This window comes from Glycine soja, chromosome 7 (genome assembly GCF_004193775.1).
Source record: "Glycine soja cultivar W05 chromosome 7, ASM419377v2, whole genome shotgun sequence".
Taxonomy (NCBI): domain Eukaryota; kingdom Viridiplantae; phylum Streptophyta; class Magnoliopsida; order Fabales; family Fabaceae; genus Glycine; species Glycine soja.
The window spans coordinates 3728185-3871140 of record NC_041008.1 but is presented as its reverse complement, the minus strand read 5'-3'; the positions used below and the strand labels follow the sequence as shown (position 1 = coordinate 3871140).

The 142956-nt window shown below is 31.8% G+C and overlaps 17 protein-coding genes across 18 annotated transcripts; 14 read left to right on the top strand and 3 right to left on the bottom strand.

The window, feature by feature from the left end:
- Positions 1-3280: 3280 nt before the first annotated feature.
- On the top strand, positions 3281-14919 carry LOC114418226 (exocyst complex component SEC10b-like). The gene is made up of 24 exons (XM_028383468.1): positions 3281-3606; positions 3680-3916; positions 4016-4090; positions 4613-4714; positions 4878-4928; positions 5012-5117; positions 5201-5320; positions 5528-5619; positions 5734-5902; positions 5980-6056; positions 6157-6255; positions 6356-6446; positions 7292-7377; positions 9718-9891; positions 10446-10499; positions 10595-10723; positions 10821-10913; positions 10996-11142; positions 11348-11445; positions 12078-12162; positions 13056-13114; positions 13444-13542; positions 13626-13709; positions 14432-14919. The coding sequence occupies exons 1-24, from the start codon at positions 3502-3504 to the stop codon at positions 14499-14501; spliced, it is 2502 nt and encodes an 833-aa protein (XP_028239269.1). The 5' UTR covers positions 3281-3501; the 3' UTR covers positions 14502-14919.
- Positions 14920-26927: 12008 nt separating this feature from the next.
- LOC114418225 (pectinesterase-like) lies at positions 26928-32204 on the top strand. The gene is made up of 2 exons (XM_028383467.1): positions 26928-28084; positions 31153-32204. Exons 1-2 carry the CDS (start codon positions 26980-26982, stop codon positions 31842-31844), a joined length of 1797 nt encoding a protein of 598 aa, XP_028239268.1. The 5' UTR covers positions 26928-26979; the 3' UTR covers positions 31845-32204.
- Positions 32205-36269: 4065 nt separating this feature from the next.
- On the top strand, positions 36270-39359 carry LOC114418223 (pectinesterase 3-like). Its single transcript, XM_028383466.1, has 2 exons — positions 36270-37448; positions 38476-39359. The coding sequence occupies exons 1-2, from the start codon at positions 36368-36370 to the stop codon at positions 39156-39158; spliced, it is 1764 nt and encodes a 587-aa protein (XP_028239267.1). The 5' UTR covers positions 36270-36367; the 3' UTR covers positions 39159-39359.
- Positions 39360-42963: 3604 nt separating this feature from the next.
- LOC114418222 (alanine aminotransferase 2-like) lies at positions 42964-48974 on the top strand. The gene is made up of 15 exons (XM_028383465.1): positions 42964-43351; positions 44023-44073; positions 44331-44381; positions 45011-45076; positions 45160-45221; positions 45581-45659; positions 45743-45847; positions 45958-46068; positions 46296-46433; positions 46738-46812; positions 47032-47152; positions 47255-47409; positions 47934-48008; positions 48248-48451; positions 48616-48974. The coding sequence occupies exons 1-15, from the start codon at positions 43136-43138 to the stop codon at positions 48730-48732; spliced, it is 1626 nt and encodes a 541-aa protein (XP_028239266.1). The 5' UTR covers positions 42964-43135; the 3' UTR covers positions 48733-48974.
- Positions 48975-50043: 1069 nt separating this feature from the next.
- Positions 50044-54978, bottom strand: LOC114418221. Its single transcript, XM_028383464.1, has 5 exons — positions 54590-54978; positions 53920-54487; positions 52920-53400; positions 52288-52369; positions 50044-50367 (listed from the first exon to the last, which is right to left on the bottom strand). The coding sequence occupies exons 1-5, from the start codon at positions 54644-54646 to the stop codon at positions 50143-50145; spliced, it is 1413 nt and encodes a 470-aa protein (XP_028239265.1). The 5' UTR covers positions 54647-54978; the 3' UTR covers positions 50044-50142.
- Positions 54979-63819: 8841 nt separating this feature from the next.
- LOC114418220 lies at positions 63820-65175 on the top strand. Of its 2 annotated transcripts, none has more exons than XM_028383462.1 (3): positions 63820-64055; positions 64249-64370; positions 64662-65175. In XM_028383462.1, exons 1-3 carry the CDS (start codon positions 63888-63890, stop codon positions 64789-64791), a joined length of 420 nt encoding a protein of 139 aa, XP_028239263.1. In that variant the 5' UTR covers positions 63820-63887; the 3' UTR covers positions 64792-65175. The 2 variants fall into 2 exon arrangements, with proteins under 2 accessions (XP_028239263.1, XP_028239264.1); XM_028383463.1 differs by having other exon boundaries at positions 63822-64010.
- Positions 65176-67894: 2719 nt separating this feature from the next.
- Positions 67895-78843, bottom strand: LOC114418219 (1-phosphatidylinositol-3-phosphate 5-kinase FAB1B-like). The gene is made up of 12 exons (XM_028383461.1): positions 78522-78843; positions 76999-78328; positions 75568-76302; positions 74600-74753; positions 73848-74192; positions 72436-73332; positions 72017-72348; positions 71497-71620; positions 71254-71424; positions 69475-70977; positions 68706-68972; positions 67895-68586 (listed from the first exon to the last, which is right to left on the bottom strand). Exons 2-12 carry the CDS (start codon positions 77622-77624, stop codon positions 68263-68265), a joined length of 5478 nt encoding a protein of 1825 aa, XP_028239262.1. The 5' UTR covers positions 77625-78328; positions 78522-78843; the 3' UTR covers positions 67895-68262.
- A 4779-nt stretch (positions 78844-83622) lies between these two features.
- LOC114418218 (protein LURP-one-related 11-like) lies at positions 83623-84830 on the top strand. The gene is made up of 3 exons (XM_028383460.1): positions 83623-83866; positions 83976-84212; positions 84496-84830. The coding sequence occupies exons 1-3, from the start codon at positions 83624-83626 to the stop codon at positions 84628-84630; spliced, it is 615 nt and encodes a 204-aa protein (XP_028239261.1). The 5' UTR covers position 83623; the 3' UTR covers positions 84631-84830.
- Positions 84831-87117: 2287 nt separating this feature from the next.
- LOC114418216 lies at positions 87118-90738 on the top strand. Its single transcript, XM_028383457.1, has 3 exons — positions 87118-87881; positions 89181-89344; positions 89467-90738. The coding sequence occupies exons 1-3, from the start codon at positions 87275-87277 to the stop codon at positions 90547-90549; spliced, it is 1854 nt and encodes a 617-aa protein (XP_028239258.1). The 5' UTR covers positions 87118-87274; the 3' UTR covers positions 90550-90738.
- Positions 90739-92107: 1369 nt separating this feature from the next.
- LOC114418217 (translation initiation factor eIF-2B subunit alpha-like) lies at positions 92108-94602 on the top strand. The gene is made up of 5 exons (XM_028383458.1): positions 92108-92464; positions 92550-92702; positions 92802-92943; positions 93249-93490; positions 94236-94602. The coding sequence occupies exons 1-5, from the start codon at positions 92165-92167 to the stop codon at positions 94440-94442; spliced, it is 1044 nt and encodes a 347-aa protein (XP_028239259.1). The 5' UTR covers positions 92108-92164; the 3' UTR covers positions 94443-94602.
- A 5149-nt stretch (positions 94603-99751) lies between these two features.
- Positions 99752-100519, top strand: LOC114419324 (agamous-like MADS-box protein AGL62). Its single transcript, XM_028384980.1, has one exon. It carries the CDS (start codon positions 99752-99754, stop codon positions 100517-100519), a length of 768 nt encoding a protein of 255 aa, XP_028240781.1.
- Positions 100520-103166: 2647 nt separating this feature from the next.
- LOC114418215 (AT-rich interactive domain-containing protein 4-like) lies at positions 103167-110738 on the bottom strand. Its single transcript, XM_028383456.1, has 15 exons — positions 110205-110738; positions 109913-110101; positions 109160-109213; positions 108916-109004; positions 108238-108514; positions 107877-107933; positions 107495-107526; positions 107186-107321; positions 106637-106810; positions 105313-105954; positions 104535-104672; positions 104336-104434; positions 104021-104121; positions 103762-103852; positions 103167-103669 (listed from the first exon to the last, which is right to left on the bottom strand). Exons 1-15 carry the CDS (start codon positions 110349-110351, stop codon positions 103547-103549), a joined length of 2349 nt encoding a protein of 782 aa, XP_028239257.1. The 5' UTR covers positions 110352-110738; the 3' UTR covers positions 103167-103546.
- A 5532-nt stretch (positions 110739-116270) lies between these two features.
- Positions 116271-117134, top strand: LOC114419320 (agamous-like MADS-box protein AGL62). The gene has a single exon (XM_028384975.1). The coding sequence runs from the start codon at positions 116271-116273 to the stop codon at positions 117132-117134; it is 864 nt and encodes a 287-aa protein (XP_028240776.1).
- A 6853-nt stretch (positions 117135-123987) lies between these two features.
- On the top strand, positions 123988-129120 carry LOC114418701 (agamous-like MADS-box protein AGL28). The gene is made up of 2 exons (XM_028384170.1): positions 123988-124515; positions 128032-129120. Exons 1-2 carry the CDS (start codon positions 124232-124234, stop codon positions 128867-128869), a joined length of 1122 nt encoding a protein of 373 aa, XP_028239971.1. The 5' UTR covers positions 123988-124231; the 3' UTR covers positions 128870-129120.
- A 1817-nt stretch (positions 129121-130937) lies between these two features.
- LOC114419318 lies at positions 130938-131641 on the top strand. The gene is made up of 4 exons (XM_028384974.1): positions 130938-131189; positions 131265-131342; positions 131438-131447; positions 131583-131641. The coding sequence occupies exons 1-4, from the start codon at positions 130938-130940 to the stop codon at positions 131639-131641; spliced, it is 399 nt and encodes a 132-aa protein (XP_028240775.1).
- Positions 131642-133949: 2308 nt separating this feature from the next.
- LOC114419317 (E3 ubiquitin-protein ligase RNF144A-like) lies at positions 133950-135095 on the top strand. Its single transcript, XM_028384973.1, has 3 exons — positions 133950-134766; positions 134886-134993; positions 135085-135095. The coding sequence occupies exons 1-3, from the start codon at positions 133950-133952 to the stop codon at positions 135093-135095; spliced, it is 936 nt and encodes a 311-aa protein (XP_028240774.1).
- Positions 135096-137120: 2025 nt separating this feature from the next.
- Positions 137121-138432, top strand: LOC114419316 (E3 ubiquitin-protein ligase arih1l-like). Its single transcript, XM_028384972.1, has 5 exons — positions 137121-137286; positions 137387-137523; positions 137657-137720; positions 137805-137907; positions 138312-138432. Exons 1-5 carry the CDS (start codon positions 137121-137123, stop codon positions 138430-138432), a joined length of 591 nt encoding a protein of 196 aa, XP_028240773.1.
- The last annotated feature ends 4524 nt before the right edge of the window (positions 138433-142956 follow it).

The window sequence follows — 142956 nt, the reverse complement described above, 5'->3', positions numbered from 1 at the left end:
TCTCAAGAATTGCAGCACCCAGCAACTTCTCTTGCACCTTTTTGGTGTGATGGAAGTCATGTTTTTTCACTGAGCGTGTGTCAAGCTTGCCCCAACAAGGAAGGAACCAGGTATGAACATCCAACATTCACTTTAGCTGTTGCCTAACTAATAATAATGTTTGGTTCAATCCTATAACATATCACCTTTGGAGGAAGATTGGATTAATAAAAATTTAAATGAGTTGAATCTCAAGATTTAACTGCATCATAACAGGCTTTCCAAGTTAAAAAAATACTTATAAAAAATACCTATACATATTATTTACCAATGAGATTATCACATTATTTTTAAAGAAATTTAAATTCATATTTTTATCAGAATAAGTGTCCTTATATTTTTATCAACTAAATCAACCTTTTTGACTGTGGTGCAAATACAAAGAAGTCGAAGCTTGATAGTGTGTTTGATTTGTGGTGTGGTGAAAGAGAAATAATTATTTTTTCACGTTAAAAAACACAACTCTTTGTAGCTTCAAGATTTTTAGGGTGAAAATTAGATTATTTTTTTTTCAGTGTTACGGTGAAATGTACTAAATAGTTTTGTAAATAGTAAATACACATCAACATCACGTGGCTGATCACGTGACCTCTCTGAATTTCCTGTCCCTCTTTCCTGTTTTTCATCAAATCCCAAGGCTAAGACAGTACAAAATGTAGCAGTTACAGCACGTGATCCCAAAGGCATCAAATCCAAATTTTCAGATATTTACCATTTCACTTTCAGATTGTACTAAAAAGAAAGAATAAATAAATGCTGATTTCACTTGACCCTCATTGGCTTGAAGGCTCTTAAGTAATGCCACAGGCACTACACAGAATCCTCCACCACAACAATGAAGGCCTGGTCCTTGGTACTGGCAGCTCTTGCTTTCACACTGTTAGTGGTGTCATCAACTGAGGTTAATTACTCTTTGATATTCAGAGTGAAATCATCTTCTCATCAAGCTCTGAAAGATTTGAGGGGTCATAGAAAAGATCCTTCAAAGCAGGTGGAGTCATGTTTCCGAGCAATAACCCCAAGCAAATCAAATCCTACACAAAATAAGTAGTTCATAGTCTCATACGGTTAGGCACTGCAATAAGTGTATCTCAAAACTAGTAGAGCTTTTTATTTTAGTTTTTCATTGTAATTGCCCACTAACTTCTAAAGTTACAGATAAAATAAAACTGTTGGTGATGAATTGCCAATAATTATGTATTGAAGTTTACTTAGTATTTTACAATTTTTGCTAGTTAAGCTTGTTCAATTATCTGATATAATGATATACTTAAATTATTCTATTTCTATAATGAGAGCTTAATAGGATCACAATATAAGCATTAACAATTTTGTCACAAAGAATTTATTGGGAGGAGAATATATGTGTTATGTGTGTTTATGATTCTCGACAAAGATTTATTATTATTTTAAGCAAATACTACTTTGTACTAAAATACTACTTTGTACTAATATGGTGGTAAAAAAAAAAAACATTTCATTTGATTTAAACTATTTCATTAATGTAAATTGACATGATTTATGATTTTTGTTTTTGGGTTTGTGTCTTTTGGAGTTGAAAACCAAACTCATTTTGTTAGTTTCTCAAAGCGCATGAATGTTTAACTAAATAAAAAATTAATTATTCAATTGTTTCTAGTAGTTTCTTAATTCTTGGAATTGAAAACACATGCGGATAAAATGATTGGATGAAATGTGTCTTATGTATTTAGCCTTACTTGTCAGCAAGCTGTCATGAGCCACTTTCCACAATAAAATTTGACTTTTTAAGACCCTTCCATTGCCATATGGCACCATAAATAGTATTTGCTCTTGGTCCAAAATTTGTTTATTTTTTATTCATTGGAAAATAAAAAACAAAAACTCAACCTAAACTATCCCTAAGAAGGAGGGTAGTTGGGTGAGAAGGAGCATCCCAAAACAACAAAGGCTGGGACTGCCTGGCACCAGAGTAACCAAGTGATGAGCTACCTTATAAATTTTCCTCTCTACTAATACACTTGGAAGACAAAGACCATTGATGATTGACAATGTCCAAAATCACATTCACTAGAGCAGCATGTTTATGGAGAGGTGGACACATCCTTATTGTCCACGAAATTGCTGACTTTTCCTTATATAGTTGTATATCTATATTATATAATTACGAAGAGAGATGAACTTATTGTAAGAGTATTTTTTTTTTCATGTTCATTATTTTTTTTAAAATCTAATGATTGTAACAAGTAGATAATCTTAACCATTAAATTTTAAGAAAATAAATATGGGGATGAGGAATAATTCTTTAGTTATTCAAAAAGTAAATTGATTTCTCTTATAATTATATATGAAAATATTAGTTTAAGATTGAGAGTTAAGTTAATAGATAATAAAAATTAGACATTTCAAACAATAGTAATCAAATTTGCGAAAAAAAGTTTGGAGGGAGAAATTTTTTTAATTTAGATAATAGTAAGAAAATCAAAAGTACAATTAAATTATTTTTTAAAACTTAATTAAAATACATTGATAGAGTAAAGATTTCTTATATTGTATTCAAATCTAATAATAATTTGTCATGTGTGATGAGATGGTTGAATTTTATAATAATCATTTTGATAAAAATTATGCTAAAAATGGTTAAAACTTAAAACTATTCTTATGTTATAAATTAAAATACATAAGAAAATGAAACTCTCACTCTCTCCCATCCTCTTATTAGACATTTTTAATATTTATTTTTCTCTTTTGAATGTATGTTTCAATTTTCACGTATTACTCTCGAACTAATTTTTTTTCCAATCATTTCAAAATATATTTTTTATTATTTTCATTTGTATATTTGATTTTCCTACCATTTTAACCTACTCTCTTTTATTTCATCTTTAAATTGAAATTCAGTATTTTTTTTAAAATATCAATAATTAATGTTAACTTTATATCATAACTTAAATTAAGTTCAAATAATTTAGATATTTAAATATATTTATTTATTACAAAATTAAATATTGGTTGTGTATATGCTATCATCAAACAAAATAAATAATTTATAATATACTCAGTAAGATCAAGCCGTGGGTAATAAAATGTATCAGAAAAAGAAAAAGTCGTGGATCATATAAAAAAATAAAACCTTCCTAAAAGTTATATATAAAATTAAAAAAGTCTATTTTATAAATAGACTATTGTTTTTAGGGAATTTTATATAATAGATTAATATAGTTATAAACAATGAATGAATAATATTTTGGTTAATTTAATTGTTAATAATTTTGTGCCGTTCCGAAATTCCTTCCAGCTTCCTTCCAGCGTGTTCGTTGTTGCTGCTCGATCATCGATCCATACACACCAACGTGTCTCACTTTTCCAGTTACAGTTCGCCTTCAAACACACCAACGATACAACCGAAGAAGAAGAAGATCGCTATCGCAACCCTCACTCACACTTTGCCGAAATCGAAGCACATTATTGACTCCCTCCGTGATGAGAGAGCCAAGAGATGGAGCCAGGACCGATAGTTCCAAGCCCTCCAAAGCCGCACCACCGCCTCAGTCCTTCCCTCTCATTCTCGACATCGACGATTTCAAGGTACCTTCGCTAATTTCAGCTTAAAAACAAATTCGGTTCCGATTGAAGGAACTCGTTCTTGTTGCCGTGTTAGGGAGATTTCTCGTTCGACGCGTTGTTCGGGAACCTCGTGAACGACCTTCTCCCGTCGTACAAATTGGAGGAATCGGAATCTGATGGCGGAGATGCTCTGCCGAACGGGCATCTCCGCGTGCCGTCCGATGCGTCCAAGTACTCGCAGGGGATTGTGAGTCCGTTGTTTCCTGAGGTTGAAAAGCTCCTGTCGTTGTTCAAGGATTCTTGTAAGGAGCTGCTTGAGCTTCGTAAACAGGTTTGCTTACTTTATTTAGTATTTTTTTTTATTATGTTTTTGAGATTTTAGTTTGGGTTGAGGTGTTGGTTTTATTGTTGTGGTGTTTTTGGTTGGAAGATTGATGGGAGACTCTACAATCTTAAGAAAGATGTTTCGGTTCAAGACTCTAAGCATCGGAAGACACTTGCTGAGGTTAGTCTGGAATCTACCTTGTTTGTGTTATACAAAAATTTGCAATTGTTACTGCTGAATGTGTGGATCAATTGACATTGAGATTGTTTTAGCTTATTAATTAACTAGTAGTCTCAAGTACGAGCCTCCTAGATAGATACTCACAGGGAGAGTTTTGTTGCCTATAGCAGTCCTATTTGGTTTGAGTAGGATTGATTCCATAGAGTTTACACGTGGTTTCAAAGAAAACAATAAGATTGCAATTATTTTCTATTCCAAACCTTATGAAATGGGAGGGGGGGCGACAAATATATTACCCTTACCCTAGTGATATTTGGGAAATTTTTGTTTTCTTTTGAAAATTACATTGATTAGCTTCGTGCTCCTCCTTTTTGTGCTTTATTATTTTGGTGTTTCTGTTTTGGAGAATGAGTTTCTTCTATAACTTGCTATCTAGCTAGGCCTGAATGATTGATCAGTTGGAAAGTTTGAGTTCAGATGATATGTTGAATTTTTGTGCATTTGTTTTTGTTTCCTTTTCAGCTAGAGAAAGGTGTGGATGGATTGTTTGACAGCTTTGCAAGGTTGGATTCACGAATTTCAAGTGTTGGTCAGACAGCAGCAAAGATAGGTGATCATCTCCAGGTAGAGAGTTCTTCCATGCGTCAACTATGTTTGATGGATGCATTTCGATCTCACATTTGTTTGTATTATTATTATGTTTTATGTTTTATAGGTTGGTCAGTTACTCCTTTGTCGTTGAAATATAATCATTTTTCTAATTTCTAATCCTCTTATATTTTTTCAGAGTGCAGATGCTCAGCGAGAAACTGCCAGTCAAACAATTGAATTGATAAAAGTAATACCAGTTCGTTCATTTGGTTTTTAATTTTACCATCATTTGTGTTAGGAAATTTACCTATGGTTGATTAATATCTGCAGTACTTAATGGAATTCAATAGCAGTCCAGGCGACCTGATGGAGCTTTCACCTCTTTTTTCTGATGATAGCCGTGTTGCTGAGGCTGCTTCGATTGCCCAGAAATTACGTAAGAATTAAGATGCGTTTTGAATTTTTTACAATGCTTTAACCAAATTCTGTCAATGCTATGCTAATTCTTTTAATTTTCAGGGTCATTTGCTGAAGAAGATATCGGAAGACATGGAATACCTGTCCCATCAGCTATGGGAAATGCAACTGCTAGCAGAGGATTAGAAGTGGCAGTTGCTAATTTACAGGACTACTGCAATGGTCAGTATTTTACAAAAAACTTGGACACCAAATTATTTTGTTTTCTTCTGCCTTTTTTAGAATATAAGAACTGTCTGATCCTTTTGGAGTAACTGACCTTACATAAGGGTATGACCAAAATAATTAGTTGCAGCCCATGAATGTTAAAACCCTGACTTCTTGGTTTCTCTAGTAACATGTTTGATTATTCTTTCACCATTTCTGCAGAACTGGAGAATAGATTGCTTTCTCGGTTTGACGCAGCATCACAGAAAAGAGAATTGACCACAATGGCAGAATGTGCCAAAATTTTGTCTCAGGTAATAAAGTTTTGTTGTACATAATTACATTTGAATGCACCAACTAACATATCAAATGCTGAATTTTTGGTAAATAAGTGCAACTATTTAACTAAATTAATATTTGCAATGCAGTTTAACAGGGGTACAAGTGCCATGCAACATTATGTGGCTACTCGTCCAATGTTCATTGATGTGGAAATAATGAATGCAGACACTAAGCTGGTTCTTGGTGACCAGGCTGCCCAAGCTAGTCCAAGTAATGTTGCTCGTGGGCTTTCCTCCTTGTACAAAGAAATCACAGGTTTGAAATATACTTTCTGCTGTTTGTAAAATGAAAAATTTCTTGGCAGGACCAATTATTGACAGTAATTTTTACAGATACTGTTCGTAAAGAGGCTGCAACAATCACGGCTGTATTCCCTTCACCAAGTGAAGTTATGTCAATTTTAGTTCAGGTACCAGATGACATGGTCTTCACTAAATATTGTGGCTTTGAACAGGTTGTATATTTTATTGTGTTCACAAAAACCTATGTTCTCATAATTCTGTATGCAGAGAGTTTTAGAGCAGAGAATCACTGCCCTTTTGGACAAACTGTTAGAGAAACCATCTCTTGTCAATTTACCTTCCATGGAGGAAGGTGGGCTCCTATTAGTGAGTACAATTAACCAACTTCCTTCATTATTATCATCCAAGTGCCAGTTTTGACAGCAGGCTGATGCCAATGTGATTTGTATTTGATTTGAGGTTTCAGTATCTTCGAATGCTGGCAGTGGCGTATGAAAAGACCCAAGAACTAGCAAGAGATCTACAAGCTGTAGGATGTGGTGACTTGGATGTTGAGGGTAATGAATTAACTTCAAATATGCCTGATTTTCTTCATTGCAAATTGGTGAACCCATCCCTAAAAGGAACATTGGTTTGGAACATAGATGCAAATGGTACTAAAAAAGGAAATAAGAAATCATATTGGTTGTTTGTTAGACGTATTTTTTGACAATACTTTAGTACACAAGTGGTTTTGTAGTGAAACATGACGACAATTACATTTTCATAATTTGCCAACAATATAATCCAGTTTTGTGCCAGTTGTTGTCAGGGATTTGCTATTTAGTGTGTGTTTGGTTAGCTGAATAGCTGTTGGAATGGGGCAAAAGGATGTTCAACTTCAATGGCACAATTTTTTCCTGCTCAGTTTGATGCTTTGGAATGTGTGTATGTCCCATTTGCAGCATTTCCAATGGATTCCCAAACATAGCCTTAGTAATCAAGAGGGGGTGAAAATTGAGAATGGTTTTGAATTGTATTTTCTTACTTAACTGCTTACTTTGACAACAACTTATGTTTGGCAGTGTAATGTAAGTGGTAGATCTGGAAGTTTAATTCTTATATGGCTTAACGAAGAAGGTTCTATTCGATCTGGGAAGTCTAAGTCCTCTAGTCTTGCCTCATGGCAATTTTCAAGTAGGACTTTTGACTTTATTAATTTTATGACCTTACCCATCTTATAAATATGCGGTAATGAGAGATATGCTTCAGTCTTGTATTATTTATTTCATTCCCCCTAATGATTAAAAAATAGTTTTTAAATAAATGTCAATATGTCCTATAGTCACATGTGTTTTGTGCTGGATTAAGAATATTCAAAATGTTATTAGGTGACTTAATAGAAAATTCTCTGATTATTCAGGTCTAACAGAGTCCCTATTTTCAAGTCACAAGGATGAATACCCTGAATATGAGCAGGCATCTCTTAGGCAATTATATAAAGTGAAGGTTTGTGATTGTTTCAATTTTTTCCCCTTACACTCGGCATATGCAGAAAAGTATTTTGTGATGATTCAAAGAGTACAACAAAAATCACCATTTATAGTTATACTGCTTTGATCATAAAAACTATGCTAGAATAATGATCAAACCTGATTACTACAAATAAATAACTTGACCTATCAATCCTAATGAAGAAATAAATCTAATTAAATCTGTACATGAAGAAATAATACACATGCGCCATATTTTACAAGTTACAACACTTTTCCTCAGGACTGTGAATGGATGTTTATTGTTCATAGCTTGCCAGTAAGATCTATAATTTGTTCTGTGGGTGGCCCCTTTGTTAGAACATCTGCCAACTGACCTCCCAAAGTTTGTCTCTAGAAGGCTACTGTCTAACTTTTCCTTCATGAAGGGCCACTTTATTTCTACATGTTTTTGTCTTGTCACGCTGAACTGGATTATGAGAAATGCTAATCGAATTTGATGTTGCAGAAAAGCTTCATAGGAACTTAATACTTAATTCTGAGGTCATCAAGTATGATTTTCATCCATATTAGCTCACAAATCCTTTAGGTCATCAAGTATGATTTTCATTCATGGCTTGAACCCATTTCTCATGTTTTAAGGCTTCTTGTACTGGTTTGGGGATCCCAATAGAATCAATGGCTGAGATAAAACTCTGGCACTGCACAGAAAGGTGTTTAGTGGGCACTGGAGACAAACTAGGGTATGCATATTTAACAAAGGATCTTTTTTTCTTTTCTCAAGGCAACTGGCAAGTCATCGGGATTAGAATCACAATTGTTCAAAGGAATTTCCAAAGACTTGGAAGTACAAGTGCTTACCTTCAGTTTGGATAATTGGGATTGCTTTTGAACCAAGTTGGGTTTTCTCCTTCTCTGGTGTACCAATAATGGATTGTTGGCTTCCTTTCTAGTTGGTTCAAATGATTTTAATATGGTGTTTGTAGTAGTGCCAGAGGAAGATGTTGAATCCTGCACAGGAAGAAAGTCAAAAGGAGGAGAAAAAGACTAAAAGAGGACTCAACATGAGATTTAGTTTCTATAGCACTGCCTGAAGTTGAGGACTAGTGATAGTGCAATACTGTCTCATGACACTTAACATCCACGAAGACATAAAACTGGCGACTTTAGGGGTGATAGAATTTGGATCTTTTTTATGCCTGGTGCATGCCTATAAATATACATTTGACTGTCGTAGGATCCAATTTACCACACTGTTGACTGTGATGGACAAAGGCAACACAACCAAAGACATGGCATGGAAGACTTTTTATAAGAGAAATAAAAGGGAGTCATGGACTGTATTCGGGTAAGACCATCTAGAACCCAGGCAGTTAACATGTTTATCAGATGGGTGGCAGTTGAAAAAACTCCCAAATAAGATTTCAGAACACTTTTGAAACAGCAAAGCTTTGATAACTTCAAGGAGATAGGCAATTTTTCTTTTCCACTACCCCATTTTTCTGTAGGATATCAACACACTTTAGCTTATGAATAACACTGTTTTGTTAGTGAAAATTAAGAAAAGATTGATTCACATATTCCTTTCCATTATTTGAGCATTTAATTGATCTTCCAAACTGAGTTTTAACCATATGAGAAAAGTTCCAGAACAGTTGAAACACCTCAAATTTGTCTTTCATCAAGTAAATCCAAGTAACCCTAATATATTCATTTATAAAAGAAACAAACCATTTTTCACCAGAAATTTTAGAAATAGGAGCTGGTTCCCAAGCATCAGAATGATCAAGTTCTAAAGGTTCACTGTATGATGGTTTTTGGCAAATACATGCACATCACAATTGAATGAATCAACGGACTCTAAAATAAACAAATGGGGAAACAATGACTTAAGAATTATGATTCTAAAAGGATGAGGCATTAGACACTCGTATTGAAGCCAAATTTGGGAAGCCACAAACCCAAAACTTGTCTGATGACATGGAGTGGACACAATTGGTTTGGCGCTGCTTTTCAGTTATTCACATTACAAATAATATAACCTAACCCATTCCTTAGCAATTCCAATCATCCTCTTTGGTAAGATATTGAAAGACACAGTAGGAAGGAAATAATGTTACTACAACACAGATCACTAGTTATACAACTTTGATCGTAAAACTATGCTAAAATTGTGGACATCAAATCAAACCTGGTTACTACATATAAGGATACCTTGACCAATCAATCCTATTGTTGGAATAAATCTAATTAAATCTGTACAAAAAAGAAATAATGCACACACTTCACATTTTACACATGTTACAGCAATAATTAGTTTTGATTGCAAAAGGCTTTATGTGGCTAAAAATTGCAGATGGAAGAATTGCGAGCTGAAAGCCAGCAGATTTCGGATTCATCTGGGTCAATTGGACGCTCAAAAGGAGCTTCAGTAGTTTCTTCTCAACAGCAAATATCTGTTACTGTTGTAACTGAGTTTGTGCGTTGGAATGAAGAAGCAATCTCAAGATGCAATCTCTTTGCTTCCCAGGTAATTAATTATTTGCTTCTCTAACTGGAATTTCAGAAGTTTTTTTTTTTCTTTCCAAAGTATCCTCTGCAGTACTGTAGTTGCTTTGGATAACTGTAGTAAGGATCTTCTGCCAAGTAAGTTTTGTTTAATTGGATTGATGAAGCCTAATGAGCGAAGTTGCTTTCTCTAGGCATATGCTTTGGCAAGTTTGGATTTTTCTTCCATCTTTTTTCGTCTTAAAAATTTAGTTTAGCAAGGGAACAAGTATATTTGTATGTTTAAATTCATTTCGTGTTGATGAACTAATTGTATAGTGAAATAGTTAATTATGATTTGGACAAGTATAAAAATTAAATAGCCTTTGTATACTAATTCTAAATGTTATTTTTATTTTATTTTTTTGTATTATAGTTTATCAAAACGTTTTTGTAATAATTCATCATTCTGTGATATTTCCAATGTGTCTTTGTTTGGCACTTATCAATGTTTAGGTAGCTAAGATGCTGATATTTTGTGTTGAACTTAATATTTTAATCCTTTGTAGAATTATTGAAACTGTTGTTCTTTTACAGCCTGCTACACTTGCAACCCATGTTAAAGCAGTGTTTACTTGCCTGCTAGACCAAGTAAGTTAATGTCACATTTTACAGCATTCATATACTTGATACCTTCAGTGCTTTGGAGTTCATTCTTCTGGGGTCATTCTCTGTCTCTTTTGCAGGTTAGTCAATATATAGCAGATGGGCTTGAACGGGCGAGAGACAGCCTGACTGAAGCAGCTAATTTGAGGGAAAGATTTGTGCTGGGTACAAGTGTTACCCGTAGAGTGGCTGCTGCAGCTGCATCTGCTGTAATTACATAATTTTTTTGCATGCTCTTGTTAAAGTATATAGTATATATGAGCACATTTCACCAGACATATTCAAGATTTATTTGTTGATATGCAGGCAGAGGCGGCAGCAGCTGCTGGTGAAAGTAGTTTCAGATCTTTTATGATTGCTGTACAACGTTCTGGAAGCAGTGTAGCTATTATTCAACAAGTACAATATTGAGCCTTTATTTTTAATTAATATTTTTTGCTATAAACAAAACCCTATGGCTGAAATGAGTAATTTTCTGCAGTACTTTGCTAATTCTATATCTCGGCTTTTGCTCCCCGTTGATGGTGCACATGCTGCTGCTTGTGAGGAAATGGCTACAGCAATGTCAAGTGCAGAGGCTGCTGCTTACAAAGGACTACAACAGTGCATTGAAACTGTCATGGCTGAGGTCTGTTTTGCCTATAATATTGTGTGATAGCCAGTGGTCAACTATATTAAACATAATGGCTACTCTCTGTCTGCATAATTATCCTTGTAATAAAAAAATGGGCTGTTTCTGGTTCAGGGTGTTTCCTGTGTTTTTTCTTTTTCTAATCAAGTTTGAACCCTAGCTCCCAAACTCTTAAAATATTCCACTTTAAACCCCTTGGCAGGTGGAGCGGTTGCTTTCAGCTGAACAAAAGGCTACAGATTATCGATCACCTGATGATGGAATGGCTCCTGACCACCGGGCAACCAGTGCCTGCACAAGGTGGATGTCACTTGAAATTCGAACTGAAACTAGTATTAGTACTGATGATATTGATATTTTCTGTGATTTATATCTCTGTTTGTATGTGAACTCAGTTGTTTTTAGTTTGCTGAACATTTGAAATTTTATGATTTCATTCTTGATGTGTGTTTCTATCTAGCAAGCTTTCAAAAATTGGATCAGTTCAAGGATTCTAGGTCCAACCAAGCTTGTTTACATACATACCTATAAATATATAACAGTATATAAACAATATGATGTATGTTAAGTATACAAGTAGAATCATAGAGGAAAAATTGAAATATATCTCTAGCACTGGTTTGCTGGTTTCTAAGCTTCCACTTTTAGAGGGTTGACCAGACTGGGCAAAACACCAACTCCTGATCTCCCTTGCAAATCTGGTTGGTTTTAAAAACAAGCAAGGGTATATAGATTATAAACACCAACTCCTGTTCTCAATGTTATTTAAGGGACCAAGTTTGAATCATTTTAACATTGTTGACTGGGATGGATTTCATTTCATATTTTCATCAGACAATGCATTAGAGTGATGATATCAATGTTTATTTTTCAAATTTATCTCTCCATCTTTATATTCCTAACTAACAAGGATATTTGGTTTTCTTTGTCAGAGTTGTTGCTTATCTTTCTCGTGTGCTGGAGTCTGCATTTACTGCTTTAGAAGGCCTTAACAAACAAGCATTCCTGACTGAGTTGGTATGATATTGTATAGCTGATCATTGAATATATTGATTTAATGTCTTATTTAATCAAATAGTTGGCTGCTTGTACAGAATCAAGCAGATAGGCGGATGATCTTTTCATAAAGTTCTTGGATCTTATAACAAACTATCATTAGTTGAAAGTTGTTTTTGTAGATAACAGTATATATGGGTATTATTTATTAGAGAGAATCCTTTTGAGTTTATCATTATTTTAATGGGGTAAAGGTTTTTTTACTTCCTTGTTGTGGTAGTTCTGTCCCTAATCAATGTCTTACTGATGGAGAAGGGTCCACATAGTGATTCATTTGTTGTGTCCAAGGAAGATCTTGCCATTATCCAATGTTAATGTCAACCCAATCTGTCTTGGGCAGTTAATCTGGTACAAAGTGACACTGATTTGCTTCTGCCTGAATTTTTTTTATTTCTTTCAACAATATACTTTCATCTACTTATATTTTATTATTCAAAATTTTCAAAATTTGGAATCCGTTCAGTCCATTAACTCATAATGGTTGCTTCTTTTTTTTGGATAATATTATTTGAACTTTATCTTTCACATTGATGATATGGATTATGGACTCTGTCCATACCACTTAGTTGAGCTATGTTTTTAGACAAAGATATAGCAAGAAAATATAAAATGAAAATTGACTTGGAAAAAAGTTAATGTTGCATTAGTTCTACTACATGTTTTTCACTTGCATCAAGTGATTTGATTTGTACTAAATAATAATTGTGATGTGCCATGTTAGTTCTATTACCTGTCTTACTTTCACTCGTACATCATTATTTTACCAGGTGCTGAAATGGTTATGGTGAAATACTTTGCGTTGGTTGGACTCTGTCCTAATTTTACTGATAACATGATAATTTTTGTCATTTTAGGGAAATCGCTTGCACAAGGTGCTACTAAACCATTGGCAGAAGTATACTTTTAATCCAAGGTAAATAGGCCAGGGTCCTGCATTCCTTACTTTATCTATCTTGTTACCGTACATATTACTGTAATACATACTGCTTTGACTTGGAAAAAAATGTTCATAAGCTAATCACAGATTGATCTTCCTCAATGGCCTTTCTTTTACCCTATGTTTTGTAATGGTTGAACTCTTTTAGCCACATCTATTTTTGTATTTTTAGCTTTTATGGCAAGTGTTTTTATCTCCAACTTTTTTCAATTTTTATGCTGACAGTATTTTATGAACTTTATATATATTACTTACTAGTTCTATAATATTTGCCGATTGTTGTGTGCCCATGAATCACTTTGCAGTGGAGGGTTGCGACTGAAGCGTGACATTACTGAATATGGAGAATTTCTGCGTAGTTTCAATGCTCCTTCTGTTGATGAAAAGTTTGAATTGTTGGGCATGTAAGTTGAACGACATGCAAATCTTTTCAAATTTTTTCCTGTCTCCCATTTTTTACATACTAATTTCTTAACACTTTCTATAGAATGGCCAATGTATTTATAGTTGCTCCTGAGAGCCTTTCAACTTTGTTTGAGGGCACACCCAGCATACGGAAAGATGCGCAAAGGTATAATTACATTGGATCTGTTAATGCAATAATTCGTGTTTTATGGTCTGCTGTTCTATTACTAGTACACCACCACAGCCACCCATATCGTTATAAGTTGACTAATGATGGTATATGTATATAAGAAAAGAACTTTTCCTGTTTCTGTTCAATTTCCAGAGATTTCATATGTTTAGGTTCATTGTTCATACTGTTTCCATTTTTCATTAGGTTATTTATTTTATGATTTCTATTTTTTTTTGTGTGTGTGGTCTTATGAGCTTTTCTTACACTCTTAATTTGTTTCATAAAGTTATTCTGGGGTGAGAATAATCCCCAATCATGGTATTAGTTGTCCCTCCACACAAACACTTGACACTTAACCATTGAATTCAAGCTTTCTTACCACTGAAGCCACACTTTGTGGTTCACCACAAGGTAATTTGGTTATTTAAGAAGACAACTATTAAGGGTTCCATTAAGATTAGTGGATCAAATGGAAGATTGTTCAATCAAAAACGGGTAGAGGAAAACTTCAGGAAAAACTTGAAAATGATCTGACTAAACAGTTTTTTTATGATAGCCTAATGATGTTGACTGATAATGTTAGGATAAGTCTTGGTGGTGGTGGTTATTAGTCAGCCCCCCTCCCCAACACACAGAAAACACCCCAATCAGCAAATAACCTAATGTCGTTGCCCATGATTGCTGATCAAAATGTTATTTTCTCTGCTATGCACCAGATTTATTCAACTTCGGGATGACTACAAGGCTGCCAAACTTGCGTCCAAACTAAGTTCCTTGTGGTCTTAACAAAAGCGGGCTTGTGATCTAAAATCTTCGGGGATGACTACATTCACCTGTTTATTGGCTATGTGCGCTGATGCTTGAACTGAATTCATTTGGTGGTGTTAGAAGAGTGATTAACAATTTGTTCTATACAAAATTATAGAAGGTTATTCAATGGCCGTTTTAGTAGAATTGAGTGTTCTTTCTTGCTGAATATTTGGAGGCATGAATAGGATGGGAGACCATGTAGATTTGTATTTTGTTTTATTGTGCATAGTTTTCCTTTGTGAATGTAGTTGTATTTTTATGTTTGCGGAGCTGTTGATTTTTGGTGCTAAGTGGATCATGCTTAGACCGAGTAAATATAGCCAATACTTGGATTCGTGGTGTAAATTAGTTTCACTCTGTCGTCTATGGAATGCAGTGTTTCATTATCATGGTACGTGCTATTTGTTAATCAGGCATCTCTGTATTATTTTGTGCGCAAAAGAACGCTCATATTTGGAGGAAAAATGACCGATTAGTTGTATGTTGAATCATTGACCTCAGATGTGTTGAAAACTCATTTCTGAATTCTGATTGAACCCAAATGTAGAAGAGGGGAGGGAAGCGTGACACAAGTATTCCTTTATTATTGAAAATATGAATGATATAACAGATGTTACATGAATTTGTAGGATAGAAATGAACACTGTATCTACTGCAATGAGTAATAAAAATGCAAGTTACAACCACCCAAACTGCCTAACCAATAGCTAATTGACCGTTATAAAGAGGTATTTTGACTTGGAGCATACATTAATTATGCGAACGTGCATGTCTGTTACGCCCTGCAAGCTGCAGTTGGTAGGAGGCAGCTATATCAGCTTGGAACCCCACCACCAGGTTCTTTGGATTCCAAGATTTGGTTTTATCATGGATGGACTCAAACAATCTGGTGTAGTCATTTCAAATTTGCACTTTGCTTTTGCCATAGTGTGAAAGGACTAATGGCTTCTTTACAAATTAATCACCTTTATTAACCATTGTTATTAGCATCCCTTCCCTTCCTTCTCAAATCTAGTAAAGGCAAAGGCTCATGGTCACTTCCTCCCTTTGATATGACAGTAGCTTTATCGTGTGTTGCGCAATGCATATGAAACATCTCCACCAACTCTAACTCATTCTTTTGGTTGAGATTAAATAGGAAGGAAAGAAGAAATTTTTAAATTTTTGTATAGGTTCCACACCTTTATTTTTCTATTTTAATTCAAATATTTCTTTTCTTTTTCTATTTTATTCTTTTCTCTTCACTCCAACCAAATAACCCCTACATGAACGTGTCATTACTTCATTGAACCTTGACGGAAGCTGCCTTGTGCTTCTTGCACATCAACAACAACAAAAATTCCTAATAAATTTTAGTTCAAAGAATGTGTTAAAAAAATATGTTAGAGGATGTATTGTTAACATTTCTCTTCTCTTATTGAGGAGTGCTAGCAACATATTCCTTGTTGGAATTGATTGAAAATTAAAAAGATTAAGGAGAAATTCATTAAATATTAAGTAAGATTTTTTTTATTTTCAATAAATTTTAACCAATAAAAAATATATTTAGAAGAGTATATTGTTAACATTTCTATGGAAAAAAAATACAACGATATAACAACTGTTACACGTATTTATAAGATACAAATAAAACGTAGAGACTGCTGGAATAAGTAAAAAAAAAAATAAAAATGCAAGTTACAACCATGGTTGTAGAGGGGGTATGCATAGATGATGGTATTTAGGCAGAGTATGTGCATGTGCATATCATTGTTTGAACTCTACCCTTTATACTTTGGTGCAAGAGAATAATTTTATGCTTTCCTTATTCTTTTTTTATTCTCTCCTTTTACTTATTCTTATTAACCTGTTCTTTTTATGCCCTATGATCTTCTCTATCTTTTTTGTTTTTCAATTTTCCCGCATTCTCTTCAAGAGAATATGGTGGATACTGATTATTATAATTTGTGTACGGATCTTTGTCCAAGAATGTAGATAAATGGGCTAGTACTTAGTAGGTTTTCAGCTTCTGTTTATTTGTCCAAAAATACCTTGAGAGTTGAGAATTTAAACCCATCACCTTATTTATATATTATTATTTTATTTGTTTCTAATCTATTCTTATTCTCCTGCACTCGACCTCAAATCACATAAGTGAATTAAAATAAAGGTTCTCTTTATTCCGCAAAAAAAATAAAATCAAAAGGGGGTAGAGATACTATTTTTAGGAGGTCCAATTTCATGTTTACAGCATAACAGACCCTTCTGCAGTAATTTGATTAAAAATTAAAGAGGCTGAGAATAAAGGTTTTTTCACATTGATTCAATTGTGAAGCGCGAAATACATAAATAGGAGAGTTTGTTACAAGTGATAGAAAGATAATGACCGAAGATAAACTAGTAATTCAAAATTAGAGATAATGACAGCTAATAAATCTAATATTTGAATTTGAATAAACTGAGAGATAAGTGATATATCTGTTATTATCCAATAAAAATAAAAGTTCTCTTAATTCCGAAAAAAAAAATCGATGGTCTGGAATTGGTGAAGTCAACAACATAAGTTATTAATGATAAAAAAAAAAAACACAAATTACTGTGGGTGATAGCTATAAAACATTGCTAAGGTTACCTATAATAGAACCTCATGATTAATTGCGTCATTACCAGAGCAAACAAAACCAGAAATAAAGTAGCTAATAGAAATTGATGGGGTATGGGAACAAAGCAATATGAAAGTGAAAATGTTCCCCACTTTCACTGCTTAATCAAAGATGCTCCACTTAGTCCAACGTAATATGATATGCTTTCTCAATGCAGCACGAAACTAAAGTCACACTTTGTAGCTGGTCTCCAATAAGAAACAAGTAGTGCAAAAAGACCTATTTCATTTTGTTTTGACAATGGCATCGTCCTTCAAATCACAAATTTTTCTAATTTTTGGGAACAAAAGAGATACGCATGAGGATGGTGCTACCAAGTCAAAGGCGCAAATCACGGTTTGAGTTTTACAAATTATTTGAAGTTCTTTCCAACTAATTAATCGAAATAATTGAATCAAATAAATATAGTCAAAATTTAAGAGGCACATATATATCTCCTAAAGTGAAAGAGACCGAGAGCTTGCCGAAATTGGCGTAATTGTTAACATGCCAATGCATGGAGGGAACTAACGGTAAACGTAATAAGTGTCTCATATAGTCATATTCTTTATTTGGTTGTTAATTATTGGTAAGCGTTGGAACTTTGGTTTACTATAATTAAATCCCTTCTTAGTTAGCTGATTGAGAATATCTGCATAGTATTATGATATTTCATATTTGTGCTTTATTTTTTTATGGCTGCATTACCTTCTATTTGTGAATAAATAATACATTGGTCTAATTTAATTATATGCATACAGGAAATTCGTCACGTGTCGTGTCTGCATAAACTCTTGCAGAATCAATTCTTGACTCTTTCTATTGTAATTTTTCTCTGAGCCAAACAGATTCGTTACATACATTGATGCATATGTACATTAATATGTGTATTTGATGCTTTCAAACTATATGTTTTTTTAACTTCTTTTATAATGTATCACTTTACCAGATTATAAATAAACAATTAAGCATTATACACTTTTTTTTATGATGTCTTTTTCTTATCACACATTCAACGGGGAAAACGCAAAAATTCAAACTCACGCAATGCTACACGAGTGTTTTTGGACATATTGGAGGTATAAGTTGGCCAATATTCACAACTTTTCAGTTTCGAAGCTGTCAAATTTGTCACCGCTATGTCTATGTGTTTATTATATTTATTTTTATGCATATAGCTATACCCGTACATACTTGGATGCAATGTATGCAAATAGATTGGTATGAGTTCAAATACTATGGGCCATGACAAAGTTATTGTCTTCTTTTTTTTCTCGTTGTCCTAATAAATGTACAACGCAGTTAGCACGTGTTCTTCAGATAAGCTTAATTCTTTTTTTGGGGGTTACATTCATATATGATCATTTATCCAATCCATTCAATTATATATAAGAATTGTGCACATACCATTATTGTGTAACATATTTTATTGGAAAAAAAAATTTAAATTTATTATTTATGTTATCGTGGATTGTATCTTGTTTACGTGGGAGAATGAAAAGTAACCCTGCACAAGGTGTTGTTGTACAAGAGATTAGTTAACTTGTAATGGTAAAGCTTTAATTGTATGGGAATTAATCTCTTTCTTCTTTGGAGTGTATACGTGGTCCAGTCTTCCTATCCGTAACCTCCTAATGAGTGAATGGATAAGTAATCGGATAAGAAATTAGAAAAATGTATTATTAATGTGAAGTAAGTATCTCTTAAAAAGTAAGTAATACTCCCTCCGATTTCTACCTAGATAGTGACTAAAATTTCTCATATAATAATGTTATGTCTTAATATCAACCTCATGCACGAACTCAAATCACTCAAATTCTTCTTACAATAAGCATAGATCTTATATGTAGAAAGCACTCGAGCTCCTCCTTAATAACCCTTCTACTTACATACACCTCTCGTATTATATATATATATGCACTCGTTCTACTTACATTCTCTTCTTCATAATTAGTTTCTTTTTTTAAAATAGTTACCTAGCTTGCTCATTTACTAACTTGAGCATCATAATTTTTGCAAATAGCTATACCACCTCTCCCTTCAATCTCGACAAAGCGATTACATTATTAACTCTCCATCCAATATAAATTTTGTGTTGGGGAGGGGTAGAAAGAAAGAATGCTTCAACATAATTAAAATAAAAAACGTGGCTGGTGCAATAGAAAAAAAATGAATATCCATGGTAATATCATGGAGATGAATAAAATATTTGAAAATGCAGTGTCAAAGACAAATGTCTCATTTAAAAATGCATGGGGGTAAACAATCGCAACTTGCCTTTAAATTACTACTTTGATAGATTGAGAATCAGGACAACATGCAATTCACTCCCCATAATCTCTCCGCATACTCATTTTGCTTTTAGATATGTGCACGAGGCAGCAGTAACCAGAAGTTTTATTTCAACAACGTCAAAATTAACTTAATATAAAAGTATTTATTATATTATAGATAAAAATAATCTAATAGTTATTTTTAATAATTATAAATATTAATTTGAACCTTACTGATCTTCCAAATTCGTCTAATGTGTGGAAGATACCACCATCAGTTGAAGGGATGTTTTACCATCGGACCAAAAACTTTGGAGGTTAAGTCTCAATTTAATTTATGTTCAATTCATACTTGAATTTTTTTATTTTTAAAAAGAAGGGGAAAAGAACAATAATTGAAAGAAGAAATTGTCCTGGAGTCCAAATAATGATATAGGGCGTATTTTTTTTTTAAAAAAAATCCTTTTTCTATAATTAACAGTAAAAGTGAATTTTTAATGAATGCATGCATATAGCCTGTCAAGCTTAATTCATGTAACCGGATAGAAATACATGCGGTATGCTATTTTTTATTTATTTATCAAATATTATAATTTTCATACCAGTTCTACTAATTAACTAATTTAAATTCACTCTCTATATAATGAAATCCAAATAAAATAATAACAATAGAGTGTTGAAAAAAAATATCAAAGAGCATATATATATATATAGAATGACGGAACCAAAAAGTTTTCTCAGTGATGACAAGAAATAATTTCTAATATTTTTCATAAAAATAAAATATAACCAGATATTACAAAATATATAATATTATAATAATAAAAATCTAAAGTACTTAAAGTTTTTTTACAAATTACAATTGTCTTCTACGTATTTTTATACTTTAAAAATATTCTATGATTTTTTCATTATCAATATTATCAAAAATATTTCTCTCTATGTAACTAAACAATTATTTAATCATTAATCTCTTATGTGATTCTACATTATATTCTTCACTTTGTAGAGAAATATTTTTCAACAGTTGAAATTATCATAGGGAAAATCAAAGCTAAGGTAAAAAAACAAAAAAGAGAGAACAAAAAAAAGTTAATCTCCCTTTTGCTTACAAATAAAACTCCTTACACTATGCTAGACTTCATCAACAATTTATAATATAAATTTGAAAAGAGTAAAAGACTATTTTTTTTTTTTATAAAAGTCTTACCACATTTTCTCAAAAATTGGAACTCCGCAAAGACCGCAATGCTGTCAATGCACACAGCACACACGCCCGTGAGTGAGACTACCGTGATTCTATGAATGTGAATAATTGAATAAGTTTAAGAATTAGATCTAATTAGATTTAAGAAAAATGAATAAAAAGTGTAAGTGAATGATGAAGTGATTTAAGGTGAGAGATGATGGTGTTTGGCCATTCTAAGAATTGGGAGGATAAGAGGGAGTGAGGAATAATTCACATTATAAACAAACTTGTGAGATAAGTTACTAATTTAGTGTATGAAATGCAATTTTCATTAAAATAAGCAACACTAAGATATCATTAATTCTTATTTCTTTATATAAAGAATATAGTAAAAGAAAAGCACTCCTAAAAGAATTATAGCATGAAAATTTTAAAAAATATATTTTTTACTCACCTCTTGAAACAAATAATTTGAGTTTATTATTATCTTTGTCTCAACAAAATTTATTTGTTTTTTTTTTTAATTCTTGAGCAACCCACTAACATTAAGAGGGACTATTTATTTTTGTGATTCTCATAATTTATTTGCGTAATTTGAAATTATATCTTTGAGATTTGTTTAATCAATATTTATTTATCTATTATTTTTATTATCTTTATCTAATATAATATATTATTATATTAATATCTTTTTTAAAAAATAATTTAATATATTTTTTTCATTTACTAAAAGATATATTTAGATAATCTTTACCTAAATAATTATTGGATTATTTTTGAGATGTTATATGAAATTGTGTGCTCTATGTAGTGTGTAGTGTGTTTTTTTTTTTTGTATTAGTGTAACAATAATGAGAATTGGACTAAATGTGTTGGACCTGACTTCTTTGTTGTCCCTTTCTCAAAGAATAACAGAGAAACCAATTTCAAATGTTTTGAACTTGAATATTTAATTTTTGTATTGAATGTTTTATATCTATTTAGACTTTAGATTAAAAAAAATACAAGAAAAATAATATATAACTTTTTTATGGGGGTAAAATTGTTTTTTATATACATTAACAAATAATAATAAAAATTGATGGGAGTAATTGTCCCTACAACAGATAATGTGTATTCACCAATGCATGCATATATATATATATATATATATATATATATATATATATATATATCAATTGCTAATATTCTATTTATATAAATAGTACTCAATAATTATGTTAAGGAGGAATATTTCCATATTCCATTCCTCGTTGGCATGTGATCCTTTTCTTAACTTAGGCATCGAAAGCATAAAATAGGCAAAAGGGCTCATTAAACATGCAATTAATTAATTTAACAACTCAGTTTACTACTGCACATGAACGTGGTTGTTAGGTTTTTAATTAGTCTTAAACTTGACCCAACTCTTTACTTAAACATAGAGTGTGGTCCTCTCTCTCTCTCCATATGTATCCTTTATTCTTCAAGTCTTTATGAATACTCCAAGATCAGCATCTCAATTGTATATTTGTTTATCACTACTTTGTATGTATTTGATTAAAAATCAAACAAATACTTCCACATAAACCCTAACGTGATTTAGTTTGATTTTTAATAATAATAACAATATATTAATCATACTGAGATTAGCTTTTTACATTTTGATAAAACTATAGATATGCGTTACTCCTACGTACACACACTTACAAAAAGGTATTTCAAACATTAATTTAAGTATTCAAAACAGTTTCCATTTGCACCAGTTTTCAACTGAAAAATGAATATTAATAAGCTAGACATTAGCATATGGCCGTGGCCCTAATATACGGACTCTATCTTGCATGGTTGTTGAGGGCTGATTGGAGAGGGAGAGAAGACGGAAAATAAATTTTTCGTTGTATATTGATACGTTATTTAGAGTACATGTATAGATACGTGAAATTATCACAAGTGGCCCTATATATATATATATATATATATAGAGAGTGCATATACTTCCCCCTCCTACCTCTTTTTTTTTATTCTTTAACACCTTAATTTTTGTCATGAAGAGATTTAAGTTGGGTTGTCCGCAATCAAAATTTTAACTTTTTCATCTGTTCTTCAACACTTTAATTATAAATAGAAAGAATAATTTTATCATCTATTAAGTAATAGGGTTTTAAAATTATGAAAAAATAACAAACAAAAATAAAAGTTTAATTTTAATACATTTTTAGTGTAAATTCTTTTACATTCTCAACTAATTAAAAAACATTCTAAATGTGACATTTGAAGTAATAATCATTATTGCAAACAATATCAATTTTATCATATATGAAAATTCATAATTAAATGAGAGCATTAAAATTTATATTAATACATTTTAATTAATTCTAAAAAGAAAATGATTTTTTTCAATAGTTTACTCAAAAGCCGTGTCAACTTCTAGGCAAGCTCGCTCACGATAGCGATTGTGGATAAAATGTGATGTAATTATCACCCCCAACCCAAAACCCAAAAGAATAACTAAGTCCTCATAAAGTAGTGCATATTTTGAAAAATAAAATAAATAATTTTCGTTAATAATAAATAAAAGAACAGATTCCCATTTTCCCACACATTTATAGTTTTTATTGAATATATATTTGTATATATAAATTCAAAATATTTCATTTTTATTCATAAAATAACTATTTAATCTAAACTTCATGCAAGTTTTAGAAACGTCAAAAAAGAGTACACAATTACGTACTTATGTTTACACAATGCTACAGACGTATATGCTAATTTTTTTTGGACTGGTATATATGTTAATTATCAATTGCTAGTATTATTGAAAATATTGATAATCAATTAATGATTTCTATAGTAAAATTCACCCAAAAAAAATCTACAGTAAATATTAACAATTGATAACTAACTCATTAATAATCTGGTGCAACTTAAACGTAGGCTTTCAAGGCTTTCAAAATCAAAAGTACACACACACATATATATATATATAAACATTACTAGAAGGTCATAATGCTGCTGCTTGAAGTATTGATTGGCTTAGTTTGGATTGAAACTAATTAGGTTAGGACTACCCCTATATTGTCATGTAGTAGTGCTTCCCTCGTGGAAGGTGCTACTACAAATTAATTAATATCCTTATACCATGTTTAGACCTCTTGGCACAAACAAACACGTCATGATCAATAAGCTTCCTTTGAGATATAATTTTACCAGTACTTGACTTTATGCGTATTACTTTCGTATTCATAAAATTCCACATGTCCATGTAAATGACCAAAATAAAGCCATAGCAAATGGTCCCATCTTTGCTCGTCATGCCGTAGAACAATGCACTAGGCACAAGTTTCCTAGTTCACCTCTTTTTCATTTATTTTTTTTCCTAAGAAACAACTTTCTTATTTTAGCTCAAAATTGCGTTTAAGTGCTACGGGCTATTTTTCTCATAGTTTTATGTAGTTATAGTTTGCTAATTATATGCCTTCGAAATTAAGTTTATATGTATCTTACTTAAACTTTGTTAGTCACTTTTGGATATGATTACCTTAAATAGTAAGGCACAATTATGAATTGAAAATAACATATTATTAGTCTACAAAATATATTCCCACACTAACAAATAATATGGCAGCTGCTAAGCTCGATTGGTTGAATTTGATATTAAAAAAAAGTGAGATTCTTATCCTAAATCAAAAGAAAGTACAAAAAGACTTAAATTGTTTAAATTTTTTATATATAGAAATTGAAGACATATATAATTTTTTTTTATATAAAACTTGCATATTTCGCTCAATCAACTAAATCAGATTCTCTTGTAATTATTTTAAATATATACAATGAAGAAAATCATTTTATTCGAGCACATGCTAATAGACGAATAATTTAATACACACGCTTGACAGTTATACGATCTCAAAAGATGAAAAGGCTAGACCGAAAAAGACTGAAAAAACAGCAATATTTTTAAAAACAATTATTATTCGTTCTCTGGATTTCAATTAAATAATGAGCAAAAGTGAAAGATAAAGATAAAAATATCGAAACTTGTGTTGCTTTAAAGTTTTACAGATAAACAGAAATATAAAACAAAATAATTAATTAAACAAATAATTACACTAGATAAGAATAATAACCTGTCAAATAGGTGGTATAATAATGTTATATAAAAGTTTTTAAATTAAGGTCTTTAAAGTAAGACTTTCTTTGAGCCATGATTCTATTAACTTTCTTTAATTTTGACTTTAAGATACTACAGTTTAATGAGGGGTATTTATTTCCATAAGGAACTAAAGTTCATATATTATTAATAACAAGAAAGCTTAATGTAGTTTGTAGATAATTCAGTATTAAGGCTTAATTTATGATCGTATGTATGGGAAAAGACTTTGATATGATAGATAAAATTTATTTTAAAAAATAATTTATAATTGTTCTTACTATGCATAGAAAATATTAATAATTATTGATAAATACGTTATTAACCAATTGTAAAAAGTTAATCTATTTCTCTTACTACTTTAATTTGTCTGTGCTATGATAATGTTGTATTCAATTACTACATAGAGTATGTGTTACTCACTTTTCAATAACCCTAAGCCTAAGGTTTTCCAACAGACACTGAGCTTTAAAATATTTGAGTCAGGAACATTATTCAGCCAATAAATTTTTATAGTTTTTTGTTATTTCTTTTTATATATTATTCATTTTATTTTACAGCTCTCTCTCTCTCTCTCTCTCTCTCTCTCCCCCCCCCCCCCCCCCCTCAATTAAACAAAACTTATTATATAAAAATAATTTCTCTTATTGTATTAGGATAAACAACAAATCCAACGGCCGAAAGGAACAACCACCTTACATGAAAGTACGTAACTCGTATACGACAAAAAGGAGCCAAAGGCAGAGGATAGCAAAACAGTATCGAGTTGTCATGAAATTTGAAGACTCATGTTATTCTTTTTTTTTTTGGAAAACAATAAATGTCTATCTGATTTTCTTGTAGATTGAAATAGAAAATAGAAAGATGCGGAAAGAAAAAACAAAGCAGAGAGAAAAATAATAAATATAATAAATATTGATTAAAAAGAGGAATAAAAAGAAAATGAGGTAAAAATAAGATTATATTATACATAGTAACCTTATTTTATTCATATGCATTTCATGTTTTATTTTATTACAATAACATTTTATAATTTATTTTTCATAAATTTTTCTATCACATTCCTCCTACTCTTTCACGCTTGTCTGTTTTCTTTAATATCTCTACGTGGAAAATGTTTTATACAAATACAACAACTCAATATAAATTCTACTTTTTTCATGTTCTAAAGGAGTGACTCAAAAGTCTGTAAAAAAAGAAAAGGAAAAAAGGAACACTCCAAATCCAATTCTCCCAACCCCAACGTTTGATTAGTGGGTTTTAATTTGTTTGCTTTTCACACGTCCCCTTTTCCGTGTCTTTTGTATTTGTGTCTTATTCTTTCTTTCTTTCTTTATTTTTTACCCGTACTATTTGATCATGAATCCCTCTCTTAAAAACAAACAAACATGAATATATCACTTTTTCTTTCTTTTGCCCCCGTCTTCCGTTCTAGCTCTCTCTTTTTCACATACTATGAAGCATCGATATCGACACCAGACACAACACGAATACAAAGACATCTGTAATATCTAAAATATAAATCGTAATAGTACGAGTGTCGTATTAATATCCAACATTGACACAAACACTTGTTGGATACCAAACACTACAAGAGATTAAAATATCTGTAGTTCATAGAATCACACGTCTCAGAGCTACGTGCCATTCAACAAAATTCTCATAACACGTGAATACGATACAATTCTCATAACCCCGCAGCTGAATTAGCTTAACAATATTGGCACCCAGCAGTAATGGCCATACTTTTCTAAACCCACATTATTCACATGGGTCCACTTCCTACTATTCTAATCCTTTTCATTACAAATTTTAATATTCAACTATATGAAATGCTCCAAATCTCCTTAATCATATCCTAAAATTTTAACAAAAATGCTTAATGTATAAGTTATGTTTAGATAAACTTTTTCATAAGATACACTTCTTCTCTCCAAGTAATATTCTACAAGAAAAACATTTCAATTTGAGTTAGTTATAATCACGATAAATAACAAAATGTACTTTCAAATATTTAACATAATTATATATTAAAACTCAAATTCCAAGACTTTTAATTAAATTAAAACTAGCATATTAATTAATTCACATACACTCAATAGTTCTGATCACAATGTTTATCATTACTAAAATTTCAATTAAATTTTGTTATAGGAACTGGAATCCAACATTATAAGTAATTGTCTTCCCCCTATCTCTCCACACCCATTTCTTTTTCTTCCTCCTCTTGATCTTAACCATGACCAACCCAAAACTAGGCTATGCCGGAATCTCCGATTCCGGCAACCACATTCCCTCCTCCAAGAAAAACCACAAGAAGCTCCTCCTCTCCCTCTTGGCCACCCTCCTCGTGGCGGCTTCGCTGGTGGCCATTGTTGTCGGAGTAAAAAATAAAAACTCCGACAACTCTGCCACCAGCACCCCCCTCTCCCTCTCCCACCACTCACACACGATCGTGAAGAGCGCGTGCAGCTCCACATTCTACCCCGAACTCTGCTACTCCGCCATCGCCTCTGAGCCCAATGTCACTCACAAAATCACCACCAACCGCGACGTCATCCAGCTCTCCTTAAAAATCACCTTCCGCGCGGTGGAGCAAAACTACTTCACCGTGAAAAAACTCTTTACCGAACACGACGACCTAACAAAACGCGAAAAAACCGCTCTCCACGACTGCCTGGAAACCATAGACGAAACCCTCGACGAGCTCAGAGAAGCACAACACAACCTCGAGCTTTACCCTAACAAGAAAACGCTCTACCAGCACGCCGACGATCTCAAAACCCTCATCAGCGCCGCCATAACGAACCAGGTCACGTGCCTCGACGGTTTCTCTCACGATGATGCTGACAAGCACGTGAGGAAGGCACTGGAGAAGGGACAGGTGCACGTGGAACACATGTGCAGCAACGCATTGGCCATGACGAAGAACATGACCGACAGTGACATAGCTAACTACGAATACAATATGAGAGTTGAAAATAATGGACAAAATGGTAATAGCAATAGGAAGTTGTTGGTGGAGAATGATGTTGAGTGGCCGGAGTGGATTTCGGCGGCGGATAGGAGGCTACTTCAGGCGTCGACGGTGAAGGCTGACGTGACGGTGGCGGCGGACGGGAGCGGGGACTTCAAGACGGTGACGGAGGCGGTGGACGCGGCTCCGTTGAAGAGTAGTAAGAGGTTTGTTATAAGGATAAAGGCTGGGGTCTATAGAGAGAACGTTGAGGTGCCTAAGAAGAAGAACAATATCATGTTCTTGGGTGATGGGAGGACCAACACTATCATCACTGCTAGCAGAAATGTTGTTGATGGTAGCACCACCTTCCACTCTGCCACCGTCGGTCAGTTCATTACTCCTTAATTAATTTAATCAATGCATTGCATACCATACAATATAAACTATGCAAGTTATTAATTCATCATATTAAAACAAGTTAGGTTAATCTCATTGGTAAGAATAAAATTCATGTCGGGTGTAGATATAAGTTTGAATTTCTATCATAGAAGAATCTTGTTTGAGATGTTGAACTTGTAACTTTTAACTTTATGAAAAAAAATAATCGCGCTATTCATTCACTTTGATGAATTCTGAAACCGTGTTCATCTAAACTTTTCATCAAATGTGATGGGTTATAACGGTCATGAGGATTTTTAGATTAAATGTCCCTACCATGTGTGAATAAGGTACGAAGATATTTCATATTCGACAAGATAATAAATCTCTATCTTTTCAAACAAAAAATATTCATTTTTTATTCGTATAAATTGTGATATATGTATTTTGTTAATATTAATATAATTTGCTAATAGATATAATGCGGGGCATGTGGTGTCCTCAGAAAATGCTTGTCCATTAGTATTAGCAAGATTTTGTTTTAACAATGACGGCACGGAGAGTAAAGAGTAAAGTTCAGGACTGAGGGTTTCTGACAACTATCAAATACAGTCTTCAATAATAAATAAACTATAGTACATTTGCAAAAGTTGTCGATATTTTTCTAGAACAAGTGTCACAAAATTAAGGGTGGAAAGATTGAAAAGGTATGAAGCTCCTTCACTGATTGATCCCGTGAAAGGTTTGGTGAGGCTTGAGATAACTTAACATGGTTGGCCCAAAATATGGTTAGACCAGCGACAACAGCACTGACTTGTGCTGTTATAAATAAACAATGTTAATTAACTCCTATAATTTCGGGATATTAAGGTCCCATCTACAAGACAACAGAAACAACAATTCCCGGTCAGATAGTGGTGTAATAATCCTAACTTTGTATCATATTACATGATTTGGAAATCTATCTTTTCAAATCAACCATCATTGTCAATAAAATTGGTTTGCATGCACATGGGTTGCTCTGCATTCTGATTTTTATAACTATTTTTTTGGTCCTTTGTAGCTAGTATGTCTGCCCTAGTGGTAAGTTTTCGAGGTTATTTAAATTAATTCCCATGTCTAATGTCTTGCTCATGTATGTTTTCAAAACATTTAAAATACGTTTTCAATAATTTAAAATTTCATAATTTTCCTTTTCTCTTTTCGCCTTTTCTATTTGGCTTGTCAATTGTTTTGAGAAGAGGTCTCTGTCTACAGTCTATACAATGTAATTTATAGTTGAAAATTACGAAACATTACATGAATTAAAAAATTAATAATATAAAATAAATGTTAGGTTTATATATGTAGATTTGTAAAATGTCATCTATACATTATTACTTTTTTATATTCTTAATTAAATTATATAAATCGAAACAAATATTGTTTCCTAAGCATATGAAAACATATAAAGAAATTAAACTAACTATAAATCATTGTCCCACTGTTGACTATGGTTGCTCAGACAGAAATTGACACAATATTCTTTAAATGGGGCCGTTTATATTTGCTTTCTAAAAGGTTTCTTAAAAATATATTTTTTTTATAAAAGTTAAACAAGTTTTTCAAAAATAGCAACAATTAGAAAGTCTTAATAATTGCTTTTCTTAAAGGACAAAGTGTGTTACTTCGGGGAGGGGGGGTTCTAAAAGATATCATCAAATCAAAATTTCAAACCTATGCATCCTTGATTGAATTGCATGTATGATTTAGGATATCGTTATTTCACTTTGAGTTTCTTTATGAAAATTAATATTCTCTTTTGTAGTACTTTGTAATATGTTTTAATTTTATCTAAGAAATCATATTAAGATTTTTACATGGAAATATTTAATTTGCTAGAATAACTTTTTCTCAATAAATTATTTTTAATATAAAAGAATAGAATTTTTGAAGAAGGATGTTCTTTCTTAATGGAGAAAAAAAGGGTTCGGATACAGCTAGACAAAATTTTATTATTTAACAATGACTTTATATATGCCATTCTAGTTCCCCGGTCTTTTTGACATTTCTTTTCCACTTTGAAGCCACGAGCATTCGGTGATGCTTCCTTCTACCCTATTCTCTTCAATCATTCATGCGTTCTGTACAATAATATAATATAGTCATATACTTGCATGACACATCACGGACAATCTAAGCACCCCCATTGTTTTTCCTTAATATGTTTCCCTAACCTGTCATTATCTTCTGTGATATAAAACGTCTAGCAAACTAAAATATGTTATTGTTTAATTATTAGTAAATCCAACTTCTAATATTGTCTTATAGCGTACATTGCGCATATAGTCTATAGCATATCTCACTTGTCCCCTTGTATCAAGCCTTTGTTAAACAATTGCCCCAATTCTATCGTATTAATTTGATGATAAGACCATTCAATTAATGCATTATCGTACCCTTTGAGCTGTAGTTTGTACGCACCTATCAAACTATTTCCTCTTGACTTGCCTCAAGAGAAGTCTATTGGTCAAATTTAAGTGTTACGTACAAGCTTCCACCGGATATGCCTTCCATTTACTAACACTTGGACCACTCTATTGCATTCAATCCATTCAACCAAATATATTTATGGTATCTATAGTTCGAACCTATATATTTAACCACCGTGGTTAATTATCAAACCCATTCTTTATATAAATATGTTTCTAAAAACTAAATAGAGATTTCAAACTTCAAATTTTATCAATTAAAAGAAAGTGGAATTCAATCTATGATTGTGTTTTACTTTTCTAATAGATCAAAAAGTGTATACCATTCAAGGAATTCAAATTAGGTTGATATTCATTGGCACACTTCAAAATAAATGTATGCCTTTATTTTGGAATAAGTACGGGCAACATAAATTAAAAGGTGAGCACACCTCACACGCAACTCTTCTAGGCTCTCTCTTCTAGCAAGTAAACGTGTGTAGTACATACATGATTGTTATTGCCTTTTCATTTTTGTCCCTTATATGATTCTTTTTGTGTAGTCACTTTTCAAGTTTCCCAATCATAATTTCTACTCTTTTTTTTTTTTTTTTTGCGCATGCAGCTGTGGTGGGTTCAAATTTCTTGGCCCGGGACTTAACATTCCAAAACACAGCGGGCCCATCAAAGCACCAAGCTGTGGCCCTAAGGGTTGGTGGGGACCTCTCAGCATTCTTCAATTGTGACATCCTAGCATTCCAAGACACCCTTTATGTCCACAACAATCGCCAATTCTTTGTGAAGTGCCTAATTGCTGGCACAGTGGATTTCATCTTTGGCAACTCTGCAGTGGTGTTCCAAGACTGTGACATCCACGCCAGGCTTCCTAGCTCGGGCCAGAAGAACATGGTCACGGCCCAAGGAAGAGTTGACCCTAACCAAAACACTGGCATTGTGATCCAGAAGTGTAGGATTGGTGCCACTAATGACTTGGAGTCTGTGAAGAAGAATTTCAAGACATATCTAGGGAGGCCTTGGAAGGAGTACTCTAGGACTGTGATCATGCAAAGTAGTATAAGTGATGTGATTGACCCAATTGGGTGGCATGAGTGGAGTGGGAATTTTGGATTGAGCACTTTGGTTTATAGGGAGTATCAGAACACTGGGCCTGGTGCTGGTACTTCTAATAGGGTCACTTGGAAAGGGTATAAGGTCATCACTGATACTGCTGAGGCCAGGGAATATACCCCTGGAAGCTTCATTGGGGGCTCTAGCTGGTTGGGCTCAACTGGGTTTCCTTTCTCTCTTGGGTTGTAAATTATGTTCAACTTTTGAGCCTTATAATTGTTACCTATTATTGTTATGTTTTTTATTAGCAAAAGGGCTGAAGCCCAAGCTAGAACCCTCTACAGAAAGGCACTCCCTAGAGAAACAAAGTTGACCAAAAAAATTTAAAAGAAAACAAAAAAGGAAAGAGGGAGAGAGAGATTATTGCTGGAGAGGAGGGGGTTTTAGTTTGTCTTTGGTTGGGTTTTAGAACACACCGTGTTCTTCTACCTTAGGCTATTTATTCTGATTTTGCCACTGGCTAAAATAATCATGATAATAAGTGTATCAGTGTAAGCCAAAGTTTTGGCTCGTTCAAAAATTGGATTTTGTTTTCATTTTATGGATAAATTATTCTATGGTCCGGACCACCACTGACCAATTAAAGAGCGACACATGGACAACTTGTTTTATCATCATGTATGTTGTCATTTAAAAGATGGTACTACATAACCACGACACAAAAACACATACAATCAGTGCAATGGCGCGATGGCTCTCAATTGTTATTTTCAGGGTTGTGGATTATGCTTTGTGATAACAAATTGCACCAGTATTGCGGTCGAGTTTAATTCAATTTAAGACCAGATAATCACGAGATATGAAGTTAAATATATTAATATTTTGATTTTAAAACCATTCACCATGTTATGTGGTTGTCCCAGGATGTAAGTTGTTACTAAGTACAATCAAGTTTGATAAAGAAAAGTAAAAGATTCAAATGAAAATGTAGATTTAATTACGTATTGATTCAATTGAAAATTCGAATAACAACATTTTTATGAATGTTTTTTTAGCAACAAAAAATATATATTGGTAAGGTAAAAGGGATACTTTAACCCTTTACATATTTGTTCAAAATCAACCCCTACTGCTATTTCATAACCTAAATGATAATATCTAAGCCCTCCTTTCACAAAACATTAATCTATTGTAGTCATCATAAAAAAAAATAACCAACCCCCTACATATTCACCTTATATTCCTATGAACCTATACCCCATAAACCTGATACCTCATATTATAACAGTGTCCCATCATTTCGTAAAGAAATAGAACATACATGGCAATAGGAAGAGCCGTTAATGTTACCCTATTATATTCCAATTAATGACTCTTGATTAGGTTGCATTGCTGGACAAAACAACATATACCAATCACAAATAAAAAATAAAAGTATCGTCCCCCAACACCCACTCGCCATATGTGATGGGAGAAGGTAAAAATCTACAAGAGAAAAAGAAAGAAAAAAAAGTCCTCATAAATCTTAACAATTTGAGTGAAATTGTTTGATGCATGTGTTGTTTATATTTTTTTTAATTAAAAGTTGTATGAAATTCATTAAATTTAATAATAATAAAAATTCATCAAAATTTGTATACTTTTTTAATATCACATGACATTTTATAATTTTTAAAAAATCTTAATTAAATACTAATAATTTTTATTGTATTCTTTAAAAAATCATAATTATCTTGATGGGTTACTATAAGACTTATTTTTATTATTTAAAAGTTTTTATTGAATACCAAAATTCTTTGAAATCCTAATTACATACACCTCACTTAAATTCAAAAACATAATAAAATCATAATTTTGTTATTTTTTATTTTGCTTTTAATTATTTAAATTACGATATACATTATATTTTAATAATAATAATAATCAAACTAATTAAAATAAAAATTATTTTAATAACGATACATGTTACCTTTTTTAAAATAATAGTGTTAATTCTGATATAAAATATCCTTTTAATTGGAATTTGAATTAATGACTTCACAAGCTATCCTTTTAATTGTAATCAAATCAATTACAATAGAAATTTGTATCATGATTAATTTTATTTCTATTAAAAAATGTAACTTTTTTAATAATTAATTTGATTTTACAATGATAACTTCTGTAATTTATTCAAATTCAATTAAAAAGTAATTTTATATGATACTACTTAATTCGACTACTATTAAAAATGGAAAATTGTATCTTAATTAATTAAAATTTAATTTTAAAAAGATAAATATTACCATTAATTTAATTACTTTAAAAAAAAGTAACTTGTAGCAATTGTTTTTCTTAAAAATCTAACTTAACATAAAACATGTTTTCGTAAAGCAAAATACACAACAAAAATGTGTTTATGTTGTGTGAATGACGGTATAAACTCAATATAGAACAAAATACTTCTTTTTATGTATTTTTCTTCACAGATGTGAATTTCTGTCAAGGATATTTTTGAAATTCCAGATATATTTGGTGGGAATAGCAAAGATCAACTGGGAATAGCCATCCCCATTACAACCTTCTCTACTCTTATGGACCATTTACTTGGGCTAGGAGATGCTTTCTAAAAGAGCTTGACTCAAACTATAACAAAACAAAGATTTTTGGAGGAAATATTTTTACAAGAGGTTGACACTTGACACTGTCCAGTCAAAAGTTTTTATTTTATTTTATTAAGAGTAAATAGATAAATTATAAAATAAAATTTTACTAACATATTATAGATGATAATTTATAATTTTTTTATTAACAATGTATATATTATTTATCTAAAAGTTATATTTAAAGTAATTTATAAGCGGATAAAAATCATCAAAATTAAACTGCCAAGTTTAAAGTATTATATTAATAAATCAAAGGATTAAATATAACTGATTAATGTATTGAAGTTAATACTGAATTGTTTAGATATTATTTAAGTTTAATTTTTAGAAAAAATAATTTTAGTAAATTTTTTTTATTGAACTATGAATTAATCAAAGTTTTTTTCTGTAGATGAATCAGAATATTAAAAAAAATGTTATATAAATAACGAATATTATTATCGTATTATTTGACTTGCTTTAAGTTAGAGGTGATTAAGAACGGCAGGAAAAGGCATCCCATTGTCAATTTTTAATTATTCATTTAATAGGCAACTAAATTTGCAATTTTTTATTTTTTTCAAAAGGGGGGCAAGACCAAGTAGGAAACCAAGAAACAATCAAACAATCCGTATGTGTATGGCGCGATTACCGGAATGTTGCCACTTGCCTTGCAGCCTGCAATTAATACATTGCCACATGCCCTACATCCAATAACAAATTTCTGTACACTTTTTAATCATAAATATCCTCTCAAAAGAAAAGGTTTTTATTTCTTCTCAAAATAATTTTTGTTTTAATTAATTGAGGCTTGTACACCAAAAAAATCAATTGACTTTTTTTCCCCATATAATTTAAAGGCACACTACCCTCAGTGGAGAAATTAGGTATCCAATAACTATAACCAAAATGTTTAAATTTAATCCTTCACCTCTAACAATAATTTTTTGATAGTTTGATCAAAACATGGTGCATTTTAATAAATAAAAAAAGTCCCTTTCTCCAGAACGCAAACCGTTGTGGTATGCATGGATCATAGAAACAGCTCAGATTCACTATGAAATGAAAAACTAATGAAACCGCGTCCCCTTATTCTGTTAGCCTGCCATAATACCATTTCCAAACCGTGTACAAAATATAAAAATTCACAGAGTATTGTTGCAAGCAAATAACAAAATAACTCGTAAAATAAACCAAGAGATAAATAACAACCCCACCACCACTTAAATAGTAAAGTAATTCTACGCATCAAAGTCAACATTAATTGTCCTCGACGTGTTTGGTTTTGTTGCTGGTTAAGATTTATGATAATGAAGCGCGTATCGTATCTCTGTGTAAAAGTTTTTAAAGGAAGGTTTGATACTTATGCAAATCAACCCACGAAACACCATGATGCTAACTTCTCGAATGATTGCTATGCACAAAAATGAATTTGTTCTTAGATGCTGAATTACTCTGAATCTTAACAAAGAAGCATTCCTCTTTTTTATCTAGGCAAAATTGTATTTTTATTTCCAGTTTAACTCTAAGTTCAGATTTAGTCCCCTAATAATTTAATTTACAAATTGGGTCCTCTAAAATCATATAATGTTAATCATCTAAGCTACAATTAGATGTTGTCACGCATCATGTTCTGATTTAATGAAAACAACAATACATTTCATCTTTCAAGTAGTTGACATCCAATCAAAACATACGTGACAGTCATCATCTAATAAGAATATGACACTCAACATTATTTGGTAATGGTTAACATCATCGTCCAATTGTGGTCTGATGGATCAACATTGCACGGGGATCAAAAATGTAATTTTGAGTTTATCCTAAATAATTTTTTTTTAAAAATAATTATTACCATGATTTTGTGTAGCATGTACCATGATTTTATTGAAGTAAAAACAGTAACATTCCACGTAACTCTAAAGTGTTACACGTTGAATGATAGTACTAGGTAATAGGTTTTCGCTTTTTTTATTATTTAATTAATTAATGTACAAAAAGAACATTATAAAATGCGTTCAAAACTCGAAAGTACTTCCATATAAAACCAAGACCAAACCAAGCCTAGAAAAGAAAACACTTGCAAAGTTGGAAAGAGCCATTTAATTACTTTTTTCAGTACTGAGTGGACATTGGCACCAAACAAGCATGGATACAATCAAGTCCTTCAAGGGCTACGGCAAAGTAGACGAGTTGGAGCAGCAAGCCTATCAGAAGAAGACACGTAAGCGCCTCATAATCATCGCAGGCTCTTCCATCGTTCTATTTGCGGTGATCATCGCTGCGGTCGCAGGGGTTGTGATACACAAGCGCAACACCTCATCATCGCCCTCCTCTGACTCGCCCCCGCAAACTGAGTTAACCCCGGCCGCGTCACTCAAAGCGGTTTGCCACGTGACTCAGTACCCTAACTCGTGCTTCTCCGCAATCTCCTCGTTACCGGAATCCAACACCACTGATCCGGAGCTCCTCTTCAAGCTCTCTCTCCGCGTCGCCATTGACGAGCTCTCGAAGCTCTCGAGCTTTCCTTCGAAGCTCCGCGCCAATGCGGAACACGACGCGCGTCTCCAGAAGGCGATCGATGTCTGCGGGAACGTCTTCGGCGACGCGCTGGAACGGCTCAACGACTCGATCTCCGCGCTCGGAAGCGGCGCCGCTGAGGCCGGAAAGATTATCTCTCCGGCGAGTGTTGGCGACGTGGAGACGTGGATCAGCGCCGCGCTCACGGACCAGGACACGTGCCTCGACGCGCTCGCCGAGCTGAACTCCACCGCCTCGCGCGGCGCGCTGCGCGAGATCGAAACCGCGATGAGGAACTCCACGGAGTTCGCGAGCAACAGTTTGGCCATTGTCACGAAGATCCTAGGGTTGCTTTCGAAGTTCGATTCACCGATTCACCACCGGCGGCTGCTAGGGTTTCCGGAGTGGCTCGGCGCGGCGGAGCGGAGGCTGCTTCAGGTGAACAGCAGCGAAACGACGCCGGACGCTGTGGTGGCGAGTGACGGTAGCGGACAGTTCAGGACGATCGGTGAGGCGCTGAGATTGGTGAAGAAGAAGAGCGAGAAGAGGTTCGTGGTGCACGTGAAGGAAGGGCGTTACGTTGAGAACATCGATTTGGATAAGAATACGTGGAATGTGTTTATCTTCGGTGACGGCAAGGAGAAAACCGTCGTCGTTGGTAGCCGGAACTTCATGGACGGCACGCCGACTTTCGAAACCGCCACCTTCGGTAATCAGTTTACATATAATTTCTTTTTTTATTATTTATTTATTTATTTATTGCATTTTTTTTATCAATTCTATTTTTCTAATAGTATCTGAAAACTGCTGGATAATCAGGATAATTGTACTTTCTACTTTAAGTTTAATTATTATTGGTTTAATGTTTTTGGCATGAATTAATTCTGAATGCATGATGAGATTAATGGGAAATGAAAATTCAGGGATATGTTGAAAATTCAGGGATATGTTGAAAATTCATGTATCTGATTGTATTTTAAAAATGTGTTCATATGAAGATTGGACTTTTTAAAATTTATGATAATTTTTCTTATAAAGAAAATATATATGATTTTGTTAATATATACTTCCTGATTTTGTTAGCAAACTATAACAAAAGAATATTTTAAAATAATACACTCATACTTTAAAAAAAAAAAAGATATACACCGGTTTCTCCACTAGTTTGATGGAAGGGACGAATTTGTTTGGATTGGTTGTTATGCTGCTATGGAAAAAAAAAAACTGGTTTGATGGAAAAGGATGTAGCATGTGGCATGTGGCATGTGCTTTAGCCATTAGTGCTTCTGGCGAGCCACATGGTTCCAATGACATCATGTGAAAGGTGATCCACTCTCGCAAAATTGGCTGCCTGTTCCCTCTTTCATTATTATGACCCACCAACACCAAGCATCATGCTGTGTTGTGCATCATTCCATGTGAATGTCTGCTTCACTTTCACATATGTAATATCCTCGCTATCCATACATTCTGTCTTGAGTTAGACTTTAGGTGCTGCTGACCTGTTTTTATGCTTGAAAATATTAATGTTGATGCAAACTTTGACAATTTTCACTAATGTTAACTTAGTGATCATTCAATTTGCAAAATCCCCCACATGGCATTAAACCCACATTTGCTGACTCTGTCATATGAACCTGATACGATGGTTCAGTGTAAGATCTTCAACATGTTTGAATGCATTGATACTACTACCAAGTACTAAATGCTAACTGGAAGCATGTTAATTTTTGCAGCTGTGAAAGGCAAGGGATTCATTGCCAAAGACATAGGATTCGTGAACAATGCAGGTGCATCTAAGCACCAGGCTGTGGCATTGAGATCTGGCTCGGATCGTTCTGTGTTCTTTAGATGCTCATTTGATGGCTTCCAAGATACCCTCTATGCCCATTCCAACCGCCAGTTCTACCGTGACTGTGACATTACAGGCACCATAGACTTCATATTCGGCAATGCAGCTGCTGTGTTCCAAAACTGCAAAATAATGCCTAGACAGCCTCTACCAAACCAGTTCAACACCATCACAGCTCAGGGCAAGAAGGACCCCAACCAGAACACCGGAATCATAATCCAGAAATCAAAATTCATTCCCCTTGGAAACAATCTCACAGCTCCCACATACCTTGGTAGGCCATGGAAAGATTTCTCCACCACTGTGATCATGCAATCTGATATTGGGTCATTCTTGAAGCCAGTGGGGTGGATTAGTTGGGTCTCCAATGTGGAACCTGTAAGTACAATCTTCTATGCTGAATACCAGAATACTGGGCCTGGAGCTGACGTGTCCCAGAGGGTCAAATGGGCTGGTTATAAGCCCACTCTCACGGACGTGGAGGCAGACAAGTTCACTGTGCAGTCCTTTATCCAAGGCCCTGAGTGGTTGCCAAATGCTGCTGTGGAGTTTGATTCCACCTTGTGATTTTAACACTATAGAAAGATATCAACTGCTAATCATATTTTACATGTCTTTAATCACACTCTTGTAACATGTATTACACTCTACACGCATTTTTTTGACCTACTTTTGAATGGTTTGTAAAATTCTTCTAGACAATGCGTTTTGGAAAGATGTCAAAATTTCAAATGAAAATCAAAATAAAAATTGAACATATGACTTCAAGGATAGCCTGTGTATGAGCAACTATATTGAGAGTTACATATATAATTTACTTTTAAAAAAATGTATTTTTAGTTTCTCTTAAAAATTATTAATCATTTTATTTTTTAAAGTCAGCAGATAATCATTTTATATATTTTTATTTAAAAACTAAATTCATTCATATAAAAAAAATATAAAGATCTTACCCGTAGTTAACTGAAAATAGATAAAACATAAAAACTGAAAACACATTTTTCTATTTATTTATTTTTACCCAAGCAATCGTTTCATGAATAATCTCGGATAATGTTGATAGAACGGTTCCAATCTGATACACAACAACAAAAGTAAGATGACATCATCAATATATTCCTTCTTTGATTGCAGCTTGGAAGATGAAAATTATCAAACTAGGAAGATGAAAATGCAACATTATATTTTCGGGTTAGTCTTCTTCTATCCAGATACTAAACATTTCTAGTAGAGAGAGAAAGACACAAGCTGTGAGAGATTAGGAATTTGAATCTCCCGAAAATAAAAATTAATAATTAACAAAAATGATTTCCACACAACAAATGGCCATGGACTCGCTGTTGTGAGACATATAGATGACAAAAAACCCACTTGTCAAAAATTGAACTCACCCCAAAAAATTCAAAATAATACTGATTATTAATGTTAATGGTACCCGATTTCAACTCTCCCCATAAAAATCAAAATAATACTACCACTAATTTTTAATGGTGTACCAAAATTACCTTTAAGAAAACAATTAATTGCTTTTATTTCAATGTCCATTTAAGTATTGTGTGATGATATCTACTATCTTGCTATCTATCAATGACTCTATGTAATAGACTTAAGCCAAAAATTAGTTTAGAAACCCTAGGCCATATATGGGACAACAAGTCCCTTTTGTCTCTTGCTCTCGATTGGATGCTATGTTCTATCTCATCAAAAAGTCCGAGATTAAATAAAAATCAATGTCAAAGATAATTTATAATTTCTCTCCTCTCTTAATCACAAAAATACATTTTGTAAGGAGAAATTGTGAAGATCCACAAGAATTAAAGTGACAATAATTCAAATGTGGTGAAATACAATGTAGCTTACTTAACTGGAATAAGATTAAATAAATTAAATTATTCCAATAAAGATGCTGTAGGGAAGTCAGATGAATTATACTATTTCACAGTGCCACACGGGTGGAAAACTGTTAATATATCATATTATTTGACAAATGTAAATTATAGAACCAGCGGCACCATTTGCTGGTATCCATTCAGCTCATTGACACACAAAAAACAGTAGAAGTTAACTCTGTCAAAAGCAGCCACTGTACCAAAAGAACAAATTCAAAATCCAAAATAAAAACAATGTACACTTTTGCCTTTTCATATACCTGAGAAGAAAAGTTTAGTGAAATATATTTTTTAAAAACATTCTTATCTCACACAGTAAAGTTTAAAATTTATATAAAAAGAGAAAAAAATTAAACTTAAATTAAATAAAAAAATATATTTTTTTATACTTTTTCCTTTAGTCAAACAAAAAAAATACCATTATTCATATTTATTTCTGTTTTCTTTCCTTCCTTATAAATATGTCATTAAAAAATAAAACTTAATTTTATACTTGATTACTTTTTTTAATCTCTTTAATATCATTATTTCACAATTTTGATCTCATAATTATTTTTGAAAAATTAATCTTTCATTATTTTAATTTTACCATTTTTATCTATTCCTTAAGTTAATATTTAATATTTAATGAAAATAATAATATGTGACTCTAATATAGTATCATATCAATACATTTGTGTAATTCTACTACACTGTTATTGAATATTATTAAATTTTAAGTAAGTAGAATCGTAGTTCTACTGTGTATTTAGATTTACATACCAATATAATTGTGATTTTGTATTTTTGTTACATATTATTTTTTATAATTATTTATTAATATATAATTTATCATTTAAATAATAACTGATTTAATTATGATACAAATTATAATAATAATGACACATGTTATATAGTAATATAATTAATTGTGATTTCATGATTTGGTTTGTGTATCTAAGTTTATATATAAATATAGACTATGTTTGATAAGACAGTTTAGTTGATTTTTTTTTTATTAATTAAAAAATTTGTTTAATTATTTAATAAATAATAACTTTTTATAAATTTATTAGTAATTTATAATGTTTTTTGAAATACTACTTGAAATAATATTTTTTAAAAGACTAGCTTTTATCTTCTATTTTTTTATATTTTCTTCTTTTTTATCCTTAATAAATTTATTCAAATTATTTATTATTTTTTTATAAATAAATCATAATTTTATTATTTATTTATCATTTTACATTTTTGAACTATTTCAAGAATTAGTTTTACTAAAAAATTACAATTTAATAAATTAACTTTTAATTATAAGCTAATTTTGATGAAGATAATCATAATCGTAATTCTGTTATATATATATTTTTAATTATTTGATTATGATACAAATAATAACACATGATACCTTCTTTCATAATAATAGAATTAATTATGATATAAATTATATTTCTAATTAAAATTGGATTTATTGATGACAAGTTATCGTTTTTAATTGTAATCGATTTAAGTATGATGCAAATTAGTATCATAATTGATTTTTTTTTAAAAAACTTACATTTGTGATTAATTCAATTTTAATTAAAAATATAATTTATATGATAGCGATTAGTATTAAAAAGGTTAAATTGTATTTTAATTAATTTAGTTTATTTTTAAAAAGAATAATTTATATCATCACTAATTTGATTAGTCTGAAAAAGGTAACTTATATCTACATTACACTGCAACATTTTTTTAGTAAATCTTTAACAAAACTATAAAGAAAACATGACGAATACTTCTAGTATAAATTATAGGTATTCTACGAAAGTTAATTTGGTTAAAGTTGAATAAAATTATTATACAGTAAAAAAAATTATTATGAATAATAATTATATATTAAGAGTTGAATTTAAAATCATTAGTTAACTTAGAATAATATTGTATTATGGACTAAATAATAAACATATTAATAAGTATACTAATGACATGTGTTAACAAACTAACTTTTATATTGTGATAAACAAAATCGACATTTTTAAGACATGATATTAGAATAAAAAAATGACAAATGCTTATAAATGTCTTTTAATGTCTTAAAAGAAGTTGGTTAAGAAATTAAAAATAGGCTTATTTTTTTTTATTGGAGTGTACTCTATACGAGTTTCAATGCAATTTTAATATAATTTTCAGTGAAAAGTTTTAATTTATTCATTTATTAACAAGTAATGTTAGCATGATCAAGATAAATTTAAGTGTATGCAGTGTCTGAATCAATCAATAGGAGATTGGTTTAGTTTAATTAGTAGTTTTGAGGATATGTGATGATGTTAAACAGTGAAAGGTAACTTTACAGTAATTATCTACCTTAGTGATCAGAATAAGATTGGTTATGGTGAAAGATAATTGTGATTTAAACATTTTTTTAATAGAATAAAAATAAAGAAAAAGGGATGGTTGGTGTAATGAGTAAGAGTATATATATATCTTCTGATGCTGGTGCATTGAAGCATGAAGTTTTCTCATTCAGTGGGCGGCTCGTAATTTAGAGGTGTGGAAAGTTCTCCAAGCACACGACACATAGTATAAGTCATATATTGTTTCTTTCTAGATACACGCACGCGCCCTGTGTGTCTGTTTTCGACATCGCATCTCACACAATCATCAAATCTCTCTTTATATATAACCCTCACAATGCGGAAATATGCTGCAGACAGATTCAGGCACCTTTTCAACCGTTCACTCCTTCTTCTGCGTCACCGTCACCATCATAATCACCATCCCTTTCCTTATTCTTCTTCTGTTTCATCCCTCTCCCCATTTTCTCGCTCTCGTTTCTTGTCCTCTACTCCTTTCTCCATGGCTTCTGATTCCCCTTTCCCTGTCACCGCTCAAAACATCAACCCCAAGGTTTGTGTTGCCTTCAATTCTCTTTTTCAGACCCACCCGGATTGTTGTTTTTTGGTTTTTTACTTCTGGCCGTGCTAAAGTTGCAAGCTTTGAAGGCTTTTTTTTTTTTAATCTGGGCATGTGTGATGTTGAATTGATGTGTATGGTTTTGCTTTGGTTTCTTCTCTTTTAGTTTGTGCATGATGTGTAACGTGTTTATTTGTCAAAGGATCGACCTTTGATGAAATTATTTCTTTTTTTGGTCTGCAAGGATTGCTAATTTTTATTATTGTTGATCTGTGAGTCATGTTTGACTCTGATCTTTTTTCTATGCTGTTTTCTGTCTAGTGGTGTGAGTGTGTAACTGATGACCGAGTAATAGCTCATTTTTCTACTATTGTATGCTCAATTGAGTATCTTTTGCTTCTTAATTGTGTTCAACCCTGGAATTGGTGGAATAAAATAGTAGAAAAAGAGATATGTCTTATTATGATCATACTTCCAATTCAGGCTAATTTAACATAGTTGGATTGGTTTATGCTATTTAATGGATTTTTCTTATTAACAGTGCTTTATTTTATTTATAAAGTGTGATTGTTTGCCAGAATACCTTCCCACTAGTAGTTGGATATGATGTCACCAATTTTAATACTTTATTTGCTGATTTGAAACTAATGTTTTTTGTTGTCTAGGTTCTGAAATGTGAGTATGCTGTTAGAGGAGAGGTTGTCACACTTGCCCAGGTACCGTGATTTGGCTGTACATATTAGAATGTCATTCATCGAACCAAGTATTCTTGTCTTGGTTTATTCCAAGATAGACGTTTTATACTTTAACATTGACAAAATATGTTAATCTGTTAAACTAAGTTCACAGTGCTCTTCTGGCACTAAATTATCAGTATGGCTTTTACTGGAATATAACTTGAAATTGATCACTTAAGAATTTTCTATGGGCAATTGTTATAATACTCTCGGCTTACAATGGCTTCATGTTGCAGAATTTGCAAAAGGATTTACAGGCCAATCCAGGTTCTCACCCATTTGATGAGGTACTTTTCTTTTTCATCTTCATATCTTTTTGAGTGCAACTAGTTGGGATTTTAACTCTCAGGGTCAGGATTTTAACTAGAAATCTCCTAATATGTGCATGGTGTTCATGTAAGGGTTGAACTTGAACCCACTGTGTGGGTATTTAGTAGATTGCCTTGTACTTGTAATAGGTTGATTCCACAACTTGAACATGTGAAGATCCCGTCACACGGTGACAACTCCAACCCTTGTGCCAAGGGTCTTCTTCTATGATTCCTTGTTTATATCCTTAACTCTATGGATCAAATGCATTTATTTGATGCAATATAAATTGGTATAAGTGTAGTTGTATGAGCTAGCTATTATAGTATTAACATTTCAACTTAGCTTGACATGCTGCAATTCTGCATCTCCTTATTCACAAGACAGTTTGTAATTGGAATGGGTAATCTGCCTTCGGGGTTTGTTGGAAAATTTGATCAATGAAGTGAACCAATTCTGCTGGATAGATTTTAATTAGTTTTATAAAAAAAGATAAATATAACATGCACTTTTGCTCTTTTCCATTTTGACCACCCCTCCTCTTCATGAAGCTGTTATTCTGTTTTGTTTTGTTTTTTCCCCTCACTTTTCTATTATCTGAAAATAGATACTTTACTGCAACATTGGAAATCCTCAGTCTCTGGGCCAGCAGCCAATAACTTTTTTCCGAGAGGTTTGCCTTTTATAATTCTGTTCAGTGAATGCAGCAAATTTCAAATTAAGCAATGCATTTTCTGACTATCTTATCTCTGCCAGGTTCTTGCATTATGTGACCATCCAGCTATATTGGACAAAAGTGAAACACAGGGTTTGTTCAGGTACCAGGATAAAAAAATAAATAAATTAAGTTGCAGCATCTAGATAAATAGTCATAGTGAAATGGCAAACTGTCTTTAAGATTTTCTTGATGGAACAAATAATTAGACTATGAAAATGGTTTAGGAGCATTGTTTTCTATTTGATTAATAATGTATAATAGATTTCCCTCAACTTATGTGCATAGAATTAAGATGAGAATATTAAATGAAAGGATGCAAATTGAATTTGAATGTGTCAAAAAATGCAAATTGATATCTTTAATTCAGTTTTGCAATGCCGTAGTCTATCCCGTGGAACAAAATAAAAGTTGCTTCCGTTACTGATGATTTGATATAAATTGTCCTTTGGCATATTGCAGTACTGACGCAATACAGCGAGCATGGCAGATTGTGGATCAGATTCCTGGGAGAGCAACTGGTGCCTATAGCCATAGTCAGGTATTAATTGGGTTATCAAATTTTGGCTTATTTCATTGCTATTCACAGGCAGGGCCATGAAATTATTCTTATTTCCATGTCAGGGTGTCAAGGGCTTGCGTGATACAATAGCTGCTGGAATTGAAGAGCGTGATGGTTTTCCTGCCAATCCCGATGACATTTTCATGACTGATGGTGCAAGCCCTGCTGTATGTCTCTACTCTACCTTTGATATTTCCTATTTGGTTTTAAAGATGATGGTGTAGACTTTGTTTCATTTAAAATTTGAATTTAAAGGCCATCATTTCTATGTTTTCAGGTCCATAATATGATGCAATTACTCATTAGATCAGAAAATGACGGTATTCTGTGTCCCATTCCACAGTACCCTCTGTACTCAGCCTCAATTGCCCTCCATGGTGGCTGCCTGGTAATGTTTTCTCCATACAGTTGCATAATGCATAATTTAATTTGGTCACTATATAGATGCACCCTGTTTTGATGATTTTATAGGTTATGTGCCATCTTTGAAAGGACAAATAAGAGAAATGGTCTATGTATATGTGCATGATTGACATGAAACTTTGAATGCGAACTATCTTGTTATAATGTTTTGGTTGGATTATCAGCTTAACTTCAATATCTTTTTTTCTAAAGGTACCTTATTATCTAGATGAAGCAACAGGCTGGGGGTTGGAAATACCTGAACTCAAGAAGCAATTGGAGGCTGCCAAGTCTAAGGGCATCAATGTTAGGGCTTTAGTTGTTATAAATCCTGGCAATCCAACGGGGCAGGTGAGCGGCAAGGAATTATGTAGTTTTAGGGGATGTTTCAAAGAGCTTATGTGGAGCTTAATTGGGTTAATGAAAATGACTTATGACTCCTATATAAGCTCCTTTTAGTTTTTTTTTTCAATTCTTTTTAGTTTATTTCTGAGTTTTATGGTCAATTTTATGTATGTTATAATCTCATGTGATGAAAGCTTATTTAAGCGTTTGATTAAGCTGTACTCTTAATATAGGAGGATGCTTACTGCTTAGAATTCATGAAGCTTTGTTGATTAAATTTGATAACTTGAATTTTCTGTCATGCCTCCAGGTTCTTGGTGAGGCAAATCAGCGAGATATAGTAGAGTTTTGCAAGCAAGAAGGTTTGGTTCTTTTAGCTGATGAGGTAAATGGACTATTCTTCAAAATCTTAGATATTCAATTAAATTGATTTTAAATATGTTGTAATTCATGCACCTTGGATATGACGACAATTATTAGATCCTATCCGAATTTTTTTATGATGTCAAAATATATATTGGAAACTACTGTTTTGTTGAAGCATATATGGGATGATTCTATTATAAGTGTAATATACTATTGATGGGTGGAATTTATTTTGAAGGTATATCAAGAAAATGTTTATGTTCCTGAGAAGAAATTTCACTCTTTCAAGAAGGTATCTCGGTCCATGGGATATGGTGAGAATGATATCACCTTAGTATCTTTTCAATCAGTCTCCAAAGGTAAGTTGGTACCAGAATTAATTAATTATAACAAGAGAGACTAGACTTTTATGCTAATTTATGATCCATATTGATGGAAGATGCCTTTTTCTTTGTCCTCAGGCTATCACGGGGAGTGTGGGAAACGAGGAGGTTATATGGAGGTGACTGGGTTTTCTGCAGAAGTGAGGGAACAAATATATAAAGTGGCATCTGTCAACCTTTGCTCTAATATCTCTGGTCAAATTCTTGCAAGCTTGGTCATGAGTCCACCCAAGGTTAACTCCTTGCATCTTTAAGTAAAATTTCCTTTTGGGTAATAAATTAATAATTCTTTTGTTTGAATAGTTAAAAGAGCGTTGAACATAATTCTTACCATGATTGGTTAGAGTGCCAACCTAGAATTAAAATATCAGCAGCACTCTTGCACTATAAAAGAGTGTACATGGTTAATTGGAAGGAATTATACTTGAAGCATTGCCTTTCAAGAACAGTAACTTTGTATTGGTCAATGACAACTATGCATTTACTCTAGAGTGATATGCGCCACTCCTGTTGGAGCTTTCTTTATTCCATGCCTTTGGCATTTTAAGCCAAAATACACCTAGAATCCCATCTGAAATAAGAAGGCATGTAATTAGGGTAACCCCCATTGGAATCTCTAATAATTAACAGTGTTATTAAATTATTTTAAACAGAATTCCTTGTTCACAATAAGGAAATGTGGTTTGGTATAAAATTTCACCATTTCTGTCATTCCATTACTAGTTTGATATTCAATGTATTCAATGGATGTCTGCAGGTTGGAGATGAGTCCTATGACTCATTCATGGCTGAGAAGGAGAATATTTTGGCGTCCCTTGCCAGGCGTGCAAAGGTTAGTTTACCTAGGAAATAATTTGAGATGGTAAAAGCACCCAACATTTTAACTTTGATTCAAGAGTAATATTTTAGAATTTCTAAGGTGCATTTCCTCTTTGCCCCAATGGAAGTTTCGATTTCCACTTCACCAGAGTTCGTTTTGAAGAGATTCTCTTACACTATGAACTGACCACCATGGCCCCTAAAATATTTACCAATTTTTTTTTGCTTTCTTTTGTGATTTATTCTGAACAGACACTAGAAGATGCATTCAACAAATTAGAGGGTGTAACATGCAACAAAGCAGAAGGGGCAATGTACCTGTTCCCCCAAATTCGCCTGTCCGAAAAGGCTATCAAAGCTGCAGAGGCTGCAAATGCAACACCTGATAACTTCTATTGCAAACGCTTGCTTAATGCCACAGGAGTAGTTGTTGTTCCTGGTTCTGGTTTTGGACAGGTTAGTTTATGTACTTATTCTTTTTGTAAAACACTTCTCTTTAATTTAGCATATGACATAAATTCATTTACTGATATAGACCAACAAAATTAATGATTTCATTTTCCATCCTTTTGATAATTTTAAACTGATTGTATTGTTAAATTGTTGTTGTGTCTTGCAAGGTTCCTGGCACATGGCATTTTAGGTGCACCATATTGCCTCCAGAAGAAAAGATTCCGGCCATCGTCACCCGCTTGACTGAGTTCCATGAAAAATTCATGGATGAGTTCCGTGACTAAGTCCTACTTGAATTTTATCCGTCAATTTAAGGGTACCCAATTGATATTTGATGAGGATGGATTTTGTAGTTAGAGAAAATAGTCTCTTTTGTTTTCAGGAATAAATTTGTCAACTCCTTATAGTTGCATTTTGAATATGCAAGACTTGAAAGGATATTTGATTTTCTCCATTCTTATACTTGTATTAGGTCCTATATAAATCTCTTTTTAATCGAATAAACTTCGTATTAGAATACCCATAACATACTTCTTTCAACACGTTATTTGTGTTTAAACTTCACGTCAGTTTTACTAAACAAAGAATAGGCTTGGGAGATATGAGGTTGAAAGAAGGGAAGTGCGAAAAGTCGTCAGTTTTACTGTTTTTTTTTTCCTATTACAAGAGAAAAGCAAAGAAAGAGAAAAAGTACTACTTCTGTTTTTTTTCCTCAAATTTAAATTTATTTGTTCGGTCTCTTAATTTTAAAAAAATATCATGTGAATACTTTTTGACTGTTTTTTGAGCGAAAGGATTAAAAAAATGTTTTTCAAAATTGAAAAAAAAAAAACAAAACCAACAGTATTCTAACTTTGAGGGACAAAAAAATATATTAAAAAGATTAAATTTAAAGGGTTGGAATATGTGACCCCTGTGCCCCATTAGAGACAGGATCTAGTTTACTATACGCAGCAAATCACTCTGTTCACGTAACCTCATGATGGGAGATATCTGAAAGGGAGGGATACCCTTTACTTTGTTATTATTTGCTTGTCAACTTTGTATTTTTCGACCTCCTAATCTAAACTAATAATCCAAATACAAAACGACACAAGCATCAGAACAAGTGGAAAAACAACATATCCACATCACCTTTCCCTTTGTAATTTTCAGGTTTCGGAGCTATTGTGTAGTCCCATGAGTTAGATATGCTGTGTACCTTGCTTGGACTTATCTAAGTGGCTCTGAACTTCTGATTTTGAAAATATTATAAAGGATATGAAATATTCCAGGTTTATACTGTATATGGAATTGGAGGCTCAAGATATGTTGGGCAAGTGTTAAGCGAACACACACACTCGCTCCAGGTTTAAGGGATTTTTTTTTTTAAACAATTGAGTATGATTTAAAGTGTTAATAGACTAGTGAATACGTTACTTGCATGAATAATGAACAATTTTTTCATTAATAGACTTCATAATAAATTAAGAGATAAAGAATAATAATTAATATTTAAAAATTATTTAGTTTCTTATAATTAAGAAAAAACATATACTTATTTATTTATGTTTATATAAAGAACTAGAGATAGCACTAAATAAAAAATAAAGCAATTTAAAATTTCAATATATTAAAATTTTGCTTTTATTAAATATTCTTTATCCTTAAATCCTTAACAAGTCTCTTTTGACACTCCTAACAAAACTATATATTTAATGATGGTTGTTATTGCAAGGGAAGCAACCACATGAACTGGGCCTTGAAAATTGTGAGTTATGTTTATGAATCATCTTTTGAGCTTGTTCAGTGGCCTTGTGGATTTGCTCCAAATGTTGTTGTCTAGCTTCTGCTCTCCACTCTTCAGCTTTCCTGTGAACCACTGACATCCTCTTCATCAACTTTTCTTCTAGGCTTGACTTCATCTTCTGTATTTTCACCTAAGCAATATTTTCAACAAAACATGCTTAGTTTCAATGACATGGTTTTGAACTTTGAAGTTGAAAACTCGCTTGGTAATCTGTAACAGTACTACAGTATTTAACATATTCATGTTTTGATTTCAATGCTTTTTTAGAACATAGAAACAATTTATTAACAATAGAATGTTGAAAAAGACAATATGCCTAGAAGTATTCAACTTTGGAAATTGTTTTTATTATTATGGTCTATATTTAGAATAGTAGTATATTGATTCCCTATCTATCTCCATTGTCCAGCTGTCCAAGTTCTTAACCAAGTACTATGTCACAAAAGTACGTTCCTAGCCTTTGTTGACAACCCAGACAAGACATTCACACGAGAAAAACTCATCAATCCTCCAAATAATAATGGAATCAAAGCAAGGTGAAGATTGGTGCTCAAACCAAATTATAATAATCATAATCATAGTAACAAAGGAAAAAGAATAACATTTTTTACATATGTACCTCACAGAATATTACCATAAACATTCAGAACTTAATAGCTATTCTTTTCTTGTTTTAAAAATGTCCAAATATTACACATGACATACTTATATTGCGAGATAATTACTACTATAAATTTTATATTTTCAAGTTGACATAACACTAACCAACTCATAATACCCCAAATTTCTCACGAATTTCTAAATGTAATGTTCACATGTGCTCCCTAATATAATAAGTAGTATTACGAACATTATTGCTTCTGGGTTTCATTTTTTTAATTAAGAGTTTGATGATTATTTTTTCTTAATTAAGAGTGAAGCATGAACATGGAGATGTATTTGATTGGAGGAAGACTCAGACTTGGACCGTGGACTGGTCAAGAAAATAATAATAAAATGTGTGCATGAGTTGGGGGTGGCTCGAGGTATAGGTCATCAACATGCCAGGCAAAGGCAATGCATTCAATTGTGGTCAAAAGTTGATAGCAGGAGCTAATGCATAAAACCTGTTAGTATTACATAGTGAGGATAGAGATGGGTTTCTACTAGTATGTGCTTAGGACAACAGGCTACACCATGTGCATTACACAGTAATATGGTCTTACAAACAGTTCAAAATGCTTCCAAAAGTGTAAAGTTCCAGTAATGGATATCTTGTACTTTACAAATTATTAATATTTCAAATTTCAATGCCAAAACTCAAAAGCAACTAGTCAAGTACCAAGCAAATGGAGGGCCGGACATACAACCAGCGGCAAAACAGCCTTTACATGTTAAAATATTAAAATTAAAAAAAAATTAGATTATACTATATGTTTTGGTATTGTAAAATGAACAAGTTTTAACTTTAGTCTCTAAAATATTTTTATTTAGTTTTCATTTCCTTAAAATTTGAAATTATCATTCTTGGTCTTTGTAAAATAAGTTAATTTTAGTTTCAGTAACTCTTTTTTTTTAACATTCCTTTAACCAATTTCATATGATTATTAGTATAAATCTAAAAATATTGTTTTAGATTTTAGAGATACAAACTAAAAAAATTACTTGACTCCAAAAAAATCTTTTAAGTGGAATTAATCTCGAGATTGAGATTAACTTGTCCTGATATTGAATATTTAATTTATGAGTAGGGATTAAACAACTGTCATTTGGATTAACATTCAACAATTACGGCTATTACAGCTATTATGACTTAGAAGTTAGAATAGCATTTTTATACTAGTTATATTATGCCATTACATCTATGGCTTAGAATAACATTTTGATACTAGCATTTTGAAGTATATTATAGGTAACGCACTTTTTATAGTATTTTCTCTCTTTATCTTCTTTTATTATATCACTCATTTTGTTTCACATTTCTACCTATTTCTCTTATTGTGCAAGAAACTTGCAAGAAACTGTACAAATTTGTTATACAGAATATAATCTATGAATGGCAATGAAATACCTCAAGCTTTCTTGACCTGGCCTCTGCTTTAGCATTTTGGAGGTTTACCCAAGCTTGGATTTTTGCTTCTTCTCTCTGATACCTGCAAGAACTCAAAATCACAATTCAGTTCCAGTCATACATATCAGAAGAAAACTACAAACAAGAGAAATACTAACAAAATATTCTATATAACACTCTCTAATACTTGCCGAAATTTATTAAAAATTAAAAAAGTCTTGCTCCTTATTTAATTAGCTTATTTATAATATTGAAAAACTTAATTATTAATTTGGTCTCCAAATTTTAAAAAGGTTCAATTTGATCATAAGTTCTTAAAAATAAATTAATTTGATCCCCAAATTATTAAAAGGTTTAATTTAGTCCTCAAATTCTTAAAAATGAATCAATTGAACCTTCAAATTCTTAAAAATGAATCAATATGATTTTCAAATTTTTAAGAACTTAAAGACCAAATTAAAATATTTAAAATAATTTGAAGACCAAATTGATTTCATCTTTAAAAACTTTGAGCATTAAATTGAACCTTTTAAAAATTTGAGAATCAAATTGATAATTAAGGTTATTGAAAATGTGTCAGAAGTTATTGAAAATAGTTATTCAATGCACTGAAACTATTAAGGTTGAGTTACCTAAGACAACACTTGGTCTTCTCCTCTTCTTCCCATGCAGCAGCTATGCAGTCTGAATCAGCTTTGTGGCTACCATTGTGCCTCAAGCTTTTAGATATTTCCTTTTCTTCCTCCTCACTTGAGCTCCAATTTAAAGGGACTATATCATACTGCGTTCCTAGTTGCAGCTTGGAAAAATGGCACTCCTCAAGCTGAATAACATCAAGAGTGCAGGCACTGCTAGCCAAGGCCAATGGCCCTGACCTACTTGCAGGAGTGTTGTGCCGAGGAGGCGATGAAATCTTAACTGGGGTGTGGCATCTTGAAGTTGTGGAACTTCCCAGTGGAGTCATCTCAGTCCCAATGTCTCTATGTTGAACCACTTCTGTGCAAGCATCTTGCATTGCTCCATCACCTTGGTTCCTAAACAAGAACCCTTCTTTAGCAGGTTCTAAATATCTCAAATTTGGCAAAACTGGCTCTATGCTGTCTGTGAATTTATCTGCATTGCAATTCACTACATTAGTAAAATTGTGTAGTCCATTATTTGTATTATGTTCCGTACAATTTCAAATGCACCCCAATAGGATGAGGAAATTTGTTTCTCAATTTGAGAAATGTTACTCTCTAACAAAATCTTCTGAACACACTCTATACAATATTGACTGAAATTTACTGAAATTTACAAAATTTAGTAAGTCTCACTTCTAATTTAACCAGTATGTTGCTAGCACTCAGCTTTTAATTTGGATACATGAGATATATGATCCTAGGTTATGTCAGAAGCTGCAAACAGTATCCGCACAAGCTACCATCATGCTCATCAGCTCAGAATACAATGAAACTGTAAGAAATTTTAATATTCAACCGACCCACAATATAAAAAAGAATATAAAAAAGACAAAAGGGAAAAGAAACAGGAAGACAACGATGGCTAAAAGGGTAAATTGGAAAAAAATAAAGGCAAGGAAAAAGGAGGGGGATAAAGTCAATTTTTGAAGTTAAGTCTGTGATATCCCACCTTTTAGTACAATGTCTTTAACGCCATGGAAAGCGCTGAGTGTGTTATGGTGGTGGTCCAAAGAAGGAGACCAAGGGAAGTTTGGGACAGCTTTGGACGAAACCCTTTCTTCTGTGACCCTTGATTTCTCCGAGAAACCTTCCATTTGCTGCTTGAAGCCAACATCATCATCAGATTGTTGTTGTCTGGTTGTGACCTTTGAGGAGTCTGAAACTAAAACCTTCGTAGTGTTGTTGTTGTGAGCAGGTGAGTCATGGCAAGAAGTGCTCATGAGCCATTTCTCTGCATCATCCCATTTGGAAGGGAAGCTCTTTCTTGGAAGGCCAGAGCTGAAGGTGAAAACTGGTCTTCCAGGTGTGGAGGGTGAATCTAGTAGCCTCCTCTGTTGTGAAACAGAATGGCCTCTGCTTTCAGCTCTGCCATTTGGCATTGGCAAAGGCAATGACTTGACAAACTCAGAGGTTTCTTTAAGGTTGAGCTTGCAAAGTGGGTCAGGGAAGTCATCAGCAAAAGGGTCGTCTTTGCTTTTCCCATACAAGCTCATGTTGCTCTCAGTGAGTAGTGCTTCCTGAGTCACAAAAAGGAGAAGAAGAAAAAAGTGAGTGAGAAATGAAATGGCTTCAAAGGACATTATTATTATTATTATTATTAAGTGTAGGAGGATTCTTACCCCATGTGGTGCCAATGCAGATGGAGGTTGAAAGAATTTGTGGCTGGGGAGGTCCATGGCATGGCACAGTGAATTTGATGTGAGAGAAATGTGAATGGAGTGTCTCTCCACTCTCTAGTAGTGTGGTTCGGTTATTTGCAAATTTTGCATTAGTTTCATATGATGTTTGAAGTGGGTCAGGGGAAAGTGACCGTGGAGGCAGTGGGAACAGAACAGAACACTGAACAAGGAAAAAGGTGTGTTAGGCTTGGTTGGAACCGGGGTCTATAATAATAATAGGTACACCAATTACTTACTTGACTCACATGCAAGGAGCCAAAAACACAGTTGTGTCTTGTATCTTCAGGCCATGCCACTATGTGTTGTGTTGTGTGTCACAGCTCACAAACCCTCCTATCTCGAGGACACCGATGGAAAGAGTACATCATCAACACAAGAGTGAGCTTTTGTGCCTCCAAAGGAAATAATTTAAGAAAGAAACAACAAGAAAAATGCAAAATAAATAGAATAATATCAATATGTTATAACTTATAACTACTTATACTGTTCATATAATATGTTTTTTATATAAAATTTTGTTTTTATATCCCTGTCACATCAATCATCCTATCACAGATTTTTCTCTGTTGTGTCTTGAGTAATTGTAATTCTCTTTGCGTCTTGAAACAAACATCAATCAATTAACCTGATATTATTTCAGTTTAATTGGAGAGATTGAATAAAGATGATGTATTTGGTGGAAAATACGTGTTCTCTTGAGGAGACAAAAAAAGAAAAATTTCACCACAAATGGGTAATTAGTTTACGTGATACGTGTCAAATCTTCCTTAAAAAGGTTAGATTTAAATTTTATGTGTATAAATAAAATTTACAAAAAAGAGTTGATTTATCATATATCTTTCCTTCCTCCTAAATCCTAAAATAATTGTCTTATTTGAGGAAAAAAATGTCACGGATTCAACTTTTTTAATGTAACATTAATTATTTTTTTATTAATATTTTTAATACATATTACTTTAATTTTTGGATCTCATATTAATATTATACTTTTTATTCATTTAATAAGAATAATTTTGTAAAACTATTAATATTATGTTTTTTTTATTTATGTAAAATAATATTATAGGACAACACTTACTTTGGATGGAAAAGAATAATTGTTTCTGACAACTTGTATAAAACTGTTTTTCTTAAAATATGTTATAATTTTTTTTTTACAAAAATAACTCCTTGGGTAAGCAAAATACTATATAATTTTTATGCTTTGACAAACGTATGCACTATTTATTTAATGTTTTTTATGGAGTATAAGGAGAACAGTTAGAAACATATAATTAAGGTGGTAAGGGTGTGTGGGTCACATGTGAATTTAAATTGACCTAAATCCATCCAAATAATTTTGATTGAATAATTTTTGTATTTCAATTAGATCTTAATCAAATCAATTAAATCTGTTGAATTTTGGATTAGGTTATGGATTTTAATATCTGAACTCATTGACTTGGTTCATTGATTCATTATTATTATTATTATTATTATTATTATTATTATTATTATTATTGTTATACATAATATATACTATATATTTTTAAATTTTTTAAAAATCAAATATTATTGATTACATAGACCTATTGACCTGAATTGAATAAACATTAACGCATCCTTAACCTCCAGGATCAAAGAGACAAGTGTTTTATTAATTAAAGTCACTTTGGGTGAGCTTCTAAAAATATTTTGAATCTATTTACAAAGGGTAAACCTCATAATGTCTCATTGGTTTTGGTAGAAAAAAATGTTTGAAATTCATCCTCATTATGCTTACTAAAACTCCTTATCTCAAATATGGTATACTTAATTTTTCATCCCCTGTGAATAGACAGATGGATAAGAGTCAATGGAATGAAGTGAGGTGTGACAACATTACAAAAAATTATTTTTAATAAAAAATCTAACAAAAAATAATTTTGTTTGATTCATTTAATTAAAATGTTAACTTATAAACATTACATTTTAAAAAGGAATAGACAAACCGTTGACAACCGAGTTCGATTTTATTTATTTTTTTCTTAAAAAATCAATTTAAACCACCTATTTAAATTTAATTAAATTAAATTATAAATTTAACTAAATCTAACCCAAATCGACCAACTTATACTCTAGGTGTGATACTCTCTTTCATTTTAGTCGTCATTATTTTATTTTAGGCAAAATTACAAATTTGATTATCCAGTTTATCTCCAGTTTTGGATTTGTTCCTCTAATAATTTAATTCACAAATTTGGTTCCCCTATTTTGTAAAATCTTGTAATGTTGGTTCCCAGGCCACAATTAAACGTTGACCGTTAACAAGTGATGTTGACTGTCAAGTGTCACATTCTTATTGGATGATGAGTGTCATGTATCATGTTCTGATTGTATGTCAACTCCATGAAAGATGAAATGAATTGTTATTTTCATTGACCAATCAGAATATGACATGTGATAGTCATCATCCATCCAATAAGAACGTGACACGTGACAGTCAACATCATTTGTTAACGGTCAACGTTCAATTGTGGTCTGGGAGACTAACATTGCACGATTTTACAAAATTAGATCCAAAACTAAAGATAAATTGGAGGACCAAAAATATAATTTTGCCTTTTTATTTTATGAAGGCGGAAATCTCTCGACTTTACTAGGATACCGTACAGGTCTTTTTTTTTTTCTTGCCTTCACTCAATCAATTATGCATGTTATTTTCTCGGGCAAAATCATAGAGAGTAAGAATTTCCGTACGTAAGAATTGAAACTGATCTATAGTCAATAAATCAGAATCATTAGATGAAACTCAAACAACTCAAATTTTGATTTCAGGGAATTGAATTCAAAGTACAACTCATAATGTGAACCATGGCCAGATCGATACTCTTCGTCTAACTAATCTAATTTATTAATTACACTAACTTCACTAATTTTTTTACTTGACTTAAATCTAAGTCGTGTCTGGTTCCTACTTCTTGGGTTAACCAAGCTCTATCATAGGCTTAGTTTGCATGCCAAATGAATATGTTATTTCACTTCTAGTGTTACAGCTTCTTCAATTCTTTAGGGCATCCAAGACAGTCGCCTTTGTTTAATTTAATGTTGAAGATAAAGTTGCATTTAAAATATCAACTAGCATAGACTTTCATGTTTAGTTTAAAGGATGTATTTGTTTCAGTTTTATAAAGGTAAATAGCCTATATATTTTTCTGGCTGCTAATAAATATTTGAAATACCAAGGCAAACATGTAAGTACACCCTTGACCCCTTCTCTTCATCTCATTTAAAAGATGTATTTGTGCCACTTCATCCATGATCATGGATCTTTACGGAAATATATGCTCATGTGGGGTCACATTACCTCTTGGTTATTTGGCTAATGTCAATGGTTTTGAATCTCACACCAATTTCCCTCTTGTCAATGGTATTCCTATTGAATTTGAAGAAGAGTTACAAATTGTGGTACGCAGGCAGGACCCAAGAGTGAAAAGTCAATGAGGCCAGCCTGAGATGTAACAGAATTTTTGCCACAGGTATGATTGAATCTTTAGTGTATCTTTGAGTTTGGGTTTTGAGGTTAACTCATGCAAAATTGACTTGGATGACAAGGATTGTTAAAACTTTATAGGCAGGTTAGGGGTGACTGAGATTAAGACAACTTTTTAATTCACTTTCAAAATTATCCGTTTGGAGCGTGACGATAGATGACCAAACAATGGATTTAAGACAAATTTTATATCATCTTTTAGAGTCTAATTAAGCTCCATAAAATAATATGTGTAATATTAAATTTAATATAATATATCTATCGATCATTTTAACATCTATTACTAACAGCAAATTAAAATATTTTAACTCTAGATGATTTTATAAAGTAAAACAAATATATAAAAGAAAATTCAATAAAGTAAAAATAAGCCGCGAAAATCCGTTGGAAATTAATTGCAGCAGGACCAGGAACCTTTTCAGCCATGCACTTGCTCAGTGTCAGCATTTGCATCCCCCCCTCTTTTCCAAATTCAATGGCTTTCTCTCTCTGATTCCTCCTTCCCTGTAACCATCCACAGCATCAATCCTTAGTCCTCGCTTTGCTGTCTTACCTGCTTTTGTAGATTTTATTTTACGTGTTTTTGTCTGTTGGAAACTAGGAATTATCCCACTTTTTTTCTTTTTTACTGTTGGTTATGCTGTCACCAATTTATATTCTTCATGGGCCTGTCTGAATAATGTTTTTTCCCCCTATATTATACAATGTAAATGTTCTGTACAAGGAGAGAATGTCACACTTGTCACGGTAATGTAATTTACCTGTGCATATTTTTTTTTTATCTTTTCACATTTATTTTTTTAGTTTGACTCATTCATGGAAATGTAATTTAGCTATGCACATTAGAATAAGTACTTTCATTGATATGATTTTGATTAAGTATTTATTTTTACCCTTAATTCTTTGGACTAAATACAATTCTTGAGGCAGTGTAGTTGCATGAGTTGGTTCCTAGTATTATCATTTCAACTTAGTTTAGACTTGCTCGCTGCTAGTCTGCATATGTTAATGCTTATAACTTATAAGTGATCCAATAGAGCAGGTAGATTTTCATCATTTTAGTTAAGGAAGTTACTTTAGCAGATGATGACAGAAATATAATATGTACTTTTTCTATCTTTGAAATTTTTTTCCCCCAAGGTTGACTGGGGTAAAGCCTAGCTTTAGTTAATCTCTCATGCACCTCCAAGTTTGCACAAGTTGATACACACTTATGTTATGTGACATGCTGCACTTTTACTTCTCTTCATTTTTCACTTCTCTTTTAGATGAAAATAGATACTTCGACTGCAAGTCTGCAACCCTGGAAAGTGGAAATCCTCAATCTTTTGGTTAGGAGGCGATAACTTTTATCCTAGAGGTTTCTTTCTTGTTTTTCTTTTTTCTTTTTATGGTGGAATTAATGCTTATTATGATTAGCTCATCTCTGTCTTAGGTTCCTGCATTATGTGACCATCCAGCTATTTTGGACAGACATCTATATATAGCTTAGTGGATCAGCAAACTGTCTCTTTTCAATTTTGTGATTTATTTCTCTTATTTTTTTTTTTTACAGTTTTTTATTTCACTTTCACCCATCTAGATTTAGCCCAGAAAATTTTCTGAATCTCTTGTCAAGATGGAACAAATGTTTTAATCCGGATTCGAACCCATGACCAACAAGTCACCAAGACACAACTTTACCGTTGCACCAGGGCTCGCCCTCTGAACAAATATATTATAAAAAAATTTGTATGGTTTAGCAGAATGGGATCTCAAATTCAAGAACTTGATCTAGATTTTTCTCTCTTTTTTAGTAGTTGTTGTCAAATAAGTTTTAAGTACATTTTCTAATTTTAACTCCAACAGTAGAACTTAACTTGAGTTCTTAACCTATTATTAATAGGTTCCTTTTTATTTCTTTACTCACATGAACTTCCATTTTAACTTGAATTTTTTTTTAATGGTTAAGCAACCGTTCTTCCATCTGTTCTAATAATATTCTCAAGTTGCTTCATTTTAAGAACTAATATAAGCATTTGCATTAGATTTGCTCTAACTAACGGCTAACTGATTGTAACTAGTAAATCAATGAGAGCAACATTTTTGCAAGGTGGTGAAGATTTACATTTGACTTTTCTCATATCCTATTGACACAAATTTAAGAGGAAAATATTTAAATGAAAGGATGAAAAATTGAATTTATATTTGTCGATGAAGATAAGTGCTGTAAAAAGTTCTTTCATTGCTGCAGTCTACCGAGTGAAACAAAAATAACAAAAGTTGCTTTCATAGCTGATGATATGATCTTGAGTGTTTCTATATTCTGTGTTTAATATTCTTCATCTCATCTTTGTAATTATCTTTTCCCTCTATGGTTGTCCTTTTGACAATATTGCCATGCTGACGCCAGAAATTAGAGAGCAATAGGAAGATATTGGATAGAATCTGAGAGAACAACTACTTTGGTATTGTAAGTATCATGCATATATGGGATGGGCCATGAAAATTGAAGTTGTTCCTATATCCTTATCAGGGCACCATACAATGGTGCAAGCTCAGTGGTAGCCTTGAGCTTTGTTTTATTTTATTCTTGCTGACATTGTAGGTTTCTATTTTATTTAGAATCTGAATACACCTTTTCTTAATGGTCAGATCCATGTATATAAAATGATGATACAACTACTCAAAATCTAATAGTATGTTTGGTTCTACATTTCAGATGTGACTTTTCAGGTTTTTTGACTGCATGTTTGTGTCATTATTTTTTTTTAAGCGAGTTTGTGTCATTGTTACAAGCAACTCTAACCTATTTTTTTTAAAGCATCTCTTTTGTTATTTCTCTGTTAAAGTGCATTTATATGGCATAATATTAATACTATCAAATTCTGCTCGGTGAACAATCCTTTTTATGAAGATCTCCGTTAAAATGTATTTATAAGACATAAAACTGCTAGCAGCTTAGGCTTCACAGTAATTCTAAATGAATTTCTCGTAACAATTCCAACATGTCATTTTCGTCCTTTCTAATAGTATTGGAAGTACCTCGTGGTTCTACTAGTTTTGTTCATAAAAAAATATTAATACTAGTATTATTGATGCATGAAATTTATTTAGCATTTACATCAATAAAATGTTTGTTTCTAAGAAGAAATTTCACTCTTTTCAAGAAGCTATATAGGTCCAAGGAATATGGTGCCAACTTTTTTAAAAAAAAAGGAAGATGGTGCCAAACCACAAAATCTAGCTGCAAGGAATAAGGATGTATGATTTGGATGGGAATCAGACACCTAAAAATTGAGGTAATTTGAAAGCTTTTAAGGGCCCATCGCCCATGGTTTAGGATTTGTCATCGTTAAGGAAAACCTACTTGTCACTTGTGGGAAGCAATATGCCAATTAATAACCATGGTTCACTGTTTCACATATAAAAAATGTTTAAAAAAGGAAAATTGCACACTCAACTCAACTAATAGAAGGAATATTTTGTTTTCAACTTTTCTAGGAATAGAGAATTGAATCTCCATTTTCTCACAAACTTGATTCATTTATTTCTTGCACGTAAAATATACAATCACTATCACACACGTCAGAATTAGTATTTAATGTAGAGTCGGATGCAATACGTACGCATTAGCTATTGCGTTTGGTCTACAAATTCCCTTCCAACCTTAAGATGACATGTGGAGAACTGAAATATTTAAATGCCTTGCATTTTCCCATTAACCAACCACTTCAGACTTCAGTGCACAATAGAAGGTCAATATCAATATATATGCTTCCTAGCATTTGATTACAAAAATTGGGTTTCCTCTCTTACACTCTCTCATGATCTGATGAAGACATAAACAATTATTATAAATTAACTCTCTCATGATCTAATGAAGACATAAACAATTATTATAAATTAAATATAACGTCACATTAACTTCAAAATTAAGTTTTTTTTTTCTCTGTGAAAATAGTTAAGTTTATTTTGATAAATTTACATAAGTTGACTATTTCTTCTTTGAAAATTGAAACATATTATCTTTTGGTACAATCCAGTAATAAAATAATTATCTAGAACTCTTGGCAAGTGATGACTTAGCCAGTATATATAAATATAAAAACGAAAAATGGATACAGCTTGATAAATAGATACTTACAATAACTTTTAAAAATTCTAAGATATAATCACTAATGGAAATTTTTGGCTCACACTAATGGATTGATGTTAGATTTGCCTCCATTAGTATAACTTCGTCTAATGAAAATTAAATTGTTAGTATAGGCATTTCATGTGTATCATATTAACAAAAATAAATAAATAAATCGTTGACATAAAAAATTAACACACATCAAGTGTTAATATAATACATCAATATCAACATCAAACCGTGTCAATATGTCCCTCGATCTGTCACTGCATGCCCATTACCTCTATCACCATGCGGAACCGAATTATTTCTTTAAGAATTCCTCTTCTCTTTTAGGAGGAACTTCTTCACTTCTCATTGTGACGACTGGGTTTTCATCGCCAAAAAGGAGTTTGTGTTTACTTCTTTTTTAGAGATTGAGTCATTATAATGATGTTATATATATGTGTCTTATGACACTTAACGTGTCATATCAACATCTCTGTTAATTAATGTCAATGAACACCAGTTAGAGATTAAAATGACCAATAGATTGAAGTTGAGAATTCTTAAAAAAATTATTTTTTTTAAGGACTAAAATGACCAATTCCTTAAAGACAAAAATAATGATTCACATCAAACAATAACTATAATAAAGAAATTAAAAAGATTAGTATGCTATATATCTAATTTCCACTTGTGGATATATCTCCCACTTTCTTTTTATTAATTTCATTTTGTTTTTTATAATTAATTTTCCTTAATCACGACGAACTTCGATCTTAGTTATAACCTTGTCTAGTTATATATATATTTTTTTAGGTGAATTCTTGTATGGTTGTTTTGTCTCTTACATTGCCTCACTTATAAGATGATAAGTTCCTCTACACGATGCATGTGGAAATGAAATAATAGTGTATTGCTTTTAAACATCATAAATGAAACAATATGAAGTTCATTAATGCCACCTTATATGGTGACACGTTAATACAGCTAGCAAATGCCCAATTAACAGAAGGAACACTATCAAGTATAGAAATATCCGTATATTTTTGGATGAAGATTTTTTTTAGTGGAGAGAACACCTATTATGAAAGTTTACTATTTGCTGTATGACTACCTACAGTAGAATTCCAAGAAAGGTTAAGTAGTATCTAAAAAAAATTAATATCCTACAACTTTTTTCTCCTATGAAGGCCAACCAATCCCGTGGTCTGAAGTTCACCGGGAATGGAAGATAAGACATAAGAAACGTGTATACACTAAGAAATAGGATGAAAAGAAATATATGATAAATAATATGATGTGATAATTTATAAAAAAAAAATATTAAGATTGTAGAAAAATAATGTGTTAAACAATTATATATCATTATATTGTTAAAGACGTATGCAACCTTTATCCACTAATATATTAATGCCAATGCATCGTGACAAGACATGGTCCATCAATAATTGAAATTATTACATGACCAAGGCCACAAAACCGATGCCCACTGTTAATAACTAATTTATTTTGTGACGTGATCATTACATTAACTATTACTATATATCAATAAGCCATCCATCAACACTTTTATTCCTTTTCTTCTTCTTATCCTCCTTCTTCATGTTCTTGAAGAATTAGAATTGATGGCAGTCAACAGTTATTCTTCATCAGCTCAAATCTCACTTCAGAAATATGGTTCATTTATGGAATATACAAACAAAGAGTTGATGTCCAAACGATGCTGCGTCCCACAGAAAACGGCACCGGTTGGTCCAGTAGTATTGAGAATCACATCATCCATCAAGAACAAGATCAATATCTTATTATATTTCTTCTATACTATACTCGTATATCTGTATCTATATGCTAGGCTTCTTTTTTTTTATGATTATTACTCTTACTAAGATGAAAAGCCATATATTTAACAAGTCCTATATGGTTAATTGATAAACACAAATTAGACTGAGTACTGTGTTAATTGATGTCTATTTTGCTCCTAAACAGATCTATGAGGACCAATCTCAGGGCATAATTTGCTATGAAGATGAAAGTGGAGAAATAATTTGTGAAGGGTACGATGAAGGGCCTCGTTATCACCGAATTCCTAGTCCAACTCAACACCCAAGGTAGAGAATCTTATCCAACCACTTAACTCCCACACTTAGAAATTACTTTAGACAATCCCAGACCACGTGTCTATAGTTTTGACCAATCTTAAGTTACATTTAAACATAAATTTTCATTTAAAAGAAATTAATAACACTTAATTATGTTATATGTTACTTGGAGATTGATTAGACCCTGATGGTCCAAGACCATCCCCTCACCTTAAAAAAGAGAGAAAAAGTATTCAAATCCAAATTAGTACTTTGTATACTTATCTAATTAACTACAGGGAATTTAATTTTCTGATTCAGGGATGTTGAAATCATGAATCTTCAACAACAACAAAGTTGGCTTCAGATTGTTAAAGGAGAAGAAATCAATCATTTAGCTAAAGGTGCTCTTCATCTACAAGAGGATTTAAACTACAATAAATGGCTTTAACTCATTCCAAACCAATCAGGCTTTTGTCACTCTCAAAGGCTTTAACAGTTACATGCAGTGCTAATATGTATCAGAAAGGAATAATAGCACAAGAATATGCAGTAATTGGTGAATCAAATAGGACATGTGCTGTCTTCAGCACATTTTCATGCAAGTTGTACAAATTGACAGTGCGTGGTGATGCTTTTCTTATATACTTTTCTTTTCAATCTGCCCATATAGTTTCACATCAGAAATTCAGAATCTTATATTATCTGATAAATGGAAGGAAGTTAATTATGACTCACAAAGCAAAGATAACTTTGAGTTTAGTAGAACCATTATAGATTTACAGGCAACATAATTCTCCATCCGAGTATTTATTGTAATTTTATATTTACGGCTTATTAAGTTGAAACAATTCTGATCCACATGCTAAAAATCTTGTATGGTTATGAAATATTTTTATTTTCTTTTATCAAATATGAAAAAATCTTATGTTGCTAAAAAAAATCCTATATTAAGATTTTAGAGCACCAAAATGAGAAATGAGTGGTCTGTGTTTAAGAGGTGTATGATGAAAATGAAAAAAGAAAGATGAATTTGGAAGAGCAAGGGAAACAAATCAAGAGGACCAAGCAGTGGGCCGGAGCTACTTTTTCAACGAGGTGGCTCCCCTCGATAATTTTTTAAAATATCTTAGGTTTTCATCATTGTCATTTTGTTCTAATTAGAATAATTCAACTCTACTTCAATTCGAATTAAGTCTATGGAATCTTTATCTGCTTAATTAGGTACCATTTAAATCATGCATTGATGTGAACACAGGGACTTTGACACTGGAATGAAACTGACATTTTAGACACGCACATCACCTTATAAATTTATAGTTCTTAAAAATTTTAATTGTAATTAAACTTATTTTATATTTCTGCACGTATATATTATGATTATGAATTATGTTATATTAATGAGTCAAGTTCGAGTAGAATAAAATTATTGTGAACGAAATTTTTTAAAGTATCTAACTTAATTGCATATTCCTTGTTTGATGTTTGGGAGGAATATGAAAAGTATAGGTGTTGTACAATTATTACTTCTTTTAACAAATATAATTAGGACATTTGAATTTTCTGGTAGAATTTTAAAATATTTTTACAAGTTTTGATTTTTTAAACCAATTATAAAATAATTCACGATCCAAAATTTATTCACATTTAAAATTTTGTGTCCTTTTCCAACAATGTGTTATCAAGGGATAATAATCTCCCACAAACTCATATTGCGAACCGAGCAATATTCACGAGTCTACAATTACTTTTGAAAGCAAATGATGTTTTTTGGTTTTCTTAAAATAAGAAAAATCGGTTAATATATAGAGAACATACTATTGAGCCGTGTCTATAGATATTTTTTTATAGTATTGAAGCAAAAATATAAGTCAAGAACAGAAAGGGGGAAAATTACAAACGTGAGATATCCACTCTCATGGTATCCTCACGAAGGATATGCTCAGAGATAGAGTTTCACAGTGCATGGCACCCAATTACGTCAAATGGTCAACAGATTCATTACCTTCATATCTCTACCAAATGGACCAGACTCTAAATGTTAGAATATAAATATGAGGTGAAGTTCCACATCGAGTAGAAGTGAAAAAGTGGAGCACCATATAAGTGAGAAAAAGATTCAAAAATTTGAATTTTAATGTTTTAGATTAAAGTATAGTGTCATGTTTTCTCATGTGATTGTTCATGGCTCATGAGTGAAATACACTCAAATCATGAGTTAAAACATCATTGAGAGTTTGACATTGTCATTAATTTTCATTGAAGACCAACCCTATCTAATTTGAATGACTTTCCACTAGAATTATTTTTTTCACACTAAGAGAATCCTCTAAAATTAGAGGCAATAAAATGGGTTAGGTTACCAAGTCTACTCTAACCTCATAAAATGTAGGACTTAGATTTTAAATTTTGAGTCTAAATAAAATATAAACCTTTTCAACTTGACTTAATCATAGTCCTATCTGGACTTAACGAGCAAATTCCCGCAAAAGTATGAAAAAGCAAGGTTTCACTAAGTTTGGATTAGGTTTTAGAGACCTGAATTGAATTTGAGTTTTTTTAGCTTAGTTTGCTATAATTTACAATCGGCATCGAATAGTTTATAATTTGCGTAGAATCGAGAAGCATATGTTGTTACCTCTACTAAAATATGTCTTTGATATCAAATCAATGATCATTTTATATCACATACTAATCTTCTACACCCGAAAGATCTAGTGTTCTTCAAGTGAAAATACAATGAAAATAATACAATATATTTATATAATTTAATACTTTTAATGTAATGTTAATTTCTTTTGTTAACAATTCTTTCAATACATTCAATTCTAAAAATAAATTATGACCATTGATATCACAATACTTACTAAAACTTCAAAATCTTTAGAATGTGAATATAACATTTTTTTTAAAAAAAAGGAATCAGCTTACATTACACTTACTTTTATATCATTCAATAACTTTTCATTGAATAGTTGTATTTTAAAATCTATTGTTAGATTAAAAAAAATCCTTTCATATACTAGATAACATTTACAAGAATTTAAATTAATCTAAAATCATGATATCTCATTCATGTGTGTCAAAATTAATGTAATATATACTTTTAAAAATATATAGGAATATGAATAATTTGATTATTTTTTCATTGTTATTCAAATTTTACAATATTTAATATAATTATTCCAAGTGATATATTATAATTCAACAATTAAATAAATAAAAACAACATATTATACAAATTTATTGAATATATATATATATATATATATATATATATATTAAATAAGACTTGTTAAAAGATCTACTACATCTACAATGCATTGTTTTAGATTGAATAATTTTACTAACAAAATTAATAACAAATAATATATCATATTACAAAAAAATCAGCTGATGATTTAAATTTACAATAAATAAAATCCAAATGCATGATAATTATACAATGAAAACCATTAATATCTTTTATAGCTTAAATTAATGTCATTCCTCTTCTCATAGCTTTAAGTTAAGCTGATAAACAATAAAAAAAGCTACCATGATAAAATCTGAAGTAAAGCACAACATGGTAATTGCAAAGAAATTTGAGAAATTCAAGAGCATGTCTGAGAAATTTAAGTCATATACATGTATAGAACGTGTTGCTAGAACGTTACTATAGGCTTTTGTACAAAGATTTCATCCAGAGGTCATCAAATACTTTTACCCCAGACAAACCTCCTTGGCTGCTAAAGTGCTAACAGCCCTTCTTTGGCATCTTCTAACAAATAATTGATAATATCTAGTTGACAAAACTACAAATGAACCAAAAGAATTCCTATATCATTTAAGAGGGAAAAACCAAAAAAAAAAATAATATAAAATTTGAGGGAGTTAATTCCCCAAATTGAAAGTAAAATTTACAGAAACACAAAACAAAGAATCATTCAGCTGGAGTCCTAGGTTGTGTGTTGTCTTCACCAAAATCAGACTGAGAATGACTAGGAATAATAGAAGGAGACCACTGATCAGGAAGCATGAGAAAGTAAGTGGTCATTGCTTTCCTGAACCTTTTCTTGTATTGCTTGGGTGATATAACTGTAGGAGATGTGTTCTTTGGTCCTCCAAGGATGCCTGAAGCTTTTACCCATGTTTCAAGATGCTTGTCCCAGGTATACTGCCTCATGAAATCAATGATTCCAATAACCAACTCATGCTTCTCTTCATCCACTCCAACCAGTAAAGAATAGTCCATCACAGCAACTGACTGCACAAGAGGAAAACAGATTCATGTGAGATGAACATAATATGGTGTGCATTTTGCAAGAAAAGAAAAAGGAGACAGTTAAGAGAAGAAAGAATGTCACAGATAAAGTTAAGACTTACAGCAAGAAAACCAGTGTCATTCCAGACAGCTCTCTCTAACAATCTTTTCGCTTTGTTTCCCACGAAAATAGGAGAAGTTGGCATTGCTTCAATTAAGTTCTGGTCCAGTAGAACTTTGTTTTTCCCGGTACTATCTGCATTATACCGAGACCTGGAAGATCCTTTAAGATCATAAAGTCGTGTCACAGTCCTCCTAAACAGAAGATTCTCCATAACCAAAACATCCATCCTTGATTCCTTCCCTCCTTTAAGATGCTTTGATGTAACCTTTCGAAGAGAATGCCATCCAAAAATTAAGTGGTCAAGATAATAGATAATCATGTGAAGCAAAATGCAGAATTATATATCATCAATCCAATAATTAATACACTTAAAAAGATGATTTATCGCATGGTTAGTTGGAATCTCTTTTTAGTCATCATATATTTAACATGTTAAAAATTATTTCAGTTTTTCGTAACCTGTACAAAGCACTTATGAAAAATTGGATGTATTATGTATATGAAATTTATAATTATGTTCATATGAGAAGCTTTAACAAAATTTTGGTATTCTGCTACTTATAATTATCAGCGACATTTTCAAAAGATATATGACCTATTAAACTTATTTGGACAACCTAGATAGGCTTGATTCCTAATAAAATTTTCATTTTATAAATGAACCCAACAGGCTTTCATTTTCACCAGTAATTTAGAAGCTATGACATTTGAGGTCCAAAAACCAAAAGAAAAAGAAAAAAAAAATGTAAGGCTCAGAAGACAAGTACCTGGTATATGCCAAGAATCTTTGCCAGGCAAGTCGGACTTCCAGTGCCTATGGATTCAGAAAGGTACTTGAAGTATTCAGGACCAAATTTAATGAATGACTCAAGCTCTGTTTTGGTAACTTGTTTGATGATAAATCGATCATCCAAAGTTTTTGCAAAGAATACATTACTCTTCCCACCTTGAGCTCCCCATTTCTTACAGCGACTCAGAGACCTTATATAGTCTAGCTCTGAAGGACAACAGACCCTTCTTAAGGCTTCAAATCGCTTGGCATAGTAACAAGTCACAGAATATTTTACCTTGCCAAGGGGACCATCTACTCCAAAGGAAACTCTAGCATGCATAGCCTTAGTATATAACATTGGGTCCAATATTGATGAATTACGAGACCCAGACATGGAAAATATCATTTCCTCTATCGATCCAAAACTTTTTTGAGAATCAAAAGCTGTTTCGTCAACAGATGAGAATGACTGCAAGGTGCCTGAGTCAGAAAAATATGATGAAGTGAACTCATTTCCTTCTGTTGGCCTTTCTCCTTCATCATTTAATTGGAAATGATATTCTGGTGACATTAAGGCATAAGCTATAATACTTGAGGGTTCATCATCATATACTGGAATTACAGTGTCATTGACACCAATTGGTAGAAGCAGCCTTGCCCCACCCTGGAGTTCTTGCTTCCGGAAAGATGACACATAAACAGGATTGTAGTCAACTAGGGTATCAAACTTCTGTGTACTAGCAAAAAGGTTCCTGTTAAATTGGCGATAGAAGTTCAAGAAGGGCATTCCTAACCAGTTTGAAGAGTCTTCCATATTATCATGACCTTTAAAAGAAGAATAGAAACTCTTGGAACCATTTTGATCTTCTGTACGATCCCCTAGATAATATGTTTCTTTTTGTGCACTGGTCGTCAAAGCATCTGCCATAAGTATATCAGGATTTACAGAACTGTTATCCTTTTGAATTCCATATCCTGAGTGGTTTTCACCAGTCCATTTTGCATCAAGTGTTTCAGACAAACTAGGAATGACAGGAAACGGTCCATCAGAGAGAGCTCTGCCAACACCCAATTCAGGTTCTAAAAGGTTGGATTGATCATTTATGCTTTTGCTGTTTGGAAGATCAGATTCGTCATCTTTCTCAAGATTTTTATTTTTGGCCATGTCAATTTCTTGATGCGATGCATCATGTGAAATTTTGCCATCAACTACTACACTTCCTCCTCCATGGCTGGGGCTACCGTTAAGCTTTGGATCACCATGAATAGAGTTAATGCTCATCTGATTTTCATCAGTAGGTTTCTCCTTATCCTCTGAAATTGGACTGCTTGAACCAGATTCATAGTTGGAATTGACTAGGTTGGCAGCATAAATAAGACGGTGGTCCCACATATATGATTGAAAAAGTAACTGCCTCCACAATCGATTAATTTCCAGAACATCAATCCCAGGTTGGCCATTTCTCTTTTCTTGGTTCAAAATCTTTTGAAGAGTTTCCTATGTAAATAGACAAGAGAATGATTCAACCACAAACCTTTCAAACTATTTATATGTTGTTTCATTTATAGGATTTTAATAAAACATCCATCCAGAAAAACTACTAACAAAAAAAAAATACTGCTAAAACAGAAAGTTTCTAATATTCTAACACATGGATGAAATTATATCTAACAGTTACTAGTAACAAAATTAATCACTAAACAAGGCCACTACTAGACAAGGAACTTGACTGAATGAAGCTATAAATTGAAGTATAATTACTGAAGACCCCACCTCAAATTCTAGTTTCTCCTTTTGCAACATCCCCTCTAGTTCAGCAACTTGGCGTCTTAATTCAGGTGATTTATGGCCATTACTGACTTGGAGTGCATTAGATCTTTGCTCTCCAATTTGACTAAGGCCATTGAGGACCTCAGAGAATAAAAGCTCTGCCCGATTGACCACCTGTAACAACAAGAAATTAGGTACACTATCATAAGACCAAATTTTAAGATCCAAATACTGCAAATATTGAACCTCATCTGATTCTTGTTGTATCCAATCCTGATTCCCATAATCAAATATAAGTGTGTGGGGGGGAAGGTAGACTGAGTGAACATCAATTGATGCATATCGAAAACAAGCAACCATTCTTCCAAATCTGCAAGAGGAACATCACTCATGAGTATGAAGAATTAATGAATGCCACACACACAAAAAAAACTGATACATGTACACATATTAGCCACACACACAAAAAATACATTGAATAGCAGAATAAGTTTGTATGGTTTTCATAATGAGAGGAGACCCCTATATCTCCTTCAAAAAGATGTTATAAGAGTCTTTCTCTTGCATAATCAGGGTGATAAAAAAAATTTAAAAAAAATGTTTTATTTTTTAAATTCAACCTTTGTATCTTAAATCAAGAAGTTCATAATAGAAATGAGATCAAGACCACATGGCATGGCAGTTTCATTATAAATAGGCAACATTTAAAAACCTTGGACCATTACTTGTTTAGTTCAAACCCCAAAACAGGGAAGACTATAATTACCCATAAAAACGAAGACAATCTCTGTGTAAAGAATGACCACAGCTGGCCACCCTGCTGGCTGCAGCGTGGTTTGAGAAACTGAGCTCCAAAAACTTCCCAAGTGATAAACCCCAAGCAGCATCAGACATTATTATTCTCTGTGTAGCAGGAGGAAAGCCGTTGATTCTTGGACACCGCAAGCACCTGTGCCACATCCAAATCTTTCCATCCCTTTCACCAGGTAGGATAATTTCTGGTAGTTTCTTGACGGATATGGTAAGTGTTCCCTGTCGATGAGTATAGCAATGCACATGTGCTTCTGATGGCATTTCACAAGAATGGCATCGATAACTCTGAACAGTAATAATGACAACAACTGTAAAAACTACTGCCATAGTTCAAATAACAAAGACATATTTATTCCTAGAACAGACAATTACCTGATCAAATAAATGGTCCCGCAGAAATCGACCCAATGGTTTATCAAAGCTGCCATAGTATTTAATGCGAAAGAGATGAGACCTCTCACATACAGTTCCCTTCCAAACGCACCGGGAGGACAAAGACACCAAAATGCTTTGATGGTCGGAGGGAGATGGAGGAAACTCTTCTTTTTCGGGAACTGGCTCTTCATTTGTGATTTCAAGGTTCTCGGGATGGTTTTGAACATCTTTTGGAGATAAAGATCCTGACCCACTTAACTGATTTTTAGAGATTTTGCTATCACCATTTTGTGGAGTGTCAGCTGACATGCCTTGATATAATTTCTCTGAAGATCCAGGGTCCTCTACAGTAGGATCATCCCCAACAACTAATGTGTTGTCCACTCTAGAAGTTTCTTCCACCACAGTTTGTTTGGAGTTCATTTCATTTGTGTCTCTACTAGTGCATGAAAGAAGCTTATTATGGTGCGATTCTGGAATTGAATTTCCTGAAGCAACAATGGAGGAGTATAAGGCAGTTGAATAGTTGAGACTTGATCCAAGTGCCATAGATTGAGAAGCACCATTAGACAAACACGGCCCTGTACCGCAGGTTGACGAGGCTAGATCAGCAGCTGTGAGACTTTTGGTTCTCTGTGGTTCAGTGTAAGGTTCTAGCCCTTGAGGCTTTTCATTGTCAGCAATGCCGAAACCAGGAACTGTTGAAATAGACCTCTGAATGGATGATGATTTATCAGGAAGGGCCAGACTGTTTAATGGAATTTCTGGCAGGGAGACTCCTTCATCTGCAAGAAAAGATGTCTCCAAAGCCAAATGGTAAGCTGCAAAAACTCCATACTGAACCACATGTTTTACCTTCTTCAATTCATCCTTGTCAGCACCTTTAAGTAAAATCTGTTCAATTAGAAACACAAGATAAATGAACTCTTCATACAGTCTCCATTACTTGTTTACAATAAAATTCCATCTAAATAATAACTAAACATATTAGATGATTTTTTTTAAATAAAATGTCAAGGACAAAAGACAAACTATTTCAAAAACTTAAGCTATAGAAGAATCCTTAATTGATGTCTCTAACATGCCCCATCACCCAATAACTTGGACGCTTGAAGCATGGAAAACACTAGGCCAACTTTCTGTTGAAATAATTAATTGGAGGTTAGGGGTGGCAAACACTTGTCCACTTGGTTAGACAGGCTTTGTTACCATGGCAGGAGTGAGGTGTCAACTATCTTAAAATTTCAAGTTATGAAAAGGACAAGATGACAATCATCCATGTGTTTGCATAAGTGTATACAGATCACAGATTATCAGGAAATTAAAAGTTAGAGTTTCCTGAAGCCCTGATGGCTTTTTTCTTATTATATTCCAATTACATAAAAATCATAAGAAAAATTAAGACTTACTGTGAAACCCAATGGTTTTGGGCAACCTTCGAAAAACATCAATGTTTTCATTGTTTTTTTCCCACCCTGACCAGCACTATTTAGGTCTTCAAGAAACTTTTCAACATGAAATGTTTCACAGTAACCCAACTTTTGTGATGACAGATGATCAATTGAAGGCACTATTTGAGTGCCTGTGCAACGTGCTACGCGCTCCAAAAGTGGTCTCTTGACATTGAGAACCAAAGATATGTCCTTTGCAAGAAGATATTCCTGCGCATATCGCGAGACTGATTTCTCCACCAACAAGATGTTTGGTTGGTGTGAAGCTATCTTTGCCACTGCCATCTTCAGATGGTCCATTTCCTAGAAAAAGGATATAAAACATAAGCATGAACCCATGACAGTAGCGTCATGTGCACCAGAAACCAAACAAGCACCAGACTAAGGGTAAAAAGGGGTTAACTAGCTTTTAGTCACTAAACTTTTTCAAAATTTGGTTTTTAGTCCCAGAACAAAATTTTGACTGGTTAAGGTCCCTCAACTTTTTTCCATTAAGGTTTTTAGTCTTAAACAAAAGTTTGACCAGTCAATGTCCCTAAACTTTTTAAAATTTCGGTTTTTAGTCCCAGAACAAAAGTTTGAACCCTGTTATTTTTTATTATTTAATGTTTTTCAAGGACTAAAAGGTTTAGGGACCTTGACCAATCAATTGAAAATTTTAGAGACTAAAAACTTAAGTAACCTATAAAAAAATGGTGCACATGTACAACCTGCTGCAATAGGGTATCTACACTAGATAAGAGGTTGGTAACACGTTGATACTCTAGAGCCCCTCCAAGGATCAACAAGCGAGGTTTATCCACTTTTGACGTCATTCTCCGGTGAGCCACATTTTTCTTACAAACAACTCCTTTAACCACCACACTAATAAGAATATGAATCCAAGAAGTCAGGCAAAGTAACACAAGGAATGTCACATAAAATATTCTCTTTGACCCATTACAGAGTTTAATAGTATATTAGAGGGTAAAACAGGAGATAAGACCTAGTGATCAACATAAAAACAGGTGAATTAAAGTTTATGTTCAATTTTAGCTTACGAGTATGATGCAGATTTTGTGAAAACTAATAAAATAACTACTTATGTTCTTATTATTTGCATATTCCTAATCCTATGTTATAGTATAAACTATAAAGAAAGAGATACATGAGTTATCAGAAGAGAATATTTAGTGCTTTCTAGGTTTCATATGCTAGTTTCCGTTTGATCTCATATTTCCTCCATACACTCTCCCATCGCATTACATGCATATCTAACCCCACACTATACATATAATGTAATTTCATGTCTTTTCATTTATTGTTTTTCTTTTAATACTCAAACAATTTTCCTGACTCTTTGGAAATGTTTGTTTTTCAGTGAATTCCTTTAGTTTACTTTTATAAACAATTTCCTTTTTTCTCTATTTGAAGTTGGAACCAGAAATAAAATGTCAAAAGCTACATCACTATTTCTCTAGAATATTTTTTTTATTATATTTATGAAAGGTACATTTTGTACATAGAAACACACATTGTGTACATGCACAAGAGAAAGAGAGGATCATGAGGTCTTAAAACCCATCGCTAAATGCCATCCAAATTGATAAATTGTATCAACTGATCTAGAAGAACATGAAACCACAGGTAGATAGAACATAGAAGTATAGCGAAATATATATACAAGTATAGCATTTACCTTTCAATGCGGCTCCCACATGCTATGCATTTGACTTTCACATAACCAGCTGGGTCCATCCCACCACCTTTGCTCATATCTGGTTTCAATAAAGTAGCAGCTTCCCATGACAGAGATGTGACAATCTCCAACCAACTGTTTTTGTCATTATCTTCGACAGGTAAGTTCTCAACCTGTAACAGCTGAGATACCAATGCCCTAAAATGCCCATCAACTACATTCTTCATTACATTCTTGTGCTCCTCGCTTGACCTATCTCTGTGTCGATACTCACCACTTCCAAAACTGCTTGAACTGCGCAGATAGCCCCACTCTCCGGTGGCATTCCCGTCATGATCATCATCATCATCAAACAGAATAGCTTCCTGTTCATCTTCTTCATCTTCTGGTTCAGGAGGGAGCCAGAGAAGTCCATTATTTTCAAAATCAACAGGTTCAGCATCAACATCCTCTGAAACATACAACGAGGAAGGGGCTTCATTTTCATCACAGATATAAGGTTCATCTTCATTTTTGGCAATAACTTGGGCTCCTTCCAAATCCTGTGTGTCAAAACTGTAGTTTGAAGGGAGTTTGGCATTAGTGTTTTCTCCATCAAGATCCACTTTCTGTGAGCCATCAATGTTGCCTATCCCGTGAAGCTCAGCTTGTACATAGTAGTTATTCACTTGAGGATAATCCCTCATATCAGAATCTGACCGATATACACCATACTCATCCTCATCATCATCACTCCTGAAACAAGTTAAAATCATATGATCCATGACAAAGTATTAGAAAAAGCAACAACACTCATGGACTTGACACAGTTTAAATACAAAACTGTTGGTTGATAGAGAATGCAACCCTAGTCAAATAAATAACAGGTCAAACAGTAAATAACATCCACATATTCAGATTCAGGGATTCCCGATGACTATTGATGCCCATTAGAACAAAATATTTATGTCATCACTTATAAGACTCCCCAGCTTAATTCTAGTTACAAAAAAGGTTTAATCACTCATTTGGTACCTATACCTGCACAATCTTTAGGTTTTAGTCCCTGTACATTCACTTTTTAACTAGTGGCAGCCGCTACACAAGCACTTTTTAATTAGTTTTAGTCCCTACAATTTTGGATGGTTGGGACTAAAACGGATAAGTGTGCGTGTAGGGACTAAAATGAGTAATTTTTAAGTGTAGGGACTAAAACATAAAGATTGTGTAAGTATAGGGACCAAATGAGTAATTAAACCTATAATACATTATAATGTATGGTTATAACACTCTTTTGAATTTGTCATGTCTCGTGAGCGTGATGAAGAATATGTTGACTGAAAACAAATATAAATAAAACTACATGAATTATGTCTGAGTAAAGAAATATCAATATGAACAATCAAGCATCAGTTCTTTCTGTCGGTGAACCTAATATAAACAGTACACTACCTGTTTATTGAGAATCTGTATTGCTTCGGTAATGGATCACCCAGGTCTGCTACAAGATCACTCCTCCCTCCTAATGCTGATAAGCCTTCCCTATCAGTATCGGGGTCTTTCCCCTTCACAGGTGATTTATGCAGGTTCAGAACAGAACCCTGTTGCATTGGTTGATAAGACCCAACTGAATATGGCATGGAGCAAAGAGTAATATTACTACTGTTTGCAGTGGCACTGGTTTTACTGCTAGCCACGCTTGAAGTTGATCCGGAAGCACTATTATCCAGATTGGAAACAGGAATACTGTTATCAAAAGCAACTATGCCCTGCTCCCATTGCTTGTAACAATAATTACAAACGCGAATCTTTTCCAACTCATCCCAAGAATTCCTTTGGTTGCTAAATGGGGCAGGAACCGAGTTTGTTGTACACTTGTTACAGAAAATTCGCCCACAAAGACGACAGTGGTGTTTACGGTTAAATAAGGTGAACTGTGAATCACACTCGTAGCATACTCTACAACTCTGATCGGGCATCCAAAAATCTCTAGACACATTTACTGGCTCAGATCGCCAGGGAATCCATGATTTGACAATGCTGACAAGCTCAGAAAAAGTCTTGTCCACTGCATCCATTGACAAACAATCTAGTTTTCCCGTTCATTATGACTTGTCCATTTGCCACTCCTAACAGACCATGTTCAGAATAGGGAACGAATCCAAGATAAAGAACTAGAACCCCAACAGAAATGTAATCAACCCCAGATATCCTAAGCAACTCAGGTTCAAACTCTCACAATCTGAACTTCCATTCTTCTATATCCACAAACAATCCCCAACCTTGTCGAGGCGGTTTGTGGTTATCCATTCAGCCTAGGAAACAACTTCATCAACAAATCCAAAATTGGAAAAAAAGATCAATTGCCACCTCTATTGACCCTTGAATTCAAAATTCATAAAAGGAATCCCACTTCTCCCACCTTTCAACCAATTCAACTTTCACAAATCACTTTTCACTACTAAACAAGCTCTACAACATAACTTCACAGCATATTTCAAACAACCCAAGTCAAATTACATGAACCGAAATCATTCACCAAATTCAAAGGAGACAAAAAAAGCTCATACCAGGATATAAACCTTTCTTCAGAATCATATGCAACCAAACAACACCCTTCATGCAAAAATTCCAACTCAAAAGGTCAAGCCACTCCACTTCTCTCCCGTTGCAAAACAAACCCCAAAAAACCAAAATTCTCTAACCAATCAAACAAAACAGCACTGGTGATCAAACAGGAAATTCAAGCAGATGGGCTCCGTCAAATTCTGATCAAAATCCCCTATTTGAAGCAATACACAAAATCACAATCCAATCAGATCCTCAGGAAAAGATAAAAAGAGTTGCAAACCAGATTTGCCCCACGTAGTTAACAGACTCTATTACACCCAGAAACTTCAAACATGCATAGAGAGAGAGAGATAGAAACGAATAAGGCAACGCTAGGGGAGATAGTCGGGGAAACAGAGACCGACCCAGAAACGATCCGTTGCAGAAAGAATCATCCAACACTTCAAATTAGGATCTTGATCATCAATTCATCATCGTCATCCACAAAAATTAATCTATAATTTATATATGAAATTCAGAGGGAAGAAAAATATAACGAATAATAATAATAATAATTTGTTGTAACAAGTGTGTCTGGAATTCTATTCGATTACACGAATTTGGGAAAGGAAGGATCGTTCGAAAATTCGGAATTGGATATGGAAATTGAGTGATGACTTTTCCATTTTGCTTTTTGTTCTCTTTCTCGTTAGAAACTAGTCGTCGTTTTGGTTAACCTTTTTTTCTTTTTTTTTTTCTGTGACCCCAAAAAGAGACCTCACCATTGCATGACAAAAATCAAAATCATCATTTTTAATAAAATAATAAATCGATTTCTCAAGGGAAAATTAAGACATTACGTCTTTTATGAATAAATATAATTTTTTTACATTTTTAGTGTATATATTATTGTAAAATTTTAAAAAAATATTTATAGTAATTTATGACTGTTCATTTTCATTAAATTATCATAGTTTTATATATAAATTGAAAATATTATTGGCGTTACATAAACATCTTGAATTATAATTTTATTTTCATCCGTTATGTAGACTGTAGTGTTTTTTTTATATATATTATTTTTTGCATTTGTTCAACAAAGTCAAGGTAGCCGTTAGTCAAAGTTCAATGAAGGCTTTGAAGTTGAAAGTCAAAAGCAATAGATTTAAGAGCGCACGTACGATTCCATAAATGTCCTTTTGTTCATATAAAATTCCAAAAAAAATAACGAAATCTCGTTTGTCAACCGACAGGAATGAAAAGGTTGGAGGGATAAGAATGGTAACATACCTTAACATTTTATATATCATATTCAAAAGAAACTTAATACTCGAATAATAATAAAATTAAAAATTAAAAAATGGTTTTAATTAGTCAAGTTTAATTCTACTAACTTCTAATTATTTGAATGAAAAGTACAGATTTAAGGATATGAATGACATGCCTTGAGGAAAGAAACAATAATTGAGTTCATCAATGTTATCCACAAACCAAAACCGCGTATGCTTCGTGGTTGAATCCAAAAAAGGCATTGGACACAAATGATTCAGAATTTAATAATTAATGCTTTGAGATTTAGTCAGCCTCTAATAATGCTGAGAGTATCTATTATCACTTTTATTGTTATTTTTATCTAATTAATTTTCATTTAAAATATTTTTAAATTGAATTAATAGTCTAAAATATTTAAATTTTAATTCAATGAAAGTGATGATAGACTGATTAAAATGATAATAAACACTCCTTTGAGAACATCGAAATCAAAGTGACAATAATTTAAAATATAAGTCAGTTTAGTTTGTAAAAAAATTATTTTTTTATTTTTATATATCTTCTAGTTAAGAAAAATTACTTTATTTATACCGTATTCTTTTTTTATAAAATTCATATAGAAAAATAATTTTTATATATTGTTTTTATAGAAATCTGTTAAAAATATATATCGTACTGTGTTAATAAATTAAAAGACACAATGACACAACCTAAGATTGAGTTTTACTTCAAAAACCAAATGTTAAGAAGTAAGTAAATCAGGCAATTTGATTTTCCCCAATTAGTAGACAATAAAACTGAGTGTCCATTTAATTTAAAATTAGTTGGAATTGATTTTAGTGGAAATAATTTTAAAAAATCAATTTATTTACGATATAATATTTTTAAAATGAAATAAAAATTGATATTAATTGAATAATAAAAAATAAAATCACTTTAAAAAATAAATGTATAATAATATTAGATAAAATGTCTTAATTAACATAATTATCGGAGTACAAGAGTAATTGTACCATCTGAAGTTTCCACGATACTGATCTAAAACCAACTTTTCTATTGACGTGCGCCCAATGCATGTTAACTAGTTTTACCAACCCATTAGAATTAGAAGATTGCATTGCCATGAAATTGTTATTTGTTACCCAACATCAAACTAAAATGTGGAAGCCTGTAATATACTACTCTTTAATTTATTATCTTTTATATTGATATTAGAAATTATAATTTTTGTGAGTTTAACTTCTTATTTAATGGGTGTTTTTTTACACTTTTATATTTTTTAATAAATTAAAGCCAATGATAAAGAATGTGATAAAAGAAAATTAAAAAATAGTAGTATATTAATGACGCTCCTTAGATAAAATTACAAAAGAGTGTGGTTGAGAGACTTCAAACGAAGTACCCAACAGGCAATGAGTATTATTTGTTTCTTTTCGTTTTCTGGCCACTTTTGAATGATAATCAAATGATTGAGCATAAACAATTGATATATTGAAGTTAAAATTGAATCAGTCAGGTAATATTTAAATTTGATTCTTATCAGAAATACTTTTTGGCCAATTTCTTTTTATTTTTAGACTGAATTTTAAATTAGTCAAAAAAAAATTCTGATGAAATGAAAAATTGAGAAGAAAAAAAGTCACTTTCGAATGGCAACATATATATATGTTTTGGCATGTCTGTTCCCCTAATGTTACTTCCTGTGCTAATTTTGCAAGAAAGGTAGGTTGAAGACCTGAAACAGTGAGTTGGAAACACACAAATTAAAGGGCAGAGACGTTACCCTTTTGAGTTACAAGTATTTAATTTGCAGGATTATTTAATGTCATAAAATGGAATGGAGACCAAAGCGATTGTCTCCAGCTGGTTTTGCTTGTGTCTAACCAAATTTGGTTCCACATATACAAACTATTTTTCTACAATAATAGTATGCTATCATATTCATATCAGAGATTTTAATAATTTTTTTTACAGAAGATTTTAATAATTTTTAAAGCTATTAAATAAAAACTATTGACTGCGTTACATGTTTTTAATTTTTAGTCTGGTAAAAGTATATCCGTTTAATATTTTTCAGACCAAAAATATTAAATATACCTATTTTGTTTTTTACTAAATATTATAAGAATTATTAGAATTTTTAAAAAAGTATAATAATTAAACATTCTAAATATTTCCTCTCTTATTTAATTTACAAGTGCGTTTTACATACTAACCTGTAACTACTAACTAGTCAAAAGTTTCTATAAATTTATTTAAAGATATTTATTTATTATGAAATGTAATTTATATATTATAAATTATAATTATGTAAAAAAATTATGATGTTGGCTAAACTACTAGTTATTAGGATCTAACACGTTAGCATTATGAATGGGTTCACATTTGTCCTGTGGAGTGTGGAGACTAATTAATATTGATCTTTCTCTTAAACGAAGTTGTTTGTACTTTGTAGTATCCTACAGAGTTACGTTCATTTCTGGTTGCCATATTCAAATTGTCATCACCAAAACAAAGACTCCACCGATGTGTTAGTTCTAATAAAAGTGACTTTAAGGGTGTAGTCTTAAAGTTTAATTTTGAAATATCATAAGTGGAACTTTTGCTTACCCAATTAATAAGCATAGAACGAAACCTGTTGTGTATTTCTAGAAGGTCAATAGGTCATAAACTTAGTGGCTAGTTCATCACTTGTTAGTTTAGAATTAGAAAGCACGGGTTTCATATATGACGCAGATAAGATAACTCATCAATAACAAAAATTCTAAAAATTGTAATTGTTTTGGACCAATATCTGGCCCAAATATTGGAGACCTAATAATTAACTACTCAGAAGATTCAAATTATAAATAACTAAATTTAGTTCATTTATTTAACGGGTTTGATTTTCAACTTAAATTCGACCCGTTTTATTCATGAATTAAATACAATGAATTGATTTTTGAAGTCTAAAATTAATTTATTTCAAATTGATTTGGTTTATTACCAATCCTATTGGACGAGCTACAAAAAGTCTCTTTCCATCTCTAGTTGTGCTTACACTGAACAGTGAACAAAAAGTTTTTAAATTGTTGTGGTTACGATTTTGTTACATTCTTGTCAAAATTGCAAGTAATTAAATGCGCCTGATAGTTACAATGAATCCAAAATCCTTAACGTTGCAGTCAAAATTTGGTCACGAACATTTTTTAGAACCACGGGGATATGCCAATAATAAAATGATATAACTTACTTAATTATTGTGACTACATTGCATAAAAGTTTAAAAAGTAAAACTAAAAAATATATAAAATGCAGACTAGTGAGGTAGTGTCAGATAGTATAATATAAATATTACTATTATTTTAAAAGCGTCCGTACTGCTTTGGTTTATAATAAGATCATATGTGGAGCAACATGAGATAAGCTTCTTAAAATATTAAAGGGGCGGAACAATGAAGCTTTTGCATTCTGCAACCAGTAATAATATAAAGAAACTGATGAAGGGTATATATTGTTCTGCATTTCATCATCAACCAACAAGTGGATGATATCTGAATTATTTCCTTTTGTAACGATCGAAAGCCCAATATGACGTGGAGCAAAAGGGTCACTAAATTGATAAGGTTTAATGCAATTAGTTTTAAACAGCTTACGATTGCAGTTGTGGAGTTTTGCTTTAATTCTAAAGAACAAGTCAAGAAATCATATTAAAGAAGAACAGAACAAAAGTAGTATACATGATATTGTACTTTATATCATGTGTGCTTTGTTTAAATTATTTTGTGTTTTGCCTTATTCTCAAACCACTGATGGCCATACGTAAAAATAATTAATACTTCCGAGCACATGAATGGCAGGAAATATAAGACTAATTTGATAATTAAGAAGGAAAACATAAGAGAGAAAGAAGAAATTATGGATTCAAATCCCTTCTACTAACATTTATTCGAAGAAAAAAAAATTAAACACGTGAATCTTGATATGATATTCTTGGAGAGAAAATTTACTTAGTCAATAATATCAAATTTAAATTTTAAGTATGTGAATACATTAAATATTTTTTAAAAAATTATTATTTATTATAATCTTATTTAATTCAAATATAATTATCTTCTATCGGATATACCACTGAGCTCTAAAAAAATAAGATTATTAATGAAGGCTTTCTTCTTTTAAGTTTTAATTAACCGACTAATCGTGATATATGATTAAAAAATTTCATGTGGCTATATTTGATTATCCCATTAGTATATAAAAGCCTGTTATTTGTTATATGCCTCATACAATTTCAACCATGGGAAAAGTTCACCCCCAAGCACTAAATTCCTCTACCACTTGCAAGCAAGAGACGTTTACCCTATGGATGAAATCTCTGGTACTGAACGGAAAGGGATGCACCGTGTTTGATTCAAATGGCCAAATTGCATACCGAGTTGATAACTACAACTGCAGGCATAGAGATGAAGTTCATCTCATGGATCAAAATGGCGATATTTTGTTCACTATGCTGAAAAAGGTAAGCAAATTTCACAATTACATGACAATATCCTAGCTATAATAAGTTTAAGTGTTTTAGTCTTTCACATTAAATGATCAATTTTGGGTTTTTTTTTTTGTGTGTGTAGCAATATAAGTTGTCCAGGTTTTGGGAGGGTTATAGATTTCCAGTTCCAGGAACAAGGAATGACCACAAAGGACCATGCTTTCGAGTTTCAAAAACTTATAAGATCTCTAGAGGGGGTTCAACCTATGAAGTTGAACTTGGATTGGACAAAAATCAACCGTATACTCATAAAATAGAACGCAACACTTGCAACTCAGCTTGCAAAATATCTAACGAGCTTGGAGTGGTAGTTGCAGAGGTAAAATTTCTAATATCTGGTTAGCAAAGTTTGGTACATAGGATATAAGAAAATAGATTATGCACAAAAGAAATTTTACATTAAAATTATTTTACGTGCATAATCATTAAATCTTAAAATTATATCATCTACAAGTCCTTTCATTACCTTATAAAGAAAGAATTAAATGAAATGCATTCAATACTTATCAGTTACCATACAAAGGAAGTAAGAGGATCTACAATAGGAGGATTTAGAATTAATCATTTGTTATTTATTCATATTTTGTGTTTTCTATGAGCAGCTAAGGAGAAAGAAGTCACCTTGTGGAGTTGATTTAGGAGATGATGTTTTCACGATGGTAGTGGAGCCAAATATAGATCTTTCTCTAATTATGGGGCTTGTTGTAGCCTACAATCTTATAAACTGTAAAATTTAATTAGCACTTTGGAAGCAACAGTTTGCACAATAGTGATTTGCATCTTGAGGAAGTCTCAATTAGCTAGAATTAGCAAATGGGTTGCTAAACCCAGTTTCCAGATTAAGCTTTGGAGATGTTTGTGGTGATCATTGCAACCTAGCAATGATGATTTTGTTTTGAAGTCAAATTTAATTCCTCTTTCTCTTTTTTCTTTTCTTTTTTTGGCGTGAAATGCTTCCTTAATTTTATTCTATAAATCGGTACGGAAGGCTAGAGTACTATGTTTTGTGATTTTGTCCCTGGACTGCAAGCAAACCAAGCTGCTAAAGAAGTTGGGTTTGCCCCCATAGTTGCAACTTGCAAGAGTTCCTTAGCATGTTGGATTATGAAAAAAAAAGCTTAATTAGATTTGTAGTACCTGAACAATGATTAAATTTTGATCCATTATTAATAAATTTTTTACTCGAATTTAATTTCTTAAGTTTTTTAATTGCCATAATCAAATCTTTCTTTTCACTAAAAACAATCAAGTCCTTCTAAGAATTATTTTCATTTTCTTCACCAGAACTCCATGAATTATTGAATTATTTAAAACCATTTGTACCCTTTTTTGTTTGAAACATCTATGAAAACATCGTATTTAATCTAGCTAATATAAGAAAATCTCAAATTTTCCTTCTTCAAAGCCCTGAATTCGCATTTTATATTTTTACCTTTATCAAGTTTGTTTTATTTTTAAATTAGTCGCTTAAATCATTTTCTATCCAAAATTCAGCTTAAACTCCTAACTATTTCAGTAAAAAAAATTGAAGGTTATATAGAGAAAGAGAATCAAATAGAAGGAATAGATTGTAACTATTTTAAAAAATTAAATAAAGATTTTGTGTAATGTGAAGGATTGAACACTCTTCTTTTTGTATGAGATGTGAATAAATCACTTAATTGAGTCGGAAAAAAATCAATATGTATTTCATTATTGGGATGTATGGGTGAAAAGAAGAGAGATAGAAAAAAAGGAGAAATTAACTAATAAATATAATAAATGATGTGATAGGAAATAAAGAGAGATAGATAAAAAGAAAAATTAAATAAAAGATAAAGTAACCGCAAAAATATAAGAAACCTAATTGAGTACCAGAGTGGAAAAAAAAAATACCAATTGTGTAGGCTATAAGCCAATAAAATAAGGTAATCTACAACCATATTCACCTCTATAAATATATGAGAGACTTAAACCTCTCATTCCCTCAAGATCAAATTGTGAATTAAGTCTACTACTCAAGATCTATTTATATATATATATATATATATATATATATATATATATATATATATATATATCTTGAACTTTTAATGCAAAATCAAACACACGATAATATTACAAAGATATTGTGTTGTGTTAATCAATGATTAATTATTATACCTCATTTATGATGATTTATCGTAAAAACAAGATGAACTTGGGTTTGGGAAATCAGATTTGTTATTATTGGAGAAAAATGCTTAATATACACTTACTTTTTTTTATTATTTTCTCACCCATTTTTTAAAATTTTCTTTTTGTCTCTTTCTTTTGCTCAATATACATTTACTAGAGTTTTGATTGAATTGATGGAAAAAGATAGGAAAAATAAGTTGAATTATAATAGAATAAAGTAAAATAGAATATAGTGGAAAAAAATTAATTTATTTTTTGCATATGCTATCACATAATAGAATAAAAATTATGTCCACAATTTTCTCTTAATTTGAATAAAGGAAAAATGAAGATAGATAATGGAATAAATCCCAATAGTTTTTTTCTATTTCCTTCTTGTTGTATCAATTTAAACAATAAAACATAACATCATTATATTCTATACAGTCGAGTAACACTAGTAAAAAAGAGGTTTTTACATTAAAAAGAAAATTGCATTGGTTCTTAAACAACCCATGTAGGATGTGAAAAGTAGCATTTTCTAATATTTAAATGGAAATTATAGATCAAATGCTACAGAACTTATATAAAAAATACTTCTAAATTGGATGTACAAAGAATTGATTCAGAAAGTATTTCTAACAGTTTATTTTTAAAACAATAACTAAGAAGCAATTTAGAAAGTATTTTTTTGGATTAGTTATCTGGGCAATTGATCTAAAATATAAATGTTTATTTTACAACTTTTGAAAATTCTAGTAAGACATTGTAGATCAATTGTACAAAAAAAAATGACTTAACATTGTAGATAAATTTCATACTCTTCTTCAACGTGAAAATCATGTGAAAATTTACATAAAATTAATTTTAGACTCGATTAATTCTCAACACAAAACTAAATATATATTCAATTATAAAATTTTAAGATCAAGTTCTCATTAAATTGTACGAGAAAAGTTACTTGTGACATTTAGATAAGAGTTTTAATTTATGGAGAAATTAAATTATCACCACCTTACGATTTTGAGGAAAAAAGTGGCCATTTTTATTTTTAAAACTTCAAATTATAGTTGTTGTATTTAAAATTATTTTGATAAAAATGAATAATTTTAAGGTGGCTGCGTCGGCGTCGTTTCACATGTTCATCGTTGAGATCTGTCTCCTCCTTCTCCTTCTGGAAAACCCCAACTTGCACTCTGTTATGCCGATGCATGAATGAATCTTTCCTCTCCGAAACCCTAACCAATGGTGGGACCCAAACGGCACTTCCTCCCACTGATCCTCATCTCCCTCGCCGCCTTCATCTTCTACAGCTTCCACCACTCTTCTCTCCCATCTTCAATCCTCGAATCCAACCCTACTTCCACTTTCCCCAACCCAATTCGCACCCAATCTTCCCCCAATTTCACTTTTGTCATCAAGGTCCTCGCCTTCAACCGCCTCGCCGCGCTCTCCCGGTGCCTCCGCTCCCTCGCCGCCGCCCACTACCTCGCCGACCGCGTCCACCTCCATCTCCACATTGACCATTTCGCCCCCGATAACGCCTCCCACGTGGACCCCAAGCTCCGCGAAGCGCATCAGATCCTGGAGTTCGTCGATGGGTTCGATTGGAAGTTTGGGGAAAAGGTTGTGCATTACAGAACGGGCAATGTGGGCCTGCAGGCCCAGTGGTTGGAGGCCTGGTGGCCCAGTTCCGATCACGAGTTCGCTTTCGTCGTGGAGGATGACTTGGAGGTTTCGCCGCTTTACTACGAGTTCGTTAAGGCTTTGATTATGAATTTCTATTACAATGCCTCCAATTATAGCCCTTCCATCTTTGGGGTTTCGCTGCAGCGAGCAAGGTTTGTTCCAGGTACCGTTTTCTCTTGTTTGTTTATCTATTGCTGCTTTATAATGTGATGCTTGGTGGCTGGTGAAGTTTAGTTTAGAATTTAGATATTAGACGAATCTGGTTTCTTCGTGGATTGGCATGATGTGTTGTTTCTTGTTTGCTGCTTGTGCTATTTGTAAGAGAGATAGAACACAAAAGTGCTTCTGTCGGTTAGCATTCAATTAGAGGTATCATGTATGATTCTCTGTAAATACTTATAGGAGAAGAAAAGAAGGTAAAATGAATCAAGCTTCTCTCGTAAGTTAAATTGTTAAAATCAACTTATGCAATTAACTTTTATAGAAGCTTTCTCGTTTAAGTTCTCCAAGAGTTGAGATGTATAAGTTGATTTTAATTTATGAAAGAAGTTTAAGTCATGCTACCCTCTTGTTTTTTTCTCCTTTAAGTGTTTATGGAGAAATTTATCCAGATAGGGCCAGCTGATTGCTCATTGTTTTGTTGACATTTGAAATGAATTACTCCAGTGGAGTTGAAGAATCACATGTAAAGTAAAACTGCCACCCAGCAAGAAAAAACCTCGTGTGTGGCTGAACACAAGCAATGACACAAGATTGCTTTGACACTAACAGAAGAGTGCTTGATGACTTAGACAGAGGCAAGCTCAAAGCCTCAAACAAGGTCAGAACAGAGAAGATAAATCAGATAAGAGAATGTCCCAAGACAGAACTCTGGAAAATGTGAACACAAGGGATTAGAAGTTCAGAACACAGAACATAGCTGGCTATGGGAAATTGACCTTTGGAACGGCAAGGTGACAAAATCAGTTGGGAGCATCTACCATGAGTAGACAATGAGGAGAGACTGAGAGAGTAGAAATCATGCTGATTTTTTCCCAAGTTGTGCAACCCGACCCACAACAACTTTGCACATCTGGAACTCCAAAAAACTTGCCAATCCATGAGTTTACAAGTAATCCTGTCAATCCTACTCTGATCCCCACAACTTGCAATCCTAAGTGTGAAGTGCATCAGAAATGGCTAGAAACTTGTAGGATTGTAAGGTCCTACAAGTCTATAACCATGATTTTGACAATGGATACAAAGTTACATTAAGCAACAATGCGCCAATGTGCCATTGCCACCTAGTTGAACCATTTTTTGTGTGTTTTTTTATGATTTGGAAATGGATATGACAAAGTAGAGATCTGTACAAGCTCATTGCTAAACAACTTGGTGTAACTTTTGTCTACCATTATGTGTCCTCTGCTTATTCATTACATGTGTACAGTTTATTGATGATGTAATTGGTTTCTTGCTGCAGGTAAACATGGAAACAAATTGCAGTTGGATGACCAGACACGACTTTTCCTATACCAGTTAGTTGGCACATGGGGTCAAATTCTCTTTCCAAAGCCATGGAAGGAGTTCAGACTTTGGTACGACGAGAACAAGGCAAAGGGCAATAAGCCATTTCTTGAGGGGATGGTAATTAAATGATTTAAAAAAAAGCATCTCTTGTTGTTTACTCATCTAATAATCAGTTTTGTTCTTTTATATATATCAACAGTTCAGTTCATTCCTAAGGTTAGTTCTGAAAATTTGTCCAGGTGACCACCGGATGGTATAAGAAAATGGGAGAGAGGATTTGGACACCTTGGTTCATAAAGTTTATTCAATCCCGTGGTTATTTTAATATCTACACAAATCTTCTGCATGAGAGAGCATTAAGTGTTTCTCACAGAGATGCTGGAGTTAACTACGGGAAAACTGCTGGACCTGATTCTAAATTACTAGAGGAAAAATCTCTAGACTTCAATTTATTGGAAGTGCAACCTTTGAGGAGTTTAAGATGGTATGATTTTTGTTTCAGAGAAGTACATCCTGGAAAGGTTGCCACGAACTTGGAAGAACTTGGATCATTGCTTCACTCTCTGCAGAAACAGGATAGTGTCTTCTTAGTAAATCTTTTTGGGGTATCAGATGCTATATCAAGAAACTTACTATGCCACTTTGAGAGGCTAGATATCAGGAATTATATACTTATGGGCCCTCCATCTGACTCCTTATTTGATCTGGCAAGGAGGGGACACCCTGTAATTAACGTTGACAAATTTATAAGTAGTGTTGGATTGTCTAAATTCACTTCACAAGGTTTGAGTTTTGAGACCATCAAGGGTATTCTGGCAAAGACTTATGCAATTAAGAAGTGTATTGAGAATAGGTATAACACGTGGGTTATGGATGGGAGCATGCTTCTCACTTCAGACCTCTTCTTGTCTGAGTCTGAAGATTCCAATGGTGACTTCTTTGTTGCAAACAACTTGGAACTCTTTTATGCTAAAAGCTCATCTTCTAGTCAGAAAATCTGGGTTGATGGCTTTGTGTCAAAGGTTGTAGCCATGGCGGAGTCTTTGGCAGGAAAAGATTCAGCAACCCATGGTAGCTTAAGTTTCGTGTATGTTGTAATAAAATTATTGGAACAGAATGGTGCGAGGATTAGAAGAGTTGATGAGAATTCTTTTGCCACAAAGATTGGCTCTGGTAGTGAAACTTCTCTTCGGGATAAGAAGTTGGTATATTGGTCAAGTGAGATGGAGCTGAATTCAATTCAGAAATGGCTCGACGAGTTCAATTTGTGGAGCATAGACAGTGATTTGTCATGCACCGCGGTGGTCTGCCACAAATCCTAGCTAGCATTTTATGGCAGCTATAGTATTTTTACATCTTTCTTTTTTTTTTTGCTTTGCTATTACTATTTTTGACTTTTTAAATGCCAATTTAGCTTACATATTCTTTTTACCCATTTTGTATTATCAGTTGTAACTAAAATTAAGTTGTCAATGCGAGGCTTAAGATGGGAAATTAATTTTTCAGTCGAATTTTGTTGTCGCAATTGAATTATTTGTTTTCTTACAAATGCTACCGCTGTTTTTGTAATCTTGACTTCCTAGACATCCAAATTGACCGCCTTGTAACAATCACTTTAAACTTTCTTTCGAAAATGGCTTAAATATGTTTTATTTTCCTTAAATTTGAGATCTATTTTTTTAAGTCTTTCAAATTAAAATTTATATTTAATCCCTCAAATTAGCAAAATATTTTTTTAGTTTTCCTGGCTGATTTTTTTAGCTTGCACATTATATCCCCTCTTTTTTCATACACCAACTTTTTTAATTGTTTAAAAAATATTACATTAACATTCTTTATATATTATATTGATCTCTTAATTATTTTAAAAATATTATATTATACACTCCTATAATTAGTGTACAATTTGAAAAAAACTTCCAAGGTGTGAGTGTAATTAATCCTTTTCCAGTATGGCAAGAAATATGAGGCAAAATATGATTGTTTGAGCCTTGAGGCATGAATTCTCTTCATTTTGGACAACCCAGTTGATAATTTCTATTTTCATTAGATTTTCGTTTGTGGAGATATTATATTTAAAAATTGTATAATTATTTCCTTAGACGTAGACAATTTATGGGTATGTTTAGTTTCTATTTTTATTTTTTAAATTGAAAAATAAAAAAATCCACTTCTTTCCAAAATGATTGATGTTTCATATTAAGAATAACAACAAATAAATTAAAGCATATCTAATAGCGATGTTTACATAAATTTTTTAATTTATTTTTTTCACTTGAACAAATGACATAAAATTACTTATATAAATAATCATTATTTAACAATATTATACCATAAATAACATATTTTTAAGTATTATATGATTCGTAAAATTAATTTAAGCACTTATTTTTAGAGAGTAAATTTTTGTATAAAGTGTTTAAATATGTATAAAATTGTAAAACTCACAAAATTAAGACAAACAAATCATCTAAACTACTATCCATGGTAGATACTCCTAGGTATCAAAATAATTTTACTAAAATATCTTTATTTTTTATAATGCATTATTTGTAACTATTGATTGATTAACGATGATGGTTGAAAAATTAATAGACAAAACATATTAAATTGATGTAATTTATTTAGACTAAATTTTTAATATTTCATTAAAAAACTGAAAACATCAATATCAATATGGATTTTTTTTTATACTAAAAAACAATAGTGATATTTTGAAATAGTGAAAGTAGTAGTGTAGTAATACTTGATAACTGATAAGAATATATTTTTAATGATTTTAGGGACCTAAAAAGTAAAAGTGAAAAAAAAAATCATAGGTAATAGATTAATTGGAAGGGAGATTGGTGATTATAGCATAGGAGTATAAAATGTGGTGGAGAGGAAAGGCGAGGATAATTTTTTGCGGAGGGAAGGAGGAAAACGACGACGCATTGAATGGAGAATCAGAAGGCATCGGCGTATTACGAGAACAGAGCGGTTCAGTTCGGGGTAGTGAGCACCGACTGGCTCGCTCAGGCCCAGTCCGCCACCGTCCATTCTCCTCCTCACAACAACGATGACGACGAAGAGATACCGTTCTCGGTGATATCGGAGTTCGACAGGTGGCGCAAACACCCCGATTTGGCGGAGGCCGTGGCCGCCATTCGCGCCTTGGCCGCCGTCATCCGCTCCAGCAAGGCCTCCACCATGATGCAGCTCGAAATCCAACTCAAAAACGCCTCCGATACCCTCAAAGTCAGTTACTAACACTAACTAGTACTTTCTCTCTCTTGATTGTGATTATTAATTTGGTTGTGTTCCTGTGTTACGCTTCACACAGTGCTGGGATACAACCTCCATCTCTCTAACCGCCGCCTGCGATCTCTTCATGCGATACGTCACCAGAACTTCCGCTTTGGAGTACGAAGACTTCAATTCCGCCAAGTCTCGCTTGCTCGAACGCGCCGAAAAGTTCGGTGAAATCTCCTTCAAGGTAAATCACTCACGAACTCTCGCACGTGCGTGCGTGCGTGCTTTCATTCACTCACATCATCACTTCCTAAACTCAGTTGATTCGCTTTTCGCTTCGCAGGCTCGCAAGATCATTGCAATGCTCAGTCAAGATTTTATATTCGACGGCTGCACGATTCTCGTTCACGGATTCTCCCGAGTCGTGCTTCAGATTCTCAAACTCGCCGCGCAGAATAACAAGCTCTTTCGCGTCTTCTGCACAGGTTTTTTTCTTTTTTTCTTCTCTCTATCTCTCTTTGTGTCTGTTGTTTTCAATGTTAGCAATTTGTGGTTTGAACTTTAATTTGCAAGTATACCACGAATTTGGAATGTTCATTACTTCAGTCCCTTAATTGATGTATTTCAATCAAGTTGAGAGACGAGTTTGAAGGATATTTTTATATTTGAATGACTGCTTAGTGTGATTTCTAATCTTTCTAGAATTACTTAACTTGTTTTTTTTGGGACTATTTAGGAAAGAGAGGAATCCTTTTAAGGATGAAATTGATGGTTTGGTCTTAATTTGTAGAGGGGAGACCAGATCGAACGGGTTTGCGGTTGTCAAATGAGCTGGCCAAGCTTGATGTTCCGGTGAAGCTTGTTATAGACTCTGCGGTGGCGTATACCATGGATGAGGTTGACATGGTGTTTGTTGGGGCGGATGGAGTTGTTGAAAGTGGTGGCATAATCAACATGATGGGGACTTACCAAATCTCATTGGTTGCTAAGAGTATGAGCAAGCCTGTTTATGTGGCTGCTGAAAGCTACAAGGTAAGCTTGCAACCCACAGAAATTAATGAATGTGGTGAGAAGTTGTTGCTTTAGAATGCTTGCATCTTTCTGCATAAATTGTCATACTGATCAGTAAGAATTTGATTAAATTATACTGTTTTTTGACGGTCACTCATGACTTAAGCAAGAGGAGAGTCCGAATCAAAAGATTAGACTATTAAATGAGAGAGCTTCATGACTTGAGTATTATCAAGCTTCTGATTTTACTCAACTTGGGTTGGGACTCATAACATTACCACTTCCTTTAAGAGTCGATGTCCGTGGTAGCTTCACACTATTGACATTGACCCGATGAAAACTCTTTTCCTCTAAGTAGTTGTTCAAATATACACTTCCACATTGCACTTTAATCTAATCTATAAGTAGCCCTTCCCATAAACCAAATTTTAAAGAAAGCACTAATTGTTATATTATATCGTGAGTATAAGAAGAGAGTCCAATCCAAATCCAAAGATTAGTTCATTAAGTAGGAGAGCCTCATGACTTAAATACAACATCAAGCTTCTTATTCTACTCAAAGTGGGATTTATAACAGTCACCCAATAATGGTTGTGATGTATGCAATATGGTAAGATTGTTAAGTTTTGTAATACCTACTTTACTAAAGTCATATATGAAGTGATTTCTTGATTGACAGAATAAAAATATTTACATTTATAGTGTATCAAAATTATTACTTAATTAGTAAATGACCTTCTACATGTCCTGTATGTGTAATTGACAGTTTGCTCGACTTTACCCTCTGGACCAAAAGGATTTGGCTCCTGCCTTGCGACCAGTTGATTTTGGTGTGCCTATTCCATCCAAGGTTGAGGTTGAATGTTCTGCGCGGGATTATACTCCTCCTCAATATCTCACTCTGCTTTTCACAGATTTAGGTGTTCTTACTCCATCAGTTGTTAGTGATGAACTCATCCAGCTATACTTGTAGTCATTCCTGTATAATTTTCTTCCGATTCCTTTAAAATGTTGGCCTCACTTCAAGATTCTGTGTCTTGTGAAATAATTTTGTAACAAGTACATGCATTAGCAAGTTCAGTATAACTGAGGATCTATGAAGCTCGGATGCTCTGAAAATGTCTAAGTATCAATATCTGACCACCCCAATACATGTCATCTGATATCTCTTTGATACAAATCCAAAAAATATCCATTAATATTTTTAAAATTAATATTGTCAGCGACAGCGATAGAGGTGGTGGTGGCAGAATTATGACGGTGGTGGTGATGGGTGGTGGATGGTGATGAGATCATGTGAATGTTTTTTAAAATTAAAAATCAAATTCACAATTTTTTTTTGTTGGTTTTGAAAATGAATGGAAATCTGATTTGAAATTGAGTAAAAATTAATTTTAGTTTCATTTTTGTCAATCACATCTTGTATTGAAAATTGTGTTTTGTTTTGCATTTGTCTAGAAGCTAAAGAAATGGATTAGGAGAATTTGTTCTTCTGAATGGGTCTTTACAGCTAAATTTGCATCGTTGAAAATCTAATGTAACCCTTTAGAAATTGAGGGTTCTTGAATTAGAAATTCTATCAAAAATTACTTCGAAATAAATATTTTTAAATATAAATCACATCTAGACTTATTTTCATTAAAATTAATTTTACAAATTGACATTCACGCAAAAATATACACTTACCTAAGCCAATAATATGTGGCCACTTAAGAGTTAAAAGCATAAAACCCAAACTCAATCAATCATCCATTTGACATTAGGTATGGTCACAATATAAGAAAAGTGATTCGAGCAACGAATTATTTAAGACATATATGTTGTCCTTATCACTTTGCAAGAATCTATTCCCCAAAGGGTATGGAGGAACTACATGATTTTCCAACTTTAGTAGGATCAAGGGGTTCACTCAATATATATGTGAACAATTGTACAGGTGGGAGTAGGGGTGAGTAAACGGGCTCAGGTCCATGGACTGATCCACGGGGCTCGTGGTCCGCGCGGGTTACGGATCAATTTTTTTAAACTGATTTTCTCTTTTTCACTTTAAACTTTTCTTTTAGAATAACAGATAAAGAAATATATTAAATAAGATAAAGATATAAAGATAAAAATAAAAGATTTAAATTAAAAGATAAAAAAGGATAAGATAAGAAAAATAAAAGATAACAAAATAAAAGATTAAGATAAAAAAGATAAGTAATAACTTGCTAAAAATCTTCTTTTTTGATATTTTCTCGATCTTTTTCTCTTTTAATCTATCATTTTCATATTTTAAAGTCATAAATAATAAAAATATCAATTCTTATCATTTAAGCCAAAAATAATTGTTAAATAAATATTTTTAAAGATATTTTAATATATTTTTATTATAAAAAATAGCTCATATCATATTTAGCCGTTGTAGCAGGTTAAAAACATTTTTTCTCCTCACGTGTGCTTAACAAATATCAAACTAGACTTCTTGTTGACGTACAAGCCTTGATATATACTAAAAATTGGTTACTAGTATTTGATATGCAGGGTAAATAATATGTAATAATTATTGTCTTTTAATCACTTAACTTGACTTTATTCTAATATTTATTATTATTTCGAGTTTTAGGAAAAAAAGATGAAGATATGAAGATGGAGAAGACTCAAGCTACTTCAAATATGAAATCATTTGTTGTTGGAGATGTTTAAATTTCATATTTTAGATTTATTGCTTGGATTTTCTTTTGTTAAGACATTATTTATTTTATTGATGTAATTGACTAATTATTGAGATTTTATTTACCTTTGTATTGAACTTAATTTGATTGTATTATATTTTTATTAAAATTAAAATTATTTTAAAACTAGGTCCGCGGACCGGCCCGTTTGACCCGCGGGGTCCGCGAGGCGGGAGCGAACCAATTTATTTGATCCATATAAGAAACGGGACGGATTGACCTAGTCCACTATTAATGCGGGCTTATGTGAGACGGGTCGACCCGCTTACCCACCCCTAGGTGGAAGCACATGTGGAAAGAAAAATTCCAAACTATCAAATATCGTTTGTTTTCTAGAGAAGGCCAGGTTAAAAATCTGAATCCGGCTCTTCTTCGGGGAGGGGAGAGCCAAAGTTTGTGATTATGAAGAATTCCAATGAATTCTTAAATGTTTGCTTGTGAAGAATTCCAATTTCAGACAAAATGACAGTGACAATCACAATGCCAATTTCGATTCAGATTAATTATTTATAACACTAATGTTAAAAAAAAGGAATTAAGATATTGTTTTTGCCAATTAAGATAACATGCTTATCTAATTAAGTTATTGTAAGAGATAATGCTGGAGACAACATGTTTATCTAATTAAGTGTTATTCCCGTTTAAGAAAGTGTTTCTAATTATATTTACTATTTATTTATTGTTTTATTTTACCTGTGTTCTTAAAAAAAACGTAGAACTGATAAAAAAAATTTAAAACATGTAGAGGTTCAATGTTTTTTTTTTTTTTGAGAATGTGACCAAATTATACTCACTATGCACCAAATTAAAAAATATTTATATTGTCATCTAATTAAATTTTTAATTTTTTTATTATGTTTCGTTCTATTTATTATTAAATATTTAAATAATAGTAGTAGTAATATTTTCCAGATCAAATGAATATTCCCCCTTCACTATTTTCCTTTTTTTTTTCCTTCTCTCGTTTTTATTTCTTTTGAGCATTGTTTGTAAGACAACAACAAACTTTCAAAGTTATTTTTTAGCTATAAATATATTTTTAATATTACACTTTTTAACAAGATGAAAAATTAATTTTTGATTGACAATGTTAGTATATATGCATTCAAAAAAACTTGCCGAAAAAATTAGTATAAATTTAGTTATAAATAATTTCCATGACATGTAAAACAAACATTCTACATTTTAATATATTACCAATGCAATTTATATTTTAGAATATATAATCATAAATATATTGCATGAAATTAATTATGCATACAAATACATTTATCAGATAAGCTTTAATTTTTATATGACTATGGTGATGTTTGTAACACACTTCAATTAGTTTTAAACTTTTTTTTTACTAACTTCTAACTGAAAAATTAGTTTAGTCATTTAATAATTAAATTTTTTTAGTAACTTTTCATATTTTTTGAAATATTACTTAAAACACCAACTTCTAGCTTTTAACTTTTTATAATTTTTCTTATTTTTTTTTATCTTCAATATATTTATTCAATTTTCTTATTATTTTTTAAAATAAATCATGATTTTTTTATCATTTTATACTTTTCACTTACTTTAGTAACTAATTTTATTAAATACTTATAATTTAATAAGTTAATTTTTTAATTTTTAACTACCAGCTAATTTTTCAGATTTTAATTAGTTTTGCAAGTGTATAATGTTTATTATCCAAGTTCGATATTATATTATTAATGGATGAACATATAATAATGTATAAATGATTAATATGTTGAAATTAAGGTTAAATTATTTGGTAGTATTTGAATTTGATTCTTGACAAAAATAATTTTTTTTATTAGTTTTTATTTATTTTCCTACTAAACTCTGAATTAATTCAAAGTCTATTTCTTCTATTGAATTGAAGGATTAAGACAAAAATAAACTACCCCTTTTATCACGTAAGTCAAGCCCTATTGATCTTCATGGGTACATATTGATAATATGTACTAAATCATAAAGGAAAGTGAGATCAACAACCTAAACTATCAACAAGAACGTATATTTTATTATACAAGTGAAGAACAAGTAAAGAAAATACGCATGTCAATATCATAAATATATCTTTATTTAAGCATAGGTTTTCCATGTATATTATTGTGTTCCTTTCAAACTTTTGATTAAATTTGTTTCACAAAGATCCTACTAATTAAGTTGATTGGAAGAATTTGTGTGTCTTGGGAAGAAACTTCTCCCGCAGCTCAGCTGCATCAACCTCGCCAAAGTGATTCTCTGGAATCCAATTTCCACTCTTAGGATCTCTCATCCAAAACTTTTCCTCTTTAATATTATTGCCATTATCGGATGCTTGACTTTGACTTCACCGTTGTGCCTTCTATTTGCATCCTTAAGCTTTCCGCTACAACAGCATAATATCGCTTCCTGCACCATGCATATAGGTCATATATAATTCAATTGCATAAAACAAAAAGGAATGAGAATAAAGTAGGAAACTTAGATTCATTATTCTACAGTTTATAAATTTTATATAACTTCGTCTCAATAATTAAAATTATAAAGATAATTAAATGTTGATGTTGATCGGAGAATATATGGCACCAACAATATTTATGATGATATTGTATTTAAGTTTTGCCGCAAAGAGAATTACTCATGCAAAGCCAAAGAACAAAGAAGATTAGAGAACTAGACTGACCTGAGAAGAAAAAGAGGGTTGACAATAATGTTGGCCATGATATGAAGAAACTGATGGACAAATTTAACAGTGCAAAGGGTGTTAACTTTTCTCAGGGATGAGGGGTTTGCTTATATAAGAGAAAGTGGAAACCTTTTCTTTCTTCAATCGACCAATAACTTAACAAATAAAAGTAGTTATTCTTAAAGAATATGTGAGAATCAAGGCCATACTCTAATCGAAGATTGGGGGAAGCGATGATGCGGATTCGGGATTCACATCTTCTGTTGTTCTTTCTAATCTGAAGAGCAAAGGACATCGTTTTGCTTCTTAATTTAGTTAGTACTACTATATTTTTTTACAACATTATTATTACACTTGATAAATATTTAAATCTTTAATTATTTGTAATGAGATTTGGTGCTACAAAAATTTGACTTCTCTTTCTCCGTGTGTGTAAAAGAAAAGAAAAGGGAGAATATGATAAATATTGTAGAATAAAAATTTAAATTATATGATTTTTTTATTGAGAAATTATATGATTTTAATTAAGAATACATTTTTTAGTAATTATAAATAATTTTAAATGAAGGTCACGGTTACTTTTTTAAAACAATCTGGATAAGATATTTTAAAACAATTTGGATAAGATATCCTTGCAATTAATGTAAAGGATGATTATATCTATCTTATATGATTTTTTTTTACAGTTAAGATTTTTTTTGTTTTGAATCTTGTAATAATTATTATCTTTACTCTTTATTATATATATATATATATAGATTAGAACACAAAACTGAAGAAGAAATTGAAGGAGAGAGAAAAAAGATTAAAGGAGTGGGTAATAAAAGGGTTTCTACTTTTCACTCAATATCAATTTGTGTAACAAATAAACTTTCTCTGATCGTGTTTTCTTCTCCTTCAATGGCTTCTTTTGGAGCAAATACTGCAACAAAACCAATCAAAAAGAGGAAAAGAACGATTGAGATCAAGAAAGTTGAGCAGATAAACAGGCGTTACGTGACCTTCTCTAAACGCAAATTAGGGTTATTCAATAAACTCACCGAGCTCTCAGTTCTGTGTCAAGTGGAAGCCGCTGTGATCATCACCTCCCAAAACGGGAAGCTCTATACGTGTGGCTACCCCGACGCCGATGCCGTCGTTCGCCGCTACCTCAGCGGAGGGCTATCCCGAGGGCTGGACAGTGAAAGCAAAAAGAGACAGCAAGATGCAATTGAAACCCTAAGGCCTGAATACGAGGCCACTCAGAACCACTTGAAAGAAGAGCAAAAGCGTTTGCAAGAAATCAAAGAGACGCGAAAGAGTAGTTTGTGCTTTCCCTCGTGGTGGAATCTCCCCACCGAGGGTATGGGTTTGGAGGATCTTGAACAGTTCAAGACTTCTTTGGAACGTTTGAAGTTTAACCTAGTTGGGGCGCTGCAAGAGAAGCAGATGAATTCGGTCCCATCAATGCCAAATGCTCTTATGGTACCACCAATGCCATCTACTGTGCTTCCACCAGTGTCACATGCTGCTATGGTTCCACCAATGATGCCGCCACAGTTTCAAAACATGCCACTCTTGAGTGTTCAACGTTTAAGTGGAAATCAAGTTCAAGATGATTATTGGAGGAGTGCTGCTATAGCTAGTAATGGTTTTGGAAGCCTGAAAAGTTATGGATATGCTACTTAAAACATGGAGGAATGTTAGCTAGTTTCAATTAGTATAGGTAGGTATTTATTTTTCTTAATTGTTTGATGTTGCCAATTATAATGTTGACCATGATATGAAGAAACTGATGGACAAATTTAAATTTAACAGTGTAAGGGTGTTAACTTTTCTCAGGGATGAGGGGTTTGTTTATATAAGAGAAAGTCGAAACCTTTTCTTTCTTCAATCAACTAATAACTTAAAAAATAAATGTAGTTATTCGTAAAGAATATGTGAGAATCCAGGCCATACTAATAGAATATCATGATAATGCTTTGGTTTGATGACTTTGCTCTTGTTTCTTAATAACTTTTAATTCAATATCTGCAGGAAAATATTCTTTTATTATTTATTTTTTCACTAAATACGCGAATCAACAAAAATGAAATTGTTTTTTCTTTTAATTGGGTAGGAATTTCAGATCAATTGGTGGATGTAATTGATTCTGTATATAAAATAATCCTTTTAGAAATATTCTTATATTTGTATTTCAAAAATAATTTTACCTGATAATGTTAATAAATCAATCCTTTTAAATATATTTTACTTTTAAAATATCACTTTCAAAGACAAACGATTTTTTAAAATAACAATACTAATCAGTGGGGAGTTCACAAAATCCGGTTATATAAAACTAATTCGTAATGGTCCATATCTAAGTCACTTTAAATGCATTGGTTTTACATCCAAATTTAGCCTTTTGGATTTTAAATCCAATCTAATTATTTGGATATGGATTTGGTATTTTATAGGATTTTTAATTTTTATAGCATTCTTTTAAAATAATATTCGTAGTTGGTCGAAAGCAATTTTTTAGTCAACATAAGTTGATGTTATTTTTTAACCAACATCGATTGACGTTATTTTTTTATAAACGTTAGTTAAAGTTTTGTCGGCCAACGTTAGTTGATAATGTTTCTCATTTGAGACTATTTTTTTAAATCCTTTTCATCGGACATTGGTCGGGGTTATTTTTTTTTAATATTGTCCAAAGTTTTTTCGACCAACATCAATTGATGATGTTTTTCGATCGAGACAATTTTTTAGTTGATATCAGCTAGATTTTTTTTTTTTTGCCAACATTGGTCGGAACTATTTGTTGGTCAATGTTGTCTAGAGTTTTTTAGTTGATGTTGACTGATGATTTTACAGTCAATGTTATTTTTCAGCCGATATCGGTTAGGATTTTTTACGATCAATGTCAATCGATACTATTATTTGGCAGACGTCGACTAAGGTTTATTGACTGGAGTTATTTTTCAATCGAGACTATTTTAATCGATGTCGGCTAAGGTTTTTATTGAAGTTATAAGTGCACTAGATTTTATTTTACTGAAATCTAAATCGTGTTAAGAAAAATGAAAGTTTGTATCATGGGTGAAAAGGAATGAGAGTGTGAGAAACGAAAATGAATCAAAAGAGATGAAAGAGAGTTAAAAAAGAGTGTAAAATAAAGTGGTGTGTTAGAGATAAAAAATAATAATATAAAAAATAGATTTAAATTAAAGTAATTTAATAAGTAAAAAAATGAATCAAGAAGAGATAATGGATTATATATTTTTGTATAATCAATTATGCTAGTGTTAAAAGTGTGTAAGAGACTAATTTTTCTCTCTTCTCTCGTTGTTGGCACTTCCCTTTCTCTTTTGAAGTGTGTCGTGTTTCTTTTCTCTCTCAATCAACTTTTGCCTTCTTTCTTCTCAATTTAGGATGAAAGTTGCAATCCATAGATTCCACCTACATTTGACCCCCACCAAATACCCCTCCTCACAACTTTTACCCCAAATCACTTGTAGCTCTACATTAACCCCCTTAACCAAACATATCCTTAGACTTGAAAGTAGAAGTAAAACTGATTCTAAGTTAACTAAAAGTCTAAAAAATAATGTGTTGCATCACCAAGCCAGAGGTACTGATTCTAATTCTGATAAAAGAAAAAAATAAGAAATAGTAATATCAAAATAATCTCTTACGAAAAAATATTTCGTCTTTATTCAGAAGTTGTCTGTATTGTGAACCAGAGATCAACTAGATCATACACATCAGAAACCATTTCAAAGTTTTTAAGATTAAAACGAAAAAAAAATCTTTTTGGCATAGACTTTTGGACAAACAGCCCCGTGTAATTTAAATTTTGGTTAATATTTTGTAGTTTACAAACAGTAAATATGAAGGTATATAAAGAAAGCAATTGATGGTGTCTATTTTCCTTTCTTATCTAAAAAAATATATAATTACAACGTGTCAACCAAACTTCAAAACACATCCGAGAATTAGATTCATAATAAGTAACAACTTTATTTATTAGAATAAATAGTATAAAACAATTTAATCCTCAAAACATGTAATTAGCATGACTCGGTGCTCATTCTGTTGCTTACTAGCTTGGTCTTGTTAAATTACCATCACTACATTTATATGCATGTGAACCGTTAATATGTTTTGATTATTTTTTATCACAATCTTTATTATTAATTAAATTTTATCAAAACCACCATTTTTTGAGTTTCACTTTTTTATTTATAATTTTATAATTTTCAATAAATTTTAAGTAATAATAAAATGTATTAAAAGGAGTGTGTTAAAATTGCGAGCCATAAGACTCCTCATGTATACAAACATCCGTATGTAACAGAAAGACTTAAAATTGAGATGTTAAATTAAATCATATAAACATGCTTAGTGCACAAGTCTATACATTTTCCTTTCAATACAATAGGACACTCGTAATAAAATAAACTTCAGCTCACTGCTCACAATGGAGAGTTTGATGGAGATCCGAAAGTGGTATGATTTCCATTATCTGAATTAGGAATTTTTGCTCCCCTTAATCAAGAACAAATGTGGAAGAGGTTCGCCTACTCCTGATGACATTTGTGTTGATTAAACCTAATTTTCAAATTTTTCAACCTATATTTCACTAATCTATCTAAAACATAAATTACAGATAAATCCAGCAAATCAGGTAACTAGTTTGTCCGCTATTCCAGAAGGGAATGGGGAAAACTATCAAAGGGGTCGTGAAGACATTAACCCTTGAGAATAACCATTAGCAACATTTTGTTTCTTCTTGAAATTTGTAACACTACAATGAGGACATATATATTCTAGCCCATCTGTTTTTGCATAATCCTGCACAAGTTATGAATGTAAAAAGAAAACCTTAATACAATCAAAAACAAAGAGATACATTTATACAATAACTGTAAGTGACAATGTAGTACCTTAAATGCACCAAGACCCTGCCTTCTGTCACAGCCAAAGTGGGCCCACTCACCACATATGCCACAATTCACCCAATCACCAGCTGCACTACTGTTTAACAGTAAAGATTGTAAGGAAGAAAAAAAATTAGATTAGCTTCTGCTAAGGGTTGCAGATCATCATAAGTTGAATGATAAATCACAAGACTAAGTCTTAACAGTTTTACAGGGTAACTGCATAGCTTCATGGACTTAAAAAAATATATTAAAAAGTACAAACCTGTGACACAACAAGCAACATTCTCCATCCACATCATCATGTGCTAATTCATATTCTAAAAGGTAGGTCTCATAATGTCGTTTGAGAGTATTCCCAACACCCTGTACAAGAAGGCACACACAACAAAAACAAAAACAAAAAAACCTTATCAATCTCAATTTTGAGGTGTGTGAAAATTTTCACATTAAGAGATTGGAAAGCCCAGGACTTGTCAATCTCAATTTTAAAGTTTAAAGTGGAATTCCAGGACCAATATAACAAATGCATAAAAATCAACTACTCAAGGTTGAGATGTAGCCAAGGCATAGAACATACAGTCATTCTATTGGTTGTGGTGTAATTGCGCATCTTTGAAAAGATTTGTCCCTTCCAGTTGATGCCATTGCCAACATGAAATCCTCCCCTGGTAACCACCTAAAAAGACCAACAACTTGAGAAAGAAAATATACGAAAAAAACAAAAAACATTCATAATCATTCTCAAAGAACCCAGTTTCAGACTTTCAGCAACTCACCTCTTTATACAAGTTGTAGAGATCAAGACGTTTTCCATTGAGTATGGCATCAGGGAACTCGGTAAGCCCTCCTTGAGGAATCAGTCTATTATGTCCCCGGAGAATCAGAAACTCCATGACATCTTTAAGAAATTCCTCCTATACAGAAAGTTATAACTTTTATGAATTTTTTTAAGAATATATTCTCATTGAATGCTCACACACTAATCCAGCAAGATTTAGTAATTTTTAGGATACCATTTCTTTATGGAATATAGATTAAAAAATCATTAATAGGAAAACCATCAGATTACGAAAGCAAAAAAATATCTTTTTTTTTAAATACAGATTCTCATTGAATGTTTGCATCCTAGATTGATTGGCCCTTGGCCCACTATGATTTAGCAATATTTAGGTCTTAGAAAAACATTATTTTATGAAATACTGATCCAAAAAATCATTAATCAGAAAATAGCAAGAAAGTGAAAGAAAAAACAGATCATCCTTCTTTGATAGGTAATTAAAATTCTCACATCAATGTTAAGACTATGGTAGACAACTCTTTTTGCTAAATGAAAGCAATCATTTTCATCAACTTATGTAACATTTAGTGGTTTCTATTTGAAGACAATGTTACACTTAAGATTAATAAAACTCGAGAGTACAATCTTCAAGTTATATATGTCAAAAATTAATCTCTAGAGTTAGGACTTTTTTATTTAAAATATTATTTTTGTCATGTAGGCTTAGGTTACTACTCATCAAATTATCTTAAAAACAATGGACAAAGGAAACTCACCTCAGAGCATGTCTGTACGGGGCCTCTACCGCAACCATGTTTCTTAAGAGGCAATGGGTTCAATGAAATAACCTGCTTAGACTGAGCTGCGCTTGAAAATGATTTTCTGTGTGTTCCAGATGTTGATCCAATACTACTACGCTTCGTAGGGGCAACAAGTGGCAAAATAGCCTCTACCTGAGTGCCATCAAAACCATCTGTCTCAGAAGGTCCACAAAAAGGTGTCATTCTATGGCGATGAATGTGAGGAATTGGCCTCATTGCAGATACTTTCAATCTCTGCCTAGCAGGAGTTAATGGCGTGCTAATCCCATTGACCATTTTTCTATCCTTTTCCTCTTCATTTAATTTATGAACACTACCCTGCCCTGCAAAGACACCTTCATGAAGACCAGGGCTATCCCCTTGGCTTGGTTCACACCTTTTCTTAGTAGGAGGGGGTGGTTTCAACCAACCAGGGGGACTGCTAAAAATTATATTATTTTTGTTTGTACAGCTATCTTTCTCACAGTTTTTATAGAAGAAAAGTAAGCGTTCAGCATCATCTTTCTCAAAAGAAGCTATTGGCAATCCCTGAATACTAGCAATGCCAAGTGCAACTAAACTTCGATAAGAAACTTCAGGTGCTAGCTGTCTCAAAATCTGAATGGAGTAACAAGACATACAAATATACTTATGAATTTGAATAACAAATATGCTAATATAGAACTCCAAATCTTGAAGGATGCTAAACTTTGGGTACTATACTTAACATCCAAGTATTTATGAACAATAATCCTTGTTACTATCTGTTTCCATTCATTATTAGCAATGTAAAAGTAGATTATCCAATTTGAAAACATATTAAGCAGGTTGGTCAGAATAGTGTGATTAGCAGGGACAATGTATTATTGCTGCATGAAACAGTCATAATGATAAATCACAGTGTGCAAATCATTCATTATCTTAGAACCACTCTCATAACATTAACAATAAGGCTAACCAACAGCATATTTAAAGAATTCAGTACTCCCATTTGAAATGGGGAAGACAACAAAAGCAAAAGCAACGATGAAGAGTAGTTAACAACAAAGGTAGATGCCTAGTGGGGAATCTAAAATCATTCCTAGGACGAAATTTGACATCAAAAGTAGATAAGTTCTTAACATCTAGGTTAGATCATCCCACAAGAAGCAATAAAACAGTGATGAATCCCCTAGTATGAAACATCTAGGTTAGACCGTCCCACAAGAAGGAAAGACATTGACAAATAATTTTAAGCAATAAAACAACACCAACACAGATGATATTACAATAAAGAAGGGGAAAAGGGAGTTATTAAAACCTGCAAAGCCCATTGAGGAAGCTTCATGCAAATTTCAAATACAGATGCTCCACAGGCAATAGAAGCAGATCTGCGAGGTTCAGAGATGTTCTCTTTGTTTCCCTCATTGTTGAGTTGTGCGTGAACTAGTTGACTCTTCTCAATTATCTCATTTTTTATATGATTCTCCAAGAGCTAAAATGTAAAACAGATAGGCCAAAGAATAAGAATCCAAAAATTTCAACAGGTAAAAGTTACTAGCACAATGTATTTATTATCATTGCAATTCAAATGTGAGCTTACTGACTTGATGCTTAATAAAAAAGTTATTAGACAATTAAATGAAAAGAAAACGATCAAAAAACTATTTCATTCCAAAAGAATGCTAAATTAAATTCTGAAGACTTCATAGTAAAATATAACAAGTAGCAAATTAACATAAAGTTGTTGTCGAGACAAATGTAAGATTGAAATTAAAATACTAAACATCATGTGCAAATAGCATTTATTGATTGTTAAATTAATAATACTTACACAATACTACTAGTAACATAGACACTTGGAGGATACCTGATCATTAAAACAAGTTTGTGCACTGCCGGATACCAGAAGTGAGATATGTGCAGAACTACAAGTTGATATATCACATCGCATGGTCACAACTCCACGAGAAAAAGCAGCTGCCTGAAGAGGTGGTGGTGGGGCACTGTACCATAGCATAAAGATATATATATTACATGATGGCAAATCATAATCATCTGTCCAATAAAGTCCTAGTCAAAAATAAATGAACATAAGGGAATTTGAACAAGAGAAAGAGACACTTTTCAAGTCATCAAATGTATAAGTACGAGTCATATGCAAGTTACATCAACATACCTAAACTTGCCATGGAGCTTGCAACCACGTATCTGAAAAGATAAATAAGGAAATTGAGAAAACCTCCCAAGAGACCATCTCAAGGAGATGGAAAAGTTGTAGCTAAAAGCTATAATACAAGAGAATGGTAAAAGGACTAAAATCACAACAGGAAATTGTAGTTTATTATATTAATATTTATTTATTATATTTATATTGCTTCCATGGAAAGACTATACCAGATAGAATAATGATGGGGGGAAAAACAGTGGAGATTATATTAAGTTATTAACAGTAACATTTTTAGTTTTTACATTAAAAAGGGTTATACATCTTAAGATTTTGCTGATAGAGTTTTGCTATCCAAGTAAGATAATTTAATTAAGCAATACAGTCAACGTACTTCAATAGTTAAGAGAGCTCTGAGTCCATCCTCCAAAGATCTCAGCAATAACTCATCCTGAAAAGAAACAAAGCCATGTGTAATTGGCAAATAATGTCCATTGTGGATGGAAGTGTTTATTGGAAAGTGCATTGTCATTTATTTATTCATCCTTTCCTTAGTCCCACATTGGTGAAACAATCTTGCTTTGTCCACAACAGAGAAACTAATTTTCAACATATATATGTGGGTGTGGCCATGTGGGCTTGTCACTATGTGACAGAATGACAGTTACACAGACATTTTTCCTTACATAAACATCAAAGTTTAAAGGTGGTTTTAGTGCACATTAGACAGGAAGTAGAATTCCAAAGAAGCTTACAACAGTCGAAGGTGCACCACAGATGAGAAATCTCAAGTTCACTTCATCCTCATGTATCTTTATGGCAGGCAAACTGCCTGGGGAACTTTCATCATCATCCTCTTCATCGATCTCTGGAGGGTCAACATTGATTTTGAGACGGTCACCAAGAAGGTGTGGCCCCATCTCACTATTAGCATCATCGCTATCAGAAGGAAGTACTTGATTGTTTTGGACACAGTAAAGTTCAAAAGAGGCACGTGCAAGGTGGAAAGCATCCCATGTATGTGTAGATGAACTGCAAAACATTTGTAAACAACACTATATGTTAAGTACTAGCTTGAAATTCTTAACTTTCCTAAGAAAAGAAAAGGCCTTAAAAAATTGCATGGACACAGAGAATGAGAAATAGGTCATGCTGGACTTTGTAAACTCTGGCCATTTGTAATTCAAAACAAAATATTAGTAAAAATTTCATTGATTAACTATCACGACATATAAACTAGACAAGTACCAGATTTCACAGGAAATTATTCCTGTCATAGATGACCCACCACTGGATGCATTATTAAATATGTGTATGCATATGCAATAATTCATCAATATGACTTTAGCACAATTAGATTTTGGACATAAAAAGCCATTTTATATGAAAGCACCATATGCTTGCTAGTTGCAATCAAATTAACAATATCATACCTTTGTACTACTGAAAGAAATGCTTGAAGAAAATGGCAGGCAGCATAACAAGAAAAGGCATTCTTCCAAAATATAACATATGGGATTCCCTGCAAAGTCAAACAGCTTAAATATGCCAGTTTTCCCATAAAATTATTGGAATGCAAGGGATCCTTGTGTCTTTTATCTTCCTCCAAAAATGGTAGCCTGTTGAGATTGAGCATCAATACCTGAAAGTTTTCATAAGCAACAAAGGCAAAAGTACCTTAAGATGAAGAGCCTCTGCAAAACTTTCTCCATTTGGTATTTCTAAATAAACCTGCAGAAATTATTGAAATTACATCAGACAAAATACCATACCCACAACGACGATTGAGGGGGGGAAATGCAAATCAGATAAGCCATATTAATTTAGATAAGACCAAAACAGCTATTTAAGCTAAAAAAAAGTTAGAGACTTCAACACACAAGATTAGACCTCAGAATTTTGAGAAACAAAAGTAAATTTCATGAGAAATGTGATAAGCACCCAATCACTTGGGGAACCCTCCCTTAGAAGCTAGCTATTAACGGGAAAGAACCAAGCCAATTAAGTACTCCACCGAGCATTCCATACTACTCAATGTGGGAAGTAGGAAATATTAACCAAGTCCCTATCAAAATGTCTCCAAATATCGCCAAGTCTCTAAATAATAAGCATTCCTAAGTATCACATTAACTGATTCAGTCCTGGTGGCTCCAAATGCCTATGCTATACAACTGATCTAGGGCATATAGATGCTGGTCTCTAACATTCTTCACAGTATGCAGCTCTACTTCATATGCTTTTCCTTCTTTCTTTCATGGTATTAGTTATTAGTACTATCCACCAAAAAACCAACCCAGCAATTAACAACACAGAAACTATAAATTTTACATACTCTCAATTCCTTCACCAACCATAATATGCAAAACCCAGAGCACCATCAACAAAACACACACATAGCTAAAAGAGTAGCTCAAAGTTCAGAATGCATACAGCCGTCGGCAATGTGGAACCAAAGAGCTCTGTTGTATCTTCACAAGTGGATAATTCCACTCCCTGCCAAACCAGTGGACCTACTTCCCCATTCTCTAACTGTTCTCCTTGCAAGTAAACAAAATTCGGTTGATACGACTCCAGAACTTTCCGAAACTGTTCCTTCTCCGGACTGCGAAGAGTTTGAACCTGCATTCAAGAAAACATCCACATCATGTAATTCCCGTGGCTCCAAACGTCGAAAGCAAAACCTACATTACAACAATGTGAATGCCGCGTTAATCGTGTATACCTCAAGACGCCCCGCGGAAACGAACTCAGGGAAAGGATATGTGCGCTCAGCATGTGAGAGTTTGTGCTCAGCGGAACTTGTGCCACAGGTCACAGCGAGAAGAGTGCAAGTGTATTTCGGAGCTCCTTGAGAATGAAACGGAAACATCGTTCGAGCTAAAGGCAGCAACGTGCAGGCACAGACACACGCGAACACTGAGAAAACGACGACGGTGGAGTTACGAGCGCGGAAGGTTGGACTCCGACGTGGCTCAGTTCCGAAGTTTCCTCCGCCGAAGAAAAACGCCGTTTCGCGAAACTACGGACGAATTGCGACGGTGCACTGCATCGTTTGGATGCAGAGAGTTGCCGATCAAGGAGAAACGGCGCGGCAATGGCGGTGTGCGAGAACGGAACAGGAACTGTGAAAACCCTAACGCGATGGATGGATTGGAATTGGAAGATGAAGATTGAACAACAAGAAGATTGGGGGAAGCGATGATGCGGATTCGGGATTCACATCTTCTTCTGTTGTTCTTTCTAATCTAAAGAGTAAACGACGTCGTTTTGCTTCTTAATTTAGTTAGTACTACTATTGTTTTTTTTACAAAATTATTACTACACTTGATTCGTTCATGGAAGCATGGTTGGCTTGTTTGTTTGTTTGGAAATAACGGTAGAAAAATAATTATCTCTTTATAACAGTAAATCAAAATACTCAATAGAATGATATGATATGATTTTTATAATCATGTTATGTTTTGTTAACTCTAGCTATGTAGTTGGAAGTTTGATTTCGTACCGTGTATAAAAACATATTAGCAAAAATCAATTTCTTAAATAAATTTTTGTACTTAAAAAATATTAGTATTTAGTTTGAGCTAAGAAATACCTTAAATACTAAAAAAAATAGTTTGGACTTTGAAGTATATGATTAAGAAAAATAATTATCTGTTAATCTTATCTTATCATATTATATTAGTATATATATATATATATATATTATATTTTGTTAGTAATAGTTCTATGGGAGTAATTGCCTCTACAGTATTTTTTTTACATGAATATATTTAATAACTTTTTTCCATATAAAAGTTTGTATTATCTCTATAAAATATTTTTTAATGAATGTAAAAAATTATAAGTATGAATTAGTATTAATTTGATCACTTTATCTTTGTAATATTTTATAATATTAACATTGAAAAAGTCATACAAATTTTAAAATATGTAAAGAATAATTACAATTTGTAAAAATATAAATATTTTGATTTTGTTGTCATGATATTATGTATTTTATAGAAATTTGTAATATTTTTATTCTTCCAAAGTGTTAAAATATTTTCTTGCTCACGCTAAAAAATCTGAATTCACCACTGAGTAATAAGATAATTATTATTTTTATTTATATTAATGAGAATATTATAATTTAAATTGATGAATAGTTAAGTATATAACATGAAACATTAGTGTTAAAAACCCACCTTCAATTTATACATGCATAATACACAAGGAGATAGGATCAAAGGAGATAAGATCAGTTGGTATCATGTGTCAATTTTTTTTTACTTAGACCATTTAATCATTTTTGTACAATATAAAATTAGTAAATCTAATTACTGAATTATTTGATATTTTTTCATTGGAGAAGTGTTATTTGTACAAAAATTCATATAACAGTTTGTGTAATAATATTTTTATTGTGTATGTTATACAGCAATGAAATTTACTTATATTTTAATTAGTTTTTAATTTACATAAAATTCAAAACTTGAACTACTTTATAACAACATATAATTAAATGATTGGATTAATTAGTTTTATATTATAAAAAAAAAGTTATTAAACGGTACAATATTTTGTATGTATAAATTGAGAATGAATTTCAAAAGATAAAATACTAAAATGAATTCAAATGAATTTTATAAAGTTGTATAACAATTACAGAATAAAAATAATATTTTAAAAGGTAAAATACTAAAATGAATTTTATAAGTCAGCAAAAAAATGAAATTTATAAATAAAAATAAAGTATTTAGTCTTAAATTTATTATTATCATCTTTCAGTAGCCGTAAAATTAATTGTTAAATGACGACCTATTTACCGAATTTATAAAGGAGTATTTTGTGTGTGTGTGTATGAGAGAGAGTGTAATGTTCTATGTGAGAGTTGAAGAAATCGACATAAATAATGTTGGACAAAAAATAAACATGATGATGGGATATTACAAAACTAATTTTTATTTTTACTTGCAATTTTCATATTTTATAAAACATATTTTAATATAAAATTATATATTACTTTAATTAATTAATTTAAATGCTTATTTTAATTATTCTTGTCAGTTAAAAATTAATTCAACTTAACTTTAAAGAGAAAAACTGATAAAAAGATAATCCTCATTTTAATGTGTTTGTCTAAACAATCTCATCTTCATTCACCGAAAGAATTGAGATAATTGTCTTATTATTAACTTTGTCATGAATGCGATTACTGTTATATTTAATGCATCGTCCTTTCCCTCTCATATTATTTATATTTAATTTTTTTACAGCATTTATATTTAAACTATAACTTTAGAGAAATGACTTTTTTATATTTTAATCTGATTGAAATATATAAAAAATAATTTTTCAATAACATTCCACTTTTATTTTAATTAACTACTTAACATCTAATTATTTTTAGCTATTAAATTTAAACTTAGTTCCTAATTTTTAACCACTAACTATTTCAGTAAAATCTACTTATATAATATAATTTTGAATGAGAAATTGTTTTTATGAGTTATTCTTAAATAATATTATTTCTAATAATGTATTCGTGTAAGTAGATTGTACCTAGGATTTTATATACTTAATCCAAAAGTAATCAACCGAAACAAATGTCATATGTCCACTTAGACCTATCCTTGAGAATTTAACTCCCCATTATGAGTATATTTTATACAATTCAAAGGGGATATAGAGGTGATTATAGTTAGTAGAGGCAGGTAGGTCAATAATCGATCAACAATGATAATGATACATGAGAAAAGTCATAAATCGACCCATGAGATATATATAACGTGAGCCTCAAATGCATAAGTACTAGGAGACTTCAAATCATTGGCCAATCGACAAACAACCAACAAGGTACAAAATTATTCACGAGAAAATTATTACTTTGGTGTTTAAAATTGTGCGGCATTAGATTTTTTTTTTAAAATTTAACATTACATATTTAATTCAGATTAATAAATTAATTTTTTTTTCTAATTTTAAAACAAATGAAAACTATTTATCTAAAGTGAATAAACAGTATAGCCCTTTATGATTAATTAAAAAATATTTATTAAGATCTAATATTTTTTTATATTTTACTACATATATTTATGAATTTTAGTATAATTCTAATTAATTTTAATTAAAAATTATAATATAATTATTTATCCATCAAAGCAATAAAGAATATGACTTGTATGCGATAATCAGAATGTTATAATTTCAAGTTTTCAATTTTCATAATTTTATCTATAATTTCACAAGTATAGTATTTATTTATAATTTTTAATTAATAATCATAATCAAAATATTTATAAATTTTTTTAAAAAATATTATACTTGTATGTTGCAAAATGAATAAAATAAAAATAACAAAAGAGTGTATGAAAATAAAAATGTATGACATGTGCTATGTGTATTATATATCAAATTTTAGCTTCATGAGAGAGAACGAATGAAATATTAAATATGGTAGTAATTATACTAATGGTGAAATTTAAAATAAAACGATTTTCTAAATTTTATTGGTAATTGATGATGGGTTATTTAACGTCAGTTTTTACCTTGGGTGAATTAGTTAAATACCGTTTTAATTCATCGGCAGAAATTTTTTATTCTAGTAATTTGAATTAATATTTAAAGATGTATGAGTTAAATAAATATGTGATGTTAAAAGTACACGTGTTATGAATGTCTATCTAAGATTTTTTTTTTCTCTCTCTATCACGTGACAATATAGAATTAATTCTCCCCGACTTTTGGTCGGTTCATTACTTTGACCTTCCAGATTATTTTATTTATTTTTCCCAGTGTTTATTATTCCTACGTATCAACAAAAATAGTGTATCGTATGTTATTATATACAATTGTTAAAAAAAAGTCTTTAAGCATTCGCCACATATAAAAAGATTGCATGCATGTTGCAATAAAAGGCAAGACGATTTGACATTTATTAAAAATATCTTCAATTTAAAATGATCAAGGATACTTAAAAAAATTAAGGATGGTAAACAAAGAGCATGACAATAATGCACAACAATTAAACAATAGCAACTGAAGCATGCAAGCTCAAATTAGCTAAATAGATACAAATATATTATAGCAATCCTAAGACTACCAACACAATAAAACATCTTCCTATTATAAAAAAAAAAAAAAAACATCATAGAGCCCTAGATTTTTCTACACTTTTTTCTTCTTTCCTTTGTTATTGCTTTTGAATTGACACTTGTCTAAAACCAACCCAACTCACAACGACTATGAGTAAAAATGTAAAATAGTAATGTGTTGGAGCTCAGATAAGTGTTGACATAATATTTTGAAATTTTTAAGAAACCCAACTATTAGGATGAAGCTAGGAAAGTACAACCCTAACTTTGTTTAACATAAGCTTTGATAAGTTAATTTTCAAAGAATTTTTATGTTGATAAAGTTGAGAAAAAAAATTTGAAGTAGACAAAATTAAAAAAATAATAATAAATAAAGACAAAGCCAAAGACCAAAGCATCGACATAAAATTAGAGACATGAAAATCTATATGTAAGACTTGAGAATTCTAACTAAGTCTAACTCAAAAGATCTAATTGAGTGAATAAACTTAAGGAGACATATGGTAAAGGAGAAGATTTTAGTTTCATAGGAATCTTAAATTGAGAATCTTGGTTACCTTACAAATTTTTTGACATGGTTTCTTAGGTGGACTTTTGTTAGATCAAAGAGCACCAATTAATGTAGATTGATTTTGGTTTTATAACTCAAAGTTGTCATATTTTTTAATATGTAACAATGACTTTTTACATCACTTTCTACATCAATTAAAGTCATAACTAATATAAATGTGTATTTTAGACACAATCAATGCTAAAAGTGTTTAACTTTTAACGAAGTTTAATACGATATTGATTCACAATTAATGTTAAAAAACTTATTTATCCGATGTTAAATATCTTTTTTTTAGAAGTGATAAACTAAGGCCTAAAGTTGTCATTCCATAAGTATAATATTAAAATAGTTCATCATGAACACATCAATAGTCCATCTTGAACATGTCACTGGAAGTGATAAGTTTGATTTCATAGTAAAAACTAGTCATTAACAACAATTGATAAATATTTTGCATTAATAACATTGTTAGAAAAAAAAAGTTTATATAACTTTAATATTTTAACTTGAGAGGACTAAAAAAATTATAAGAATGAAAAATAAAAAATATTAAATTTCAAAAACTAAAAAAATATTTAAATCTTTAATTATTTGTAATGAGATTTGGTGCTACAAAAATTTGACTTCTCTTTCTCCGTGTGTGTAAAAGAAAAGAAAAGGGAGAATATGATAAATATTGTAAAATAAAAATTTAAATTATATGATTTTTTATTGAGAAATTATATGATTTTAATTAAGAATACTTTTTTTAGTAATTATAAATAATTTTAAATGAAGGTCACTGTACTTTCAAAAAAAAAAATGAAGGTCACGGTTACCTTTTTTAACACGATCGCGATAAGATATCATTGCAATTAAGGTAAAGGATGATTATATCTATCTTTTATGATTTTTTTTTTACAGTTAAGATTTTTTTTGTTTTGAATCTTGTAATAATTATTATCTTTGTGTAATACGACCGTTAATTACGATGTAAGAAACTCTTGTAATAATTATATATGTAGATTAGCACAATATAATGACACAACTGAAGCCCAAATTGAAGGAGAGAGAAAAAAGATTAAACGAGTGGGTAATAAAAGGGTTTCTAGTTTCCACCCAATATCAATTTGTGTAATAAGGAAACTTTCTCTTATAATTGATCGTGTCTTCTTCTTCTTCAATGGCTTCTTCTGGAGCAAATACTGCAACAAAGCCAATCAAAAAAAGGAAAAGAACGATTGAGATCAAGAAAGTTGAGCAGATAAACAGGCGTCACGTGACCTTCTCCAAACGCAAATTAGGGTTATTCAATAAACTCACAGAGCTCTCAATTCTGTGCCAAGTGGAAGCCGCTGTGATCATCACCTCCCAAAACGGGAAGCTCTATACGTGTGGCTACCCCGACGCCGATGCCGTCGTTCGCCGCTACCTCAACGGAGGGCTACCCCGGCGGCTGGACAGTGCATGCAAAAAGAGACAGCAAGATGCAATTGAAACCCTAAGGCTTGAATACGAGGCCACTCAGAACCACTTGAAAGAAGAGCAAAAGCGTTTGCAAGAAATCAAAGAGACGCGAAAGAGTAGTTTGCGCTTTCCCTCGTGGTGGAATCTCCCCACCGAGGGTATGGGTTTGGAGGATCTTGAACAGTTCAAGACTTCTTTGGAACGTTTGAAGTTTAACCTAGTTGGGGCGCTGCAAGAGAAGCAGATGAATTCGGTCCCATCAATGCCACATGCTGCTATGCTTCCACCAATGTCATCTACTATGGTTCCACCAATGCCATCTACTGTGGTTCCACCAGTGCCACATGCTGCTATGGTTCCGCCAATGTCATCTACTATGGTTCCACCAATGCCACATGCTGCTATGGTTCCACCAATGATGCCGCCACAGTTTCAAAGCATGCCGCTCTTGAGTGCTCAACGTTTAAGTGGAAATCAAGTTCAAGATGATTATTGGAGGAGTGCTGCTATAGCTAGTACTAGTTCGACGTTTGCTTCAAATGGTTTTGGAAGTCTGAAAAGTTATGGGTATACTACTTAAAACTTTATTGAATAAGTAATATGAATTGATGAGTGTTAATTGGATCGATGCTTAATTAGTTATAATGGAGGAATGTTAGCTAGTTTCAATTAGTATAGCTAGGTATTTGTTTTTCTTAATTGTTTGATGTTGCCATTACATGGTTTAATTAAAAATATATAATGTTTTCTTTTTGTTGGTAAAGATTTAGAAAATTAAGAATAGTGTACAGTCTTGTATTCTTGCCCTTGCTTGAAGTATGCCAATTTGGATCGAGTTTGTCTCTTTAATTTACTTGCAATAATTTTACTAGCCATAGATGATGCCATAAAGGGCACTCAAATTAAGCCATGTTTACAGAGAAGCCATTAAGCCAACGTGCATATGTGATCCCATGGCACCCATGCATATTTTAATTAAAAAGAAAAACAATCACAAAAACTTGATAAAGATTTAACTTATGTATGTCTTCACTGCATCTTCTCAGAATAGATATCCAAGTTCATTAATTATTTGGAATTTTTTAATTTACTGCTGAGATTATCCACGAGTTGCTTGCAATCAGTAAGTCTTGAACACCACGTTATGAAAATTAGATGCCTTCATCCAAGTAATAGTCACGTGCAGAGCTTGAGATTCTAAAGGTGTAGAAAACCCTGGAAAACAACCCGTGATTGCTGATATGAATTGCCCCAAATGATTCTTAATGCATGCCAGCCAATTTGTGATTTTTTCTAATTAATGACAAAACTGTAAAGGCTAAAACGAGTCAAAATAGATAATTCCCCAAATAAGAAGTCGAATGCAACATATTTGAAGTTTGGAACATAGAAGGAATTGAGGACCTAAGCCACAAGCGAGAATTGACAGGTCCTTAATTTAGGCCCTTCGTATCAATTTGAGAACTATTGTTTTGATATATGAAAAAAGTTTCACGTTGTTTAAAAATAACGATACTCTTTTATATATCTTAACCCTATGAAAGAATAAAACTCTGAAGGCCTACAAGAGTCCAAGCAAACCATATCTCATATACAACAAATTTAATAATACAACAGACTTGAGGCATGCACCTTGTGGTATTTCAAACATACTGATAAAAAAAATGATTTATTAAATATTACAATAGCTAATTGTTACTTCCGTGATGTAAAATTTGTCTAAGTAACCAAACATATAATTAGTATTTTTATTCAAATTTTTTTATTTTGAATTATTTAATTAGTATTTTAAAGAAAATTATTAAAATTCTCCAATGCAAAATCACACATAACCGAGCCTTAATTAAAAATTTGATCCATATAATTTCCTTTTATTTAAATTGTAGTCTCGATCAGTATGATAATAAAAGAATTTTTTTGTACCAAAAAGAAAGAACGTTAATCTCAACATGCCTTTTTGAATCAGCTAATAAGTTTTTTAATAACACTTATTAAAAAAATAAAATAACTAAGATATAAAGATTGAACGACGAACCCTCATGAAAACCTATGCAGTAAATAAAGATTGAATTGCATTTTGTGGATGCTACTGTGGTTTTGGAATATTTCATGATTATATTTTTTTTACATAAATTTCATGATTATATATACATATATATATATATATATATATATATATATATATATGCACATGAATTCATAGCTATATATTGAAGAGAAATAAATTTGACATTACGTATACATTTTCTTAATTAAATGTATGTTCTTGGGGTTTCTATCGTCATTAGTTAGAATGATTGAATAAAGAAGTTTGAAGAGGACTGTTAATAATTGGGATGACTACCAGCATGTCTATTTTTCGTTCAAAGTCACATCGAACGTGAACACTAATTTATTGCTTTTACGGTTCAACTACTTGGAAAAGTCACCAAGTTAAACTAAACATGCTTTTTTTTATGTGTTTGCATGTCAATTTGTATTAATTTAATTAATGTGATAATTAATCATTATTTTTGTATTGTTTCGCTTGTTACAAGCAAGTATAATTTTAAGAGTTAGAATTACTAGGAAAAGGGGATAATACGTAAATATCTCAAGAATACTTCGTTGAGAAATTTCTTATAAAATTTGGTTATTATGACTTCATGTTAATGAATTAATATCGTTTATGATGCTAGTAGCTCTTAATTAAACAAAAAAATGGTGTGAAAAAATAAAGAAAAATAAAGGATATCTCATTAATGAATTTCAATAAGCCTAAATTAATCATCAAAGACCTTATTGTATTTGATGGATTTTTCTAGACCGTAGATTAATTAAGGAGATCGATATACTTATTGTTCTAGTCGACACAATTGGCATACACTTACTATACTCATAGTTGATTGTTTGGACCAATTTTAATAGTTTTTCTTGGTAACTTTGATGACGCGTTGAATGATATTGAAAAGAACAATATTTTTTGAGCTCAATAGTGAGTGTGGCGGATACAAATGCAAACTAGGTTGTGATAGCGGCGTTACTCCACATATATCCTCCATAAAATATAATACAAAACCTTTTCTTGACCGATAATACAAAAAAAGTTTATAAAAAATAAAATATTGCATTATAAAGCCATTAATATATTTTATGAAATACAATACCTATAGCATTCCGTTTTTTCGTAAAATAAATTAAAAAATATTTTATTTAAATATAAATAAAATTTTAGAAAAATAATGTGGTTTTTGTAATTAAATAAATAAGGAGAAATAGTTTTATTAATTAAAATAATTTTTTTAAGATAAATTAAATAAATATGTGTTTTTAGAAAATAAAAAGATATTATATTTATTCATTTGATAAGGAGAAAATATAGTTAATTTTTTATAAAACAATAAAATAACAAAAAAATAGAGTAAATAATAAGCTCAGAGTATCCTAACTGTTATAAATAAAAATATATAAGGTTTGTTTTTACATTAAGATGTATTTCCATCTCTGTTTTTCACAAATTCGTTTTGTCTTCTTCCTTTTTTAAAACCTTCTATTTTTTCCATGTATATTCAAACTTATCCCAATAAAATTATCATTTCAGATTTGTTATTCATTGGATCGTCTTGAAATTCGGACATCATGTCCAGAACGTACTTTCACACATTTTCACTGTTGGGATTTGTGAAATAATATATGTACAAAGAGAAACACCCCTCGCAAAGAGACAGTGAAATTAAGGCTCCAATCTCTTCTCCTTCTCTCTAATGCTTGGAAACCTTAGCAGAAAAACCAAAGGAAAAACACCGCTATTGCTGACGGACTATGCAAGTGTGCCCGCTTAGAGGTAAGGGATGAATTATTCACAGTTTGAGAGTTGTGAGAACATGTGTAGGAATCCTTAAATGATCAGTCGAGATAAGTTTTTGGGTGTTTTTGAAATTTTGATTCTATCTTTACAACTATAACTGTGAATCATATATGTTTGACGGGTCAATTGATATCCCAATACAAAATTGCTGTGAAATTGATGTGTTCTTGTATTAAGTATAAGCCCTAAAAAAATTGAGTTTTTTTTCTAATTAGTGTGAATTGATAAAATTAAGTAAAAAAAGATTTACACTAAGAGGGACTCAGATATTGATTTTGTATTTTTTCCCTTTACGTGTTTTTAGAGTTTTTTTATATATAGTTTGGAATTAATATTACAATTTATAATTAGAATAGGCTAACAAAATGACATTCTCGATTATTTTTTATTTTTAATATTTAGTATGAGTTTATATATTATTTTTTATTATTATTCTTTAAAATTGGTCAAAGTCTATTTAACTATAAGGTTCTTCGAAAGTTTTAAAGAATCTTTGGTGCAATTTTGTTTGATTATATTTCACTTTGTAAATTCATGATTAGAATATTTGTGTGTTGAGTTATTTATATACTGTGTGTGTTTATATATGTAATATTATTTGTATATTATGAATTGTGATTGAGATTAAGTATAAGTAACAAGTTGAGAATGTGTTAATTTGTAAGATGCACATGAATATGTGATAGTGAATTGTGATGTTGGGAGGTGTTAAATTATGGACATGAGATATGATTGTGAATATGTGTGTGGTTAATACTTGATGTGATATTACTTGTGTTTTGAGTTGTAAATTATACAATAACTCAACTGGTGTTTACCTTGAGAAAAGTATTTATGCGCGGCGTGTTAAAAAGAAAGTGTAGGGTTACAAGTTAGAAACCTGAGGTGTTAAATTGTAACGCAATGCGTGAGGTGTTAAAAGGAAAGTGTGAGATTCTAAGTTAAGAACTTGTGGTGTTAAATTGTAGTGCATTGTGTTAAATGTGTTTTGAAAATAAATGTGAGGTCGTGGGTATTTTATAATTCATGAGCAGTGTTTGCATGTAAAACTTGTTTTGAGGGTTGGACCTTAATCAGGAAGGTGAAATTCTAACGGATTCTTCGGAATCTAGGCCTTGAGGGTAAATACACTCGGTTTGAATGCTGCTTTAAGCCTATGTTGATCTCATATAGTTGGAGCATTCTCACAAAACAAAGTGGTTTTGATTGGTCACCTTATGATTTCACTTAATGAGAGTGACCTAACATACTCATTGTACGGTGTGTCTTGTTATGTACTCCGAGGCGCCCTGACGTCGTTTTTCATTGACATGGTACCACATTGCATATAAGATTAAGTCTTAGTATATCTGTTGCATAACACCTATGTAATGATCACTGTGACTTGTTACTTGATGGTGGGTAATGAATTGTGTGAATGTGAGATGTTATGTTGTACTAGAGATGTGTTGTTCTAAAGACGTTATTAATGTGAAAGTGTGGAATGTGATTTGTGATTAAATCCTTGGGGACAATGGCGTTATGCAATGAGTGATAAAATGATGTGAATTGTGTTAAATTGAGTTTGTTATACTTATATTATATGTATATATGTGCTTTTGTTTGTCTCTAGCTGTTTAGGAATGTGATAACTCGCTCCCTGTGTGTTGGTTGGGTTTGGATCATGTGATGATCTCGAACCTTGTGTTCGTAGGAGCAGATGACAAGGTGAATTGCTTTAAGAAACCTTGTTCTAAAAGATATCAGGACACAATGCTCTAATAGGATGTTACATTGGGGCATGAGTTTTTATTTTAATTGCATGATATTCCGAACATGTTATTTTACTTTATTTTATTTTGCTACTTAACTTGAGTTCTTTTGTAAACTTGAATGACCTTGTTTTGAGCCGAAAATGTTTCTGATAAGTTTTATTTAGTAACAGTTAAGTGAGTGTGAACTTTTTACTCACATGAACTCTTTTATACTTAGAAAATAAAATATCATTTTATGTAATTCCCTATTTTCATGTATTTTATTATATAAATATGTATATCAGGATAGAGTGTGTCACAATACCTCTAAGGAAAGCATCACAAATTCAATATACAACACATTACTATAACTTTATAAGTAAGTAACACTTCACAGATATTAGATAGTGTCAATCCATATATAAATATGCTCTACAAAGTGATAAGTTACAGTAAACATGATATTTATCTTTGATTCTCATAACTTAAAAAATGTTAAACATAAAGGAATTGATTAAAAATGATATGTTTTAATTCATCAAATATATGTAAGTACTAATTTCATTAATTAATAAATTATATCGTAAACTATGTTTTTTTTTCTTTCTAAACTCAATATTTGCCTTTGCATTTTAAAATTAATAAACTTAGTCATCGTATTTGTAAACATCAGTGAAATTGGTTTCTCTTCCAAACATTGTTATGCCTTGTTTCCTAATGTGACCAATTAACAATTTATAGCATTTCCAATTATGCTTATATAAGCAACCCAATTTATGTCACGTTAATTTTAAGTAATTAGGTTATTTTTCTCTTCAATGAAATTTTTTTATTAACAACAAATATTCTATTTGTTTTTTCTATATTTAATATAAAGTTAAACTCTTCAATTTTAAACAACTCAAAATTACATGTGTTACATTAAAATAATATTTTTTTCTTAAATAATTCCATTATAAATGCTATAACACATAATAGCCATATTTCTTTTTTACGTGGACACATAATAGCCACATGGTAATAAAGACTAATTCCTCTATATTTTGAAAAAGACTAACACACTAAATTATACTATAAAACGACTAAATTGCTATGAAGCTCGCAACCACGTATTTTAAAAGATAAAAAAATATGAAAATTGAAAAACCTCGTGATGCGAGAACTTTATGAAAGGAAAAACTCTAGCAAAAAAGCTATCAAATTAACAAGTAAATGTTTAAATTAATTTAAGAATGAAACATCATCTTTAATTTTGAATGATTTGAAGTTGATTGCATTAGTTCTTAAAAGATAGAAATCATTATCTTCGTCTTTGTAACTTATAAGATGAAAATATTAATCACTTTAATTGTTTTCAGACATTAAATTGATGTAAAAAACGACTATTAAAACAATGCTTCACTCTTTTATTTCAACCACGCAAATCAATGGTACAAGCTTTGAATATTCCATCTATATGCCACATCTATTCATATTCATCCATAAAATACAAGGTATAAGTGCCTATTGCCTTTGTTACTTTTCCATTGGAACGTAGTGGTTCAATTCAAGAATAAGAAACCTCTGCAACTTTGCTGCGATTCCAAAGGGTGAGTGAGTGTCCGGAGAACCAAGTGCCACGTGTGGAATCTTTGCTTAATTATACTTTATGTCATGTCTCCTTCGGTACCACAACTTTCATGTGTGTATTTTGAATACTATTATAAAAATAAATCTCTGTCCGCGTTACTCCACCGTGTCTGAGTGGGCCAAATAAAGCAATAATAATACAAACATCACAAGTAGACACACAAAGTCATAATTTCACCACCTACTCTGTTATTTTTTTTTTCTCCCTCTTGTTTTTTTGACCCATGGAAAATCATGATGCAAATGCTGTAAAAGGCTGCAATATTTGTAATCTAACACGTGCTATTAGGTGCATACCAATTACAAAGAGTAAAACATGAGTGATGATGTGATGCCCTTTTTGTGGGGGCATGCTTCCTTTAAATATCTACCATTTCTTCCTTTCACAGAATTCATCCCATTCCTAATTCTAATTTTTTTCTACTCTATTCAATTTCAATTTCTCTCTGTGTTTCCCCTCTCATCACCATGCTTCCAAAGTTCATCATTAGCCCCTTCAGGGTGGAATCCCAAGAAGGGAAGCATGTGAACAAGAGAAGAAAGCATGTGATATCATTTGAGAGTACCAACATGGATGTTGGTTTGAGACTTCTCCCTCAAATTACAAGCTCAAATAGCACATCAAATGTCCTCTTGAAATCTGCAGTGAGAAAGGCAAACCAACAATCCATCCCTCAAGACTTTTGCTTCCTTAAAACTTGCAATCTATGCAATAAGCAACTCAGTCCAGACAAAGATATTTACATGTACAGGTATAACCAAACTCCCAATACTCTCTACCTACGCATCATTTCTTAATTAAACATTAATATCATTATCTTATGCTAAAATTTAACATATCTTGGATCACTTATGGTCTAATTAAAGAAAACGGGCATCTGGGGTCATTTCTGATTTTCTTGATTATCTTTATTTTAACATTAAAATTAACATCTTGGATTGTACGTTTTGGTTTTAATTTACACATAAAAGTTTGAATCTTGATGCAATTTGATTCCTGATAGAACTTGGATTTGATGCTTCTGCAGCAGAGATCAAGGTTTCTGCAGTGTAGAGTGCCGGAACAGACAAATAGTTTTGGATGAGATGAGAGAATTAGAGAGCTCTACCAAGCAAATGGTAGCTGCTTATAGGCAATGTTCTAGTGAGGCACGTAGTGAGACTCGCCTTATACTTGAGGACCTACGAATGCAGAGACTTAAATCTAGAGTCTAAACCAAATCCCTTGTATATATAATAATCAAAACCACTACTGGAAATAATTTTTGTGAATCCCTTCATTTAGTTCAGAATTGCTTCATAAAGTATGGAGCCTAATTAAGATGGGAGATACAGGTATTGTGTATGAAACATGTTATACCGTCCATTTTTAATTTTTGAGAATTTTTAAAAGAAACATGTGACATGTTTATAAAATCATGGAATTTAACATAAGTGATTAATAAGTTAAAGTTAAGATTAAATTATTTGAATATTATTTAATTATCGATGAAAATTAAATAATTTTTTTTTAAAATTTTATTTACTTTTTAATCAACTTTTAGATTAATTAGAATTTTTTTTCTTTAATAAATCGGAGGGTTAAAAAAAACTTACAATAAATTCTTAGTTTTTCCGTTTTTAGCCTCAATAAGATTTTGGCTAATAGTTTATAACCTAGTTTTGTTAAATACATCTTAAAAAATATTGTTATAATTTAATTTTTATCTCTGAAAAAAAAACTTACTCTTAAAATTTAGAAACATTTATGACTATTTATGGTGCTTGTCTAGCACCACGTAGCCATGTTTATGGCGGAGACAGAACTGTAATTGATATCTAGCGTATATATGCAAAACAATAGATAAGGATAAGGTGTGGAAGTCCTCTAAAAAAAAGGTGATATGGAAGTTTTCCAATATTATGTGTATGCCCTTCAAATTCAATATTACATGTACCCTTATTGTCTTATAAAGAGATCGATCGAGGAGTACGTGGACCCAGCTTTAAACATTTATATCGACGGGCATCAAGATATTTTTCAATCAATCGATTTTTTTTTTTTAAATTAGATTTTTCATTCAAAGTAAACTAAACCCGCCTATATATTTTTATTTTGAAATAAAAATGCTAGATCACTTAGGCTCTTCTGATTTACAGGAGAGGAGGGGATGTGATGGGAGGGGGAAACAAGGAAACAGAGAAATTTTAATTAGATATTTTGTTTTATTGAGAGGAAGGGAGATGGTAATGGGATCTAGGAGTTTTGCTTTAATTGTTTATTTCATATATTAACTTATATAGTCTATCAAAAAAATAAAAAAGAGGAAGGGACGATAATAGAGTGGAGATGGTGACGAAAAATTCAACTAGACTAACAATTAAGTCATGTAAAAATGGTGCAAATGTTTGTTTCTTGTATTACTAAATCTAGCTAGTTAGAGGAAATTGATTTAAAAATTGAGGATCAAACCTCTACAGTCTACACCATTTATAATACCTTTCGCACTAAAAGTGTTAGGTCTACCATATTTCTCAATTAAGAATGAACTTGCCACGGGAGTATTTATTACAAATTATAATCACTCGTGTAAATAAGAAGTAGAAATTGAACTTAAATAAATAGTTCTAACATTTTTTTAAAATATTTTTGTTAGCAAATTGACTAAAAATAATTCTTTATTTCTATTAGAATAATATTTCTTTTATAACTATTTTGTATGAATAAATTCTTTATGATAAATAACTAGTGCGGTTAGGATATTTGTTAAGAAACTAAAAAGAAAAATATTATATTGAGACACGTAATTTTTATATTATCTTATGATTTTTATAATAAATATTTTTTATTTTAATTTTTTTAACTAATGTCTTAAGTACACTAATTAGTAAAATTCTTTCATTATAGTGGTATCAAATTACTTTTTGTAAGGATAATATGAGGTTGCTAAATACTTGAGAGTTCTTCTATTTTATTCCATACATGTTGGAAAGCTAAAGATAGATCAAATTTATTTAAATATTATTATTATTATTATTATTATTATTATTATTATTATTATTATTATTATTATTATTATAGAAAAATACAGAAGTGATTTAAGATTTATATTTTTAAATTATAATAAGAAATAGTTTAATTATCTATATACTATCAACATAAATATTTTACACTGTTAATCATTTTTTACCATAATAACATACCTTATTTGTTGATGACTAATGAATCTTGTTTAGGAAACTTGACAGCTTTTTGCTTTGTTTGTTTGGTAGAAATGATGAAAATAGAGAGAATAAAAATAAAAGATAAATATTTAAATTAAAATAAAATATAAAATATGTGAAACCAACTTGAGATTCATACTATTTCTCCTCTACTTTTTTCTTTATGTCCTCCGTTTCTTCCGACCAAACATAACATTAATGAAATCTTTTCTTTCAATTATATTTTTTATTTATAAATTTTAAACCTAAAATCTTATTTAAAATATGTAAGCCAAGGTCCACAACATGATGGCACACTATTAATCAAGTACGTATAAATTCTCACCATAAAAATCAAACATAAATTAAATCATCTTACATATAAATTATAAAATAATCATTATAAAAGCTAACCCCATTTTAAACTACAAACATTTTTTTCACTAAGGACGTATTCTTCAACCGATAGTAAAAAATTATTTATAAATGATTGAATAATAATGTAATTTTTTTATTTTCAATATGCATGTATCTAATTAACTCCCTTAACAAAAATAATTTTTAAAAAAGAAAAGAATATATATTTAACGTCCAAACACTGATATTTTATATGGTTAGTGATGAGATTCTACTATTAATCAAGAATCTCATTGAACGTTTATAGATTGATTGGGCTAGTATGATTTAGCAATATTTAGGTCTTAGGATAATATCTTGTTACGAAATATTATATATATTTGTGTAATACAGTCATTAATTTCATTAAAAAAGATAATGATAACGGATTAGAATATATAATCTAAAGATATGATTGATGTAAAAACAAGGAGAAAAATTAGGAAGAACGCTAGTTGTTAGTAATAAAAGGACAACCCATCCAATTGTCTCGTTGTTGTTTTTTTTAGTTGACAAATATTAATTATTATTAAATTATTGGTTTTTATTAACAAGAAAAATTGAAACCTTAATATATATTTTTTCTTTTTTAATAACTCTAACAATCTAATATCTCTGAAGTGTGTCATTGTACTGAAACATTGAAACATTCTGTCATTCTTTCGTTCATCAATGGATTCTTCATCTAGAGCAAAGACTGTCAATGCAGCAACAACGCAAAACAAAAAGAGGGGAAAGATTGAGATCAAAGAAGTTGAGCAGAGAAACCGGCGTTACGTGACTTTCTCCAAACGCAAACTAGGGTTATTCAACAAACTCACCGAGCTCTCTGTTCTCTGCCAAGTAGAGACCGCTGTGATCATCACCTCCCAAAACGGGAAGCTCTATTCCTGCGGCTACCCCGACCCCGACGCCGTCGTTCGGCGCTACCTCACCGGAGGGCCTCCGCTGCGGCGCAACCGTGCAAACAAGAGGGAGCAGCAAGAGTTCGTTGAGCAGCAAAGGCTGGAATACGAGGCTGTTCAGAATCAGTTGAAAGAAGAGAAAAAGCGTCTGCAAGAAATCAAAGGGACGCAAAATAATAATGGTTTCTGCTTTGCGGCCCCTTGGTGGAATCTCCCCACCGAGGGTATGGGTTTGGAAGATCTTGAACAGTTCAAGACTTCTTTGGAACGTTTGAAGTTTAACCTAGTTGGGGCGCTGCAAGAGAAGCAGATGAATTCGGTCCCATCAATGCCACATGCTGCTATGCTTCCACCAATGCCATCTACTGTGGTTCCACCAGTGCCACATGCTGCTATGGTTCCACCAATGTCATCTACTATGGTTCCACCAGTGCCACATGCTGCTATGGTTCCACCAATGATGCCACCACAGTTTCAAAACATGTCGCTCTTGAGGGCTCAACGTTTAAGTGGAAATCAAGTTCAAGATGATTATTGGAGGAGTGCTGCTATAGCTAGTACTGCTTCGACGTTTGCTTCAAATGTTTTTGGAAGCCTGAAAAATTATGGGTATACTACTTAAAACTTTATTGAATAAGTGATATGAATTGATGAGTGTTAATTGGATCGATGCTTAATTAGTTATAATGGAGGGATGTTAGCTAGTTTCAATTAGTATAGCTAGGTATTTGTTTTTCTTAATTGTTTGATGTTTCCATTACATGGTTTAATTAAAAATATATAATGTTTTCCTTTTGTTTTGTAAAGATTTAGAAAAGGATAGCATACAATCTTCTTGTATTCATGCACTCGAATCTGCTTGGAGTATGCGAATTTGGATGGATCAAGTTTGTCTCTTAATTTGCTTGCAATTATTGCAATAATTTAACTTGCCATATATGATGCCATAAAGGGCACTCTAATTTAAGCCAATTAACATGGCCTTTACGATCCCATGGCACCCATATTTTACATACTATAGTTTATTCATCTGATTCTTCGCTCGTGTTTTTTTTAATCAGCCAATCAAAGTATTGAATAAACTAAAAGGTACCAGAAGTATCAAATCAACAAGGTCAGAGCTTAGTTACACTATAACCACCTATCTTAGAAGTAACTACCCTCATATATATAATCAAAATCTATACCCATATGTAGCTATTCCTCCCAGCACCTGCTTCATTATTCGGAAACTTGATAAAGATTTAACTTATGTTTGTCTTCACTGCATCTTCTCAGAATAGATATCCAGCTTCATTATTCGGAAAAATTTACTGCTGAGATTATCCACGAATTGCTTGTACAGACAATAATACTTAAGAATGCTCTTATAGATTCATAAAATATCACTTTTGTAAAGGAAAAATAATTAGATGGTTCAAGTCTTCAAGATCACTACGTACGAGTTTACAAATTTTGCCAACTTTTATGTAAAACAAAACAGAGCTTTTAGTCGAAACCATAGTTATCCTAGACTATATAATTTCTCCAAGACACCCAAGTCCTTAACAATCTATATGGATGTATTTTAATAGTATCCAACTTGGCCAACACCTTGTCACGTAATCACTTCGCAATATCCTCCATGTTGTAGGAAATTAAATTAATGGCTTTCAACTTCTTCACAAAATTGAAGAAACACATGATATATTGCATAAAAACTTTAAAAATATCCAATCATTACTTTTTAAATAATTAAAAATATATATTAAATGTTCCTAGAGGAAAAAACTGCTAAAATTATTTTGAAAATCTAATAAGTTGGAAGTGTAACCTTATTGTGGTATTATAACTAGATAGAGTTTAATTTCTATAATTTATACTATCAATTAATTATAAATAATGATAGATATATTTTTAAGATAATTATGGTTAAAAACAATAAATCATACATCATAATTTTTTTTATTAGATATGACAATGCAAAACGTATATTTACACAATAAGTTGATAGATGTATAAAAAAACACTAGCAGAGTACTTTTTTTTTCCAAACAAGTGCATAGTACTAATATTTTACGAACCATAGCCTTTGGAAACAGACGAGGAACTATTGGCAACCTGTGTCATTTATTAGCAGTCAAACTAATGTAAATTCCAAGTTACATCGTGGCTTTTGGTTGTAATTCATGTACTACTACATTTAAAACAAAACGGTGAAATATTTAAGACTCGTGATTTTAATCATGCAGTTCGTCTTTTGCATCCCCGATTGTTGCAATTCATTTATATTTCCCTTTCTACATTCCCATACACAGATCCTCTACTGGATATATAAATATATCATACACAGTTATGAAAAAAATTATTTGGGGCTATGGAGGGAACTTCATGGGCATTTATGTTCTCTATTCCTGAAGATAATCTCCTAGTTGATGATTTCTACTTTTCAGCCCTTTACGATGCTGAAGAAGTATTTCCAATCTCAGATGAGAAATATGAACAATAGCTACAACTACAAGAAGCCTTTTATTCCTCTACAATGTCAAATGCTAGAACTAGAGTTAAAAACGAATTAAAGTTATCCAAGTGGATGTTGAAGTTGACGGTGACACCCCTTTGAGAACCCTCAAGGGGAAACAGAAAGAGACCGGTGAATCTTCCCGAGTCTACTGTGGCATTTGCATGGATGCCAAATCTGATGAAGAAAAATGTTCAGGAATCAAACTGTTCTCTCTTTTTGTGTTGATTGTATTGGGAAAAATGTGGCTGCAAAGATTCAGGAGAATATATCAATGGTGAAATGCCCTCACACCAAATGCAAGCAAGTTGTAGAGCCTCAACACTGTCGTTTAGTTATCACTAAGGAAGTGTTTGAGCGATGGGAAAATGCCCCATGTGAGAATTTGGTTCTTGCATCACAAAAATTTTATTGCCCTTTTAAGGATTGCTCAGCTATGTTGGTATGTGATGCTGAAGAAGTTGTGACTGTTTCAGAATGTCCACATTGTTAAAGACTCTTTTGTGCACAATGCAAGGTTGCATGGCACGCAGGAATAGATGGCAGTGAGTTTCGCAGCTTGAAGCAGGATGAGAGAGGGAGGGAGGATCTAAAGGTAATTGAACTTGCCAAGAACAAAAGTTGGAGAAGGTGTCCAAGATGCATATTCTATGTGGATAAAATTGAAGGATGTGCACATATTTCTTGCAGGTTGGTGATTGTGATGTACATATTTCAAGTTATTATTCTTTTATTTATTTATTTCAAAATATTTAACACCTTTTTCGTATTTTGCATGGATTTTTCTACTGGCTCACTGTTATCCTGTTCTGTAATCAACTTGTTTAATTTGCAGATGTGGCTATCAATTTTGTTATGCCTGATCCTCTTGGAGACAGCACCATATGTGTTTGACTTGAAGTATATATAGAGCTTCAATCAACCATTCTCAGTAAAGTTACTGGAGGCAAGTGAAATTTTAAGAGCACAGTAGCAATGTGATTCTAAGTGAAGTACAATAATAATCAAGTACTACATGACACAATACCTTTTTTATGCGCTTTTCGTAAGTTGAAAGAGGCTTTATTGTACTTTGCAATATATATGTTTGTCGCAATTTGAGTTTGTGAATGAATCCGATCGATTGTTTACTCTTGAGCCTGTAGAGAATGTAACAGCTGGTTGTATGTCGTTTTATTATTGCATTTAGATGATGTTTAGGTTCAGGTATAGTTTGTACCAAGAAATAGGTTCAGGCTATAGTAATTCGTAATTTTTTTATCTATTTACTTATATATTTTTATAACATTTAGTGCTGATAAAGAAAAAACAATTGCAAAATAGTTTTTCAGACGATATATGTTATTTTACATGTCGATACTCAGCCGCATTTCTTTGTCGCTTGTAGCAGTCAATATGTTAAATTAAAAATTAAATAATTTTACGCTATCCTTTTACACTTCATATAGTTCATTCGCATGTAATATAAAGAAATCTTCTTGATATCAAGTACTATTTTAATTAAGTAATTTAAGTCAAAACTTTAAATAGACCATCTTTTTCATATATTAAAAATAACATTGGCAGTTTATTAAAAGTTGTATAATATATAGTTAAAGAATAATAAAATAAAGTATTATTAGTGTATGAATAAAATTACAATAAGGTTAATGTTAAGGAAACACAATAATTTAATAATAATATTGATAAACAATAAAGTACTATTAGTGTATGAATACAAAAAATTTAAAATAATTACGAAAATATTACTCATTTAGTTCTTTTTTAATTTTGGATTATTTTTAAAAATATTTTCATTTTTATTTTATTTAGCTTTTGATTTTAAAGTTCAAGATAATTATATTTTTGTCAATGGCACCATTACTTTTAAATATATTTTTTAATTAATTTACACATGTATTTATTGTAAAATAAAAAAGGATAAAATAGAAAACTTCATATCTCTTTTATTATTATTAAGAAAATTTATTATATTTCTTAATTTTTAAATAAAAAATTATAAATTATAATTTATTGTTTTTTTAAGAGTGTCTAAATTATTGTCCTAATTACAATAACTTAGAAAGCCTAAATCATTTAAGTTTCCATAAATGTACAAATTAAATTCGTAAAGAAAGACATTTTCTTTTCCTATAATATACCTATATTTCTCTCCCTCTCACGTGTCAAATTAATATTTTTACAGTACTACTGTATACTAATGGAGAGAGATTCAATGGAATGAGGAGTATTATACTCTTAAGAAAAAATGCTAGTATATATAGTGACACTCTTTTACACCACTTTTACATATAAATTCTCTTTAATTGATTTAAATTTATTAAAAATTATAAAATAGGAGAGATAATTATCAAACATGAGAGACCACACTCATGGAGAAAAAATTGAACGAGTACAAATTTCTTACCGTAAATTAGAGTTGTATTTAGAACAGAAATAATATCATATATTGATCATTCTAAGACTTAAATCATAGACTCGACTACATCACATCAATTCTCGATAACATCCACAATTATTTTTTTTCTTTTTTCTTGTACGTTAACCTTTTTTGAAGCCTTTTGGTATTCCACTAAAAAAAGAGAGAGAAGAAAGAACACTCAGAAAGCCCGGAGACTCAAAAAAAAGATCACCAATACAACCAACAAACCTCGTGCTAATTTTAAACACTTTTCTTTTTTGGATAACAACTGCAGCATTTCTAATCCAGTAATTTCACAAAGTCAGGGAAATAGGTGCACCCACTGTACCCGGAATGCACTTTGCTTCGTCATTTGTTTAAAGAAAAAATTAGCTTCTGTAAAAGGAGATTTTGAACTATCGTGGTCAAGTCTATGATGTAGGCTTCAGATTGACCAATAATCTTATCGTATAACTTGTCAAAATACTGCAAAGGATTATATTAAAGAGTTTATTCCTAACCCTCCTTTTATTATGACATTTATTAGCAGTAAAACTACTGTAAACTCCAACGCTGGCTTTTGCATCCCCAATGGTTGCACTAATTCACGTTGCATTGAGAACATAACGGTCAAATATTTAAGACTCGTGATTATCAGTTCGCCTTTTGAATCACCGATGGTTGCAGTTCATGTTGTATTTGTTTTTCTACATTGCCATTCACAGATCTTCTTCTACTGGATATATAAATATATATCATACATAGTGTAATTTTTTCTTAATAAAAATATTTATGTGGGATATGGAGGGAACTTCATCGGCACCAACGACTTTGCCCTCTACTCCTGAAGATAATCGTCTCTTGGTTGACGATTTCTTCTTTTCAGCCCTTTATGATGCTGAAGAAGTATTTCCAATTTCAGATGAGAAATATGCAGAAGAGCTACAACTACAAGAAGTCCTATATTCCTCTACAGTGTCAAGTACTGGAGTTACAAAGGAAGTTATTCAAATTGATGTAGATGTTGACTGTGATACCCCTTTGAGAATCCTCAAGGGCAAACAGAAAGAGACCGGTGAATCTTCCCAACAAGTCTATTGTGGTATTTGTATGGATGCCAAATATGGTGAAGAAATGTTCAGAAACCAAAACTGCTCCCACTCATTTTGTGATGATTGCATTGGGAGATATGTGGCTACAAAGGTTCAGGAGAATATATCAATGGTGAAATGCCCTCACCCCAAATGCAAAGGGGTTATAGAGCCTCAGTACTGTCGCTCATTTATCCCTAAGGAAGTCTTTGATCGATGGGAAGATGCCCTATGTGAGAATTTGGTGCCTGGATCACAAAAATTTTATTGCCCTTTTAAGGATTGTTCTGCTATGTTGATAAATGATGCAGAGGAAATTGTGACTGTTTCGGAGTGTCCACACTGCAACAGATTGTTTTGTGCACAGTGCAAGGTTTCGTGGCATGCAGGAGTCGAATGTAAGGAGTTTCAGAATTTGAAGGAGTACGAGCGAGAGAGGGAAGATTTGATGGTGATGGAACTTGCTAAGAATAAAAATTGGAAAAGATGTCCAAAATGCAGCTTTTATGTGGAAAGAATCGATGGATGTACACGTATTACTTGCAGGTTTTTGTCTTGTGCATGCTTCAAACATTAATAGCATTATTCTTTTTTGCTGGTTCACTGTTTTCGTGTTTTACTAATTTGTAATCCAACATGTTTACAGATGTGGCAATGAATTTTGCTATGCCTGTGGATCCTCTTGGAGTGGTGGTCTGCACTATGAATGTAGACCTCGTTAAGAATTGCTGGAAGCAAGTGTGCAATGTTATTGGTATTTGCATGTTGCTAGTGAACAACATATGTAAAAGACTATCTTTTTTTGTCTCTTGGACTTTGCACTATATGGTTTTTGGTCATTTCAGTTTTTGAATGAATCTAGCTGCAAAAGTTTAGTTATACTGGTGAGCCTTCTGGAAGTGTGTCATTTGAATGCTCTTAGAGGATGTTCAAATTAAATTGCATTAGGTTCGGGTATAAATAGTAAAAGAGTAAAAGATAAATATGGAGGATAGAAAATATGATGAAATATTCTCTGTTATTGAAAATCCCAATGAGGACAATATATACACAAGCTGAAATCTTTTCATATAAACACCAGCAACAACAACATAAAAGATAAAATTGAAAAATATAGTTAATGTATTCTAGAACCTACTAATATTTACAACAAAAGAAGAAAAAATGAATCAGGTATATGCTTAAGAATGAGAAACAGATTGGTCAAGAAGGTATTAGGCTTCTTCTGTTTTAAATAGTAAATTCTTTGCTATGTATGTAGTACTTTTATTTGTTTTCTTAACATTTTCAATTGCAAAAGTGATTCTTTTTCATATATTTCTACCAGCTATATTTTTTGTCGCGTGAAGAAGTCAGCTTAGATTCCTTTTATGCTGACACTTCATTCGTATATATATTTTTTATTCAGTTTAGTTTCCTTTTATTTATTTATTTATTTATTTATTTATTTATTCAGACACTTCATTCGTATATGTAATATAAACCTTAGCAATATGGAAAAAGGAAAAAGAATAAGAGAAAAAATTCAATTAATGTAAGAGAAAACTAACAAGAAATCGTCTTGTTAACAGGTACTGTACAATACTATTATAATTAAGGATGTTATTTAAAAAAATTATTTTAATAGAATTTTTGTTTATTAAAAACAACCGTGGGAGCGTATGTTAAAATTTGTATACTAGTTAAAGAATAAAAAAATCATAAAGTTCAGAGTAGAAATATATTAAAATTACACTGAGGTTACGTACTGTTTTGGAACCACAATAATTTAATCATAATTATATATGAATAAAAATAATTTAAATTTGTATAAAACAGATTCCTTTACCAAATTTGACACATTAAGTTAATTAATGCATATAAGGTTTGTCATTTCCAACTTACTTACAAATTGATGATTTGGTATTGATCAGCTTAGTGTGTATTTGGATTAACATTCAATTTCGCCAAAATCAATTCAAAAATCATATGGACTTTGGCAGGATAGGGTTAAGAGCTGGAAGGTGAGATCGCACCTTCTTGTTCAATTATGTTTGGATTAACCGGATGTTTGTTAGGAAAGTTTTTGATTTTCAGCAAATTATAGGTTGAGAAATTTATGCATGTATTTTAAAAATAACATTTTTGAAAAATGATGTTTTTTGAAAATATTTTTTAATCAATTTTGCAATAAAAATATTATGTTATTCTTTATTAAATTATATAATGTGGTAAAACATTTTTTCTAAATGAATAAAATTTATTTAATTAACCATTGAAAATTTTTAGATAAAAATTTTAAGAATCGAGCATGAAAAAAAATTTCCTCTACCAAATACCGTCTAATGATATCAATTTGATTTTGTGTCAAAGTTTTTTATATAATTTTTTGAATTAATAAACATTATTTTAATGATATTTTAAAATGTATATTGTGAATTATATTTTTATTTTTTATTTTTTATTTTTATTTTACGATTATACATAATATTATGATCGATACATGATTTAAAATATTGACCTAATCTTATGTTGTATATTTTGGATTTTGATCATGATTTTGTGAGCACAATATAGGGCTAAGCTTGAAGAAGGTGGTAGGTACGTTCTTGTTCTTGAATAATGTTTGGGGTTGTCTCCACCTGATTTGGTGTCATATGTTTTCTTAAAAGTATAATTTTCTGAATAATCATATGTTAATAATAATTTATTTATTTATTTAAGAAATGATATTTTATTAACGAAATATTATATGCATTAATTTAAATTTTAGACGATTATCTATTTATATGATTTAAGTATACATAATATTAAAAAAATAATCTTGACACGGTTTTATCATGTATGTTTGAAATTGAGTTGATCATAGAATGTATTTATTTGATATCCCTAGTTTGAGATCATGGAGAAGATGGAGGGTGGTTTTCCTCGACTTGCCTCATTCGTGTGCAACTGTGAGCCTTTCTCAGAGGAAGAACTCCAAGCCATCGAAGCCTCTCTTTCCAACCCTAACAACAAACGTCCATATCCATTCAATGCGCGCGCTTCTTCTTTCTCGCCTCATACAGGTTCAGTTCTTCTATTTTACTCCTCTTGTACGCTTTTTCAATATGAATTTTCTCATCGGCCCTACGACAAATTTTGGTAGCCCAAAACTGATAATCGTAGAAGATATAATAAGGTTGGTCCATTGGCTAAGGAAGAAGAGGTTCGTGATTTTCATGAACCAAAACTGTTGTCACTATTTTTGTGATGATTGCATTGGAAGACATCTGGCTGCAAAAATTCAGGAGAATATATTAATGGTGAAATGCCCTCACCCGTAATGCAGGGTGGCTCTGGAGCTTCATCATTGTCGTTCAATTATACCAAAGGATGTGTTTGATCGATGTTGTGAGAATTCGGTGCTTGAACCACAATTTTTGTTGCCCTTTTAAGGATTGCTCGGCTATGTTGATACCTGATGTTGAGGAAGTTGTGACTGTTTCGAAATGTCCACATTGTAAAAGTGCAAGGTTTCATGGCATGTTGAAATAGATTGTAACAAGTTTCAGAGCTTGAATGCAGTATGAGAGGGAAAGGTAAGATCTAATGCTTATGGAACTTGCTAAGAACAAATGTTGGAGAAGATGTCCAAAATGCAATTTCTACGTGGAAAAGGTTGATGGATGTAAACATATTACTTGCAGGTTTGTGATGATGTACATGTTTCAAACCAATCTTCTTTTAATTTGTTTTGCATCGTGATAATTTCAATTAATTGCATGATAGGATTATTATTTATTAGCATGAAAAAGAATTCTACACAAACACACGTTGTAAAAAATTATACATTATCATTCAATTTCAACTCATCATATATAATAAATTTATTAATTTTTATAATAATTATTTTAAAAATTATATTAATGATAAATTATAATTAAGTAATAGTATAAGAGTGTTTTACGATGCATGCATAACTATTAAACTTTATTTAAATACAAAAAAAAATTATGTTTATTTTTTGCATTTTGCATTTTTTTGTGCTGACTCAATACTGTTATCGTGTTTTACACTTTTACTAATCAATTTGCAATCAACATGTTTGCAGATGTGGCAATGAATTTTGCTATGCCTGTGGATCCTCTTGGAATGGTGGTCAGCATATAAAGTTGCACGAGCACTTGTGCAATGCTATATGGTATATGTTGTTAGTGAACCACACATTGTAGATGACAATACTTTTTATTTAATTTTATTTTTTCTTTGGTAAGTTGATTCAGGGTTTCATGAACTCTGCAATATTAGTTTGTGAGATTTTTTCTGGGTTTCCTCTTAAACAGTGACACTAAGCTACTTGTTTTAATCTGTTGTAGTTTTCTAATGTGCGGAAGTCAATTTGATTTTTCTAAGATATAAATTCAATTTTTTGGCTAGAAAAATTAGAGCCTCTCCGGAGGAAACCCACGAACAAGATGTGGCCTGCAACCTTACTCCTTTTTTTTAACTTGTTTTAATGAGGAAGAAGAGGATATTTTAGTAAAAAAAAATTATTAAATTTCATGTGCATTGCATATTATTCGTCCTACTAAACTGCGTTTACAGGGGAAGGGGCCAAGTTTAACCAGTGGTGAAAAACTAAGGGTATAAAAAAATGGAAATTGAAAGAATATTGAGTGTAATAAGTGCAAAGTTCGAAGGGAATTTGTGTAATTATTCCTATTTTTTAAGTGTATTTGAAATCTTACTTTGTAATTAAATTTGCAAAAAAAAAAATCTTTGATTTGCATAAAATATGTATGAACATTCTCAAAAATGCATACCACCAATCAAACAAATTTTAATTATAACTATCGGGGACATGAAAGAATTTTTTCTTCCACCAAATGTTCTTAAATAAGAGTGTCTTTAGAAATTATCATATGATTATCATTCTATCGAGTCACATGTCGTATCTATATTGAATATTTAATTTTAATCTTTTTTTCTTTTCCTAATATATTTCTTGATTTTAATTTAAAATTTAACTTGTATAAAAACTAGATCAATTTTTGGAGGAAACTAAATTATTTCTCTTAAGTATAAAGTATAATAATTTATATGTTTAAAAACATTTATTTATTACTAATTGAAGTTTACATACAATTTATTATATTTTCATTGCACATTTTAAAATGCTGTTAACAAAACAAATATGAGTAGAAAATAAAGGAAAATCAAATAAAAAACGAGATATCTGGTATTGACTTTCAGTTTGAGATACTGAAATATTTTCGTGAAACAAAAAACAACCTAAATCTTCAACTGCTTTTATTTAAAACGGAAATTTTGAATAAAATCACATACAAATCTTAACAATGAAATATATAAATATAGATAGATATCATGAACACAAAAAATATTTGGTTATGAAAAAAAAATTATCTGGGGAATGGAGGGAACTTCATCGGTATCAATTGATCCCTCTACTCCTGAAGATAATCGTCTTTTGGTTGATGATTTCTTCTTTCCAGCCCTTTATGATGAGAAATGTGCAGAAGTGGTACAACTACAAGAAGTCCTATTTTCCTCTTCAATGTCAAGTACTAGAATTACAAAGGAAGTCATTCAAATTGATGTAGATGTTGACTGTGATACCCCTTTGAGAATCCTCAAGGGCAAACAGAAAGAGACCGGTGAATGTTCCCGACAAGTCTATTGTGGTATTTGTATGGATGCCAAATATGGTGAAGAAATGTTCAGAAACCAAAACTGCTCCCACTCATTTTGTGATGATTGCATTGGGAGATATGTGGCTACAAAGGTTCAGGAGAATATATCAATGGTGAAATGCCCTCACCCCAAATGCAAAGGGGTTATAGAGCCTCAGTACTGTCGCTCATTTATCCCTAAGGAAGTCTTTGATCGATGGGAAGATGCCCTATGTGAGAATTTGGTGCCTGGATCACAAAAATTTTATTGCCCTTTTAAGGATTGTTCTGCTATGTTGATAAATGATGCAGAGGAAATTGTGACTGTTTCGGAGTGTCCACACTGCAACAGATTGTTTTGTGCACAGTGCAAGGTTTCGTGGCATGCAGGAGTCGAATGTAAGGAGTTTCAGAATTTGAAGGAGTACGAGCGAGAGAGGGAAGATTTGATGGTGATGGAACTTGCTAAGAATAAAAATTGGAAAAGATGTCCAAAATGCAGCTTTTATGTGGAAAGAATCGATGGATGTACACATATTTCTTGCAGGTTTTTGTCATGTGCATGCTTCAAACCAATCTTCTTTTTGCTATGAATCATAACATTTGTTTGCAAAGTGATAAATGATAATTTCAATTTATTTTAAACATTAATAGCATTATTTTTTTTTGTCGGTTCACTGTTTTCGTGTTTTACTAATTTGTAATCCAACATGTTTACAGATGTGATCATGAATTTTGCTATGCCTGTGGATCCTCTTGGAGTGGTGGTCAGCACTATGAATGTAGACCTCGTTAAGAATTGCTGGAGGCAAGTGCGCAATGTTATTGGTATATGCATGCTAGTGAACAACACATGTAAAAGACTATCTTTTTTTGTCTCTTGGACTTTGCACTATATGGTTTTTGGTCATTTCAGTTTTTGAATAAATCTAGCTGCAAAAGTTTAGTTTTACTGGTGAGCCTTCTGGAAGTGTGTCATTTGAATCCTCTTAGAGGATGTTCAAATTAAATTGCATTAGGTTCGAGTATAAATAATAAATTCTTTGCTATGTATGTAGTACTTTTATTTGTTTTCTTAAAATTTTCAATGATTCTTTTTCAAATAGTTTTAGATCGATGTACTTCAAACTGTGTAGAAGTCAATTTCACTATAAGAAAAATGATTTATGCCTATGAAAAAAAAACTATCACTAGATGTTAAAAATGCGTAAATAAAGATAATAAAGATTTTGTCCTACACATATTAGTCGTCAACTTTAAGGGGATGTATCTCAATAGAGATTTTATCTACAGATTTATTTTCACCTAAAATGATAATCTGGCTAAAAAAACTTAGAGCCTGAGGAAACCCATGAACAATGATAATCTGGCTAGAAAAATTAGAGCTTGAGGAAACCCATGAACAAGATGTGGCCTGCAACCTTACTCCTTTTTTTAACTTGTTTTAATGAGGAAGAAGAGGATATTTTAGTAAAAAAAAAATCGAATTTCATGTGCATTGCATATTATTCGTCCTACTAAACTGCGTTTACATGGGAGGGGGCCAAGTGTAACCATGGTGAAAAACTAAGGGTATAAAAAATGGACATTGAAAGAATATTGAGTGTAATAACGGCAAGTTCGAAGGGAATTTGTGTAATTATTCCTATTTTTTTAAGTGTATTTGAAATCTTACTTTGTAATTAAATTTGCAAAAAAAATCTTTGATTTGCATAAAATATGTATGAACATTCTCTAAAATGCATACCACCAAATCAAACAAATTTAAATTATAACTATCGAGGACATGAAAGAATTTTTTCTTCCACCGAATGTTCTTATTGTCTTTAGGAATTATTAATAGATTATCATCCTATCGAGTCACATGTCGTATCTATATTGAATGTTTAATTTTAATCTTTTTTTCTTTTCTAATATATTTCTTGATTTTAATTTAAAATTTAACTTGTATAAAAACTAGATCAATTTTTTTGAGGAAACTAAATTATTTCTCTTAAGTATAAAGTATAATAATTTATATGTTTAGAAACATTTATTTATTACTAATTGAAGGTTACATATAATTTATTATATTTTCATTGCACATTTTAAAATGCTGTTAACAAACAAATATGTGTAGAAAATAAAGGAAAGTCAAATAAAAAAAGAGTCTCATCTGGGCAATGGAGGGAACTTCATCGGCATCAATTGATCCCTCTACTCCTGAAGATAATCGTCTCTTGGTTGACGATTTCTTCTTTTCAGTCAAGTAGTACTAGACTTGAAAACGAAGTTATCCAAATTGATGATGATGATGACACCCCTTTGAGAACCCTTAAGGGGAAACAACAAGAGACTAATGAATCTTCCCTAGTCTAGGGTGGCATTTGCATGGATGCAAAATCTGGTGAAGAAATGCCCTCACCCCAAGTGCAAGCAAGTTGTAGAGCCTCATTAGAGTCGTTCAATTGTCCCTAAGGAAGGGGGTGTGTTGGGAAAGCGAAGGCGAGGTCTCAAGAACAAAGTACCATGTTAGATTTCACCTTAAAATTAATTGGGACTTGGGTGTATAAGCTGCATTACAAGGAGTGAGAAGCCGATGTGGGACTTTGATATTTCCCAACAGATTGTTCTGCTATGTTGATAGGTGATGCCGAGGAAGCTGTGACTTCGGAGGAATGTCCACATTGCAATAGACTGTTTTGTGCACAATGCATGGTTTCATGGCTTGCAGGAATAGATTGTAACGAGTTTTGGAACTCGAAGGAGGGCGAGCGGGAGAGGGGAGATCTAATGGTGATGGAACTTGCTAAGAAGAAAAGTTGGAGATGTCCAAAATGCAACTTATATGTGGAAAAAATTGATGGATGTTTACACATGTCTCGAAGGTTGGTGATTGTGATATACATGTTAATTAATTTCAATCCAATCTTCTTTTTTTATGAAACATAACATTTGTTTGGAGAGTGATAATTTCGAAATGTTTAGCATGTGCCCTTTTTTGTAATTAGCTTATTGTTTTGTTCTGCGTCACTGTTATCCTGTTTTAGTATTTGTGATCAACTTGTTTGCAGATGTGGCAATGAA

Bases quoted from the DNA above. Each gene is read 5' to 3' on its own strand.
- LOC114418226 (XM_028383468.1), top strand. From the start codon at position 3,502: ATGAGAGAGCCAAGAGATGGAGCCAGGACCGATAGTTCCAAGCCCTCC. The intron at 3,917-4,015 runs GTTTGCTTACTT...TTTGGTTGGAAG, and splicing joins TGCTTGAGCTTCGTAAACAG to ATTGATGGGAGACTCTACAA. The intron at 4,091-4,612 runs GTTAGTCTGGAA...TTTCCTTTTCAG, and splicing joins ATCGGAAGACACTTGCTGAG to CTAGAGAAAGGTGTGGATGG.
- LOC114418225 (XM_028383467.1), top strand. From the start codon at position 26,980: ATGACCAACCCAAAACTAGGCTATGCCGGAATCTCCGATTCCGGCAAC. The intron at 28,085-31,152 runs GTCAGTTCATTA...TTGCGCATGCAG, and splicing joins CTTCCACTCTGCCACCGTCG to CTGTGGTGGGTTCAAATTTC.
- LOC114418223 (XM_028383466.1), top strand. From the start codon at position 36,368: ATGGATACAATCAAGTCCTTCAAGGGCTACGGCAAAGTAGACGAGTTG. The intron at 37,449-38,475 runs GTAATCAGTTTA...TAATTTTTGCAG, and splicing joins TTTCGAAACCGCCACCTTCG to CTGTGAAAGGCAAGGGATTC.
- LOC114418222 (XM_028383465.1), top strand. From the start codon at position 43,136: ATGCGGAAATATGCTGCAGACAGATTCAGGCACCTTTTCAACCGTTCA. The intron at 46,069-46,295 runs GTAATGTTTTCT...TTTTTTCTAAAG, and splicing joins CCCTCCATGGTGGCTGCCTG to GTACCTTATTATCTAGATGA. The intron at 46,813-47,031 runs GTAAATGGACTA...TTTATTTTGAAG, and splicing joins TGGTTCTTTTAGCTGATGAG to GTATATCAAGAAAATGTTTA.
- LOC114418221 (XM_028383464.1), bottom strand. From the start codon at position 54,646: ATGGACCTCCCCAGCCACAAATTCTTTCAACCTCCATCTGCATTGGCA. The intron at 53,401-53,919 runs GTGGGATATCAC...ATTGCAATGCAG, and splicing joins TAAAGACATTGTACTAAAAG to ATAAATTCACAGACAGCATA. The intron at 52,370-52,919 runs GTAACTCAACCT...GAGTTCTTGCAG, and splicing joins AAGACCAAGTGTTGTCTTAG to GTATCAGAGAGAAGAAGCAA.
- LOC114418220 (XM_028383462.1), top strand. From the start codon at position 63,888: ATGGCAGTCAACAGTTATTCTTCATCAGCTCAAATCTCACTTCAGAAA. The intron at 64,056-64,248 runs ATCAATATCTTA...GCTCCTAAACAG, and splicing joins CATCATCCATCAAGAACAAG to ATCTATGAGGACCAATCTCA. The intron at 64,371-64,661 runs GTAGAGAATCTT...TTTCTGATTCAG, and splicing joins AGTCCAACTCAACACCCAAG to GGATGTTGAAATCATGAATC.
- LOC114418219 (XM_028383461.1), bottom strand. From the start codon at position 77,624: ATGGATGCAGTGGACAAGACTTTTTCTGAGCTTGTCAGCATTGTCAAA. The intron at 71,621-72,016 runs GTAATTATAGTC...TTCCTCTTGCAG, and splicing joins GATTGTCTTCGTTTTTATGG to ATTTGGAAGAATGGTTGCTT. The intron at 68,587-68,705 runs GTAAGTCTTAAC...CCTCTTGTGCAG, and splicing joins ATGACACTGGTTTTCTTGCT to TCAGTTGCTGTGATGGACTA.
- LOC114418218 (XM_028383460.1), top strand. From the start codon at position 83,624: ATGCCTCATACAATTTCAACCATGGGAAAAGTTCACCCCCAAGCACTA. The intron at 83,867-83,975 runs GTAAGCAAATTT...TTGTGTGTGTAG, and splicing joins TGTTCACTATGCTGAAAAAG to CAATATAAGTTGTCCAGGTT. The intron at 84,213-84,495 runs GTAAAATTTCTA...TTCTATGAGCAG, and splicing joins TTGGAGTGGTAGTTGCAGAG to CTAAGGAGAAAGAAGTCACC.
- LOC114418216 (XM_028383457.1), top strand. From the start codon at position 87,275: ATGGTGGGACCCAAACGGCACTTCCTCCCACTGATCCTCATCTCCCTC. The intron at 87,882-89,180 runs GTACCGTTTTCT...TTCTTGCTGCAG, and splicing joins GCGAGCAAGGTTTGTTCCAG to GTAAACATGGAAACAAATTG. The intron at 89,345-89,466 runs GTAATTAAATGA...AAATTTGTCCAG, and splicing joins AGCCATTTCTTGAGGGGATG to GTGACCACCGGATGGTATAA.
- LOC114418217 (XM_028383458.1), top strand. From the start codon at position 92,165: ATGGAGAATCAGAAGGCATCGGCGTATTACGAGAACAGAGCGGTTCAG. The intron at 92,465-92,549 runs GTCAGTTACTAA...CGCTTCACACAG, and splicing joins ACGCCTCCGATACCCTCAAA to TGCTGGGATACAACCTCCAT. The intron at 93,491-94,235 runs GTAAGCTTGCAA...TGTAATTGACAG, and splicing joins TGGCTGCTGAAAGCTACAAG to TTTGCTCGACTTTACCCTCT.
- LOC114419324 (XM_028384980.1), top strand. From the start codon at position 99,752: ATGGCTTCTTTTGGAGCAAATACTGCAACAAAACCAATCAAAAAGAGG.
- LOC114418215 (XM_028383456.1), bottom strand. From the start codon at position 110,351: ATGTTTCCGTTTCATTCTCAAGGAGCTCCGAAATACACTTGCACTCTT. The intron at 106,811-107,185 runs GTATCCTCCAAG...TTTACATTTTAG, and splicing joins AAACTTGTTTTAATGATCAG to CTCTTGGAGAATCATATAAA. The intron at 105,955-106,636 runs GTTTTAATAACT...TACTCCATTCAG, and splicing joins TTCCTCAATGGGCTTTGCAG to ATTTTGAGACAGCTAGCACC.
- LOC114419320 (XM_028384975.1), top strand. From the start codon at position 116,271: ATGGCTTCTTCTGGAGCAAATACTGCAACAAAGCCAATCAAAAAAAGG.
- LOC114418701 (XM_028384170.1), top strand. From the start codon at position 124,232: ATGCTTCCAAAGTTCATCATTAGCCCCTTCAGGGTGGAATCCCAAGAA. The intron at 124,516-128,031 runs GTATAACCAAAC...TTCTTCATCTAG, and splicing joins AAAGATATTTACATGTACAG to AGCAAAGACTGTCAATGCAG.
- LOC114419318 (XM_028384974.1), top strand. From the start codon at position 130,938: ATGTTCAGGAATCAAACTGTTCTCTCTTTTTGTGTTGATTGTATTGGG. The intron at 131,190-131,264 runs GTATGTGATGCT...GCACAATGCAAG, and splicing joins AGGATTGCTCAGCTATGTTG to GTTGCATGGCACGCAGGAAT.
- LOC114419317 (XM_028384973.1), top strand. From the start codon at position 133,950: ATGGAGGGAACTTCATCGGCACCAACGACTTTGCCCTCTACTCCTGAA. The intron at 134,767-134,885 runs GTACACGTATTA...ACATGTTTACAG, and splicing joins TGTGGAAAGAATCGATGGAT to ATGTGGCAATGAATTTTGCT.
- LOC114419316 (XM_028384972.1), top strand. From the start codon at position 137,121: ATGGAGAAGATGGAGGGTGGTTTTCCTCGACTTGCCTCATTCGTGTGC. The intron at 137,287-137,386 runs GTTCAGTTCTTC...TGATAATCGTAG, and splicing joins TTCTTTCTCGCCTCATACAG to AAGATATAATAAGGTTGGTC. The intron at 137,524-137,656 runs GTGAAATGCCCT...TGCCCTTTTAAG, and splicing joins TTCAGGAGAATATATTAATG to GATTGCTCGGCTATGTTGAT.